The sequence below is a fragment of the Salarias fasciatus genome, chromosome 11 (genome assembly GCF_902148845.1).
Source record: "Salarias fasciatus chromosome 11, fSalaFa1.1, whole genome shotgun sequence".
Classification (NCBI taxonomy): Eukaryota; Metazoa; Chordata; class Actinopteri; order Blenniiformes; family Blenniidae; genus Salarias; species Salarias fasciatus.
This window is the reverse complement of record NC_043755.1, coordinates 24,426,112-24,568,675: the sequence shown is the minus strand read 5'-3', so window position 1 is coordinate 24,568,675 and position 142,564 is coordinate 24,426,112. Positions and strand designations below refer to the sequence as shown.

Sequence of the window (142,564 nt, the reverse complement as noted above, 5' to 3'; positions counted from 1 at the left end):
CGGTGAAAAAGTGAAATGAGAATGACATTGACCTTTCCAGCTGCTACGCTGCACTTCATACTTTACATAGTGCAATGCACTCTGGTTAAACCTGGAGCTTATCACTGTTATTCCTGCTGTAAACATGCTGCGAGCTGCATTGATCCGCTGTGAGAAACTGCTTCGTCCTGTGAGCTAAAAAAACCTCAACTGTACCCCAGAAAACACGCTCCAACCGCTGCTGCAGGAAATCTAGGAAATCATATAATTGGTCCAAGTCGGGTAACAATATAATGTTCTTCATATGGAAGTTGGAGCCAGCGTCAGTCATGTACATGAAATAAAGAGGAACGCGCACACACACACACACACACACACACACACACACACACACACAAATACAGACCACTATATGAAGACAACAACAGAAAGAGGGAAGCTGTCGGCTCATGTGGATTCTGAGTTCACTAAAGTGGGATCCATTTTCATGCTTCAACCATTCGGTTCAACCAGATGTTAGAGCAGATCCTGTTTTTATTGGAACATTTGATAAATCCACCGATTTAAAGGCTCAGAGTTAAAGAACTTCTGGTGGGGTTCAGGTGAAAGAGTCCATGTGTTGCTCAGTCCTGGTGGAGCTCAAAGAGCTGTGACGTCACTCCGGCAGGTTTATTTTGAAAATCTGGCTGAAAGTCTGAATCCTGATAGAGTTTAGATCAAAGAGTTTAGTACAAAGAGTTCAGGTTAGTTTTAAAAGAGTCAAGGTGCTTTTGATGATTTCATTTGCTTGTGAAAAAACCAAAGTCGAGTTTAAAGAGTCTAACGCCTCATGTTGTTCGTGGTGCTTGGAGCTACTGAAAACCCAACTTTTTGAATATTCTCCTGGACCTGGTAGTTTTAGAGTTGACAGTCACTGTAACAACAATCCAACTTGGTGTTCTGTCCATATGGATGTCTGGGTTCTCCATTGTTAAACTTTAGAGTGTATTGTTGTATTCTCTGTGGTTTCATTACATAAACAAACTATATCGCCCACTAGTGGCCCAGTAGTGCCAAAGTACATCTTTTTTAGCGCTTATGCAGTTTCAGTGCGATCGTACATTGATTTGAATTGGGTGTAAATGCAAAACTTGTCTAACATAAAAATACAAAAACGATGCATTTTCACTTGAAGTGTGGTGTAAATGGAGACTGAATCTTGTAGAAAAACTACTGATAAAGTTCAACAGAAACAATCTGAATGGCTTCAGAGTAATCCTAATCTGGTTTTACAAAGCCAGCTTCTGCTTGAAGATAAAACGTCTTACTTCAAGAGATCATGTCTGATTTGAAGAAGCCAAATGATGAAAGAGTCCAGATCCAGCTGTGCTTTATAACAAACAGTCAGACTCTGGGTCTGTTTTAAAGAGTCCAGGTTTTATGCTGAGGGTTTAGATCTGGCTTTAGTGATTTATTAAACTACAGTTCAACCATATTTTGGGTGTGAAACTAAAAGTAGTGAAATCTATAAAGGGAATCAGTTGACCTTTCACAGTAAAACTCGTCAAAAGTGAAGCTGTAGTAGAGCTGTAGCTCGTGTATCCAGTGTTGCCTAATGTAAACACAGAAAGGCGCCGCTTTAGGCTGCCATTATTTCAAATTGCATGTGGTTAAATAACCAGCAGGGCAACTTGCCATAACTTGACTGAACAGCATTCTCACGCAGATCTGAGATGTGTGTCGATTCCCGCCTGCTTCATGTTTTCCATCAGCTCTCCCCTGTCACTTCACCTCCGACCTGCCTTGATTTTCCCGTCAGTCACTTTCCCACAGCGGCGCTCACCTGTTTCCACTCTCCTCATCACGCCGCGGTGTAAACGACACACTCCAGGTCCGTCTGCGTCGCCGCCTGGCCGTTTGACTGAAACACGACTCTTGTTGAACTTAACCAGCAAACTGTATCTGCGTCTGCAGTTCAGACGTCGTTTGTTCTTCGTGTTAGTTTTGCACGACCAATGATGCTGCTGTAATCCTGGATGGAGAAACAAGAAATGACTGATCGCCCAGAGGTCTGAAATCTGAGCTGTAGCACGCAGAATTACCACAATATTTCCCTGAGCGTCATCTCCAGCGTCTTTCCAGTAATCCCGAGGGGAAACTGGAAATTTCCTCTCAGCGGAGTGGCTCGGCAGCAACGCATGATCAGTCAGGAAAAACTAACTGTCATGAGGCTGGTTAGTTGGCTTTACCCCACTGGTTATTAATCCTGCTCTGTAAACATGAAACTTTAATTAAATGAAATTAGTTGTTTCTACTTCAAACGTTGTGTAAATAGGGGCCCGGAAGTCTACCACAGAAGAAGAGCCTGAGACGAGTGGAGATCAGGAGGAATACTGAACATCCTTTTCCCTTGAAGAGAGGGCAATGGGACATAGAAAACAGCTAAAACTTACAATAAAACCAAAAAGATTCATGTCATTTTTGGTAAAATCTTTTCAAAATAAACACATAAGATGTCCTTGAAGTTGTATACTGGATTTTCATGTCCTGTTGACAAGATGTAGGAAAGCAGAGAAATGAGGCGGTTACAGACGTGCAGCATTCACCCAGACCTCCACCCCCTCACACACATATCCACCGGAATTCAGGATAGAGGTGACTGACGGAGCAGCATCACTGAGATAACGGTGAATCTCTGTGAGCAGGAGGAAACCTCAGCAGATCCAGACTCAGAGGTGGTGGCGGTCTTTTGATGATCAGTGGAGCGTGGACGACCCCCCAGAGTCTGGAGGTGCTGGGCGGCTGAGGGAAGGATTAGCCCAGGGTCTGGCTGACCTGTCAGCAGAGGTGGAGGAGGAGGAGGAGGACGAGGACGAGGAGGACGAGGAGGAGGAGGAGGAGGGTCGCACATCACAGCTTCTGAAAGACAGAATAGGTTCAGATTTAAAGGACAAGGAGCAGAACCATGAATGAATTCTCAGGAGTAAACTCCATTCTTCATGTTTCATCCATGAATGCAGAGGAGAAGCTATTCCTTTAAAGCAGCTGCTTCAAGGCATCATTAAAGTTTTAAAATCCTGGAGGAGTTCAGGCAGGTTTAATGGTTTATTTGGTGTAAATCGTACTGCCAGTCTTTCCTCTTGCTTTATGAATCGATACAGGTACAATTCATTCCTATCAGTTGATTCTCTCATGTTAAACAAAGATTTCATTCAAATTCAACTGACCAGCCGGGTTTTCTTAATGCAAAGCAAAAAGAAAGCTCTTAAAAATCCTGTGGTCATGTCGAGTATTTGTATTAATGGGTCAGAACTAACCCTGGATGCAGTGGACCGAACAGCGGAACTCGGTTCGTCTCGGAAAACGTTTGGTTGAAGAAAAGGACTGAGGTGAAGGAGAGAAGGGCTGTGGTGGTGGAGCAGTGATTATCGCTCTCACCTCACTGTGAGAAGGTCTGGATTCAAACACCAGCCGGGGCCTCGCTGCGTGGAGTTTGCATGTTCTCCATAGGTTTCCTCCAGGTCAGTTGGTGACCCTGAATCGCCCCGAGGCGTGAGTGTGGTTGTTTCTCTGGCGAACGGTCCAGGATGGACACTGCCTTGGCCCATGAGAACCTGGGATCGGCTCCAGCACCTCGTCACACTCCAAAGGACAAGCGGCTCAAGAAATGAATGAACTGTTCTCTGTGTGTTTGGATGCTGAGACCAGCTGTCCAGGCCGAGGTCACTTTACTGCTTTAAAGAAGGTCCATGGTTGAACTGAAATGTTTCAGATATATAAAATGACTGTTTTCTTGTAAGAAATAAAATCCTACTGAAGCTGAAGTGTGTTTCTGATGTTTGAACTGAATCCAGACTATCGCATCACCTCTGTGTCAGATCAGGGTATCAGATAAAACACGAGACATCAGGATCTCACGGCAGCAAATCCAATGTAGTTCAAGGCAAAGACAGATTCATGAATTTTACACAGAATAAAATGCAGTGTGCCCAAGAATGGTTAAAAAGTTTCAAAAAAGGTGCAGGAATCAAGAATTTCACAAAATATTTCTCACCAACAAGGGGAGGTAACATGGAGGTAAAAACTTGATGGTTTTGTGAATGTTGAGTATTATGATGATATGATTTTAAATAAAAACACCACTTTCATGTATCTGTACGTTGATATTAATCATTTCTTTGCAGCTAGGGTCGGCGATCTTGGAAAACTAGCATGCAGCACGAATGTAGCATCTCCCCAAGGCTCCGCCCAGCTCCCACCCCATTGGAGGAGCTCCCGTTGGGAGCGAACGCACTGGACGCGGAAGCGCCGCGCACGCGCGCGCACAGAAGCGCCACTCGCACGGAATTTGTGATCGCCTCCAATGTTATTAACCTTTCTGACTGCCCGCACACAACGCACATAGGAGCGCAGCGCGCCCGCTCCGCTTCGTTCTATTTTTCACGCGAGCTGCGAACGGCGAGAACGCCTTGGCAACGCGTGCGCGCTCTGAACCAGGGCCAGTGCACGCCATTGAAATGAACGCTCAGGGGGCTGGTAGAACGGCGAAGGGATTTGATTGGTTTCTTAAGAGCGGTCCGCGCCTTACGAATGATCGGAGTTTTTACTGTCCTTTAGCCGCTACAGTTGACAGAACCTTTTTCCGTCCACATAATGTATTGACTTCTCCCAGAGGGCAAGGAGCATTTCACTCAGTATGACTAAAAGTGCCTTTGGACAACATCGTCTACCCTAACTTTAAACAGTGTTTTTTCTCTCGGCACCAAAATCCTCCTCACTTTGAATTTGTCTGTTTTTTCTTTTGTTCGTCCTTCGTTCAGTGATTGGTTGACAGTCGGTTTTTGAGAAATGAGGGTCCTGTCATGTCTCATTTATCTATATTATCATATGTCCGGTGAAAGACGCTGCTGTGCTTCCAGGTCGTTCTTTTTAAGGTAAAGCTGAGCAGCGAGAGGAGGTGGCGGCGTGCGGTCCTCCGGCGTGGTGAGGAATCCCGGTACCTCCGGTCAGGATGCGGCATGACGGAGCCGCTGCTCGCCCGGCGCTCAGGATTAGGTGTTCTGTGTTGTAACCATGGACGGCCCCGGCCCTGCCGGGGGGGGAGGGGGCACGCTGCTGTGGGCGCTTTCCCAAGACTTTCTGACACTACAAATGGAAGACAGATGTTTGGGCGGCGGTTTCCTGACTGCCTCACGCTCCTGCCGGCCGGCCCCGCGGCGGCGGCGATGGCAGCAGCGTTCGTGGAGACGACCCGCCATTGTCAAAGAAACCTTTATGTAAGCGCGTGTTGTGAGATTAAACAGACGTGTTCATACGTGACCCATAAAGCTGCTGGGCTTGTTGACCGCTGGAGGAGGGGTCTTCTTCGTCTGTTTTCCTCCCCTCCCCCGATCGCACATCCGCTCGCCGCCACATGGAGATAACTGCTCACACATGGACGCTCGCGCACACACACACACACACACACACACACACACACACGAGAAAGCCTCCTGTCACTTCCTCAGCAGGCTCCATAAATTTCCCAGGTGTGAAAACACTTTCAGTGCCAGATCTCCTGGGGGACCCGGGGCCACGCCGGGCTCACCGGCGAGCCCAGACTCCCCCGCTTGTTTCTCCTCTACGCCCCCCCCCCCCCCCCCCCCTGTCGCCCCCATTGCTCCACGCCAGGTCCTCATGTGAACCTGAATCACGGATCTCCAACATCACATGCAAGATGGAGATCACCTGGTTCCAAGCATTCCTTTCCTTGGAACCAGAGGAACCAGGGGAACCAGATGACGGCCAACACCGTTTAGTTTCTTCAGAAATGACTAATCCAACTGTCGATGATCGAGGGAATAAGCACTGATTGTCTTTAATCATCTGGCTTGAGGGAGCCGTGGTGGCCCAGGCTCACATGACAATGCTTTAAAGGAGCTCTAATCATGAAACATGGACTTTTATGAGCTTTTAACATTGATGGTGTGTGATTACCTCGTAAAAACTTCAGCTAAGTCATTGTTTCTCTTCATTCATGCATTTTTGAGTAATCTATATGAATACTGAGTCTGAGCTCCACCCCCCCCCTCAAAGGACTGGCAGAGAACACCGTAGGGTACTTTAGGAGAACCTCTACCTCCTCAGACTTCCACAGGATGGTGGTGCGTTGGCACCATAGATGTATTCAATCCACACACTGTCAGCGCAGGGTCTATGTATCACATGTCTATGGTCATGATGCACATGCTGCTGCAGGTTCCGGGGTAAAAATACATCAGATAGAATGACTAATATTTCCACATATAAAAGTACTCCATGGCGTTAGGGGTGATAAAACAGCTTTTTATTGACTGTAGACGACTTTGGCAGGCTTGCTAAAGCAAGGTACAGCTCCTTTTAAGTGAAACCAGAAAACTTTTCTTTGGTTTGGGCTGATTGTGTCAGATAACAACGGCGTTGTGAGTCCCTGAGTCGGTCTGGTGTGTTAAAGTCTTCTTTTCTGAAACAGATGAAATGTTGTTGAGGAGCCTCACACCGGGCCAGAGGCCTCCGCCTGTCTTCATCATCACATGCTACAGTCACCAAACGCTGCTCCTCCATCCACAAAGAGCAGCAGCCAGAGCCAGTGTTCAACTCCCCATCTCGCTCTGCCCTGGAGCAAGGCACTGAGCCCCAGATTTCTCCTGATAGATGGACTGAGCTCATTGCATGGAAAAGCTAGTCTTCTCTGGAAGTAACGTGTTCAGTGATTAATTTCTCTGCTTCTCTTTGAGTCAACATGCTCCTGATTTTAGAGACTTTCCAGGAGAAGGAAGCAAAAAGGTCAAAACGTTTTACTGGGAACCTGGTCGTGAAAAGCGGGGCCTTACTGTCAGTTGTGTCTCTTTAGCTGCCAAATACAACATGTAGTCAGTGTGTGTGTGTCTGCTGGGAGTGTGCTGTGGGAGGTGAAGGCTTCCCGCTCAGATCAGCTGGCTCATGCAGCTGGTCGGGACCAGGAGTGGTCCGAGGCTGTCCCAGAGGAGGGACCGGGCCGGAATGCCAGGACGGCCCAGCACGACTGAGAGGGGGCAGAGGAGGCAGAGGAGGCTGAGGAGGCTGAGGAGGCTGAGGAGGCTGAGGAGGCTGAGGAGGCTGAGGAGGCAGAGGAGGCTGAGGAGGCTGAGGAGGCTGGGGAGGCAGAGGAGGCAGAGGAGGCTGAGGAGGCAGAGGAGGCTGAGGAGGCTGAGGAGGCTGAGGAGGCTGAGGAGGCAGAGGAGGCTGAGGAGGCTGAGGAGGCTGAGGAGGCTGAGGAGGCTGAGGAGGCTGAGGAGGCAGAGGAGGCTGAGGAGGCTGAGGAGGCAGAGGAGGCTGAGGAGGCTGAGGAGGCAGAGGAGGCTGAGGAGGCTGAGGAGGCAGAGGAGGCTGAGGAGGCAGAGGAGGCAGAGGAGGCAGAGGAGGCTGAGGAGGCTGAGGAGGCTGAGGAGGCTGAGGAGGCAGAGGAGGCTGAGGAGGCAGAGGAGGCAGAGGAGGCTGAGGAGGCAGAGGAGGCTGAGGAGGCAGAGGAGGCAGAGGAGGCAGAGGAGGCTGAGGAGGCAGAGGAGGCTGAGGAGGCAGAGGAGGCTGAGGAGGCAGAGGAGGCTGAGGAGGCAGAGGAGGCTGAGGAGGCAGAGGAGGCTGAGGAGGCAGAGGAGGCAGAGGAGGCTGAGGAGGCAGAGGAGGCTGAGGAGGCAGAGGAGGCTGAGGAGGCAGAGGAGGCTGAGGAGGCAGAGGAGGCAGAGGAGGCTGAGGAGGCTGAGGAGGCAGAGGAGGCAGAGGAGGCTGAGGAGGCAGAGGAGGCTGAGGAGGCTGAGGAGGCTGAGGAGGCAGAGGAGGCAGAGGAGGCTGAGGAGGCAGAGGAGGCAGAGGAGGCTGAGGAGGCTGAGGAGGCAGAGGAGGCAGAGGAGGCTGAGGAGGCAGAGGAGGCAGAGGAGGCTGAGGAGGCAGAGGAGGCTGAGGAGGCTGAGGAGGCAGAGGAGGCAGAGGAGGCTGAGGAGGCTGAGGAGGCAGAGGAGGCAGAGGAGGCTGAGGAGGCAGAGGAGGCTGAGGAGGCTGAGGAGGCAGAGGAGGCAGAGGAGGCTGAGGAGGCTGAGGAGGCAGAGGAGGCAGAGGAGGCTGAGGAGGCTGAGGAGGCTGAGGAGGCAGAGGAGGCTGAGGAGGCTGAGGAGGCAGAGGAGGCTGAGGAGGCAGAGGAGGCTGAGGAGGCTGAGGAGGCTGAGGAGGCTGAGGAGGCTGAGGAGGCTGGCTGCTGGAGGAAGGGAGTGTTTTACACAGTGCTGGACATCCACACAGCATGTACACTGAACCACACTCTGAGCCTGCAACCGTGATTAAATCTATGTGTGTGTGTGTGCGTGTGTGTGTGTGTGTGTGTGTGTGTGTGTGTGTGTGTGTGTGTGTGTGTGTGTGTGTGTGTGTGTGTGTGTGCTGATAGCAGGATCCAGAAAAGACTCCAGAATGACACATGTTGTGTCTCATGCTAAGTTATTAAAGGAAAAAGTATTGAAGGAAACTTTAGTCAGAGACTATTAATCCTCCTCACAGTTCCTGGATCAACTGTACATTTTAGTATCAGAAGTTTGGAGTGAGTGATGTTCTTATTCTGCAGTGTAACTACAGTCATTTGCTCACATGGTGAAGACGTGAGCCTTAACACACTTTCTCCATGAGAGGTGGAAATTACAGTGTGTTTGGCAGGAATTTCCCACAGAATGAGTTATTTTATGTTGGTGGATTAAACTGATGTAGCTTCAGCTCAGAAACACTGCACCTTACCTAAAAGTTCCACCTAGGAAGCTGTTTTCAAAAAAGTTGTGCTCCCAGTGGCTCCAGGCACCACTGTTAGTTAGTTGGTTAGTTAGTTAGTTAGTTAGTTAGTTAGTTAGTTAGTTAGTTAGTTAGTTAGTTAGTTAGTTCATAATTTATTTCAGGCAGAAACGCACAAACAACATGATTTCAACGCAGGTATCACTTACACGACCGTAACTGGACAGGTACACATGTGCTTAAATATCCCGAATAAAGCCTGAAAGGGAGCGGGAAGAAGCGAACTTATTTAATCCCACCCTCATTACATAAACTATAGACATAATTTCAAAGTCACTTCTTGTTCATTTTTATGATATTACAAACCCCAAATAACAGAAAATACAAATACAGATAAATATTTGTCAAGTGAGTGACAGAAGTATAAGAATATTTTTGTTACCGTGTCATATTAAAAAAACACTCAAACACAGGAAACGTTTTCTGTTTCCGCTTTGCAGTGGCCTCGTTTAAGTTGGCCTCTTAATGGGATTGAATACAGAGCAGATTGTAAATGCGTCATGTAAACGCCCGAGTGGATCCACTTCACCAGGAGTGGTTTGTATTTCTGATCTGATTGTATGAGGTGGTCTACACCGATCGACAATCCGCTCCGTGTCTCATATAAACGCCGCCTGACAGCGGAGCAGATTAAACGGGGGATTATTTGTTCCACGCTTGCGTTCTCTGGTACGTAGTGACGTGATGACATGTGCAGTAAACAGGAAGCAGGACAGTCGAAAACAAGCAGAAGAACCGGATGGTGATTGAGAAACAAATTTTTAATAAAATCCCAGAAAGAACAAACACTGGGAGGCGAGATTACCACAGATCGAGCAACAGTGAGTTGTTCAAAGAGCCTCCAGGTAGACGAGCAGCGGACCTCCGCCCGGTGTTCTGGATTAACTGGTTCCCTTGTGAACAAGTGACGGTGGAATTCTGTGTAAACACATGTTGGAAACAGCAGATGTTAAAGTAAGACTTTAAACTTATAAATTTGCTGTAACTGTAGATAACTGACGTTCGCCAGAACGACTACAAGTTTTAGTCGATATTTCAACATCTGTTGGTCACAAGTTAACACGGGCACCAGTTAATTCGAAACATCGGCATGCGGAGCAGAGCTCGCACCGAGACGTGCCGCTCGTCGCAGTGGTGTTCCGGCCGGGGGAGCGCTCGCTCCTTGAGCAGTGCATCATGGAGATGTTGGAACATTATCTGAGCAGATGTCAGCAGATAAAAACACTCTGCTCGGCGCTGAGGACTGCTGCTGCAGAGAGGAAGACCTGGAAGTTCCTCATGAGACTTTGTCCTCATGTCACAGGACGCTGTATAATCCGCTTCACCAGGGTCCTTGTAAACGAGGATTCATCGTGGATCGCTTTGTATGCCGTACATGAATGCAGATGCGTTTAACACGACTGTTTACAATCGGATTGAAAAAACTCATGTAAACTGGGCCAGTGTTTTCAGGACGTCAGTAGGTAAAGAGTCTGTTTCTTTGAAATGTTTCCCGTTTTTCAGGTGGTTCGGGTCCCAGTTTTGGCTCATGGGCCTTATGTTGGACATCCCTGCTCTCGGCCTTCTACCACACCAGTGGAAACAGCATTAACCCTTTAATTTCACTGAATGATAGAATAAAACACTGAACACTTTCAGGAGTCCTGTCCGGTGGGATTCGAACCTGTGAACCTCCAATCTTCAGTCCACTTCTCTAAGCTCCAGCTATCGCTCTCCATTTGTCATTTCAACCACAAAACTATTATCCTGAGCCCGGCTGGCCTCAGGAATCTCCGCTCTAATGAAGAAGGTCTGGAGTCATGACAGAGACATTATGTAAGAGCAGCAGGTTCCCTGCTGGCTGCGGGGTTTGGTGCAGTGGGTGCCCTTGATGAGGACGTTTCAAAGGTTTGAACCCTGTGAGAGGCTAATGACCGTGTTAATGACGCAGGAAAGCCAAGCAGCCAGATGACTGAACAAACACCTGACCGGCCTCTCCGAGAGGAACCACTGCAACACCGCAACACTGCAAACACTCCCAGAATCCTCCCAGAGAGCCGCTCCGCCGCGCAGGAAATATCCATCTCACCTAAACGTTCCTATATGCCTAATAACTTCAAGATGAGGCCTGGCTTCGCTCTGGCCGCGCCTCACACGCAGAGGCCACACGCCGCCGCCGCCGCTCGCTGAGAGCTTCAGCTTGGGTTTACACTTAAAACACACGTGTGAGAGTGTGCTTATTGTTTTAACGAGGACTGGACAACATTTCATCATGGAGAGTTCAGAGGAGTCAACATCCAGATTATAGAGCATCTTCCTCCTCTAACATCAAGAAATCTAAATTCTCTGGTGGAGTTTTTCTTTTGTTAAACGCTACTAACGAAATGCATGCTGGGAAAAGAACCACCCCTCCCTCTTTAGTTTTTTTTCGACAGATTGCGCCATGAAAGCAGTTAAATCAGTGGCTATACATAAAAGTATTGATCCAAAATGGCAGAAGTAAAAGCAGTGAAATATTTCCTTCTTTGCATGACTTCCACAGCACTGCCTTTACTCAGCATTTGATAAAATCAACCGTCACTTTTTTTAGTATCTGTGTATCAAACTCATGCTCAACCAATCATGTTTCAGTCTGTTCATTTAACAGAAAATCTAAGGGTTTATTTGAGTGGATCAGCTGACCTTGGAACAAGTTTGAGTGTTGTGGTAACTGATTTGTAAAACCGAAAAACACAACATCAGTGCATTGAGGACAATCACTCATTTCCTAATTACATTTAAAATGTAGGTACACTGAAACAGACTGCATCACCATTTAGTCTTTTCTTCCGTGTGTGAACATGTTGATGTCTGAAGTTGTGTTATCTCGTCTGAATGATCATTTACTGTACGTCTCCAGAGCCTTTTGGGTCAGGAATTTCTGTTTCATGACTCTTTCTCCTCCTCACACAGTCACAGAGTGAAGAAACAGCAGGAAGCGCTGGACGGTGAGAGTTCCCTGAGTTACGTCATGCAGACGGAAGCAGAACTCTCACTCTCACTCTCACTCTCACTCTCACTCTCACTCTCACTCTCAGACGTTTTCCACGTGGTCGCATTTCGTGGCCGAACGTTGGGAATGACGACCGACACACGTACGCTTCAGTTTACCTGCTTCAGGCTGAACGTCGCTCTTTCCTCACTTCTTCACAACAGTGTGAAACTCAGGTTGGAGATTTCAGAGGCCGGACTCAGGATGTGGATTAAAGTCAGATAAAAGCAGTGCAGTGCTGAGACTTAATTTGTGGGATTGATATAAAAGTTAGTGAAAACCTGTGAGCCTCTCTGACATGCCTGACATGCTCTCAGCGCGGCCTTTAAAACGATGTCTTCGTCTCCTCGACATGTCCTTGCAGCCGCTCCACATCACCTCCTAAAGCTCGTCTCTGAACTCTGAAAACATGGCAGCGAAGCCACTGAGCAGCTTCTCAGGTCCACAGCAGGTTTCAGAGTGTCCTCTGCTGACTCTGTTTGACCTGCGCTAATCTAATTTTCCCTCTAATCTCTGCTCCGGGAACCAACACATCAAACCCTGGACGATCCCAGCCGTCGTTTGTCACGTCTCCGGTCGTCCCTGAACTCAGCCATAACAAAGAGGCGCCCTTGTTGGCGGAGCGGTAGCGGCTCTCCCGGGCGCCTCCAGCCTCCCGGTCCGGCCCACAATGACAGCGATTGTCTGCACAGACGCAAACACACATGCGCGCTCATCTTCTCAACAAGAAAACATAAATGAGGTTTGTGGCGGAACGACTGCAGGTTCTCACCTCTGGAGAACGTGAGCAGTCACATCAGAAGGTTAGTGTTCAGAGAAAACGTTCAGGATTAGACCGTGAACTGAACGGCTGCTGCACTTCACCGGGGAGGCATCAGAGTTCCTCTGTGTCAGAGTCAGGTAGAGGTACGGCCAGGAGGCCGGCTGGAAGCCACCGGGGTGAGCCTACAGGAAGAGAAGCAGATGGAAGCCTGGAGTGGAGCGACTCAGAAACAAGCGGCCACTGTTAGAATCTGCTTTTCCACTCCTTCAGTCCACTGGAGCACGAGCTCAGAATAAACACATGTCCACTGGGACGGAGCAGAGGAGCGTGAGAAAAACATGTCCGAGCAGCAGCAGATAGGAGGACCAGCTCCAGCGAGCCTCACGCTGCAGATAGAAACATCAGCGAGGAAGAAAGAGGGCCAGGCAGCAGACCAGTGTGGTAACCTGCGACCTGCCGACTGGGGAGGGGAAACTGCCGCTGCACAAGGCGCAACGCAGGTGGTCCGCTCAGGGCTCAGCGGCGCATTTACATCTGAAGGAGCAGGAACTGAATTCAAGGGCTGCCGTGCTCACATCCTGCTGAGGAAACCTGAAATAACTGGAACAAACACTTCAGCGGCGTTTCGTTCGCTCCCCAGGCGACTCGACACCTCTGAGCAAGGTGAGTCCAAACTGGTTCCTGAAAACCGGGCGAGCCAACGGCTCTCCAGAGAGAAATGAAGCAGCGGGACAGACTCTGGAACTCCCGGCTTAATTCTGAGGAAAGAAACGCCTCCATCCATCTTCAGGAAGTTGATGAGGGTTTTTCCCAAAACAAACACAGCGGGTCATGATGAGGTGGTCCTGATTACAGGAACTTGATGAAAACACTGTTACTGGATTCCGCCTGGATTCACCTTAAATGTTGTGGATGTCTCCCTGGACTCATAAAGAAAGCAATGAGCAGCTTTAGAGTGAGTTTCTCTGAAATATGTCGCTCGCTGTGAGGGATATATGTAAAGACTGAGGGGCTGGAAGACCTGTCTGTTCCTGACAGCTTGTCTTTTCTGGGTCTTTTTCGTAATAAAGTTGTTCTGTAAACATCCAGGGGAGCTTTCAGCTCTGAGACCAGTGCCTCTCAGTCCCTCCCCCGGCCCCCCCAGACCACTGACCTACTTGTGAACCAACCCGAACTCTGGCCCACGCTGCAGGTTCTGCAGCCCTGAAATTAATTTCCTACTTAGCATGATGTCGGGTTCTGGAGCAGGCTCACCTGATCCGGGGCTCCCGGGTGGGGGGTGGTGTGTGTTCGGGGATTAGGCCTCTGAAGGGTTCACCTTTGATGGCTTTGCACTGTTACTTTTTACAAACCCAGATTTCTGTGAAGTTCAAAGGTACTGAAATGGAGTGGTGCTCAGGTTTAATCTTTACTCCTCCAACCTGAATCTGAAATCTGATCGTGTTCCTGAAAGTCTTTCTTTCTGGTTGGTCTCTTTTGACCAGCGTCTTATGAAGGTAAGGTTAAAATCTCCTGTTAATAACAAAACCAGTGTAGCACCGGTCATAAAGCAGCAGGTACGACAGGAATGTGAAGAGGAGACGTTTCACTGATTCTCTTCACTCCAGGTCAAACTTTCCACTCGTCTCCACTTCCTGTTTCACCAGTCAGAGCAGACTCAGTGAATTTCCCCTGGCTTTATCAGGAAAGACGTCAGATAAGACCTGTGAGTGTGTGTCTGTTACGCAACACACCGGTTCATCACACCTGCTGCTGATCCGCTGGAGGAAGAATTTCCATGAAATTGTAGACCACCTTGGTGTCAGACCTGGAAAACCTGATGATGTGATGATTTCAACTGAGAAAAGACAGATCACCGCTGTGATTCCCCACAAACCGTCATGGAAACAAGCCGTCCTGAACGTAGGCTCTGGACTGCAGAACCCACAGGATGAAACACCTGAAGAGACTGAAATGTGAATAGAAGATGAACATTTGCCACAGAGATGCTGATACCAGCTGAATGACTGACAGGAACTGATTCACAAGGAGGGAAGTCTTCCTGTCAGAGCGGCAGGTCGTTCTGCTGCACATGCAGCTGGCTTGAAAATCAACAATGTGTTTATTTAAGAGGAGGATCCCAAAAATCGATGGCTAGATGAGAAAAGTCTCAAGTTTATGGGGAGTTTGGTTTTTTCAATTTGAAACACACACACACACACACACACACTTCTCCACTTGTACTTAAAGGTCCCATATTATGCAAAATTCACTTCACAATGGTTTTGTAACTATAATATGCGCCCTGAGCCTGTCCACAAACCCCCCCGAAATGAGAAAAATCTATTCTCTCCTTCTCTTGCTTGCTCCACCTTTCAAGCTAGGGTCGGCGATCTTGGAAAACTAGCATGTAGCACGAATGTAGCATCTCCCCAAGGCTCCGCCCAGCTCCCACCCCATTGGAGGAGCTCCCGTTGGCAGCGAACGCACTGGACGCGGAAGCGCCACGCGCACGGAGTTTGTGATCGCCTCCAGTGTCATTAACCTTTCTGACTGCCGCACACAACATGCATAGGAGCACAGGGCGCCCGCTCCGCTTCGTTCTATTTTTCACGCGAGCCGCGAGCGCCGAGAGCTCCTTGGCAACGTGCGTGCGCTCTGAACCAGGGCCAGTGCACGCCATTGAAATGAACGCGCAGGGGGCTGGTAGAACGGCGAAGGGATCTGATTGGTTTCTTAAGAGCGGTCCGCGCCTTACAAATGGTCGGAGTTTTTACTGTCCTTTGGCCGCTGCAGTGGTCAGATTTTTTCCGCACCATTTTCCGTCCACATAATGTATTGACTTCTCCCAGGGGGCGAGGAGCATTTCACTCAGTATGACTAAAAGTGCCTTTGGACAATATCGCCTACCCTAGCGTTCAGTAAATGTGTGCTCAAACGCTCTGCTTTGAAATTCTCTGGTTTGTGACGTCAAAAGCCCAAATCGCTCCTCCTCCGGGTTGGTGACACCGCCCCAGTCAAGTGACAGACAGCCCCCGGACAATTCCATTTATGCCGTGTGTGTTTCTGCTTGCAAGCGCTGCTCTGATTGAGGGACATATGATGCTGTTTTTCACTTTGTGAAGAGTTTCTTACAGTAGTATGTGTTGCTGTAGCCTCATTAAGACATTCAAATTTGAAAATTGTCTTTTTCCTCCTTGTCTTGCTTCACCACATTTTTGAAAATGAAAGTAAAACTTACTGTAAGCTGAAATGCGTTGAGATGCATTCAAGTGCATCCCGGAAAGTAGGCAGTGAAAAGCTGTTCTGATCAGGGCTCCTCAGAGCCTCTTTTTAGACCGCTCAAACTCCGAACATAGGATGAATTTGGGGCAAACAAACTTATATAGCTACTATATTTTTGGGCTTCTGTGACTGATATGACGTAACTGAAAAATAGAATAATATGGGAGCTTTAAAGTGTTTGAATCCAGTTTATTAAATTTCCAATGTGTTTATTGTCACTATAGTAATGCAACAAAATTGAAAGTAGGATTAAATAGGCAAACAATAAAGAAAGAAAGAAAGAAAGAAAGAAAGAAAGAAAGAAAGAAAGAAAGAAAGAAAGAAAAAGAACAAAAAGGATTTAAAAACCATCATCAGCATAGAAAATCACCAAGCACAACCAGCCGAGCCAAGCGGTGCTGATACTGTCCTGTTTCTGCTCCTGCTATTATTAGTGTTGAACAGTATTTAGAGAAAATCAATTTTCCAGCCAATAAACACAACGCTCTCCAGAAGACACACTCACATTTTTGCTCAGTACTGTTTTCATTAGGAATAGTAATTTACTTTTGTAAAACCACAGAAACCTCTTCAGCTGTGAGGAGCGAACGTGTCTCAACATGTTGCTGCTTGTGGATCATAAAATTAGCTAGAACAGATAAAAGAATGAATCAAAACGGACTGAAGAATGGAAAAGTACCGCTCCAGTGAATGATTACTTCTGACAGCTGTCAGCGGACGGATGAATGGATGAATCCCGGTCAAGGTGTTGTGATAGAGCGATGACTGCGGCGGCTGCAGACCTCCAGACAGGCGGCGGTGAGTCAGACTGCTGGGTATAAACAGAGCGGCGCCCCCCAGGCTGATATGTGTGCGGTGAAGCACGCACTCGCCGACAGGCTCACACACGAGACTCCTTTCCACCGAACCCTGACTCACACTACTTTCATTCTGTCTTTTTTTTTCCCGCTCTCCGCTGATCAGACATAACGCAAGCGCAGATTCATTGCATCACTGACACATCCCCTCCTACGAGCACTTTCCCCGCTGAAGGTCCTCATGCGGTGGATGCAGAGCGAGTCGCCGCTCGCCAGGATTCCCCCTCTGACGTCAGAATCTCCGTCTTCCTCTTCAGCGGGGATGATGTCTGAAACACATGCTGCTGTGTGTTCTTCCCTTACTGCTGACCTGAACCCAGCCCCGCCCACAAACCACGGCGTCAGTCCTCAGATGCATCAAACCATCGCTGGCGTCTGAAGCTCCTCAGCGTTCAGCATCACAGGGAGATAAGAGGGAAGTTAGTGTTTCCCCCGCCGAACGTCATGACTCTTTACGTCCCCGTCTGTTTTCTTAATCAGTGTTTGAGGATTCGAGGCCTTTAAAGGTTCTAGGAGTGACTCCTCCGGCACGGGTCCATTAGCAGCAACCGTCAGACGTGACTCACGGTCCCGCTTCACTTTATGAAGTCCTTTTAAGCACCGCGTCCAGGTTTCAGGAGACACGGTAAGGAGAACAGATGGTCTTTGAAATGTCTCGTTTATTTAGATGAATCAGGATGAACATGGAAAACCTTCTAAATGATAGATGTTCACTCTTTATTCATGCACAGTGCGGCACCTTGGTAAATTCCCGCTGCACACAGGAATTGGAACTCACGGAACGGAGAGATCTGAGGACTTTGATTTAACTGAGGTCTGAGCCATGTTTTTTTTGTTTTGGGAGCTCCTGGACTTTCTGTGTAAAACCTGAGCCCTGTGATGCAGACTCTGATTTTTCCAGGACAAGTTGGCCTGTCTGAATATGTCAGCTGCAGGAGCGTCTCTGGAAAGTTTAAACAGTAAATCCCACCTTGAAGAGAAAATGAAAAATAAATTGGAAATTGAACCAGACAGAATTCATCCCATAAAATCCAGCAGAGTCGAAAATAAGACTTTTTACAACAGAATAATGTTTTTCCAGCTCTTGTTTACTGGTCAGAACACAGAAATAAAGTCTATCACACATTCAGGAAACTCTTTACAAACAATTTACAGAAAAAGTCACAAGACCACAACTCAAACCCAAACTCACATAAAACGGTTTTGTGTTTTATTTTGGTAAAAAGACAGGAAACAGCAGATGAACTTCATCCGTGTTAGCAAGATGGCCCCCATCGATGTTGCTAACTTATTTTCAGCTGGAAAATGCATCTAAATGAAAAGAGAAGAGCTCACTTTAGGATTTCTCAACAGTTGGACATCAGTCCAGAAATGACGCTGAAGTTCCAGGGAATATATCTCAGCCCGTGAAAGAGGTACGATCACACCGAAGGGCTCATTGGAACGGCACAGCTGTTAGCTTTCAGTGAAAACAAACCTCAAGAACCTCCAATCTGTGGTTCAAAAAGAATGAAATGTTTTCTGAAGTGTATGATTTGCTGTCGCTCGGTGAGAGGTATCACTTCCTGACGGTAAAGACTTCTGACTCTTCACAAGGCTGACAGAAGGTTGTTATTTATGTAAAGAAGCACATACGGAGTGAAGAAGGCTCCAGAACACACATGAAGACTTCATTCCTCACAGCAGGGAGCATCCCAAATTATTCCCAACTTTATTTTGGTGAACCAGCAGGAAGGAAGGATGTCTCGGTTCCTCTAAAGCTCCTGGAGGACTGAGATCAAACCGCCATAACAAACAAGACGGACGACTTTGTCAAGTGTCAGCGTGAATATTTGGGTTTCCTGAAGTGTGTTTCTCTTGGTTTAAGAAGAGCGTCCTCCTGATGAGACCGCTCATAAAAGCAGTTTGGTCCAGGAGCTGTTTCCATGTTTAACTTCACCGACGAACATTGTTGTTGTTGTTTATCTGCTTTCATGAACATGCATGAAAACTGAAACCCCAGAGGCTCCAGGAGGAGGCGCTCCCTTCCATGAGCTGGTCTGCACTGAGTGTGTTCTATTAGTGGTATGAAGATAAAATTAAATTAATGGAATTAAGACCGCTGAAGGAGTAAAACTGTGCGATATTGGTCAAATCAATCCGCCTTATCAACATGCGTGAACGAATCAAACATTCCAACACTTTGCTCTGTGGACGGCTAGCTTCCTGCTCTGACTGTATCCTCCTCTCCTGCCGGCGTCCTGTCACCGCCGGGCCGTGATCAGAGATAAGGAGGAATAAATCAAGTGAAAGGAAAGAATGAGGAGAATAAAAGCAGCTCTTTCTCTCCGTGGCTGCTCTAAGAGGCTTAGCCAGGCGGAATCTCTCCCCCGGCAGATCAAAGCCGCCTCCACCTTCCATTTTGCCTCCTCAATTAGGTGGATTAGTATCAAATTAAGTTTTGATTTGCACCCTGGAGTGACGCTCGCTGCAGACCGCCACGGCGGGGGAAGAGAGAGCAGGCACGTGAGAACACACACACACACACACACACACACACACACACACACACACACACACACACAATGCTCCCATGTGTGGGGGAGGCGAATAGGAGGCCCTCATCACCGGGAGGCCCCGGAAACATGCCTTAATGGGTCCTCAGAGGCATTCTTCAGCCACAATGGCGGCTGACTCCTTTTTTCTCGGCCGCTCTGCGTTCCTGCCGCCCAGATAAGGACGTTTTCCTGACCGACTGCAGACGGCGGCGCTGGGAGCCCGGGATCTGCCGGTAGCAGGTGTGTCGGATTCCTCCCGGGGTGTAGCCGCACACACACTCCGGGTGTTTTAATATTCTGGGTAATCATGGCGGGTCCGTCTGTGTCAGCAGATTAAGGGATTTTTTTTTCATTTATTTATTTTTCAGTCCAGCGCAGGGGTGTCAAACATGAGGCCCGCGGGCCAAAACCTGGTCGCCCAAGGCTCCAGGCCGGCCCATCAGATGACCTTCTCTAGCTTAAGAATGACAGCGAGCAACTGTTTTTCATAAGATAGACAAATATTCCAACTACCTGTAAATACATTTTAATAACTTAAAAAAAAAAAAAACTCATCAAAGGGGATTAAAGAGCTGCTGGGAGCGCGACGCTGCTCTGAGCGATAAACTCACCCAGTGGCCATTTCAGAAAGCTTTTGTTAGCATCGGTCTGAAGAGGAGGGGACTGCACAATAACCTTTATCCATCCATCCATCCAGTGGAATAAACTAGAAATGCTATGAAGTACTTTCTCACTTCCAGTTCTTGTTTTCATTCCCTTCTTTCAGTCTTTTTCCCTGATGGAGTATAACACTAAAATAAAATCAACATTAAATAAAACTTGTGGTATAAACCAAAGGACCTAAAAGGAACAGCGCAGGTTTTTTCAGAAATTACATTTTTTTACATGAGGAAGTCAGTGCCTCCAATAGAAGACTAAAAGTGCCAAAATTAAAGAAAAAAATAAATGACTACACCATTTAATAATTACTTTAATATGTAATTGATGAATTAAAGTCGAAATTAAATACATAAATTTGTCATTGATTCAATAAAATACCAATAAATTTGAGATAAAAACATTTTAATCATATGTCATTATTCATTTAATTGTTTCATGTTCCGGTGTCACAGCGCTTCATTTACTCATTTCATCCTGCAAACTCGTCCATCAGCGTCAGTAAACTGGACTAATCAGTCCGGTCAGATCCATTGCTTTGGTCTGCTCAGAGCTTCTTCAGTCTGAATCATCAGTATCCAGGACAACATGGTGAACGACAGCAACACTCAGAGTATCGGTAATGTTCTGGAGCTCCTTGTTGATCCATTCGCTGAGCTCCATCAATCTTGACTTATAAGCAGGGAAACCAATCAGTAAAGATACATTTATGTATTTAATTTATCTTTAATTAGTTTTTCTGAGTTTACTGTTTAAATTAAGGAATCATGGTTTAAAGATTTCAGCTGAGATCAGTCTTGATGGAGGTTTAGTCCTGAACATTTCATGGATTTTGAGAGTCAGTTTAACGGAAACAGTTCTCCATCAGTTCACTTAATATACTGTGAAAACCTGTTTTTGGTTTTTTTTTTTGGTTTTTTTTTTACATTTAATTTAAAGTCTGACAACAGACCAAATTCTTCCAGTGCAGTTCAGAGTGCTGGAAGGGATACGGTGGGTTGGGTTAAATATATGAACACATCATCTGCAAATAGTGATGTTTTATGGTCACCCCTATATATACCCAAAAGTTCCCGGAGTTTGATTATAACTTTTTATTTCTGACATTTCAAAATAAAACATCACCGTCGCCTTCAAGATAATCTCCATCCGCATTAATGCAGCGCTCCAGCCATGTCTACCACTTCACCAATGTGTCGTGTCACCCGTGCGTAATTGTGCCATTCTGAGCCGGCTACGTTTTTTTCTGTCATCTCCTCCACATCTGCAAACCGCTGTCCCTTCAGCTCCTTCTTCAACTTGGGGAACGAGAAAAAGTCACTGGAGGCTACATCTGGCGAATCAGGCGGATGGGAGAGGAGATTCATCTCATTCTTCTCCAGAAACTGCGTGAGGCGCAGCGCCGTGTCCGCTGGCGCTCTGTGGTGGTGGATCAACCGGCTCCACTCCGCCACGACGCTCTGCTTCCTCCTCACATCCTCACGGAGCGTCTGAGGACTTCCTGTAGTCGTCCTGATTTACAGTCTGACCTGGAGGGACAGACTCGCTGTGGACGATACCCTGGACAGCGAAGAAGCAGCTCAGCATTGTTTTCACGGCTGAGCGGACCTGACGCGCCGACATCTGGCCCTTCTCAAACCGCCCGAACCACTCATGGACCTGAGTCTTCCCAAGAGCTTCATCCTTGTAGGCTTGCTGCAACAAGCTGAGTGTTTCTGCTGCTGTTTTTCCCAGCAAAAAGCAGAATTTAATGTTTGCGCGCTGCTCTGGTTTTCCAGTTAATGTTGCCATTTTGGACAAAGCGCAGACTAATAGCGCCTGACAGGCGTCAGTGTAACTCTTGGAGCTCAGATTTCTCACAGATGTGCATGAGGCTTACCTGCAGCACATCTGACGGCCAGAAGTTGGAACTCATTATTATTAGTATTTCATGACCAAATTCCGGGAACTTCTGGGTACCCCCTCGTATTTGAGATTTCCATTATATTTCTTCCATTGGCTCAGAGGTTCAGAGACGTCTCATTAAACAACCTTAACGACACCCATGTCCCCGTGTTAAAGACTGAGAGGTTTCCATGAACTTTAACCCTGCCTACGGGTTTATTTCATTTGGATTATGGTCTTTCATGAAACTCAAACCGCTCCAGCTCCGCCTGACAGAATCAGACTCATCCAGTCCCATTACCAGAGCCTCTAACAGGTTTTGATGATGTTTTCAATCACATGTTGACTGTTGCTCTGTGACTGTTTCTGTTTTATAAAGGTGGTCTGGTTCTGATGTCGAGTATAACTGAGAATAATCTGTAGTATTAAGAATCTGAGTTCTTCAATTTGTCCTTCTCTTCATTCAGCATGAAAAATGAAAACCTCGGGCAGTCGGCAGAAAACCAGCTGGGTTCATCGATTTGTCTCCAGGCTGTTTGTCCTACATGTGTCAGACGGTTCAAAGAACTTTTTGAAAATGCTGCATCGCAGTGCAGACGAGGAAAAACACATTTTCAAGGTGTAGCCAGCGTTTTGGTCCTCATCTATAGACGTCTGTGGATGGCCCAAAACCAAGCAGCTCCTCTTACCCAGACAAAGAGAGAGAAGAGCTGTGAAACTGAACCTCCTCTCCGTCCTGCTCTCAGAGGGACGCCTGTCCTCTGGAGTCCAGCATCCCGCTCCGAGCCAGCAGGGCTGGAAACCGACGTCCCGGGCTGAAACAGGGCCGAGGCAAATCCGATCTGACACTGAGACGGGCCGGCGGAGGTAATCATGTCAACACAGGAGCTGGCGCGACACACACACGTACACACACACACTCTGTGTGTGAACCAATAACAAGAGGCTCCGGTGTCCAGGAGGCAGCAGGTAGTTCAGTTTCACTGCATTCCTCCTGTTCACACTCCGCCGCGGGTAATAATACCGATGTTCACCGATCAGCACTGCTGTCCACAACCTGAGGGAGACATGTCCTCAGACACACTCCTGGATCCTCACCGCTCACACTGACGCCGGGCGCTGGTAGGAGATCACTGGGAGAAGACCTGAGTGTGACTCCAAGGTTCTGAAAATCAGCTGTGGAGCAGAACGACGAGCTGAAGAGGTCAGACGGATGAAGACCGTCGCAGAGCGACGCCACCCCGACTGGGCCGATGAAACCTGCCAAAACATCAAATCTGACATCGACCAAAATATGAAGTCAAGTAGAACGTGAATAAAAAGTAATACGTCGTTCACAAAACAATCAGAGCAACTAGAAAGGAAGGTTTTGAAAACACTCTGTGGAATCAAGGAGAATTGGAACTTTTCTGAAACACTGCGACTGCACCAGTAGCTCTGCTCAGTAGATGCTTCATAAGATCGATGTTTTCCTCCAGAGGGTCACGACGCTCCACTCTTAAGAAATTCGTTAAAAAAATCAGTATTATTGAAATCTTAACAGTTTGCTTGGTGGTTTGCTGGCTGGATCGGAGCCTCTTGCGGCCCGGTTTTAGCCCTCGAGTCTCATGTTTGATACCACTGCTGTCGGGTAAAATTGTTGAGGCCATGGAAGTAGGTGCTGCCAGCCTCTCCTCGAGCTCCTGGTCACTCTCAAAGTCAAACTGAGTCCAGCTCGTCCGGTCTGATGCAGAGTCGGATCAGCGGAGCGTCCGACTGGACCCTCCAGTACTTTTCCATCCCTTCACAAAGAAGAGGAGGAGGAGGAGGAGGAGGAGGAGGAGGAGGAGGGGGAGGAGGAGGGGGACTGAACCACTTGTTGGCTTTGAGCACACTTGACTCTCTTTGCTCGCCACCTTTTTACTTTTCCTTGCCTTTTTGTTCTTTTGTGATGCTGCAGACATCTTCATCAGAGAACTCCTTACGTAACTCCCCGTCAAAACTCCCAGCAGTCGATTTTAAGCTTCTTGCATTACATTGTTTTTTTGGCTGCAACATTTACCCAGAAAAACGTTTACCCTAAAAGAAAAAAAACTAAATAAACTGCAAGTGAACCGTGGCGAACTGTGTCTTCAGGCTGCAGTTATTTGGCAAACATGCCGCTCACCTGACAGCTGTGCAGCCCCACAGGATAAATTTATTAACTTCGAGTCACACAAGCCTCGTCTGCACAACAATGAATGTAGAGGTCTGCCTCTGCCCTCAAGCTGCACAGGCGAGATTAATTAAAACAAAGGCTGGAGTTGGAAATCAAGGATATCTTTTAACTTGAAAACAAAACGCTGCACAGCTGCGCAGAGCCTGAGACGAAGCGGAAGGACAAAGGGACAGTGTGGGAAAGGAACTGGGAACAGGAAGGTAGAGCGAGAGAGAGGAGAGAGCAGCAGATGTTTTCCAGTCAATACAGAGGGAAACACAGACGACCGCGGCTCATGTTGTAAACCACATCAGGAGTTCATCCAGGACACTTCTGCCCTCTCAAACCTCCTGCTGTGGGGGATATCTGTTGGTGTCCATCTCTGGTTTGTTTCCCGATTCATTTGCTCCCATTAAAAAAGTCTGTTTTATTTATTCATAACATCACTGCCAGCCGGCCTGCTCTGTGGAGACAGTGGATGGAGATCATTTCCTCGTGCAGCCAGCATCAGGACCCTGAGAGAAATCCTCCTGTTGTCACTGCGACAAGAATCAAGCTGCCAAAACGCTGCTCTGCTGTCAGTTCCAATAGAAACTCTTCTGCATTCTCCTCCTGAATGTCCACGGGGTCTGAACCAGAGCATCAGAATGTGGCGGATCTCTGGTGATCAGGCTGGGCATCTTCCCGCTGCCACTGTTCTCGTCAGATATGATGAGATCCACATGTTGGGGATCAGATCTGGTGATCCTGCCGGGGGGAGAGCGGCTGCAGCTGTGGCCTCGGGGGGGATGTCACCGTTCAGCTGGGATGATTCTGACCCAGTGTTTCTTCCACACAGTTTCCCTTCATATAAGCTCCGTCGTACATATATAGTTTTGCATGATCTGTAAATCAGATATGACAAAAGGCTAACGCGCTGCAGATGTTTCTGACAGTGAGTGAGATCTTTTCTCAGTCAAGGTGACAAGTCATGTGAAAATCATGAGTCCTTTGCAGCAGGAACTCAGACCGGGGGACCAGTCTCATTTCCCTTCTCACAAAAACGTTTTTTTTTTTTTTTTTTTTTTAAACAGCTGTTGACAGAATAAAGGCGCTGATTCAGCACAGAGGATGATGCAACAGAAACAGTCGACTCAGGCCCTGCTTCAAGTGAAAATGCATCGTTTTTGTGTTTTCATTTCAGAAGACTTTTACGATTTTACGGCAAGGCTTTTCCAGAAGGGTACCCGGCTGGGCTGTTGGCAGGCTAAGGGGGAAGAGACACAGGGTGAGCTCGGAAAAATATTCCCACTGGAAAAACACATTCCACAAACTGACTCTAGGAGGTGCTACGATCCAGCGCTGGAGAAGAGTCTGAGGTCTGCTTATATAGTCCTCTTTATCAGGGGAACGTGCCTCCACTCCCAGCAGCACCTGAACCTGATCGCAGAGATTAGCCCAGCCCCGGCATACGTCAACACCACCTCAGCCCCGCCCACCTGCACAGAGAAGGGAAAACTCAAACAGGCCCAGAGCGCCCCCATGTGGCCGCAGAGGAACAGGGTGTGACAGTACCCCCATCCCAATGTGTGCCCCCTGGCGCTTGACAAGGTAACGGGACGGCGAGCTGGCCCCCCGCCAAGGCTTGGACAGAGGCACAGACAGAGGCCGGACAGAAGCAGGACTCCCTGAGACAAGAGATCGAAACTAGACTCCCAGAGATCACAGACGGACGAACAGGGCTCACAGAGAAGGGACGGACGAACAGGACACAAAACACTCGGATAACGAACAAGACACAAAAGACTCAAAACGGACGAACTGGAGAAAAAAGACTCGAAATGGACGAACTGGACATAAAAGACCCAGATCACAAACTGGACTCAAAAGACTCTAAACGGGTGAACAACACACAAAAGACTCGGATCATGAACTGGACACAAAAGACTCGAAATGGACGAACAGGACACAAAAGACTCGAAACGGATGAATAGGGCACAGAAGACTTGAAATGGGTGAACAGGACACAAAAGACTCGGATAACGAACAGAACAAAAAGACTTGAAATGGACGAACAGGACATAAAGGACTTGGATCACGAAATGGACACAAAAGATTTGAAATGGACGAACAGGACATAAAAGACTTGGATCACGAAATGGACACAAAAGATTTGAAATGGACGAACAGGACACAAAAGACTCGGATAATGAACAAGACAAAAATAAAAACTCAAAATGGATGAACTGGAGACAAAAGACTCGAAACGGACGAACTGGAAATAAAAGATTCAAAACGGACGTACAGGACACAAAAAAGTTGGATCATGAACTGCTCTCAAAAGACTCAAAATGGATGAATAGGACACAAAAGAGTTGAAACGGTTGAACAGGACGCAAAAGTCTCCGATCGTGAACTGGGCACTAAAAACTCGGATCATGAACTGGTCTCAAAAGACTCAGATCACAAACAAGACACAAAAGACTTGAAACGGGTGAATGGGACACAAAAGACTCAAAACGGGTGAACAGGACACAAAAGACTCGGATCACGAACAGGACACAAAAGACTTGAAACAGATGAACAGGAACCAAAAGATTTAAAACGGATGAATAGGACACAAAAGACTCGAAATGGACGAACTGGACACAAAAGACTCGGATCACAACCTAAACTCAAAAGGCTCGGTTCACAAACTGGACAGAAAAAGCCTCAGACAGGCAAAGTCAGACACAAAAAGACTAAAAGACAGACAGCCATGCACTAAGACACACCCAGACACTCACAGAGACACTAAAAATAAGCTTAGGCCATATCCACACAGGGGACAACACTGAGCCACAGACAAGAAGGAGAAGGGAGTCTAAACAGGGTTCCACGCACCTAGGACTGACGCCTGATGTCCAAGCGTCCTCTCCAGGAGGGAGTTAACCGGCGGTCCTGACGACTCTGACGAGATCGGGTTCCACGCTCACCCCAATTCTACCCTGCTCAGGTGTGAGGGGGTACGGATCATTACTATGGACAGAACACCAAGGTCGATTGTTGCTACAGTGACCGTCAACTCTGAAAGTACCAAGTCCAGGAGAATCTGGATCAGGACCAGGAGAGTCTGGACTGGTATTCATGACTCTGCAGGAAAACATTGTTCTGTTGTCTGTATCTGTTCCATCTGGGGAGCTGTTTTCATTAGGTAGAATGTTCAGTGGCTCAGAGAAGTCCGTATCTCTCCTGGATGGATTTGTATGAATATGTCAAGAGCTGCATAAGTTCTGTGGGGAAAGCAACAACTCGGCAGCTCCTCTTCCAACCTTGCTGGACTGCTGCAAACTGATCCTTTCACTCTGTGACCCACTCACTCTGCTATTGGCTCACTCTGATCCGTTCACGCTGTGATCCATTCACTCTGATCGGTGAGTCAGTTCACTCTGCGATCTGCTCACTCTGAATGACTGAGCTGCTGGTTCGCTCACTCTGTGGGTCGTTCACCGTCTCACTCCTGACCAGCAGCAGCACAGTGCTGCCTCATCTTCACCTCAGCGTCTCCACTCTGGTTCAGTTTTAGCTTAAGTTTAAAATATTCTTCTAGTTCTATAAGGACAAATGGCTGCAGCGTGTTGTAACACTCCACTGTTCGTGCTTCAGTCCGTTTAAGTCAGGGCTGTCAAACATGAGGCTCGGTTAGTATTGCTTAAACTAGATTATCTTTGAATGGGATGAAATAGTCTTCAACAATTAGATGTTTTAATTATTTTTCTCTGTTAAAGTTGAAACTTATTTTTAAATTTTGCAATATTTGTGGGAAGATTTGCACCACGTACATGTAGAGGTTTCATCTCCATTAAGAAGTTCATTTAATTGTAGGTTTAAGAGAGAGGAAAAAGAAATTCCCCGAGGGAATTGAAAGTCTCTTTTGCCGCTACAGAGTGTTTTCCTGGTTTTGGCAGAATGAAATGAATCAGTGGGGATTGGGAATGAGTGGGGCTTGACCGAATCAGATGACTCAAAAAAGAAAATCTCATAACGTGAGTCAGTTAACAGGAAGTAGGTAGACTGAGGTCGGTGCCATGCCTGTGGGTAACGGAGGCTTTAGTTCTGATATCCAGCTCATCCAGCTCCTGCAGGGCGAACGTCACGCTCGTTTCCAATGTGTCCCAAACGCTCCTCACCTGATTCCAGTGAGGCTGAACGCAGCCATCCACTGACCAATCATAACATCCTCTGGATCCCACCCAACTGCAAAACATTCCACCTGATAGAAACACCAGGCTGGGGCTCCAGTTACACATCCCAATTAAAAACACATCGCATTTCAGAGAAGTTTCACCTTCGCGTGGCAACATTCTGGAAACGGTGTAGTGAGCATGATGGGCCACTAGTGGGTGCTGTAGCTTGCTTTTGTAATGAACTCAAACACACATGGAGACCAATCCACTATAAACAATAACAATGGGAGGATGTGGACATTCATATGGACATGACGACCGTGGTGCGCATGCAGTGTACCGTTGTCATGGAAACACCCAAAACACCGTGAAGTTTCCTGTTTTCACCCGGCTAAAGTTCCCTGAAACGTTCAACCCAGAAACCTAGCAATTCAAAACGAACCCGGATAGCAACAAAACAAAAACATTAGCTTGCATATATTTTCAACCAAAGACTTCCTCTGTTTAAACAACAAACTGCATGTTCTTTAATGCTGTCTTAGAAAATCTCTCCTGTTCACAGAACGTCATAAGAGACTCTCGTTTGTTTCTGTAGTGCTGTGCTGAGGTCTGCGTCGCCCTGCTGTAGTTTATGCTTAATTTCTATTAATTTCAAATTTAATCACAAAACTAAACAGTGAAATCTTTTTCTACTGCTCGTGAATGGCTGATGGGATTGGAAAAAACACCCAGAATGCAATGGGGAGTTTCCAGGGCTCCACATGATGCTGGCTCTGAGCAGCCTGGAGATGAGTCCCCGGCCTGGATTCCCACTGCTCTGTGTTTTTCTTTGTCGAACCACTTCAAGACTTTGATCCCAGCTTCAGCAGCGGCGAAGGCAGTGACTCACTTCAGCCTTCGTGCTACGGTCAAACCCGCAGCGCCGACACGTCAAGTCCTCCCTTTCACTACGGCCACTCATACCCCCATACAGCACTGGTCAGAGCTTCTGCTGCGTCGAGGTCACCCTCACCGTCACCGTCTCATGAGGACACTCTGTCTCCATAAACATTTCCACATGAGGTGTTGTGACATCCGAGCTCTGTCACACTACTTCTTTAAAAACAATAAATATTCCTGCAGGAAGTTGTGGCTGTAAGTCAGGGTTTGAGCTGATATTGTGACGCACATCTTTAATCCAGACTGAAATCCATTTGAAAAAAAAAAAAAAACCTTGACTTTGTTGTCAAGACAGATTTTGCAGACAGTCTTAATCCATGAAGGAGGACTTTGGCAAACGCTGACACTGTGATTTCCCAATTGTGGATTTTTTTTATTAAAGGATAAGTTCGGTTTAAACAGTTTTCATGATGTTTATAGAAAGATGTATAACAATATACTCACTCAGAAGGGTTTTCTGATCCGAAAAGTGGTCCGGGAGAAAGTTAGATCCATAGTCGAGCTGCAGACATCCGTATACTGTTAGCCAATTGGGCATGAGTGGCGCCGGCTCCCAAAACGGCTTTAATCGTCCAAAAACTCATTAATTTCACCAATATTTCCTCCTGGTCCGCTCACGCCTCTCCTCCCCCACAGCCCGGTGTCGCAAAATACCTGCTGATGTGGTTTTACAGGTCTCTGAAGTGAATACAGTGATCTGGAAGTAAACTGAAATACATTCACCAAGAGACACTGTAGGTGGCGCTGTGCACCTAAGTTGTTGGTCGCCACCTGCTCCAAAGAAGAAGAAGCACATCTCTGAACTGCAAACATCTGCTTCTTCTGTTCAAACCTGTTTAAACCAAACTCATCCTTTAAAGGTATAATACAGGATTTTGATTTCCGGGTGGATCACCTAAATAATTGGTGGGTCTGTTTGTCAATCATTCTGACGAGCTGCTTTCGTAAGGCGGTTCTACGTGCTTGCGCCCAATCAGCTTCTCCCTTTTGCGCATGCGCATTCAGAGTGTTTATGTAGCCGTGAGCTTCTGAGCTAGTACTTACCGATGGCGAGTCTGACATAATGAAACTGTAACTGTTTCGGAAAAACAGCTTTATTTATGAGCGAGGCGGATCGCAGAAACTGTAAACAGAGCCGTGCACGGCGGAGAAGAGGAGATCGCGCTCGTACACTTCCGCGTTTCCTGGGAGAAGCAGGAGAGCCGGGCGGATGGTCTGGCGCATGCGCGTTGTTCAAAAAGTGAGTAACAGACGTGGGGCTTCGTCTTTTCGAGAAAATCGTGTATCAGACCTTTAAGTTTAAGCTGAAGTGTGGCTCACGGTGCATTTAAAGACAGCTGGGAAAAACACGTTGCTGCATGTTAATAACAGAAGTTTTCACTTGAAACGTCGTCTAAGACGGGTTTTAAATTCTTAGTGAAAACTTAACTTTAATACAGATACGTTCACAACTGGACAATTATTGAATTAAACTGAAAACTTGTACTGGAGCCACAGTTTGAGCTGTTATTGGAACCAGTGGAGTAACATTCACACCCAGATTTATCACCCTGAGATTTCCAGACCACTGAACCCTGGCCTCAGCGCTCCTCCAGTCGGTGGTCCAGCTCCGTGCGCTGAGCCTCTCTCTGGCCGGGACAGCGCTCGTTCCAGACGACCGAGCCTCCACAGCCGCAGCCGGGCCCGAAGATGGAAGGTGGAGGCTGGATGGTGAGCTCACACGGAGGGCGGGGGGCGAACACACACCCCTTTGATGTCTCTGTGCAGCGGTGGTGTGGAAACAAAGCCACACATGGCACACGGATGTCCACACAGCCCACGGATTCTCCACGGCAGAGGCCCCTTCAGCTAAAGATAGGCGCTCCGCTCCTCCTTTATTGGCCCTCTTCACCCCGGGGGTCACTTCGCTTGCTGTTTTGCTTTTTCTTACATCATCAGCTTCAATGAAATGTTCACACTGAGGAGAAGGACCCGCTGTGCTGATGACAAGACGCTACAGTCTGATCAGCCTCGTCAAGACTCGAACCGTGTCCCGGAGTCGTTTTGCAGTCTCAACGCACTAACTGCAGTCTCATGCTAACAGCACGCCACTGGAAACAACCAGTGGTTCGACGACACGTGGACAGGGGAGGGGTCGAACCGCAGACCTGCCCAATGAAAGACATCACTGCTCTATAAACTGAAGCTCAGCCACGCCAAACAGCCATAAAGCGTTTTCAGTGATGCACTGCTGGAAACCACAGAGAGTGCCGCACGAGAGCTGAATCACTGCTTGGTAAATCTCTTCATGGCGCAATTCATCTAATACCCATTTTCATATTTGTGTTAGTCAGAGGAATATTTACTTTCAGGTTTTATTTTCTGGTTTTTTTTTTTGTTTGTTTGGGGGGTGGTGGGGGGGGGGTGTTGGCGGTTGCCACTCTTACTCCACCTCTTCCTGATCGACCGACTCTTCTCTTCCATCACAGTCCTCCATCAGGTGCATTTTGGCCTCTTCTCCACCCTTCAGTTGGAGTCCAGCTCGTGGAGGCTTCAGGCGTCCTGTCCTCAGCTTCCTCAGGACATGACCAAACCATCGCAGACTGAAAAACAGCCACGATAAGGAGTTTTCTGTCTGAACACGTCACAGACAGCATAACTGTACCACGTTTATTACAGAATAATCAATCAGGCAGCTTCGGCTGCTCCAGAACGCTGCTGCCAGAGTCCCAAAAACACCATGAGACTGGACCGCACTTCCTGTCAGACTTCCTGTCAGTCAAAGCATTTTACAATAATGATGAGATGATGGTGTGATTGATGTGATTTTCTGTATTTTTGAAGCAGTTTGAATTGCCTCGTATGTGAATGGTGTTATGCAAACTGCTCGGTGATTCTTCATTTCACAGGACATTGTTTATCCTGTCCGTTTCTTCATGCAGCTCCTGTTGGTCAGTAGATATTGCTGTTCTAATGGCTGTAACTGCTATGAAAGACGTCAGCGTCTCTCACGTCTCCAGCCTGAGCACTGCCGTCGGAACGCCTGACCCCCGATGCACACTGGATGCGGTCCGGCTGCGTTCCGGCTGCAGTCCGTCTCCGGTCCGGTACACCGCAGCACTGTGATTCACACCGCCTGCGGTGTCTCTGCAGTCCGCTGGAGAAGGTTGCCAGATCTGTCGTTATTCCCCGTAGACAATACGAAACCCGTTTTACTCAAAAGAAAGCTGCCCAAACCGCCATCTTGGTTGAAAATGCACATTAAAACCGTATTTGTATGATAAAAAACACGTCATAAACACATAATCATTTCATCAACCCGTCCAACGTGTTCAAAAAAGACGCTTGATTTGGCAGAAACCCGCCCAATCTGGCAACACGGAGCTGCTCCGGTCACAGAGCTGTTTTGAGCCATTTTGGAGTCATTTGACTTTTCAGCAGTGACGAAATGCAAAAGCGTTCGTTCTTCTAAAGCGTATAATGACTACATCACGTTGTTTGTTCTGTATTCTACCAGAAGAAGTAAAAAAATTGAATATTAAGGCAAAAACACGACACGGATTTTATTTTGAAGTCACTTATTTTGGAACACGTATCGCGTTTCCTTCCGTCACCCGACTTGCTTCTGTCTGAATTGACGCGGTAGGGCTGCGGCGTCCGGAAACATAGGATCCTTGCGGAAAGAGGCCGGAGCTCCGCAGAGGCTCTGGAGCCGGACCGGAGTCGGACCGCAGCCGGACCGCGGCCGGTGTGCATCACAGCATTGATTTTAATGACTACGGATTAGCTGCGGTGTCCGGACCGCAGCTGTTCCGCAGCCGGGCCGCATCCAGTGTGCATCGCGGGTGACCTGGAGGCTCGTCTGGCTTTGTGAATCGGGCCTTAATGTCTTCTCGGGTGTGTGAAACCTTCAGTTCCCTCCACCTTCTCTCCAGCCATGGCGTTTGGGGCTGTTGGGGTATTGATGTACACCACCGGGGTCTCTCTCTGGTTGATGTGGTTCCGTTGTGGGTGTGCCGGTTTTGCAGCTGCTGTCGTCACACTGATGATTCTCTTCCTGAGTAATGAAATGGACTAAACAGTCTGGTCCCAGTGTGGACCAAACTGATGTGACTTTTTCTATTTTCTGAGTCCAGACGTCCAGTCATTCTGCCTGTCATAAAAACACATGAGCTAAATCTATAAACACCCATTCACACACACACCAGTTCCAGTTCCTCATCCTGCAGTGGGCAGATTGGTAAAAACTCATGAGGACAGTTTTATGTGTGCAATGAAAGGCGATAACCAGACTGTCACTGACTGCTGTTCCTCAGACTTGTCATGTTTCTTGTTTGTATGCTAAGTCTTGTTCCTGGCACGGTTTCCTGAGTGAACCCTCACGGGTGCGCTGCCACGCCTCCTTTTCTGTCCTCCAGATTTGGACTCTGCCGGCTCTCTTGAGGTTTGTTGTCCTTAGCTTTCTGTGCATGACCCGGCACTAAGTAAAGACCTCAGTCTTGGCTTTCACTTGAGTCTGTGTAACTTCCTGAGCTTCAGTGTCTGCTCACCAGAACATTACACAACATGTAGATTCATCCACAAGGTAGGATTTGTTTAGAAACAAGAGAGAGGCGTGTTTCAGATGACTGGGAATCTGGAGAAATATGATGCTCAATGTAGCAGGAGGAGGCCCTCTCCTGGCTTGTAATAATTAACCAATCCCGCCAGGGGGAGCTGTGTATAAAAGAGGGCCATTCTCACTGGTGCAGCCTCTGCCGCTGAGTCTGGAGTAGACCCCGCCCCTGGGCTTTCTCACTTCCTGGTGTGAACCGTGTGAGCCGTGCGAGTTGTGCTTACCTGTTGGGCCGCGTTTGGGGATCAATTCCTCCTTCATCTGGGTGTCAACTTGCTGCTAGATGAGTGAGTACAGCTCTCCCTCTGGAGGCACAGCCCGACTGTCATGATCAGCTGGCAGTAATCAGCTGTTTGTGTTTAGGTGGCTGTAGGGAGGTCGCAGACTCCCCACCTCTCCTACTGGGCGTGTCAGTTAAATGTTTGTTTGCCAGGTACGCAGTCTAGACACCCTCATATTCTTAGCTGGTTCGTGCAGGTGTATGACTGCCCTTTTTATTGCTTATTAGGAGCGGCTAATCTGCCGTGGAGCCCGCCAGCTGTTTTGTCCTTCCGTGTGGCTTCGAAGTCCAGTGTTGGCACCCATAAATACGCCTGGACTGCCTCTGCTCCTTGGAAGTCCGCCGTCTGCAGGTTGCTGCACCCCTGTCGACCTGCTGGCTTCCTGACCGAGCTGATTACACGCTTGTGGGACACCAGGAATACACAGAAGCGATCCACTTACTTTATCATCTTTTCTTTTGATTAAGTGTATTTGGGTTAGGTGTTGGTATATTTTGTTGTTCTTTTGGTTATTGTTTCCTTATTTAATTGTGTGTTCATTCTTTGTTATTTTCCATTTACCTTTGTTTTTGTTTGGGGTGTGGCAGTTACTGGTTTGCATTTATTTATTTTACTTGTGAGTTGTGGCTGCCCTCCCACTTGTGTTTAGTTCATTCAGTTAATTCTTTTTTTGTTTGAATGCATGAATGCGAGGGAAAAACCCTTTTTAACTCCCCTTGTCTTCTTCCCTCCCTTTCAGAAGCTGAGCACGACGGTGGCGGCATCGGTGTCCCTGGGTGGTGGGTCTCCCTCCCGTGTGATGTGCTGCGCACCCCTTTTTGTTTGAGTGTGTTCACCTTTATTTTCAGCGAGTGAGAGTGTCCACGTGTGTCTGGGGTGATCCTTCAGAGGCCTTCATTCCCCTTACTACCCGTGTCCCACCGGTAAGCCTCAGCTCCTGTTTGGGCTCCCCCCTCTTCCCCGTCTTTTAAAGAGAGTGAATGTGTTTTTTTTTTGAAATTTGATATTTAATAAAGATATTTTCTGTTGGCCAGAACCCACGTCTCCTGCTTCTTAAGCCGCGAACCTGAGTGTCCTCACCAATCATTACTTTTTAGTTATTTCCTTGGGTGCAATTCCCAAGGTGGCGTTGTCTGGCTTCTTTTCACCCGATTCATCTCGCCACAAACTTGGCGTTGTCGGCAGGATCGCTTTTGGTTAGCAGAGACGTGTGTTCTGGTCTTTTGTTTTTTTCTCTTTGGTGTTTCATCTTCCATATTCTGTGTATATCTTTGTTTGGAATTTACTGTTCTCTTTTTTTCGCTTCTTTAAGGACAAAACAGCTGCCGGGTTCCGGTGAGTCAGTTAGGGTGTAGTTATGGGGGAAGAACTGCAAGAATTGAGGGAGTTGGTTTCACAGTTAAGAGCAGACAATGAGAGGTTGCGACGGGAACAGGCTGCAGCTGCGCCTGGTCCTAGCTCTGCCTCTCACTCTGGGTTGGCACCAGCTCCTCCCCCCTCCATTTCTAGTGCCCCTATCACAGAAAGATTAGTTTTCGTACCTCGAGACAGAAAATGCCCCAGTTTCAGGGGAAGGTCAGGAATGGCGTTAAATGAGTGGATTGAGGAAGTCCAAGCCTGCATGAGGGCACGCCATTTATCCCCATCCGATCAGGCATTTTTTGTATTTGATCACCTTGAAGGAGAGGCAAGGGAGGAAATAAAGTACCGCCCCAGCACAGAGAGGGATGATCCAGACAAGATTTTCGCTATTTTACAGGAACTGTATGGTTGCTCCGAGTCCTATGTAGCCCTGCAGGAAGCATTCTTCTCACGGCGGCAACAGGAGGGGGAAACGCTCCAGGGGTTCTCCCTCGCCTTGATGAGCCTGATGGCGTCGGTGAAGGCATGTGCACCTGAAGGGGGAGTACCAAATTCTGAGGTTCTGCTGCGGGACCAGTTTGTGGAACATGTGATGGACGGTGCCCTCCGTCGCGAGTTAAAACAGCTGGTGCGTCGACAGCCTACGGCTTCCCTGCTTGAGGTGAGGAGGGAGGCGATCCGCTGGGAATGTGAGGGTTTGCCTGGGGGAGCCCGGGGTCGAAGTCACTCTGTTCCCTCGGTGCTTGGTCTGCAGTATGGGGTGCATGGCAATTCTCATGGTGTAGCTACCCCGCCCCCAGTGTCAGAGCTTCAGGAGATAAGGGAGATGTTGAGGCTCCAGCAAGAGCAGTTAAACACCCTCACTCAAAGCCTTGCTGCAGTACAGAACCCCCAGCCGCATCGTCCTCCACCTCGTCGGGGTCCCATTATATGCAGACGCTGCCAGCAGCCGGGTCACTATGCAAGTGATTGTGATGGTGTGCGTGTCCCTCGTACCCGGTCCTCTTCTCCTGCACCTCAAATGGCCAGAAGGCGTCCTGCTCAGGAGTCGGAAAACTAGCGCCCGCCGAATTGCAGAGCCACAGTTTGGGCGGGGCGGACACTGGCTCCAGAGCTGTTTCTGATGAGGGAGAAGAAACTTGTCAGCTTATGTCATCTTGTCCACAGGTGAATGTGTGCATGGGGGAAGTTGAGGTTCCGTGCCTTGTTGATACTGGGTCCATGGTTTCTACTGTCACGGAGAGCTTCTTTCTCCAGCATTTTGAGCCCTGGGGTCGGGAGAGACTCCAATCGTGCCATTGGTTGCAGCTCAGAGCAGCTAATGGGTTAGCCATTCCCTATATCGGCTACCTGGAGCTGGACGTGAAGCTCTGTGGTAAATTCATGGCACGATGTGGGGTGTTGGTGGTCAAGGACCCTCCTGGAGGTCAGTCCTCTCAGGTCCCTGGTGTCTTGGGGATGAACATCATTCGCAGGTGTTACAAGGAGCTCTTTAGCCATCATGGGTCCGATTTCTTTGATTTACCCTCAGTAGCGGGGGCTCCAGAGCCAGTCGTGCAGGCATTACAAAAGTGTTGTCAGGCCAAGGAGCAGGTGCACAGGGATGCCGCTGGTAGGGTAAAGGTTCGAGGCCACAAAGCTTGTCGTATCCCTGGTGGCACATTGAAGATAGTTGCGGCAACCTGTTCAGAGCGCTACTCGGGTAACAGTGTGTTGTTTGAGCCCTTGGACTCTGGCCTACCTGCTGGATTACTGGTTTCGCCGTCTTTGGTCAGGGTAGTAAGGGGCACGGCCTACATCCCTGTTGTAAATGTTGGTTCTGTTGCCACCCGGTTGTACCCACGCACTGTGGTGGGCACTTGGGAAGAGGTCAGTGTTGTCAGTTTGCCTGCAGGAATCACTGAGGTCCCATCTGGTGTAGCCACCGTGGCATCCCAGACAGTCCCTCCTTCAATAGGGGAACAAATAGATTCCCTGGACTTATCCGCACTCCCCACAGTCGAGCAAGACAAGGTGAAGTCTCTTCTTCAGAGATACGAGTCTGTCTTTTCTACCCACGATGGTGACCTGGGCTGCACTGACCTGATAACCCATGACATTCCTCTGGTGGATGATGTCCCGGTCAGACAGCGTTACAGGCGCATCCCACCATCGGAGTACGAGGTGGTTAAAGAACATATTAACCAGCTGCTTCAGACACAGGTGATCAGAGAAAGCAGCAGCCCTTACGGTTCCCCAATCGTGTTGGTTAAGAAGAAGGACGGCAGTCTGCGTATGTGCGTTGATTACAGGCAGTTGAACAGCAAGACAAGAAAAGATGCTTTTCCCCTTCCACGCATTGAGGAGTCGTTGGATGCTCTAACAGGTGCCCGCTGGTTTTCGACTCTAGATTTGGCCAGTGGGTACAACCAGGTCCCAGTTTCGGAGGCCGATCGGCCCAAGACGGCATTCTGCACTCCTTTTGGTCTGTTTGAATGGAACCGCATGCCCTTTGGACTGTGTAATGCTCCCAGCACATTCCAACGGCTGATGCAGCGGCTGTTTGGAGACCAGCAGTGTCAGTCATTGCTTCTTTACCTTGATGACATTGTGGTTTTCTCCTCTACCGTTGACCAACATCTGCAGCGGCTGGAGGTGGTGCTTGGGCGACTTCAACAGCAAGGCCTCAAGGCCAAATTAAACAAATGTGCGTTTTTCCAGCGGGAGGTGCTGTATTTGGGCCACATAGTCTCTGATAAGGGGGTGTCTACAGATCCCAGCAAGGTGGAGGTTGTTGCTAAGTGGCCGCCTCCTACAAATATTTCAGAGCTGCGGTCGTTCCTTGGTTTTGCCAGCTATTATCGCCGCTTTGTTGAGGGTTTCGCAAAGATGGCGGCACCCCTGCACCGGCTGGTTGCTGAATTGGGGGGCAAGAAAGGTAAGCCGACTGAGCGGGAGGTTCCTGAGAAATGGTCAGACGAATGTCATCGCAGCTTTGAGGCACTAAAGGCTAAGCTAACTTCTGCACCCGTGCTGGCATATGCCGACTTTTCTTTGCCGTTCATCCTGGAAGTGGATGCCAGCTTTGGTGGCCTTGGAGCTGTGCTCTCGCAGGAGCAGAATGGGAAGGTTCGGCCAATAGCTTTTGCCAGCCGAGGCCTGAAGCCCACTGAGCGCAACATGTCGAACTATAGCTCAATGAAACTGGAGTTCCTGGCGCTCAAGTGGGCAATGACTGAAAAGTTTAGGGAGTATCTGCTAGGTCACAAATGCATTGTGTACACAGATAACAATCCCCTCAGTCATCTGTCCTCGGCTAAGCTTGGTGCCACTGAGCAGCGTTGGGCTGCTCAGCTGGCCTCGTTTGACTTTGAGATAAAGTACCGATCTGGGAGAAGTAATAAAAATGCAGATTCTTTGTCTCGCCAGCACCCAACTGAACCACAGGCCTTGGAGGCCATGATCCCGGGTACACCACTGCCTGAGCCTCTACAGCAAGCTTTGAGGGGTGAGTCTGCTGCAGCCATGCAGGCTGCGGTTGTAGCCCTGCCTCACCATGCAACATCTGACATTCAGGCCCTCCAGCAAGCTGACCCTGTTCTCCAGGAATTTTTTGTGTTCTGGAGACGTAAGCAGCGACCAAATGCTCAGGAGCGGAAGCAACTATCTTCGCCTGTTCTGGCATTGGTTCGCCAGTGGGACCGGTTGGTTGAGAGAGACGGGGTCCTTTACCGGGAGATCTTCCGCCCTGATGGGGCTGAAGCAGTGCTTCAGTTACTGTTGCCTGCTGCTTTAAGGGAAGAGGTACTTACTCAGGTTCATCAGGGGCACGGTCATCAAGGTGTGGAGAGGACTCTGGAGCTGTTGCGACAGCGGTGTTATTGGCCGGGGATGTCTTCAGCGGTGGCTCAGTGGTGCCAGGCCTGTGAACGTCAAGTTGCCAAGGATTCCCAACCAGTTGCTCGGGCCTTCATGGGGCATTTGCTGGCATCTCGCCCAAATGAGATTTTGGCCATAGACTACACTGTGTTGGAGCCTAGCCATAATGGACTGGAGAATGTCCTCGTTATGACAGACGTTTTCAGTAAATACACCCTTGCCGTGCCCACTCGGGACCAACGGGCCTCGACTGTGGCCCAGGTTCTGGCGTCTGAATGGTTTTTCAAGTTTGGTGTTCCTGCCCGCATACATTCGGACCAGGGCCGTAACTTTGAAAGCTCTCTGATCCAGCAGCTTTGTAGCCTGTACAGCATTGAGAAATCCCGCACCACACCGTACCACCCAGCTGGTAATGGCCAGTGCGAACGTTTTAATCGCACCCTCCACAACCTTTTGCGTACGTTGCCAGTGTCCCGAAAAAGAGACTGGCACTCCTGTCTGCCACAAGTGTTATATTCTTATAACACGACCCCCCATCAGGCCACTGGTGAATCCCCATTCTATTTGATGTTTGGACAAGAGCCGAGGTTACCAGTTGACTTCTTGCTGGGGAGGGTCCCAGACCCTGTTGGTGGTGATGTACATGAATGGATTCAGGAGCACCAGGCCCGGTTGCATGTAGCATTCGAGGGGGCCCGGGAACGATTAAGGGTTGCGGCGGAGCGCAGAAAGAGAAACTACGACTGTCGTGTCCGAGATGTGCCTCTGATGGAGGGCCAGTTGGTGCGGTTACGGGATTTCAGTTCGAGGGGGCGCCATAAGATTCAAGACCTATGGGGCCCTGTGGTGTACAGAGTCGTGAGAGCGCCAACAGGTGGGGGATCGGTGTACACCATTGCCCCTGTGGATGATCCCACCAAAGTCCGCCAAGTCAACCGCACCCTGTTGAAAGCTGTGGTCGGGGCGGCTCCTCAAGATGGTGCCCCGGCTGTTGGTTCACCCCCCGATGGCCAGACTGGGTCTGAGGATGAACCTTCATGTGACGGAGATTTGTTTCTTCTTGAGCAGGAGGTCCCCCGAACAAGATCCGCTCAGACAACTGCAGTAACCCAGACAACTCCTCAGTTGTTGCTCTCACCATCATCAGGGCTGGATTCTGCTATGGCCGAGTGTCCACCCTCCCGTTTGCAGGCCGGGCCCTCAAGACAATCCGATGTCTCCAGCGAGGTAACAGTGCGACGGACGGCAAGGGCAACTGCTGGTCAGCATCCAAATGTCCATCACTTACCACGGTCAGTGCAGGAACCTACCCAAAGGGATGCAGGCCCTTCTCGCTCAGCCTCTAATGCCATGGTCGCTGTTTTTAGGCCATGGGATTAGCTGGTCCCTTGAGAGCTAAGGGGTAATCGTCGGGGCGACGATTTCTAAAGGAGGGGCAGACTGTAGCAGGAGGAGGCCCTCTCCTGGCTTGTAATAATTAACCAATCCCGCCAGGGGGAGCTGTGTATAAAAGAGGGCCATTCTCACTGGTGCAGCCTCTGCCGCTGAGTCTGGAGTAGACCCCGCCCCTGGGCTTTCTCACTTCCTGGTGTGAACCGTGTGAGCCGTGCGAGTTGTGCTTACCTGTTGGGCCGCGTTTGGGGATCAATTCCTCCTTCATCTGGGTGTCAACTTGCTGCTAGATGAGTGAGTACAGCTCTCCCTCTGGAGGCACAGCCCGACTGTCATGATCAGCTGGCAGTAATCAGCTGTTTGTGTTTAGGTGGCTGTAGGGAGGTCGCAGACTCCCCACCTCTCCTACTGGGCGTGTCAGTTAAATGTTTGTTTGCCAGGTACGCAGTCTAGACACCCTCATATTCTTAGCTGGTTCGTGCAGGTGTATGACTGCCCTTTTTATTGCTTATTAGGAGCGGCTAATCTGCCGTGGAGCCCGCCAGCTGTTTTGTCCTTCCGTGTGGCTTCGAAGTCCAGTGTTGGCACCCATAAATACGCCTGGACTGCCTCTGCTCCTTGGAAGTCCGCCGTCTGCAGGTTGCTGCACCCCTGTCGACCTGCTGGCTTCCTGACCGAGCTGATTACACGCTTGTGGGACACCAGGAATACACAGAAGCGATCCACTTACTTTATCATCTTTTCTTTTGATTAAGTGTATTTGGGTTAGGTGTTGGTATATTTTGTTGTTCTTTTGGTTATTGTTTCCTTATTTAATTGTGTGTTCATTCTTTGTTATTTTCCATTTACCTTTGTTTTTGTTTGGGGTGTGGCAGTTACTGGTTTGCATTTATTTATTTTACTTGTGAGTTGTGGCTGCCCTCCCACTTGTGTTTAGTTCATTCAGTTAATTCTTTTTTTGTTTGAATGCATGAATGCGAGGGAAAAACCCTTTTTAACTCCCCTTGTCTTCTTCCCTCCCTTTCAGAAGCTGAGCACGACGGTGGCGGCATCGGTGTCCCTGGGTGGTGGGTCTCCCTCCCGTGTGATGTGCTGCGCACCCCTTTTGTTTGAGTGTGTTCACCTTTATTTTCAGCGAGTGAGAGTGTCCACGTGTGTCTGGGGTGATCCTTCAGAGGCCTTCATTCCCCTTACTACCCGTGTCCCACCGGTAAGCCTCAGCTCCTGTTTGGGCTCCCCCCTCTTCCCCGTCTTTTAAAGAGAGTGAATGTGTTTTTTTTTTAAATTTGATATTTAATAAAGATATTTTCTGTTGGCCAGAACCCACGTCTCCTGCTTCTTAAGCCGCGAACCTGAGTGTCCTCACCAATCATTACTTTTTAGTTATTTCCTTGGGTGCAATTCCCAAGGTGGCGTTGTCTGGCTTCTTTTCACCCGATTCATCTCGCCACATCAATTTAATGGAATGTGTTTTTGGAACTGACAGAAAAGGGAAAAAAAAGGACAAATGAACAATGATAAACTGAGGTATATAACCTGCATAAAGGATGGTAATGAACTCTGATTATTCCCAGCAGCTATTGAGCACCAAAGACAGAAGCTATTGCTTGTTCTTTTAGAGCTACTTTTACCCTCAGTTTTCAAAAGTTGGCATAAAGGGTTGACACAGTTTTGAAGTTTGATCTGGAAAAACAAACCCTGAAGATTTGCCAAACAAATTCATGAGAAAACCATCAGGGAGCTGATGCAAAACAGATAAGATGGAGAGTCTCCACCTCAGCGTCTGGTTCTACAGAAAGTCTCCTCTGAGCTGTTTTACTGGTTTCTTCCTGTTGAAAGAGTTTTTACAATGAATCTTCTACTTCGCTTTCTCATGTGGAATTGTTGGGTTGCTTCTATATTTCCACTGTAAAAGTGTCCTGAAATAACTGAATTATATCATGCTGAAATTAAAACAATTGAATTCAATGACTTTCTTTGTTTTAATGATATTACACACACTCTGCACCTTTACTATTGATCATAAGTTATTGACAGAAGCAGGAAAGGAGATGTCTTTTTGAGTCTGTGTGTTTCCATTTGCAGGAACATCCTCGTCTCTCCTGGTGTTTGCTCCATTCATTCTGGGCTTTGACTGTCTTTCTTTGTTTGAGGGTTCCACTGTCATCAAATGCATGCTTTCTGTTGAACTGACACATGTCCATGTCCCAGTCCTGCCAATCTGACACGAAGGAGTCCGGAAATGGAAGTCCTCTTGGAAAATTGCCCCCTACTATCCAGGGCAGATGGCCCTCCACCTGTTGGGGATTTCTTAGTGTCAGAAAGGATCCTCCACCCTCCAGTGGACTTGATTCATTGGGTTCATTCTATGTTCTTTTAATCCAGTCAAATATTACAAACTGGTGCACGAAACTTCTGCGTGACTCCCAGATCAGTTGTGAAATCCTGCTTTTATCAACAGAGAATACACGTTAAGGCTGATGTCTCTTATTTTATGTCCTGGAAAAGATCGTGCAGCCATTTACAACCTGGATGATGGTCTTCTGCGCGCTTTATTGGATTAGGGTAGGTTTTAGCGTTCGAATACAGCTGGTTCAAGATATCATGAAAAGGTCTAAATGTACCGGCTTCCTGTTGAACAGCAGATTGATTTTTAACTCTTTATTGCTGCCGCCACAAGCCAGTTCTCCCTGTGGGAACTTTTGTGACACTTCCTGCTTAAAACCCAAAAAGTCAGAAGGATGGTGAGGCACCGCTTTCACGGTCTGAACTCGTACTGAAAATCAAGATCAAGCCAGCTTTTGCCCGTCTGCTCTACGGGAGGTTTCTGTCCTCCCTGAACTCACCTCAGGACACCTGAGTTACTGCTTGACAGGGGTACCGCCCCAGTCCAGCTCCCCACCTGCCACTGTCCCCGGGGCGGGTCATGAAACAAGCCGACATGCAGACTGCACAGCTTTTAGAAGCAGAGGTCAAAGGTCAGGTCGATCAGTGAGGTTGATCTCATGGCATGATTCCAGTCTTGTCGGTCTCTTCTCAGGGTAAGGATTGGAGTTTATGGGTCAAGGTTTAGGTTTCAGGGTTTAAGGTTCAGGGTTAGGGGTTTAGGGTTCAGGGTCAGGCCTAGGGTTTAGGGTCCAGGGTTAAGGTTATGGGGTTTAGGATTGGTTAGGGTTTGGGGCTTATGGTTTTGGGTTCATGGTTAGGGTTTAGGGCTTATTGTTCAGGTTATGGAGTTTGGGGTTTAGGGTTCAGTGTTAGGGTTTGGGGTTTATGGTTTTGGGTTCAGGGTTGGGGTTCAGGATGAAGGACCGGGGTTTATGGTTTGGGGTTCAGAGTTAGGGTTAAAAGTTCATAGTCATGGAGTTTGGGTTCACAGGTTAGGGTTAGGGTTTTGTGTTTAGGGTTCCGGGTTATGGGGTTTGGGGTTCCAGGTTCCGGGTTATGGGGTTTGGGGTTCCGGGTTATGGGGTTTGGATTTAGCATTAGGGTTAGGTATTGTGTTCTCTGTTGATTCTCGCTGATGCTCATGTCAGTGTGTTTACATGCACAGCCTTCCCTCCACTCGTTTCTTGCTCTGGTTTCTCAGACTGTCTTCTAAGTGTCCACACTGGTTGTTCCCATCTGGTTCTCATCAAACCTCATGCTAAACAGTATGTCTGAGTTGGTCAGTCTCTTCACCGTGTTTTTATACAGTGTTATCCAGTGGAGTTCTTGTTCAGGTACTTTAGTTGTGACAACAATCTGATCCACTGCTGGCACTGTGGAGCACTGCAGAGGTAATGTCGTCTAAAAATAAGTTCTATTGTTATTTAAAATGTGTGGAAAGATAGTGAATACTAATAGAAAACTGCCAACAGCAGGTGAGGATGGCTTTCTTTATTCTTGAATATTTCATTGAATTTTATTGAATTCTTTCATTTATAAAATAGATTGTGACTGTTACGTGTTACAGCATCAGTACACACATTTTCTTCATGTCCAATTAATTCCACCAAGGATGCCAACATTTAAAAAAAAAAAAAAAAAAATGGTCTAAATACTCTTTCAAAACAGTGTATTCTCTTGTTTATTTACTTTGATTGCCCATTTTAATGGAATTCTTATAAGATTTTACAGTGCACAAGAAATTTTTTATTTTAACTGTGGGTGAGAAACGATCCTGTAAAAGACAATGGGCCAATTTTTTTTATTTATTTATTCATTTTGAAGATGAAATTCAGGGACAGAAGCAAGGGAATGGCTGGATGGATGGATGGATGGATGGACGGATGGATGGATGGATGGACGGATGGATGGATGGATGGATGGATGGATGGATGGATGGATGGATGGATGGATGGATGGATGGGGATTGATTGGGGGTCATGTGGAAACAACCCCGGCTGAGAGAGTGGTCTGGTTGCTGCATGTTTCCTTCCTCTGACTTTGTTCCTCTGACTCTTTCTGAGCCACTTCCATTCCTTACATTTATTCTGAAAAACACAGTTGCTTTGCTCCTTTCTTTTTATTTGATCATAATTAAGCACCGTTTGTTTCCATTATTTTAATCTTTGACCCACAGCATCCCTTCAGAAAATCGAAATGTCTTCTCTGTGGGTTTCAAACTCAAATAAAAGTCAGATTTTACATGCACAGCCTGATCACGAAGGTTTGTCTTTTAATGTGCTGGCTCTGGATCTTGACAGCGGACGTAAATCTTTGGGATGAGACTGACTTTGGGAACGCTCTGAGGAGGCGGGGCTTGTCATTTTGGGAAACAGTAAAACATTTTTTTTCTTTTTTCTTTTAGTTGGGGGATTTGTTTTCATCTGAATTTATAGATAAACACAAAAACATTGCAGCAGAAGAAGAATGGCTATCAATAAAAGAGCATGTTGAAATTCAAGAAAGGATGGCTTACTTCCATTGCGCTGATTTATTTCTTGTTACAATATAGCTTCAGACGCTTAAATGAAATATTATTTCATTGGTTATCACTGATATTTGTGATCTGAGCACTATGGGAACTACAACAACCTCATTTTCCCATCTTAAGTCTGGCAGGCCGTCCCGTCGAGGTGCTTTCAGGCCCACTGACTATTTACAGCAACGTAACTGTTACACTCCAGGATGGCGTTCAGTGTGAGTGGAAGAAAAACACTTAAGAATCCCAGGTTCTCAAAATAAGACAACATTTATTTGGCCAGATCACAAAAACAGCCAGACAAAAACGACTAGTCAATCAAGTGTCCAAAAATATCCTCTGTAGAGAGAAAAAACAAGAGGCTAATCCAACAAAAAGCAACGGCTCTCCTCACAGCCTCGCCTCTCAGAAGCCACACCCTCTTTATCAAATAAAAAGTATGAGGGAAAAACCTACATTTTTTAAAATATATTTTCTACTTAAAAATAACATTTTGATTATTTTCTTTGAATGAAAGCCAATTAGCAGCTTTCTTTGTAATATGAAGGATTATTTTTATGTTAAGAAGCCTTGAAACCTGGGAGCCATTCTTGTTACAGAGAAAACACTCCTGAAGTCACGATTAGAGCTTTTGAAGTCGACAATTTATCACCAAAGAACCTGTGAGCCACATCTCCTAGAAACACAACACAGCCCACTTTCTGTTGTCTCAGCTGGAACATTTAGAGTACAGTGCAGGAAAATGCACATGCAGTGCACGCTTTGTTTGATTATCAGACTGAAAAACTAAAGTTTGAATCACTGATGTAGAAGACACATTTTACCAGTGTGAAAAAGCACAATCTGAGTCCTGTGTGGCGTTTTCAATCCTTCTGACTGAGTGTCTTCTAAATGTTCCTCCATGAGAGTCTGATTTCCAGGCAGTGATCTGTGGCCTGGTCAGTCCAGCCTGGGTCAGTGCAGCCTGGGTCCAGCCTGGGTTCCTGAATGGAGAGCGCCCTCTAGTGAAAACCCCGCTCACAGACCTCTCTGGAAGCGTCCTTCCACCTGACAGCCGGGCATCAGCCAGTCCAATCACACGACGAAGTCCAAACCCATCGGCTCATTCTGTCCACCTCTTAAAATGATCCTGTTGCCTCTGCAGACACAAAATCCACAATATCCAACATGTCTAAAGAATGTTACATGAATCACTGTCTATGATGCAGGTTGGGTGTCATGATATTAAAGCAACCTTTCTTTTCTGACGTTTTCGCTTAGATTACCTCTAAATGAGCCTCTCCAAACACAAAAACAGCTGAGTTTCCATAAAGTTGAGCAGGAAATTCACCTTGCTCCACCCAGTCCTTCTCCCATATCAAAAGGCCTGGGCAGAAGGGAGGCAGTGGTGCTACAGAGAGGAAGCACGGGGGAAACAGCCCTCAAAACAAATTGAGAAAAGCTGCAGCATCTGGTCATGATTCCCCGCAACGTCCGATTTCACTGGACCGCCACGTTTCCCCAAGGTCGAGTTACTGCAGACTCCCATCCATCCCCGGGTTCAGATACAGACAGAAAGCGCTGAAGGCCAGTCACAGAACACCCGGCACATGGCCACAGACATAGAAACGCAAGCCAGAGCGCCAGCCTTCACAAGTTCAACCAACTGTGACAGAAACTTTATAGTAAACTAAACCTGAAGGCTTCCACACTGCTCCCTCTCCTCCTTTAAAAACCAAGAGGTTACAGTGACGGATGAAGGTCCAAGGTGAACTCCATGCATTGGATATGTCTCTCCATCTTTTGCTGTCCCAGGAAGGAGCGCAGAATCACGATAGTCGGTCACTTGGTCGAAGGCGACAGATATAGCACTAGATATTATGATGCAACCAAAAAGACCTCAAACTGCAGCATCTTGTACTCGGCCTCAAACGTTCCTACTGGTTAAAAGCAGCATGATGTTGATGCAAACTGTGGGAGTAGTAAGTCATTTTGTGTGAAATACAAGACTTTCTGGGGCTAATTCTGAAACCCGGAGGAGAAAACACTCTGTTTCACTGAAGATCCCACCTCTCCCCCTGTGGACTTTGACTGACAGCTACTTCAACCAATCAGCGCTTCAAAACAAATACGTCATGCGTTAGCTTCTCTAAGGGATAGCTTTAGCTCTTTAGCTTTAGCTTCTCTACATGCAAAGACACGCGAAAACGTCAGGGGAGCCATCTTCACCGTGTGACGTCAACATGGGTTAACAGACCTTTTTCAAGGGTACGGGAGGGGCTGCCTCTCTGAGCAGCCCCTCTACATGAGTACATCTCTATATAACAAGGTTAAAATATACAAAAAGTGAATTTTGCATGATACAGCCCCTTTGATGTGCAATGAAGTAATTTTCAGTTATTCAATTAATGTAATAGAAGCATTACGTTCACCAGCCAAACTTAAAATATCACCACAAATTAATGAGGACAACTCCAAGCTTCTCTTTCACTTTTAAATCAGAGAACGTGACCAAATATCACCAATGATAAGATGTAATACATACTGTGATTTAACACTGCACTGTGGCTTCTACTGCCTGTCTCCTCTTGTAGTACCAGTGCTCACCACAAGAGGGTGTAGTGAGACACTTTAGTGTGTCTGTTGACTACTGAATCTATCTTCAGCTTTAGAAGGGATCAGGAGGTGACACTGGTAGAGACCACTCACCACTGCCGCACAGTGGACACCAGTGGAATTACTTCAATCTTACCTAAAGCCCCATTTAGGTGTTTTCAAGTGAAAACAGAAGACCTGAACTTTGAGGGACTGTCTACACAACAACAGAGCTCGGAGTCACTGAGAATGGAACTTTATGAAAACACTCTGTTTCCGTGGAAATGAAGGAAAACTCCCAGCTCATCTTCTTCTGGTCCTGGTCCTGGTCACTTCCCTTTATTTAAACTGCTATGGAGTGAAAATTCAGCTCATATATGAGTTTAATTTTCCATTTTCTTTTAAAATGGTATCTGATAAAGTGCGTTTGCAGCCCAGGTGTAGTGCAGGAAGCGGGCGCTGATCCCGGGGACGGCTGCCGGGCGCTGAAACACACTTGAATGGCCGCTCTGGGAACTATTGTGCAGCCAGTGACACAGTCTGCATACAATTACCATTAATGTGGCTCCCGCCTGACAACAATATAGATGTGAGCATGCGAATATATCATGTCAGCATCAGGCTGTGAGTGAGTTTGTGGTGTATTTGTGTCTGTTGGGGGGGTGGGGGGTGGAGGGGGGGAGTGAAGCTTCAGCACAGAATCTAATAGAGAGGAGACGGAACGAGCCGAGATGCTGCCGGTCGGCACGTAGGCCACCGGGGAGGGAGGGGGGCCGGGGCGGGAGGGGGAGGGGGGAGCGGGGGCTTAACCAGCCTTGGCTCTGGTTGGCAGACATCCGATGGGGTGTCTGGCGTCACTCGCTGGCACGCCGCAGCCTCGGAGGATCGCGTCACAGGACGGCCATGAATGCTTATTGTGGGATACAATGAATATGATCATTCATGCCGCCCTCAATTTTCACTGAGCTGAATTTGAAGGGGTGAGGGGTGGGGGTGGGGGTGGGGGGGGGGGGGGCAGTGGGGGAGGAGGTCGGTGTCTGCTGGTCAAGTGCGGCTTCCCGGTGCACTGGGCCATTGTCCTCAAGGGACATGAAAACACGTCTTGTGGACATGGAGCCGGTCTGCAGAGACGGCTGGTTCTCACTGAAGACGCTCGGTTAGCAGCGAGCAGCATCCAGCGGGACCGCCGCACACCCAGCCCTCACACTCACACACCGTGAGATTCGAACTAGCACGCTGGCATTGTTTCTTGAATCTTCCAATGAAATGTCAGAGCCCCCCCAACCCCGAGTTCCTGTGCCTGGAATTCCTGCGGGTCTCTCCTCAGCCCCCCGCGGTCACTCTGTATCATTTAAATATCAAAGCCGGACACTTTCAGCCCTCATGTCTTTGAGTCGCTCACACTGTAATGTGAGTGGCAGCGGCAGCGGCGGCGGAGCGGGGACAAAGCCGGCTTTGTCGGCGAGGTGGCTGAACGTCGCTTTTTCACAGTGATAAGAGTTTCCAAATCTCAGCTTCACAACAATACACTGTTGTGTATTTTGTGTTTGTACAGTGGGAAGAAAACGTTTGGGAATGTTTGGAAATGTTCCGTGTGAAAGTCATCCGATCTGCAGCGGAGTCACCAGAGAGCGATGACTTTGATTTCATTCTGCGGGAGGCAGAGGAGTCTCTGGCTGTGTGGAGACGTTCACAGAGCTGCTGAACTGTCAGCAAACCTTGAAGCCTGCTGTCTCAGAAACACCTGCATGAAGCCAGGATCTGGTAGGATCTGTCAAACTGGACTCAACAGGCCCCTTTAAAACCACCACAAGAGGAATCCTTCACAGAGGAAATGTTCACAGGGCAGTGGTGCTCAGAGGCAGCAGCTCCCGAGGAGGAATTTAAGAAAAAAACGCTCCAACTCTGTTTCTGTGAAAACAGGGAAAAACACAACTTTTCTTAAACGCTGTAACTAGAACAACGTGTCATGACTCCCAGTCCAGATTCTCCTGGTCCTGGTAGGTTTAGAGTTGACAGTCACTGTAATAACGTCCCGGCTTGGTGTTCTGTCCATATCAATGTCCATGTTCTCCATTGTTAATTTTAGATTATATTGTTCTCCATGTTCTCAACATCATTTTCGAAATGCTGAAATGTAAACACAAAGTTTTCTGAAACAAAATGCAAACTGGATGCATTTTCACCTGAACCCTGGCGTGAGCAGAGACAGAGACTGTCACGCAACTGGACGTGATTCAGTGATTTCTATAAGACAACTGGTGGATTAGGGCAGTGACTCAAATCTTTCTCTGCAGCCGCCATCAGACTGAAATCTCTTATCTGATGTGGGACTGATCCAGATGCTCCAGTGAAGCCAAACAGGAAGGGGCACATCCACGCTCACCTGAACGCAGAGCAGCTTCAGAGTGAAAACGATTCCTCTTTTCCATGCCTGCAGGGAGTTTTATGAGCATGTACACACACATACACGAGTAAAAATCTGGTTCGACCGGTTTGAGTGTGTGTGAGGTAAAAGACGATTTAGCAAGGGGGCGGTGCTCTGGGAGACCCTGTAGTCTGGTCATTAGACCATTATAGAATATTTAATGTGTAAAAATAACATTGTTTTATTGGTTTTGGTCATTACTTCCATAGATGTAATGACCAGTTGCTCTATGAACATTTAAAGGCTGCGTTTCGTGATATTACGGTTTGTTGTGATCAGATTTCATGAGGAGCTGATGGAGAAAACAAGGGATTCTGTGCACATGCAAATATAGACAGCAGCATTTACTGGAGACTATGAGAATGAAATTGTTTGTAAAGCTTCTTACTATCAGGATGGAGAGAGACGCGGTGCATGTAGACAGAGAGAAGGTTGTGTTTCTTGCATCCTTCGTGAATCCACGTTATTTCAGAATGAGTTTGGTTCTGTTGAGTCATTTAACCAGAAGACCTTCAGCCTAAAGACTGAAGAGGAACTCGAAAAAAGGACAAGAGCCCCCTCTGCTGGTTCAAACCGAAGCAGCACCCTGAGGCTCATCCATCCATTCATCCATATTGAACAAAGTATGTGGACGGGTTGGAGGAGACCTGAGCCGATGTGGAGTGAAATGCAGGTAAATCTGGGACTCAAAGGAGACTCTCTGCAGAACCAGACTCAGAGAAGGAAGTCTCCTTTGAGTCTGGTTCTGCAGGTTTCTTCCTGTCAAAAGAGATTTTTTTATTTTTTTGTTGGTTTTTTTGGTAACACTTTATTTGAAGGTATAACACATTTTAAGTGCATTTATTAAGTATTATAATGCCATTATAACACGTGTAGCTATAGTTATAAACATTCATAGATGATCACAATGCAAGGACCTAACCCTATCCCCAGCCGTATGCTGTATAGTGAGTTATAAAGCCTTGTGATCATTTCACATTGTGATCTTACTGTGCAGTAAGTGCATAAAGCCCTCAAAGAACTAGACCACAGGAAACCCCCTGGACCAGACCTGATAGAGCCCTGTTTTTTGAAATTGGCAGCTGATTTTGTAGCACAGTCACTTACAATGCTTTATAATCTCTCAATTGAAAACAAAGAAATTCCATCATTTGGAAGTCAGCTTATGTTATTCCCTTGTTGAAAGGGGGTGACCCTGCAGTTTTAACCAATTATAGGCCAATACCTAACTTGTGCACCCTGTCAAAAGTTCTTGAATCCCTTGTGTGTGATCAACTTAAAGATTTTTTAGACTCTAATGAACTTATTTCAAAGTTGCAGTCAGACTTTGGGAAAAGGCACAGTACTATCACTGCTGCCACTAAAGTGATTAATGATATAATTGTTGCTCTTGACAACAAGCAGTGCTGCGCTTCACTTTTTATAGATTTGTCAAAAGCTTTTGACACAGTGTAGCAAAGGCTTCATCATTTTGGTTTGTCTGATCATGCAGTGTCCTGGTTTGCAAATTATTTGAGTGACAGGACTCTGCATTAAATATGAAGGGTTTTGTTCTGACTTTATGAGTGTCCACAAGGGGGTGCCACAGGGTTCAATACTGGGACCCCTCTTGTTCATAATGTACATTAATGATTTGGGTCTCAACGTGTCAGATGCTAATATGCACTTTTATGCTGATGACACAATTATTTACTGTTATGGACCAACCCCGATTAAAGCTGTTGAATCCTTGCAGAAAACTTTTAATGTGGTCCAGAACACACTTCTGCAGCTAAAGTTAATCCTCAACACTGACAAGACTAAACTGATGTTGTTTTCAAACAATAAGAAGGTGCTTCAAACTGTCCCCTCAGTGTTTACACTTGAGGGAAATGTCATAGAAGTGGTTCATGTGCACAAATATCTTGGTGTTTTGCTTGATGAGGGCCTCTCCTTCAAGCCACACATTGAAAATCTTGTGAAGAAACTGAAACTCAAATTTTTTCTTCAGAAATAAATTTTGTTTTTCTTTCAATGTGAAAAAGCGGCTTGTCACTGCAACATTTTTATCAATTTTAGATTATGGAGACCTGCTGTACATGGATGCCTCAGCTCAATGTCTTCGGAAGATTGACACTGTTTATCATGTGTCATTGAGGGTTATTACCAACTGTAGAGCTTTGACTCATCATTGCAGGGCTTGAAGCAGGAAAAGATCGCATGCCTGAAATTTATTTATTTATTCATTTTTTTTTTTTTGGGAGGGGGGTCATGAGTCACAGACAGTGCAACGCGTCCATCCAGAACTATTAAAGTATTAAAGTTCGGTTTAAACATTTTTCATGTTGTTTATAGAACGAAGTAGAACAATATACTCATATAGATGTTTATAGAAGATGTCTGCAGTGCAGAGATCTTCTTCTTCTTTGGAGTGGGTGGCAAAAACTTTGGTGCACAGCGCCACCTATTGTGTCTCTTGGTGAATGTATTTCAGTTTATATCCACATCACCGTATTCACTTCAGAGATCTGTAAACCAGCAACAACAGCATGTATTTTGCGACATCAGGCTGTGGTGGAGGAGAGGCGTGAGCGGATCATGAGGAAATATTGGTGAAACTAATGAGTTTTTGGACGATGAAAGCCATTTTGGGAGCCGGCGCCACACATGCCCTATTGGCTAACAGTATACGGAGGTCTGCAGCTCGACCTTGGATCTAAATTTCTCCCGAAGCACTGTTCGGATCAGAAAGGCATTCGGGGTCAGTATATTGTTCTACTTCGTTCTATAAACAACGTGAAAACTGTTTAAACCGAACTTATCCTTCAAATCCCGTTGACAGCGCTGCCAGGTCTTCATCTTCCCATCCAACCACCAGACCCGCTCCAGAACTAATACAAAGCCTTCCCCAACAACTTATTATTATTGTTTTGTGTTCTCCAACATCAGTGACGGCAAGTAACAAAGTACAAATACTTCGTTACTGTACTTAAGTAAAAAATTTCAGGTACTTTTTACTGTTAGAAGTATTTATTTTTCTGACAACTTTTTACTTTTACTCCCTACATTTTGAATCTAAATATTGGTACTTTCTACTCCTTACATTTTCCCAAAAAGCTTGTTACTTCTTTGAATATATATTATTTATTTTGGGGCTGGGCACGTTTGACGCACTGCTTCCATAAACGCCGGCAAACACGCCGCGCTCCAGCTGAGCGTCAAAAAAGCAAACAGGCCACGGTGCTTTTAGCAGTGAAACATGGTCCATTCCTCATTATTAGCCATATTGAACCAGGCCGAACTCCTTCAACACACAATTTGGCTTAATAGAGGGAAGTATGAGGCACAATTCGGCGTGACTTACGGAATGTTTTACAGAACTCTTGCAAAAAAAAAAAAAAAAAAAAACATAATCCCGTCCCTGGCTGGGGGGCAGGATGATCATTACAGAGTACTTTTTTTTTTAATTAACTATCTTTATTGGAAGCAATTTCAATACATCATATGATACAGTGTGATGGACAGAACTTCCAGAATATCATTTTTTCCAATATTTTTAAACATCCACCCACCCCCTACCCCACCCCAAAGGAGAGAGGTTCTCAATGAATGTGTATTGTCCCAATGTAAACAACATAGAATAAACAACAAATACAAAAACAAAAGAAAAACAACAAAAAATAGCTAAATGACATTAAAAACAATCAAATTAATTAATCAAAATAAATCAATAAAACATAAAATGAAGGGAGGGCTCAGTCATCACGATCAGGCATGGATGTCAATGATTCAATGTAGTTTAAGAGAGGTCTCCAAGTCTTCTCAAACAAATTTGGGGAACCATGAAGACAAAATCTAAGCTTTTCAAGCCTGATGGACAGTAACACCTCCTGTTGGAAATATTCTGTTTGATTATCATTGCTAAATGCATTCATTGTTAAATGTTGTCTTGAACTGCACAGGAAGCTGAAGTTGACTCAGCAGGAGGAGTGACTTGTCTGCATTCTCCAGAATGCTGATTGAGAGCATCTTACCTATGCTGACAGAGTGTGTGCTACCCTTTTCCTGTTGCCAGTGCCACATTTTACCTAAACTACAAGAATTTTCTATTAATCCATCACCGCAAGTGAAAAATCTGGGTGTGAGGTTCGATTCTGAGCTGAATTTTATCCAACACATTAAGAACATCAGCAGAGTTGGTTTTATCTCTTAAAAAACATAGTCAGAGTCCGCCCTATTCTCTCTCGGGCCAACATGGAGGCGCTAATGCATGCTTTTATCACCAGTCATATTGACTATTGCAATGGCTTCTTTCTGGTCTTGCGAAGAAGAGCATTAAAGGTTTACAACTTTTACAAAATTCAGCAACTCGTGTCCTGACGAGGACTAGAAAGCGGGCCCACATTACACCAGTTTTAAAATCGCTGCATTGGCTGCCCGTGTCTCTCAGGATCGATTTTAAGGTTCTCTTAATGGTTTTTAAGTGTCTTAATGGTCTTGGGCCTTCTTAGCTTTCAGATCTGCTTTTACCCTATCAGCCTCCGCGGACCCTGCGCTCCTGTGGCAAGCGTCTCCTCCAAATACCTCATGTTAACTTAAAGACTCAGGGTGAGGTATCTTTCAAGTTCTATGGTCCTAAACTCTGGAACGACTTGCCGCGAAAGCTCAGGGACGCGGAGAATGTTCACATTTTTAAGAGCAGGCTCAAGACCCACCTTTTTGGTCTAGCTTTTAACTGATATTTATTTTTAGTTTAGCCTTGATTTGATATCATTTGTTACTTATTCATCTGTTTTATTTATCTTATTTATGTTGTATTTATTCATTATCCTATTAATATTTTATAATGCTTGTGCTCTACTCTATATTTTAGCCTCATTTAGCCTTTTTTAGTCTTAAGTTTTGATGCTTTTACCTATTGTTATTTTCAAGTGTTTCCTCTGAGGGAACCCTCTGCATCGGCAGCGGGGCTCACTTGTGGCTGCCAGACTACTCTGCTGTGGGTTCTTGGTGGAGATTTGGGGATCACTCCCCTGTCTCCTCCGGGTGTCCTGTGCAGGAGCACTGGTTGCCATGGGTGACCTGCTGCTCTCGATGTAGATGGCTCCTGGGTGTGTTTCCTCTTCCAACTCATCTGTGCCCAGCCTTATGTTCTATTTTAATACTCACTTCATTAGTTTATGGTGGAGGAAGGGGGTTGGAGGGATGGTCTGTGTTCTTGTGCTGTATCTTTGGTTTTGGGGGAAGACGGATTGGTGGGTGGAGTGGGTGGAGCGGGTTTGCTTTTAATCTGTGAAGCACTTTGTGTTGCAATTTTTATGTCGAGATTCAGGGTTGTGAAGCTGGGTTGTTGGGTGATGCAGGTTGAACCGATGGCACGGATGAGTCTTTGTATTTCATGTAACCACACGCACACACACACACACACACACACACACACACACACACACACACACACGCTCAGTCTTGTATTTCTATTCTTGTGGGGACCGTCCATTGACTCCCATTCATGTCTAGCCCCTAACCCTGACCCTTACCCTAACCCTAACCCACACCACAACAAAGCCTAACCCTAAAGAAATGTTTTTGCACTTTTACTTTTTTCAGTAACAACAACATGGTCAAGAAAACACTGTTTCTCCTACTTAGGACCGGAAAAAGGTCCCCACAAGGCACGTCGTTCCACGTTTTGCTATCCTTGTGGGGACATTTGGCCCCAACAAGGATAGAAATAAGAGAACGCACACACACACACACACACGCACACACACACACACACACACAGATGTAGAATTTTCAAAACAAACTGAAAGAATTCCCATTAAGGTGTGGGCTTAAAAGGCTCTTCAGACTCCTTTTCGATCATGTGAACATGCAAACTGCACATTTCCAAGACACATTCTTCAACATTTGTTTTTTTTTTAAATTAATTTATTTTTTTTTTACATTTTCATAATGAAGATATCAGTACATTAATCATTATATACAGAGGGGGCTGCTGCTGAGGGCTGAGGGGCCTGAGGGGTGCCTGAGGAGGGCTGCTGCTGGGGGCTGAGGGGCCTGTGGGGGGCCTGAGGAGGGCTGCTGCTGGGGGCCTGACGGGGGCCTGAGGAGGGCTGTTGCTGGGGGCCTGAGGGGGGCCGGAGGAGGGGTGCTGCTCAGGGCCTGAGGGGGACCTGAGGAGGGCTGCTGCTGGGGGCCTTAGGGGGCCTGAGGAGGGCTGCTGCTGGGGGCCGGAGGGGGGTATGTGGAGGGCTGCTGCTGGGCATCTGAGGGGCCTGAGAAGGGCTGCTGCTGTGGGCCTGAGGAGGGCCTGAGCAGGGCTGCTGCGGGGGGCCTGAGGGGCCTGAGGAGGGCTGCTACTGGGGGCCTTAGGGGGGCCGGAGGAGGGCTGCCACTGGAGGCCTGAGGGGGGCCTGAGGAGAGCTGCTGCTGGGGGCCTGAGGGGGGCCTGAGGAGGGCTGCTTCTGGGGGCCTGAGGGGCCTGAGGAATGCTGCTGCTAGGGGCCTGAGGAGGGCTGATGCTGGGTTCCTTAGGGGGCCTGGAGGAAGGCTGCTGCGGGGGGCCTGAGGGGCCTGAGGAATGCTGCTGCTGGGGGCCTGAGGAGGGCTGCCACTGGAGGCCTGAGGGGGGCCTGTGGAGGGCTGCTGCTGGGGGCCTGACGGGGGCCTGAGGAGGGCTGCTTCTGGGGGCCTGAGGGGCCTGAGGAATGCTGCTGCTAGGGGCCTGAGGAGGGCTGCTGCTGGGTTCCTTAGGGGGGCCGGAGGAAGGCTGCTGCTGGGGGCCTGAGGGGCCTGAGGAATGCTGCTGCTGGGGGCCTGAGGAGGGCTGCTACTGGAGGCCTGAGGGGGGCCTGTGGAGGGCTGCTCCTGGGGGCCTGACGGGGCCTGAGGAGGGCTGTTGCTGGGGGCCTGAGGGGGGCCGGGGGAAGGCTGCTGCTGGGGGCCTGAGGGGCCTGTGGAGGGCTGCTCCTGGAGGCCTGAGGGTCCAGGGGAGGGCTGCTACTGGGGTCTTCAGGAGGGCCGGAGTAGAGCTGCTGCTGGGGGCCTGAGGGGGACCTGAGAAGGGCTGCTGCTGGACCCCTGAGGGGCCTGAGGAGGGCTGCTACTAGGGGCCTGAGGAGGGCTGCTGCCTGGGGCCTGAGGGGGGCCTGAAAAGAGCTGCTGCTGGGTACTTGAGGGGGGCCAGAGGAGGGCTGCTGCTGGGCGCCTGAGGGGCCCCAGGGGGGCCTGAGGGGGGACTGATTAGGGCTGCTGCTGCGGGCCTGAGGAGGGCCTGAGGGGGGCCTGAGGGGCCTGAGGAGGGCTCCTGCTGGGGGCCTGACGGGGGCCTGAGGAGGGCTGCTGCTGGGGGCCTGAGGGGGGCCTGAGACGGGCCGCTGCGGGGGGCCTAAGGGGCCAGTGGAGGGTCTGAGGAGGGCTGCTGCTGATGGCCTGAGCGGGGCCTCAGGAGGGCTGCTGCTGGGTGCCTGAGGGGCCTGTGGAGGGCTGCTGCTGGGCGCCTGAGGGGCCTGTGGAGGGCTGAGGAGGGCTGCTGCTGGGGCCTGAGGAGGACTGCTACTGGGGGAGTTATGGGGGCCTGAGGAGGACTGATCCTGCGGGCCTTAGGGGGGCCTTAGGAGGGCTGCTGCTGGAGGCCTGAGGGGCCAGAGGAGGGCTGCTGGTGGGTGCCTGAGGGGCCATAGGAGGGCTGTTGCTATGGGCCTGAGGGGACTGAGGAGGGCTGCTGCTGGATGCCTTAGGGGGGCCTGAAAAAGAGCTGCTGCTGGGGGCTTGAGGCGGGCAGGAGGAGGGCTGCTGCAGAGGGCCTGAGGGGCCATAGGAGGGCTGTTGCTGGGGGCCTGAGGGGCCTGAGGAGGGCCTGAGGAGGGCTGCTGCGGGGGGCCTGAGGGGGGCCAGAGGAGGGCTGCTCCTGGGGGCCTGAGGGGAGCCTGAGGAGGTCTGCTGCTGCGGGCCTGCGGGGCCCCAGGGGGGCCTGAGGAGTGCTGCTACTGGGGGCCTTAGGGGGGCCAGAGGAGGGCTTCTGCTGGGGGCCTAAGGGAGTAATGAGGAGGGCTGCTGCTGGGGGCCTTTGTGGGTGGGAGGAGGACTGCTACTGGGGGCCTGAGGGGCCTGAGGAGGGCTGCTGCTGGGGGCCCGAGGGGCCCCAGGGGGGCCTGAGGAGTGCTGCTACTGGGGGCTCGAGGGGGGAATGAGGAGGGCTGCTGCTGGGGGCCTGAGGGGCCCGAGGGGGGCCTGAGGAGGACTACTACTGTCGGCCTGAGGAGGGCTGTTGATGGTGGCCTGAGGGGGGCCTGAGGAGGGCTGCTGCTGGGGGCCTGATGGGGGCCTGAGGAGGGCTGCTGCTGGGGGCGTGATGGGGGAATGAGGAGGGCTGCTGCTGGGGGCCTGAGGGGCCCGAGGGGGGCCTGAGGAGGACTACTACTGTCGGCCTGAGGAGGGCTGTTGATGGTGGCCTGAGGGGGGCCTGAGGAGGGCTGCTGCTGGGGGCCTGATGGGGGCCTGAGGAGGGCTGCTGCTGGGGGCCTGATGGGGGCCTGAGGAGGGCTGCTGCTGGGGGCCAGAGGGGGGCCTGTGGAGGGCTGCTGCTGGTCGTCTGAGGGGCCTGAGAAGGGCTGCTGCTGGGGGCCTGAGGAGGGCCTGAGGAGGGCTGCTGCGGGAGTCCTGAGGGGCCTGAGGGGGGCCTGAGGAGGGCTGCTGCTGGTGGCCTGAGGGGCCTGAGGAGGGCTGCTGCTGGGGGCCTGAGGGGCCAGAGGAATGCTGCTGCTGGGGGCCTGATGGGGGCCTGAGGAGGGCTGCTGCTGGGGGCCTGAGGGGGACCTGTGGAGGGCAGCTGCTGGGGGCCTGACGGGGGCCTGAGGAGGACTGCTCTTGGGGGCCTGAGGGGCCTGAGGAGGGCTGTTGCTGGGGGTCTGAGGGGGGCCGGAGGAGGGCTGCTGCTGGGGGCCTGAGGGGGGCCGGAGGAGGGCTGCTGCTGGTGGCCTGAGGGGCCATAGGAGGGCTGTTGCTGGGGGCCTGAGCGGGGCTGCTACTGTGGTCTTTAGGGGGGCCTGACGAGGGCTGCTGCTATTGGCCTGAGGGGCCTTAGGAGAGCTGCTGCTGGAGGCCTAAGGGGCCAGAGGAGGGCTGTTGCTGTTGGAGGTATGAGGGACCTGAGGAGGGCTGCTCCTGGGTGCCTGAGGGGCCTGAAAAGAGCTGCTGCTGGGGGCCTGAGGGGGGCCTGAAAAGAGCTGCTGCTGGGGGCTTGAGGGGGGCAGGAGGAGGGCTGCTGCTGAGGGCCTGAGGGGCCATAGGAGGGCTGTTGCTGGGGGCCTGAGGGGCCTGTGGAGGGGTGCTGCTGGGCGCCTGAGGGGGGCCAGAGGAGGGCTGCTCCTGGGGGCCTGAGGGGAGCCTGAGGAGCGCTGCTGCTGCTGGGGGCCTGAGGGGGCTGAGGAGGGCTGCTGCTGGGGACCTGAGTGGCCCGAGGGGGGCCTGAGGAATGCTGCTACTGGGGGCCTGAGGGGCCTGAGGAGGGCTGCTCCGGAGGTCCTGAGGAGGGGTGCTGCTGGGGGCCTTAGGGGGGCCTGACGAGGGCTGCTGCTATTGGCCTGAGGGGCCTGAGGAGAGCTGCTGCTGGAGGCCTGAGGGGCCAGAGGAGGGCTGCTGCTGGATGCCTGAGGGGCCATAGGAGGGCTGTTGCTGGGGCCCTGAGGGGGGCCGGAGCAGGGCTGCTGCTGGGGGCCTGAGGGACCTGAGGAGGGCTGCTGCTGGGGGCCTGAGAAGGGCCTGAGGAGGGCTGCTGCTGGAGGCCTGAGGTCCCTGAGGAGGGCTGCTGCCGAGGGCCTGAGGGGGACCTGAGGAGGGCTGCTACTGGGGGCCTGAGGGGCCCGAGGGGGGCCTTAGGAGTGCAGCTACTGGGGGCCTGAGGGGCCTGAGGAAGGCTGCTGCTGGAGGCCTGAGGGGCCTGAGGAGCACTGCTGCTGAGGGGCCTGAGGGGCCTGAGGGGCCTGAGGAGGGCTGCTGCTGGGGACCTGATTGGCCCGAGGGGGGCCTGAGGAGTGCTGCTACTGGGGGCCTGAGGGGCCTGAGGAGGGCTGCTGCTGGGGTCCTGAAGAGGGGTGCTACTGGGGGCCTTAGGGGGGCCTGACGAGGGCTGCTGCTATTGGCCTGAGGGGCCTGAGGAGAGCTGCTGCTGGAGGCCTGAGGGGCCAGAGGAGGGCTTCTGCTGGATGCCTGAGTGGCCATAGGAGGGCTGTTGCTGGGGGCCTGAGGGGGGCTGCTACTGGGGTCCTTAGCGGGGCCTGAGGAGGGCTGCTGCTGGGGGCCTGAGGGGCCCGAGCGGGGCCTGAGGAGCGCTGCTGCTGGGGGCCTGAGGGGGGCCTGAGGAGGACTGCTACTGGGGGCCTTAGGGGGCCGGAGGAGGGCTGCTGCTGGACGCCTGAGGGGCCATAGGAGGGCTGTTGATGGGGGCCTGAGGGGAGCTGCTACTGGGGTCCGTAGGGGGGCCTGAGGAGAGCTGCTGCTGGAGGCCTGAGGGGCCAGAGGAGGGCTGTTGCTGGGGGCCTGATGGCGGCTGGAGGAGGGCTGCTGCTGGGGCCCTGAGGGGGGCCTGAGGAGGACTGCTACTGTGGGCCTTAGGGGGGCCTGAGGAGGGCGGCTGGTGGGGGCCTGAGGTGCCTGAGGAATGCTGCTGCTGGGGGCCTGAGGAGGGCTGCTGCTGGGGGCCTTCGGGGGGCCGGAGGAGGGCTGCTGCTGGGGGCCTGAGGGGCCTGAGGGGGACCTGAGGAGGGCTGCTGCTGGGGGCCTGAGGGGGGCCTGAGGAGGGCTGCTGCTGGGGGCCTGAGGGGCCTGAGGGGGGCCTGAGGAGGGCTGCTGCTGGGGGCCTGAGGGGCCTGAGGAGGGCTGCTGCAGGAGGCCTTAGGGGGGCCGGAGGAAGGCTGCTGCTGGGGGCCTGAGGGGTCTGGGTGGGGCTGCTGGTGGGGGCTGAGGGGGGCTGCTGCTGGGGGCTGGGTGAGGTTACTGCTGTGGGTCTGGGTTGGGCTTCGGTGTGGGCACATGTAGGGCTTAAACCCTGTTCGCTTATGGGCCTGGTGCCGGGAATGTGCGCGGGGCTCCATCTCAGGACAAACATGTTTTTTTTTTTTTTTTAGATATATTTATTGATTTTCAAATAATCAAGAACATTTGAAGCTGGCAGAGAACAAACTTAGATATAACACAGTTCTTCAGAACTGAATAGGACCATAAATGTAATAAGTCCCCTACCGGAGAATACGCAGATACAATGACAGCTATACAAACATAACCTAACATAAAAAAAAAAAAAAAAAAACAGAACTCAAAATAACCCCTCCCAACCTGTCACCCCATTAGTACATTATTCACACCATTTGCCATGTTCATGAAGATGCGACCATATAGCCCATTCTTTTCAAAGAGCTGGATACAATTGCATGAAACGGCCCCATGTTGTCTCAAATGCGTTAAGTTTCTGTTCCCAGGAAAATCTTAATTTTTCTAGTTTTAGGCAAGACATGACATCTTGCAACCATTGTGAATGCACAGGAGGCTTGGGGTCTTTCTACTTGAAAAGAATGGCTCTGCGTGCTAGAAGTAAAGTGAAGGCCAGGGAATATTTTGTCCTGGCGCTCACTTGTACATGTTCCTCCACAACCCCGAAGAGAGCCAATATAGGGTTTGGTTCCAACCTAATCTCAAATATCTGGGACAGAGTGTTAAAAATTGTCGTCCAATAGCCCTTTAGGTGTGGGCAAAACTAAAACATGTGGCCTAGGGTGGCCTCAGTAAGATTACATCGAATACACAATGGGCTAATTTCAGGATACATAGAAGACAGTCTGGCCCTGGAAATGTGCGCTCTGTGTACAACTTTACATTGAATTAACCGATGGCGCGCACAAAAAGAGGAAGCATGGACAAGCTTGAGAGCAGAGGACCAGGAGTCATCTGATATAACAAGACCCAGATCCTCCTCCCAGGCCTTTTTAAATTTATCAGCTGGTGTTTTCTTGAACTCTGTCATGGCATTATACAACCTAGAAATCAGACCTTTGGATGGTTTAAGTGATAATATATTGTCCATAATATTTGCTTGTGAACACATTTGAGCAGTAGACAGTTGTGTGGTAAGAAAATGTTGTATCTGTATATGGCGAAAAAAATCATTATTGTGAAGGTTAAATTTCTCTTTCAACTGTGCAAACGATGCCACGGTACCATCTACTAACACATCTTTGAAACGTTTAACCCCTTCTCGGTGCCACTTCTGAAAGCCTACATCAGTAACAGATGGCTTAAATAAATGATTGTTTAGAATAGGGCTCCAGAGAGAGAAACCATCTAGGCCGAACTGCTTCCTAAATTGAACCCAAACCTTCAGAGTGTTTTTAATCACAGGATTGTCAAATATTGTAAGGGGAGGCAGAGGCAGAGCAGAACCCGCTGAGGCTAAGGGAGAGCAATTAGGCGAAGAGATTTCTAGTGCTACCCAGTCAGGACAATCCGGCTGATCGTAATAGTGGGACCATTGTGCTAGACACCTTAGGTGAGCAGCCCAGTAGTAAAAACGAAAATTGGGCAAACCAAGGCCCCCCTCAAGTTTAGGTTTTTGAAGGTATATCTTACTTAGGCGAGGCTTCTTGCCTTGCCAGATGTAAGAGTTTATGATTGAGTCCAGCTGTTGAAAAAAGGAATTTGGAACAAAGATGGGTAATGTTTGAAAGAGGTATAAGAATTTAGGTAGAATAACCATTTTGACAGAGTTCACACGCCCCACTAAAGACATTGATAAGGGTGACCACTGTGAGATCAGCCGCCTTGTCTGGTTTAATAGAACCGTGATATTTTCTTTAAACAAGTCCTTGTACTTTTTAGTTACTGTAACCCCAAGATATGAAAGTTTATGGTATTCGATCTTAAAATTCAGATGGGAGAAGTCCAGATGACGTGTCTGGTCATTAATTGGAAATAGCTCACTCTTGTTGAAATTTAATTTGTAGCCTGAGATTATACCAAAGTTGTTTAGCAGTGTCAAGGCATTAGGAATAGAGTCATTCGGATTGGACACATACAGCAGGAGGTCGTCGGCATAAAGGGAGACCCTGTGCTCCACACCTCCTCTCCAGATTCCAGAGATTTTATTGCAGGTCCGTAGTGCTATGGCGAGAGGTTCTAAGGCAAGATCAAAAAGCATTGGGCTCAAAGGGCACCCTTGGTGGGTACCACGGTGTAGATTGAATGGCCTGGACAGTTGAGAGTTGGTACGAATCATGGCGGTAGGGTGAGAATAGAGCAATCTAATCCATGAGATAAAAGCGGGCCCAAACCCGAATTTTTCCAGCACAGCGAGCAGGTACGGCACTCAACACGATCGAATGCTTTCTCTGCATCCATTGAGACTACACATTCTGGCTGGTCCTCATGGGCAGAATATAGAATATTACAAAGACGTCTAATGTTAAAATAGGATTGCCTGTTTTTAATAAAGCCGGTTTGATCTTTGGATATAATTATCGGAAGAATGTTCTCTAACCTGCAGGCCAATATTTTAGCAAGTACCTTAGCATCCGTGTTGAGAAGTGATATGGGTCTGTAGGAGGAACAGTTTGTGGCATCTTTTCCTTTCTTTGCTATGAGTATAATGCACGCCTCCAAAAAGGACGGAGGTAGGTAGCCCATTTTAGAAGACTCAGAAAAGACTGAACAAAGTAATGGTGAGAGAGTCTTTGAAAATGTCTTAAAAAATTCAGATGGAAATCCGTCAACACCGGGGCTCTTGTATGGTTGCATTGTATTTATGGCCTTAATAATTTCCGCCTCGGAAATGGGCTCTTCCAGTCCTTTTGATAGAGCTTCGGAAAGTAAAGGAATGTTTAATTTGTTAAGGAAGTTATAAACGGCACTAGGCTCTGGACAACGTTCTGAAGTATATAACTGAGCGTAAAATTCTCTAAAAAGTGTATTTATTTCTACAGGGTCAGTGGTAATTTGGCCAGTGCTTAGTTGAATTTTTGGTATTGCTTGTTTGGACCTGAAACCCTTAAGCTGATTGGCTAATAATTTATCTGATTTGTCCCCGTACGTGTAAAATCTAGTTTTATTTTTTTTAGGAGTAACTGTTCAACACGGTGGGTGTTAAGTAGGTCAAATCTAGCTTTTAACTCCACTCGTTGTTTAAATAGTTTGGGACATCTATTTTGAGAATATTGTTTATCTATTTCACCTATTTTCCGTATAAGATCGCTTTGTTCTTGATTTGAGTTACATTTCATCTTAGCTGTATAAGCAATAGCTTGCCCACGAAGATAGGCTTTCAGAGTGTCCCATAGAGTAAGATAGGAAACATCTGGAGTAGAGTTGGTGTCCATGAAAAATACTATCTCTTTCTCAATGAAGTCTACAAATTTCTCATCTGAAAGTAGAGTCGAGTTAAAACGCCATTGTCTGCACCTAGGGGGGATATCTGGGAACAACAGAGAGAGCGATAGAGGTGCATGATCAGATATGACAATTGAATGGTACTCACAGGCGTTCACAAAAGGGAGAAAGTAGTTATCTAAAAGGAAATAGTCAATTCTGGAATATGAGTGGTGCACTAGAGAAAAAAAAGAGAAAACTTTATCATGTGGGTGTAACCAGCGCCAAATGTCACAGACACCAAAATCTGAGAGGAAGTCATTGACAATACAGGCCGACCTGCTCACTGTGCTGGGAGTACCCGAGGACCTGTCCAGGACCGGATCCAGCCAACAATTTAGGTCACCGCCAAGTATGAGGTGGTAAGTATTAAGGTCTGGCAAGGATGAAAACAAACGCTTAAAAAAATCTGCATCATCCGTATTCGGAGCATATACACCAACTAAAGCAACCAATGAATTGTATAATTTGCCAGAGACAGTCACATATCGACCATTTGTGTCTGATGACACACAGTGGACTTCAAAGGGGATATCGTTAGAAATGAAAATAGAGACACCTCGAGCTTTGGCCTGAAATGTGGAATGAAAAGACTGCCCAGACCAGTGCAGTAATCTATTTAAATCTGACGTACGGATATGAGTTTCCTGTAAAAAAGCAATCTGTGATTTGAGATGTTTAATATGGGAGAAGACCTTTTTCCTTTTAACAGGGTGATTTAGGCCCTTCACATTCCAGCTCATGATATTTAAACCAGTCATCGCCGTATGTTTTTTAACTTGTAGGCATGCGATAGTTTACAACAATCTGGTGTCTGAAGGTGGGCAAAGTGACCAGCACTTTGACCCATTTTTTTAGAAGTAACAATTGCGGTGACAGGTACCCATCCACCCTCCACCCCCGAAAAGACAGCTGCTATTAAAAAAGAAAATAAAAAAAGCAGCAAGCTCTGCAAACTAATAAACTTCAAAAAACTCACCCTCCAGAAAGTTCTTAACATTCGATTTAGAAAAAAAAAGGAAAAGCAAGTGTTGTTGCTCCAGCACCAGGCAGAAAATACAAAAACAGCTGCCCCTTTCCTAAGAATAAACATCTTCAAAAGATAGTTAACCCTTTGATGATACTAAATGAAAACAAACCCATAGCCCTGGGTGCATCTTTGAATACAATATAATGTCATAGTCACGCATGCAGAGTCCTAATCACACCTTGTTTGAATCAGAAAGCAAAAATGATAGTATAGATTCAAAGATACAAACTGATTATCAGTGAGAGTGCGTGTTGTTTTTACCAGTCTTGAGGTATCATGGCTGGGCCAGGAAGAGTCTAGTTTGTCCATCTATGCAAGTCCAGGTGATCAGGAGGTATGATTCTCAATAACTTTTTGTGCCTCTTCCACGCTGTTGATCCATTTCTTGGCTCCGCTGGGCAGCGTCAGGCGGAGACGGGCCCGCATCTGTAAAGCTCCGCCATCACGTCTCTGTATCGTGCTCGTTGTGACATGACTTCGGCACTGTAGTCCTCCACAATGCGAATCTTCTGGCCACGGTAGTCTAATGTGCCTTTGCGTTGGGCTTCTCTGATGAGCTGCTCCTTAATTTGGTACCGGTGCAGACGCATGATGACTGGCCGCGGCCGTGCGCCCGGGGCCGGCCTCACAGCACCGATGCGGTGAGCCCTGTCGATCTCCGGCGGGGATGGCAGCGTGTCTTTACCGAACACATCCTGGAGCAGCGCTGCAAAGAACTCCGTAAGGCGGCCAGACTCCGTAGACTCTGCCAGGCCGAGAACGCGGAGATTGGAGCGTCTTCCTCTGTCCTCTAACTCGCTAACTAACATGTTTTTTCTGCTGGGGATCTGGTTTGGGCTCCTGCTGGGGGCCTGGACGGAGCTTTTGGTGGGGGCCTGACCAAAAGCTCCCCACCAAACCCTTGGCGCACGCAGGGCTCTCGCTGGGAATGTGTGTTGGGTTCCAGCTGGGGGCACATACTGTTTTTCAGCGGGGGGCCTGGGTGGGGCTTCTGCTGGGGTTCTGGCTGGTGTTCCTGCTGGGGTCCTGGGTGGAGTTTCTGCCGGGGGTGAACATAGAGCTCGTAACCTGGGCACACGCGGGACTCTCGCCGGGAATGGGCCTAGGGCCCTAGCGGGTTGGGTTTCTGCTGGGTGCCTGGGTGTGGCTTCTGCTGGGGCCCTGGGTGTAGCTTCTGCTGGGGGTGAACATAGGGCTCGTACCCTGGGCGCACGCGGGACTCTTGCCGGGAATATGCCTGGGTATGGAGATCATTTTGTTTCTTTATTATTCAATCAATCAAAAATGGTTTTGCAAACAAAAAAGAGAGTTGAGACCAAAAAACATAAAGTTGCAGTTAAAAAATAAAAGTTCAATCAAATACAAAAGATCTGAGAAATAAATAATTTAAGTGGCAACCCCACCTATTTTTTTTTTTTTGTTTTTTTTTCAGATCAAAACAGAAAAAAGCTTTGGTTTTGAATTCTAAAGTTTTGCTTGCGAATCTGACTGACCCCAGTGGGCGGGGCCAACACTGGTGGAAGAGAGAAGAGCTCCTATTGGTCGTTTTGACCTTGCTCCACCGCTTGTCTCCGCGCTGTTGCTTCCGCAGTCGGTGAAGGCCAGTGCACATTACAGGCTTTTTCAGTCATCCCCGATTCAGAGACCACACACTGGACGACAACAGAGGACAGATCGCACCAGATCTTCCTCTCCTGATCTTCTAGTGTGTGGAGTCGCTGTGGAACAGACTAGAAGATTCTTCATCAGAGAATCGGCTCCTCACTCTTCCAAATCTCGCGGAGTCAAACTTGACTTTGAGCAGTTTCCCTTCAGCACTGTGTTCACATTAATCTCCACTATTAATAATAAGCGAAGAGCTCATTCCCTCAGGTCATTCATTCATATCGGCATCGGCTTCGTTCTTTCAGAGCACACCTACCCACCACAAAGTGATCTTTTATTCATGATTCATAATTTCTCCTGTTGTGTTATTTCTTCTTGTCTGGTTCTGGATATATTATCAAAAAAGCGATTGTTTGGGTACTGCACTTGAAAGGCAGTTTCAACCATTACATTCATAGTTAGAGCGGGTGTGAAAATGTTTATATTGTGTTATTTTATGACGAATAATTCTAAGTTTATGTACCTGGGGCTCCTGACCAAGCCAAGTATTAGTTAAGTATGTTATGTTTCGGAAGCGTTCAATGGAGATCCCAGTTGGTAAGTTTGGATTGTGCCGAGTGTTCGGGGAGTCGGTACTTAAAGGGAGGGGAGAGGCATTTTCTTCAGGTTTTTTGCTGAGAGGCTATGAGGTATATTACTTGTCAAACCACTTTTTTTTTTCTCATGAACAAAGTTGTAAAAGTTGTCAGTTTTAATGTTAATGGTTTAAATGGGCCTCTCAAATGAAAAAGAGTGCCAACATACATAAAAAAAGATTAAAACTGATATAGCCTTTATTCAGGAGACTCATCTCACTATAGAAGAGCACAAAAAATTAGAGGGTGAATAGGCCAGGTTTTCTCCTTGTCTTTTAACTCCAAGGAAAGAGGAGTCGCTACTGTGATAAAAATATTCTCATCACTATCCATGATACAGTTACTGACCCATTAGGTCGCTACGTTTTGATAAATTGTCAACTTTACTCAGAACAATGGACTTTGCTAAATCTTTATGCTCCAAACTATGCTGATGTTTCTTTTATCCAGGACATTTTTCAGGACGTCATAAACATATTCTTATGAGAGGAGACTTCAACTTCTGTTTGGATCCAGTACTGGATAAATCTTCAACCTCCGTTTCCAAAACAAACTCAGCCTTAACTACTTTGTCATTTATGAATGATTTAAATCTAGCAGATGTCTAGAGGCAGATGCAGCCCAAAAACAGACTACTCAAGTGACGTGTGAAGCATGTCTAACAATAAAAAAAACTCACCAAAATCACTAAGTAAAAATGCCGACACCACCTAGGTTAAAGAGCCTAGGACTCCAAATGCAGGTCCTTTTGGATCAGGGGGAGCAGGTTAAAAAAACCACAATATTCTGTTAAAAAAATACACCGGTTTATTTTAAAAACAGTTATAATCCTGCCCAGTCCTCTGCTGTCGACGGTGGGTCCGCCGCTCCTCCGTGGCCCTGCTGTCGACGGTGGGTCCGCCGCTCCTCCGTGGCCCTGCTGTCGACGGTGAGTCTCCCGCTCCTCCGTGGCCCTGCTGTCGACGGTGAGTCTGCCGCTCCTCACTCAGAAAATAATACTTCCTGGACTGGTAGTCGAAGTCTCCGTAGGTGTCTGGACTTCCTGGTTCAGATGAAGGTCTCGACAGCGCCGACTCAGGTCGTCCTTCTCATCCGCCTCCTCGCTCGTTCTGTGGCTGCTCCCTAAGACATGAAGGTCCTGCCTCCCCAGCTGCTGCCAATCCTGTTAATTGAGAGCGTCTCTCCCCAGACCCAGCTGCTGTGGATGCTGCTCATCAGTGTTGCCTGTGGTGCGTTCAAGGATTGTTGGTAAAAGTGCATGCAAATAAAAACTTTACTAAAACCATAAATAAACCACACAATAAAACCACAAATAAAACATGCATCAAACAAAAACCAACCCTATCACATCCCCCCATGGTCAAACGTTGGCAGTCGCTGCAACAGCGTTCATGGTCTATAACGTTGAGGCGGCACTCCCCTAGTCGGTCTATCAGACCGCCGCACTGGTTCTTCATGGGTGCCTGCAGGCATAGCAGGAACACAGTAAACAATAAGCAGTTCAGCCAGTCCTTCCCTGGTGGGCTGTGGGGTCGTGGGACTGGGGGGTGGCGTGGTACTCGTACAAAGTTTCAGGGCATTCCTATGCAAAACCTTATCCGTCCCTCCTTTCTCTGGCCTCACCCGATACACTAGGCCCGAATCTCCCACTATTGCCAGTATAACGTGGGGTTCGGGGTCCCACCCACCATGCAGCTTCCCTTGGCCCCGTCTGTTCCGGTGCCTAACCCACACCCGCTCACCTACCAACAAGGGGGTAGCATTAGCCTTCCCATCATAACGACGTTTTGCCTGTTCGGAAACTTTGGTCATCCTCCGGCGTGCCAAGTCATAAGCATACGTCAGTTTTTTATGGTGATCCCAAACCCAGCCTACCACCCCATGGTTTGGCTTCTCTTGCACCACACCCAACCCTATATCTACCGGCAACCTGAGGTGCCGGCCAAACATCAGGACGGGGCATATCCGGTAGCAGTGTGCACTGTCTTGTTATAGGCCTGTACTAATTCTGTTAAGTACTCAGGCTGTTTCTCAGCCTCCAAGGTACGGAGCATACTGAGCAGAGTCTGGTTCATCCTCTCTACCCGCCCATTACCTGCAGGGTGGTATGGGGTGGTCCTACTTTTAGCCACCCCGTACAGGTTACAAAGTTGTTTCTTCAGGTCTGATTCAAAATTTGGGCCCTGGTCAGAATGAAATCGGGCGGGGCAGCCGAATGTCTGTATTATTTGGGACCAGATGGCACGCACTGTGGTTTTTGCCGTCTGGTCACGAGTGGGCACAGCCCAAGAATAGCAGGTAAACATGTCTGTCATAACTAAAATGTTCTGATACGAGTCGCCCGGCCTACTTAGGGAGAGAAAATCAAGAGCTACTACCTCCAGTGGGTACGTAACGGAAACCGGGTTCAATGGAGCTCTTGGTTCTGCTCTGTCCTTCTGCAGGCTGCAAACAACACACCCAGACTGGAAACCCCGCACCTCACTCTCCATGTCGACCCAGTAGAAACGCCGTCTCAAGGCAGTTAATGTCCGTTCTACTCCGGCATGTGCTGCAGCTTCATGATACCGTCTCCACACGTCTCGACGCTGGGGACCTGGAAACACAACCTGGAACATTTGCTCCTGGGTGTTAGAGTCAATGAATCGGCAACACAGAATCCCTTCCTGGACACAGAGTCTCTTATACTACTTTAACAGTCTCCTGGCTCCGACAGTGAGGGTGCTCTATTCAGGGCCGCGGGGGAAAAATCCCTGCCCCACATACCTCTTGGCGGTCTGAATATCAGGATCAGCCTGCTGCTCTGCCACCCAGCTGTCACTCGGTCCTGGACGGTCTTCCTCCTGCCCCACCACAGCCGACACAACCACTCCTGCAGTGCTGGTGGACGGCCACTCTGATGAAGGGCAAGTCACAGGGAACCGGGAGAGGGCATCTGCGTTGGTGTTCTCCCTTCCAGCGCAGTACTTCACCTTGAAGTTAAATGGGGCTAACTGGGCCACCCAGCGCTGTTCCACTGCACCCAACTTTGCAGACTGTAAGTGGGAAACAGGGTTGTTGTCCGTATATACAATGAATTCCGCTCCAGTCAGGTAATCTTTAAACTTCTCTGCAATTGCCCACTTTAATGCCAGGAGCTCCAATTTAAACGAGCTGTAATTAGCATCGTTACGTTCCATAGGACGCAGGCTCCGGCTGGCATATGCAATCACTCGCTCCTTACCTTCCTGGACCTGAGCCAACACTGCTCCCAACCCTTGATGGCTGGCATCTGTGTACAGGACAAAGGGCTTGGAGAAGTCAGCATAGGCCAAAACAGGGGCGTCTGTCACATTCTTCAGGTTGTCAAAGGCAACTTGGGCCTCGGGAGACCAACTTAAGGGGCGGGAACTGAGGCGTTTATCATTCGGAATGACAACCAAGAGAGAGTTAAGAGGCCGTGCAAGTTTGGCAAACCCAGGGACAAAACGTCTATAATACCCGGCCAATCCTAAAAAGGCCTTCAGTTCTTTGGCTGTGGTGGGGACTGGTCAGTCAACCACAGGGGACACTTTCTCCGGATCTGGCATCACTCCCCTCTGGTCTACCACATGCTCCAAAAACTTCACTTGTCGGTGGAGTAATTTACACTTATCAGGCCGAAGCTTCAGGCCATGCCTCCACAAACACTCAAACACTTCCTCCAGATGTTTAAGGTGGGTGGTAAAATCAGGAGAATACACAATAATGTCATCCAAGTAGACAAGCAGAGAGTCTAATCTGACCACTGAGGCACTGCTGCATCAAATGCTGAAACGTGGCGGGTGCGTTGCAAAGGCCAAAGGGCATGCGCTGAAACTCAAATAGACCTATTGGGGTTGTAAAGGCAGTTTTCTCCCGGTCCTTTGGGTCCACCTCCACTTGCCAGTAGCCGCTTGTGAGGTCCAGTGTGGAGAACCACTCTGCCTGGGTCATCGAGGTCAGGGTCTCCTCAATCCTAGGAAGTGGGAAAGCATCTTTATGAGTAACAGCGTTCAGCTTCCTATAATCAACACAAAACCTCCAGCTGCCGTCTTTCTTCTTCACCATGACAATAGGTGCTGCCCAGGGGCTGGAACTTTCAACAATTATGCCTTTTTGCAACATACCTGCCAGGAGGGCTCGCATATCCTTATACAACAAGGGTGGCAGGGGTCGGAAGTGTTCCCTAATGGGAGTTGCGTCACCCGTGGGGATGCAGTGCTTCACTGTATCAGTTCGCCCAAAATCCTCCTCATGGGTGGAAAAGACACTCTCCCATTTTTGCAGAAGAGCTGCCAGCTGACCTTGCTCCTCCAGGTCCAGATCCGGTCGGTCAGCCAACTTCAGTACCTCAAAGGCCTGGTCCTCTTTCACCCCATTGCACACGTCCACCACGCTCACTTCCACCACATTATCAGGACCAAGTTTCAGGTCAACATCACGCGCTCCATGAACATCCGTTTCGTCCACCTGGAACAGCCTGCCCAGTTTCTGGTAGCGCCCTATGGAGACTGGAAACTCATGGAGGTTACGGATGCGAATAGGGAGTCGGCCTTGCTTGACTACAGCCACAGTCCGGGCTACAGAAATGGCACCGGGCTCCTGGAGTGCCTCCACGAGCCCATGGTAGTCACCCCCTCGTGGCCCGACTTTGGCCTGGCCCCACACCACAACCTTGCTTCTGGCTGGTATAGTGATCCCCTGGCGGCGAGCTGGCCAGACATAACCCAGGAAGCCATCTTCTGAGGTCACCTCAGTCCTGCAGCACAGAGCAAAAGCAGCTCTCCAGGCATTCTGAAACTTTGGATTCTGACAGGAGAAAGACGCTGGACCATTAGGGTTATGAAACACTGTATCCCAACATGCTCGTACTACATTCATGCCTACAATGAGGGGATTAGATGAGAACTCATCTTCCACTATGAATACTCCTCGCTGGGCTATCTCATGGCCTTCAATAACAAAATCCATTATGGCATAGCCTAAACAAGGGATACGAAGGCCATTTGCAGCTTTGAGTCTGATCATAGTTGGGAGCTCTTTAACCTCAAGTGTTGACTGAAAACACTGTGCTGCATCAGCGTCGTCTGGGAGCCTGTGTCCAACAGTCCCGTCATGCTAACTCCCCCCATCCTCACTTCAACATGTGGGCATTCCCCAATTAGGGCCTCAGCTGGCTCTTCCAACCTTTGCTTCTGTCCTAACCCCACCGCCCGAGCCTCAGTAGCGGGGCATGTTAGTTTAAAGGTGCTGGTTGATCACGACTCCTGCAGAACCGAGCAATATGACCCACTTGGTGACAGCGCCTGCAAATCGGCTTCCCATCTGCAGACCACAAATTTGAAGGTGCAGGCGTCCCTGATTGCCATCCGGGTTCGTGGTGGGTGTGTCTGGGCTGCTCTGGGGCGTTTTGTGGCTGGAGCTCCCGGAGGAGTTCCTGTGTCCAGTCCTTCAGCTGGTCCTTAAGCTCCGTCATAATCTCCCGCTTAAACTCAGCTTTCCAATCAGGTTTCTGTGGTTGAAAAGAGCCCCCCCCCCCGACAGCTGTACAGGTTACCTCTGACCATGGGTGCCCACATCCATCCTCTTCCAGCAGTAAGGCCTCCTGTTGAAGGAGGTCAAAAGTTCCAGCTGGGTGCTGTCGGGCGTGCCACTTTAGCGCCTGGGTCAGGGGTCCTTCCTCTAGTCCGAGCGGAAACTGCTCCTTTAGGTGGCCATCCGTGGGGGCTCCATCTGGGTCGAGTTGCTGCAGCCTGCCATGGAGCTCTCTCAACCTCAGGACATAAGATTGCACAGCCTCATCTGGTTTTTGCCGACAACCATAAAACTGGGCTCTAACCCGAGACACGGACACCCGCTCTTGGTAAAGACCATCAAGCACTGCAAAGATTTTGGCAGTGGTATTACGCTCCTCCCCAGGTAACACACTGATCTGCCTTTTAGCTGCACCAGTTAATGCACCCATCACAACTTCTGTTGTTCGGTCTGCCCAGCATATAATATGAGCCCCTGCAGTTGCTCCTTCCAATCCCCATATTTAAGCTCCGAATCCGGCCCCCCAAACTTTGGCACCCACGGGGCACCCGGAAAAACAGGCATCATCATTGTGAAAAAATAAAGTACAATGAAATTTTAAAAAATCCTAGGTTTTTTTTCTTCTTTTTTTTAACCTGCTCGATCCCTGATCCTGCCGACAACACCAGAAAATTGTGACGTGTGAAGCATGTCCAACAATAAAAAAAACTCACCAAAATCACTAACTAAAAATGCCGACAACGCCACCTAGGTTAAAGAGCCTAGGACTCCAAATGCAGGTCCTTTTGGATCAGGGGGAGCAGGTTAAAAAACCACAATATTCCGTTAAAAAAATACACCGGTTTATTTTAAAAACAGTCATAATCCTGCCCAGTCCTCTGCTGTCGACGGTGGGTCCGCCGCTCCTCCGTGGCCCTGCTGTCGACGGTGGGTCCGCCGCTCCTCCGTGGCCCTGCTGTCGACGGTGAGTCTGCCGCTCCTCACTCAGAAAATAATACTTCCTGGACTGGTAGTCGAAGTCTCTGTAGGTGTCTGGACTTCCTGGTTCAGATGAAGGTCTCGACAGCGCTGACTGAGATCGTCCTTCTCATCCGCCTCCTCGCTCGTTCTGTGGCTGCTCCCTAAGACATGAAGGTCCTGCCTCCCCAGCTGCTGCCAATCCTGTTAATTGAGAGCGTCTCTCCCCAGACCCAGCTGCTGTGGATGCTGCTCATCAGTGTTGCCTGTGGTGCGTTCAAGGGTTGTTGGTAAAAGTGCATGCAAATAAAAACTTTACTAAAACCATAAATAAACCACACAATAAAACCACAAATAAAACATGCATCAAACAAAAACCAACCCTATCACACTCATATTATTCGGGCCGTAATAATTCACATACAAGAATCGATTTTTTTTCTTACTGTCAACACAGTTGAGTTACAAAGCATTAGAGTCTGAATATTTACAAAGGATTCTCTCTGATCATCCCCCCTTACTCTGTCAATAGAAATGCCAGAAAAAGGACAAACTTTATACAGGTGGCCTTTGAATCCAACCCTCCTAAAGAAAACTGACTTCTGTACTTTTATCAGGGAACAAATCAAACTATTTTGTGAAACAAAAGGTGCCTCCTCACCCAATAGTTTCATATTATGGGATACATTAAAAGCTTATTTAAGAGGACAGATCATTTCCAATACAAATAGACTTAAAAAAAAATCTTACACAGCAGAATTGGAAATTTTAGAGAGTGACATTCTGAGCCTGGAGAAAAAATTTCAACATCATTAAGATAAAAAGACTTACAATTTATTGGTCAATAAAAAACTTAAGTATAATACATTAAGTACTTATAGAGCTGAGAAGAATATTTTGAGAACAAAACAAAGGCACTATGAATTGGGGGAAAAGCTCAAAAGGTTCTGTCTTGGCAGTTAAAAAGGGAGGAAAGTTTAAAAAGAATTAATCAAATTGAAAATGAATGTGGATGTATGACCCAAAATCCAAAAGAAATAAATGAAACCTTCAAAAACTTTTATGTTAATCTATATAAATCAGAATCACCGGAAGATCTGTCTGCAGTAGATACATTTTTATCTAATCTAGGACAAGAGGGATCTGGATCTCCCATTTACTTCAAAAGAAATGCAGGAGGCTTTATCTTCTTTACAATCCAATAAATCACCAGGGGTTTCCTCCTGAATTTTATAAAGAGTTTAAGGATTTGCTTGTGCCTCTTCTTATGGATGTGATAAATCTAGCATCCAGAACACAAAGACTTCCTGACTCCTTTTTTTTTCAGCTATAATTACAGTGATCCCTAAAAAAAAAACAAAGATCCCCTAAAGTGCTCATCTTATAAACCGATCTCCCTTTGAATACTGATTGTAAAGTGATTTCTAAAGCTCTAGCAAATAGGCTGAGTAAATATTTACCAAAACTGACACACCCAGACCAGGTGGGTTTTATTCAGAAGACATCCTCTGCCAATAATTTATGCAGGTTGTTTAATATTATTCATGAGGCAACATCCAGTTCTGAACCCAGTATAGCTGTCACTTTAGATGCTGAAAAAGCCTTTGACAGGCTTGAATGGCCTTATTTATGCAAGGTGTTATCTAAATTTGGATTTGGTTCTTATTCTATTAATTGGATTAATACACTTTATAGAAAACCACAAGCTAAAATTATTACTAATGGACAAATTTCCACTGTTTTCCCCCTGAACAGGTCGAGCCAACAAGGTTGCCCCTTATCCCCTGGCCTTTTTGTTATAGCCATCGAGCCTTTGGCCGAGTTAATCAGGCAAGATTCAGAGATAAAGGGGGTAAAAGTGGGTAGGACGACACATAAAGTTAATCTTCTGGCAGATAATATTATTCTGTATTTAACAAACCCGTTCAATTCTCTGGCTAAATTACAATCAATTTTACATCATTTTGGGTTTGTTTCAGGATACAAAGTGAATTATGAAAAAAGTTAAATTCTTCCCCTCTCAGACTTTGATTATGTGGAATATCAACAGAGGAGTCCATTTAAATGGTCCCCAGAGGGGATAAGATACCTTGGAATGATGGTGGATAAAAATTTAAAGAATCTGTACAATCTTAATTATGTGACACTAATTAGTCAAATAACAGAGGATCTGAAAAAATGGATAAATCTTCCTGTTACCTTGATTGGCCAGATAAATTGTATTAAAATGAACATATTGCCTAGACTGCAATACCTCTTTCAGTCCTTACCGGTTCCATTACCACTCAGTTTTTTTAAGAACCTTAATAAACATATTAGACAATTCATATGCAATGGTAAACCTCCAAGGGTTTCAACTGAAAAACTTACCTGGGACTTTAAATTGGGGGGTCTTAAATTACCAAATCTGAAAAAGCATTATTTGGCAGCCCAAATGCAACTTGTTTCTTTTCTTTTTGGTAGGGAAAACATCCCACCGTTTTAATTGGAATGCATGCACTCAAAGAAACTGTCCCTGCGGATTTTGTTTATAAGTGGATGCCCAAAACTATTTCTATTAGAACTGACAACCCTGTATTAATACATGTCATCAAAACATGGTATGAAGTTCGTAAAAATGTTGGACTGGAAAATAATTTGTCGCCCAAAACACCTCTGAAACAGAACGGACTCATACCCATGTCACTGGACAATAAGACCCTGGAAATCTGGCACCAGAAAGGAGTCCGTTATCTGGAGGACTGTTACGAGAATGGATCTCTTATGTCTTTTGAGGACCTGAGGAGGACGTATGATCTGTCCAGCAGAAACTTCTTCTGTTACTTACAGTTAAGATCCTTTCTTAAAACTACTCTTGGACATCAGATGACTCTGCCTACACTCAGTGAGCTGGAGAGGCGACTTCATGAGGGCAACGCACCTCGTCTTGTTTCAAAAGTGTACTCTCTCCTGATGGAGGATACTTCAAAACCAGGTCTCCATAAGTCAAGGGAGAGATGGGAGTTGGACTTGAATATGTCAATTCGTCCAGAGCTCTGGTCTGACTTCTGTCAAAAAAGTTGAACTACCACAATTAATTCCAGATACAGGCTGACCAAATTATAACTTTCTCCATCAAACCTACATCACGCCAGAGAAGCTGCATAAATATAAACCTGAGATATCCAGCTTGTGCTTTAGATGTGGTCTTGAAGAGGGCTCCTTCCTGGTTCACATGGTCTTCCACTAAACTTAATACAATCTGGCATGATTTCTCAGACATTATAACAAGACTCCTGGGAGTACATCTCTCATCATGTCCTCAAATGTGCTTGTTAGGGGATTTAACAAATATTGAAGCTCATATGAGAAGAACTCAAAAGAAGTTTCTGACTTTGGCCTTGTGTGTTGCCAGGAAGTGTGTAGCCACTACATGGAAGTCTGATTCCATGTTTCCATGACTGATTGAATAATAAAGAAACTAAATTATCTCCATACCTGGGGTCCCAGCGGGTGGGGTTTCTGCTGGGTGCCTGGGTGGGGCTCCTGCTGGAGGCATGTAGGAAGCTCCTGCAGGGGTCGTGGGTGGCGCTCCAGTCGGGGGTGAGAATAGGGCTCATACCCCGGGCGCACGTGGGACTTCTGGCGGTTACGCGCCTGGGACCCCAGTTGGGGCCACGTCTGAGGCTCTCTTTGAGGCCCACTGGGTCCAAGCTGGTTCATCTTGGATGACTGCTGTAAATACATCGGTTCAGAACATGTTGCTTTCACAAATGTCCAATATACACCTGTCTCACACACACATCTGCTAAATCTAACAATATGAGCAAAATGAAACAGTAAAAGCCAGTAAAGTTGTTGTGGAGTGCTGCCAATTCAGAAAACGTTGGTTTTGTTATTTATTTCCAGTAATAATGTGAAATATTGACTTGAAAACAAAGGTTCTTACATTTCTCAGTGAGCGGTTGTTTCTCCTGAGGGTTTGTCCTCCACCAAACACCCTGGAAAACTTGAATTCAGTAAGAATTGGAAGCTAAAAGCTCGCTCAGCAATTACAAGGGCAGTTTTTTAATGGTTAGATCATAAATCTAACAAGAGGCAATATGTCTGCACTGGAGGTGCAAAAGTTTAAAATGAAATCCAGTTCAAACTGGCTGCAGTGCAGATTTGAGTGGATCAAAGAGTTGCAATAGAAACGGAGACGGAGTCGGACTCTGGTCACATGACTTGGAATCGAGTCAGACTCGGTTCATGAATTTGATGATTCTCGAGTTGACTTACAACTTTAACTTGGACTTGAGTTGAGACTGTTTTCCCCCAAACACAGATTGAAAAAGAAAAGTATATGAACTTGTGTGTATGCGATGTGCGCGTGAATGCACGATACGATTAATGTACTAAAAGTCTGCATTGAGCGAACATTAAACCCACCGCCCGACCCGGGCTACGGCCGGGTCGTGAACCCGGCGGGCCCGCGGAGTGACGGCGGGGCGGGACGCAGCGCGGATCGGTCCGGTTCCGAGCTCACGTTCCGGGGTCAGGCCGAGCCGAGGAACCCCGCGCCGCACCGCCTCCCCGCCTGCTGCCCCGGTGACGGCCGTGAGAGAGTCTCCAGCAGACGAGGTGAGGAACCGGAGGCTGCAGCCGGAGATGGAGGCTGTGGACTCTGGTCCTCGTTCTTCAAGCGGAGCAGCTGAGAGCAGTGGCGGTCCGAGCTGGTTTAGCGCCCGGGCTGGAGCTGCCCCAGCTGCTTTGAGGGGTGGGGAGGGCGGGGTGGCTATGGCTATGGGACTTTGAATTCTAGGGAAAAAAAAGTTAATTTTGCTTTAAAATGACCATGAAAGCACCTGAAATCTTTATTTGGAATTAAACTGCCAGTTTATTCTAATTAATGAGCAGCTTTAACATGTCTCATATGTAAATTAGACAGGACTTTATTCTGCTCATTCTGCACAGGCTTGTTCCCTCCAGACATTTATTTAACGAGAGCCTCAGTAGAAATATATCATGAAAAGAGTGGATGGGCTGAAGCATATCTATGCAGACATATTATACAGCTGTAGCATCAAAGTTAACGGAGAAAGAAAGAGAGAAAGCTCCAGCACCAGGATCTGTTTACTTCCTGTCCTGTGGCTCCACTCTATTTTATTTGTTTTTATTCTTTTTTTCAAATGCAACCATTAAGAGCAATAGGAACCATGATTATTTCTGATTACATTTCTGTGTACATATTGGGTAATGCAGGTTGAACCGACAGCACGGATGAGTCATTGTGTTTCATGTATCTACACACACACACACACGCACACACACACACACACACACACACACACACACACACACTCCACATCGCCGTCCATCACCACACAGTGTCCACACCTGCACCAATTTGTGTTACTGTCAGTCTATTGATAACCTCTGCTCCTCTGAATCACTACCAGTGTTTGTTTGTTTGTTTGTTTGTTTGTTTTTGTTTTGTCTTGTAATTTCTCTTTGTCATGAGAAATTGTATGCATTACAGGTCTTTGTCCCATTTTTCCATAGATCAGGAGTATTCTGTGTGTTTCTCTTCCCCTTTAACATCTACTTCTAATAACAATATGTAGTTTCTTGAGAAAGTTAACACTTATGTATTTCATCAAACATATATGTCAGTGTAAGTTGCAACTTTGGCAGAAAGAAATAACCGCGATCCAATAATCAACATAGGGCAGTATGAAGATTCTTATCAATATCTGTGTGCATTTGTCCAGGTAAAGCTCTTGAAATGCCTCTGCTGCGTGAAAAGGAGTCATTGGTAGAAACCATTCAACCTGACAGCATTTTTTTTTTACAAATCTATATTTATAATATAAAGTAATTCATATAAATCAAATAAACACATTGAATAAAGTAATTCATGATCTTTCATATTTCTACTCACTGAGTGTCATTACACTCTAAAAAGTAACTCAGAGGAGCTTCTAACACCACTTGATTTAATACATGGATCCAAGTAAAAAACTGTAATTAGTTGATTTTGATAAACTTTCTAAGTTCCAAACCAATTTTTTTCAAGATATGAAAAAGTTATGTTCTTAATTACATCAACTTAATTTTGCTTGCAGTTTGAACTCAAAATTCATTGTTGATGGGTTTAAAACAAAATTCAAGTTGTTATAACTTAACAAACTTGGCTTGATAATTTGATTTTGTCAACGTTGACTTCACAATTTTAAGCTCCCTCTCGCCACACACCATGCCTGGACAAGCTGGACAGTGGGTTAGCAGGATGAAAAACCTCGATACAAGCAACATTTCATGGTGACTAAAATTCATTTTTAGTAGGGTAAGGACACCACATCGGCATGGTTAGTGTTGGTCACAACATAAAGGAAACAGGCTCTTTGAAGAATTTAACAATGATGATGGTAGTGTCGCAATGCATCATGGGAGTTTGGGATGAGATATTCAAAATTTAAACACTGATTTCATTATTTCGATGTTCTGATGTTAATAGTGTTATTGATAGTTGTGTTTGGTTGTGTTCTTGTTCAGTTAATCTAAATAGTTTAGTTACTTTTTCTGTCAAACCTGGAATTAGAAGTATTGAGCATTTAATCTGGTCCTGCTACTACTCTAAAACTTACAGAGTTCAACAGAACAGTTCCCATTTACCTCTGGGCTTATTAATAGCCTGATATTGCCTGTGCAGAACCAGTCCACAGTGCCCATGACAGCATCGTATTCCCAAATACTCACAATATTAAGGTTCAACAGAAACTGTCCATTTTAACTACTTAAAAGTGGGCAGCCAATTTATTTGAGTTATCAACTTAAAAATCTTGCATTTATTAAGTAAGCAGTACTTAAAATGATCTTTGACTGATGACAAAAAATGAATTCACTCAAAGTAATATAGTTTGTTGATTCAATGTAATTTCTGAGGTTGCCATAACTGAAAAACACTAATGCAAACTGTTGCGTGGATTTTTTTTGTTGAGTCTAGACATTTCTTTTTGGAGTGTAATCTTTGATGTTCTTCTCATAGAAGTGGCCTTTTTCTTTGTGATTTCAAAGGCAAACCAAATAAAAACATTGTTAACTTCACATTGAATGCAGTTCTGGATTTTCTTCACTCCTCTTCAGCATTACCTTTACAAAGTACATTCTCCTGTGAGAGTATAGATCCCTGTGGTGTCAGAAAAAAGGATCAAAAGTCTCTTCCAGCAGACATTAGCCGGAGTTACAGCCAGTGTCGCTCTCCTCTGGGCTCCTGCTGCCATGTACCACTAGGGGGCGCCTTCTAGTTAACTCTTTTCATAGTGACTTCCTGTTTGTGTTTTTTTGTCAGGATTTTCTAAGTTTATGATAATTGTTTGTTTTTCTCAGTGAGGAAAACATGACTCTCACTATTGAAATAATCAGCTTTTGTTTTTTATATTTAGTAACTGAAATGCTGCTCAGTTTAATTTCTTCAAGTTCCGTGGCTGTTTTGCTAACTGTTAGCATGTCAGTTTGCTAATGTATGTTTATTGATGGTGCGCAGAAAGCATAATTCAGCCATTGCATGACTAATCTGCCAGTCACGAGACACCACAGATACTCAAATTTCACTTGCAGATACAAATAAACTCGTTTTGAAGAAATGTTTTTGGATCAGTTATGTGAAGTTGGATCATTTCCATGTACACCTGACAGTCTCTCACAGTGGTTAAAAATCACTGCTCTTCATGACCCTCAGCTCTTCCCTCAGTTGAGGAATAACAACAGATGCTATCTATTGTATTGTTCTCCAGAGTAGTGAAGAATTCAGAAATTATCATATTATTCATGTGTGATCGGAGTTATTTCAATGTGAACATTCAGCTGTTATTCTTCCTCTGACCAGCAGGTGGCGGAGAAGAACTGGCTCAGCAGGAGTCTGAAACCTTTTTTCACCTCTGTAGTAAGTGATTGTAGCTTTACTGGATCATGTTTGACCCTCAGTCTGTAGATAAAGTCTTTAAAAAGCCCTCATAAGTGGTTTTGGTCTCCAGACTTGACCCAGACCAGGATCAGCTGATCGTCTGATTGATCGACAGGTTGTCAATACATGACAGGACAGGAAGGCCTCCACTTCCTCATTTACTGCTCCCTTTACAATATGGCTCCTCACTAAATCAAAACTCTTATTCACTGGTAATAAATTTAAAGACGGGAGTTTAAGAAGAACAAAAGATGAACAGAAACGTGTTCAAGTTCAAGTGAGTTTACATTTGACAGATAACAAAGAGACGTTTTCCTCTGAACCTTCTGTTAGAAACCTGTTATCAGTGCAGCGCCAGGCGCTGAGATAATGATCCCTTTATTGGAGGGAGGGACGAGAACAGACTTTTCCCTTCAGTCAGCCTTTGTTTTTGTCTTTTCAAATCATGCAGCTCAGATCACTAGTCCGTGTCTTTAAAAGATTTAAAAAAAAAAAAAAAAACAGTCAAAGTCAAAATATGAAAGATTTTCTCTTGAATGACTTCAGAAGCTGTGATCACAATTCTAATCATCTTCATTTGATCGTTTTCATTGTGCAGCTTTCTCTTGTTGAACTTGTTGGAACTGTGAAACTTTAACATGAGGTCAAACTCTCAAAACTGGTCCGAGAGGCTCCAATCCGGTCCAACAAACCAACAAGCAAGTGGTCAAAAATTCAAAGAAAACACAGATTTGTTGACAGTATGTCGGCTCTGGTCTCAGTGCTGAGTTGTGTCTGCTGCTGTTACATTCTATAAAAACATCACTGTGTTTTCTTTTTTTTTCTTCTTCTTTGTTTGGCTGAATTGGAGCATCTTGTGGCCTGGTATTGGCCCATGAGCCTTATGTTTGAATCAGCGGGACGGCCAAGCTTCACACCATACTGTATAAAGCTTCAAAAGTTAAAATTAACACCATGAGTCACTGATTTATCTTAAACACTAACAAAATTCATTCATGTTGCATGGATTATTGCTTCAGAATGAGTTGGAGGTTAACCTGAGGTTACATAATGTTGATCATTGCTATAATTGTCCTCATTTGACCACTGTCACGTGCTTCCTGAGTTCTGTAACTAAATGGGAAGTCACACATGTTAAAGATGGATGCCATAATGTGGCATTTAAGTCTCATGATTAATAGCGTTAAAATGCCTTTGTACATATAATCTCTCATATAATCTTGATTTTTGCTATAAAAGTGCCTGTTTTGTCCATTATCACTAATTCCATGAATACTGTTATAATTCCACTTTATACTCTACCCTACTCTATTCTACTCTAAATCCATCAGTTCAGTTTTAACCCTTTTCCAGGTTTATTTCTAGTACTTTGAGCTGTTTCTCTTATTTATCTCCTCATATCAAACCTGAAAGTTAATGAGTCTGTCCATGTTAAATGAAATTATTGCTTTTTTTTTTTAATTTAAAGGTCACCTTGAATCAGCTGTTAAACAGTATAGATGTTTATTTAGATTTGATTAAACTGCTCCGGTGGCAGTCTGGGAATGAAGCGGCTCAGATCCTCCGCACTGAGCTGAATTAACACTTTAAACCGGTTTGAGGGAAAATGAAAACCATAATCTGCACATATGTGAGATTATGTGCGGGATTATTGGATTAGAGCGTCCGGGAGGAGGCGGCAGAGCGAGCCGCCCGCAGTGACGCTGCCTCGGCGGAGGAAGTGCCGCTGACCCCCGGACAGCTCGGCCGCGCTCCTGCGCAGCAGCGTCGGCTCGCGGATCGGATCGGCTCGGCTGGGCTCGGCTCGGTGCGGGACTCTCTCCTCCATCACTTCCCCCCGGAGCGATGAGCGGCGAGGCGGGCGGGAGGCGAGCGGAGCGCGGCTTCCCGCTCCGGAGCGCCGCGGCGGAGCCGCGGAGGAGCGGGCGCTGAGCGGGGAGCCCGCGGCCGGACCACCGGAGCGGAGCGGAGCCCCGCGATCCCGCCTCCTCTACCGCACACGGAACACGATGCCGACGGTCCAGAAAGTTTTCCTGTCCAGCCCCCGGCCGCAGACGGCCGGTCCAGCAGAGTGAGCTCCCCCCCTCCCACACCCCCTCCGTGTCTTCCAGGACGTCCGTCCCGGTGACGCCGCCTGCCGCGGGCGGAAATCTGGCGCACTGTCCCGCAGCGGCTGCGCCGGAGCCGCGGTAACGTCCCCACTCAGCGGAGGTCACCATGGGGGCAAAGCAGAGCAGCCCCCCCGCCAATCCCGCCGCTAACGGCCGGACCAGAGCCTACTCCGGCTCCGACCTGCCCTCCAGCACGGCCGCCGGCAACGGCAGGACTCCCGCCGGCGGAGGCGCGCGGTACCACGGCTACAGGGCGCCCGGAGGCTCCGGGGGCTCCGGAGGGTCCGGAGGGTCCGGAGCCGCCAGCGGCTCTGGAGCCAGGGCCAGGACCGCAGGGGGCCCCGGGACCAGACCCCAGTCTGGGATCAACATCCCGAACAGCGGCGGGGCTTACAGCTCCCCGGAGTCCGGCAGCAGCAGCCCGGAGGAGGCGGCCGCGGGGGGCGGGCGGGGGCCCCGGGGGCCCCGGGAGCCCCGGCTCATGATCGGATCACTACCAGCACACCTCTCGCCTCATCTGTTCGGAGGTAACGTCAGCTGCGGGGGGGTGATGGAGGGGGTGGTGGTTAGGACTAATGATGAGGGCCATGCGGGGGGCCATGCTGGGGGCCATGCTGGGCGGAAATAATGTAGTCAGTAAATAAATGTTGCTTTATAGCACCTTTCACAGGTAAAAACTTTTACAATAGACACAATGATGAGGCCAGTAATGAGTGGCATCTATCTGCTCCACATCAGGAAATAAATGTAATTAGTAACCCCAACCTCAAAACCATGAAGAATTAATTTGAAAATCAAAAATGAACTTAAGTTTTCAGCCAATAACAACTACATTAAATCATGAGCTGAGTGAGTTGGAGTAACTGAAAGTCTACATTCAAATGAAATCGATTTCTAACACTTTGGCAGTTTTCATAACTTGAGTCTTTACTGCACACTGAAATCTAAAGATATCAAGCAACTTTACCGCTGTGTTTTCTAAAGTGTGCTAAATATCCCTAAATGTAAGTGAACACGGCTCTGCCTGCTCTGACTTCTCACCCACTGGTTTTATTGTTTCAAATAAAACCGACTCCTTCCAGCAATACACACCTTGACCTCTGCCAGTAAGACAAATTCAGACTTTATGTCTTTGACTTTGTTATCTTCAGATACCATCAAACAAACTCAGTTTTCGTCAACTCAACGTTTTCAACAGAAACTGTTTCTCTTGAGTCGTTTCCTCAATTCTTCTTCTTCTTTTTTGACTCCGGATGTTTGTGATGACTCAGCTGAATGGTTAAAGATCACTTTAACTCACGAGTCAAGACAAGATAGTCTGCTGGTGTCCAGGCAGCTGGTTCACTGTCGGACACCAGTCCACCACTAGTTGGAGCTACCGAGCCGCCACGCCGTTCAGCACTCACATAAACACCTGAACCGTTTTAAAACAGCGGTTTATACACAGGATGGATATCGTCCCTGTCGTCCTCAAAGGTTTTTCGCGTATTTTAGTTTCATGGTTACATAGACACAAACTTCATGTTGAGCAGGAAAAACAACTTTATCTTAATATTTCCAACGTAGTGGACTAGTTTTAAGTAAGATTTTTCATTTCTTCAATAGATAAGCTCGTCATTAGGAAGATCTGTAATCAATTAATTCCTCAGGGTCTCCTATAGGAATCCAGCCTCCCTTCAGGTCGGTGAACAGGTCAACAGGTCAACGCAGCCCCACATCATGATGCTGCCTCCACCCTGTAATCACTGGCATCAACAAACCAGCCCCACAGAGATCACCAGCTGTTTCTGTATCACCACATAATTTACCAGAAATGTCAAACGAAGCTTTCGTCTGACGAGCAGGACAGTTTAGACACAGTTTGGCATTTCAGGCTCAGAGCTTTTATCACCTGACATTTGTATAAATCTGCTGTCAGCTGATATGAGGCGCACAGACCACAGAAAACAATCCAAATTTTACATCATTTACTGTCAAGGATTGGAATCCCTAGCTGTCCCCTCAATATATTGTGTATTAATGCAGCCTTCAATCATAGTCTTTATCAGGCCTGTTTACGTGACAGTGTTTCCAGTGACAATACATTGTTTTTTTGTCTTGCCTCCACAAAAGTTTTGTGTTTATACGTCAACTTATCAACTAACCCAAACTCATTCAAGTTTTCAAATTCTCCAAATGGTGAAATATTTGGTCGTTTTGTGCAAAATTAAGTGAAGAGATTCATGTTGGAAATACAAAAGGTTTTTATCAGGCTTAATAAAATGAAATGAGACGCTTGAAACACACACACACACACACACACACACACACACACACACACACACACACACACACACACACACACACAGTCCACAGAAGCTTAATAATTACCCCAACTGTCCATCACGGCTGCTCACATGAGCCAACAGCATTTAAACAGCAGCTTGTTCAAAGTGCAGGACTCAGCTCGTCCACGTGTTCCACTGTTTGCTCAGTGGAGATGAAACAAGGAGAACTCAGGTTCCCCGACACCGTCAGACCCTGCAAACACCTGAGAACCTCAGGTCTCGTCCTGCATTCCCAGTAATCCGTCTTCAGTACTGATCCATCCACTCTCTTTCACTGATCACCACGTGCTTTAATTCATCTTTTTTCAACTCATAGCACTTTAGCACAAATCGCCATCAGTAGAAAAATGTTTGCATGGTGGTTTTTGTTTTTTTTTAATATTTCAGAGTAGTGGCAGCTCTCGTGGTTCACGCCAAACACACCGAGGCTACTGGAGGTGTGTGTAGCGCTGGAGCCGAGGCTGCAGGGAAATGGGTCGAGGGACGGTTTGCGTATGAAGTATAACTTAAGCCAAACTGATGCTAAACTTAACTTAAATATTATCTTGTTAAACTTTGTTTTTCAGTGTTGGCTAACTAGCTGGGATCAATGTCCACTAGCTAAAGCCAGTGTTGTGGTTTTACCTGTTATTACTTAAAGGTGCAATAAGTAGAAATGTGGTGTAAAAATAATTCAAAATGCTGCAATTTGTCATTCAGTATGGAAGAAACATTTGCTTTAAACAACTTGTCATGAGGATGAGGAGGAGAACGCTATGTGGTTTTTATTTGGTCTGCAGTTCCCATTTCAATCACTGGGTGTCAGTAGTACTTATTGGGCCTTTAACGATTGTTAACTTTGTAATCTTTGTTTTGGCCAACGCTAGCTAAGTAATGCTAATGTTCAGTTTTCTTCTAAATGTTAGCTTTTCCTGCGGTGTGCGGTCGATCGGAGCAGACTGGACGATGGATTTGTGGCTCATCTGTTTCCAGCAGTGTGTGAACTGCTGGAGGATCCAGCAAGAAGAGCTCGGTGCGCTGATGATCTGAGGTCTTCACGCTCTCCCCTGCTTTAGGAAAGTCGGTGTGAAGGTTCACGAGCTGCAGGGATGTTTGTAGCCGAGTCGGTTCAGGTTAGCTGAAATCTACCTTGATGGGATTATCCAGCCTCTTCTTAACCTGCTTTCTTAATCTCTGCTGCTTAGTGCCTTTGTTTTAGTCTGCTGGAGGTCTGTACCTTCCATTTCTGTTCCTGCTTTAATTACGAGATTCTGAAGGTTTAAAAAACCTGTTGCTCACTTCTTGAATCCCGTCTTGCAGATCTGATATAAAACAGGAACAGACACAGTCACTACCTCAGCCTCCCTGTAGGCGGCAGTGCTGAGCATAAACTGATGCTTCTTGAACCGGGGAGTAAATCAGAGCAATGTTGTTGTTGTTGTAGTTGTTGTTGTTGTTGTTGTTGTGACTGCACTAATGGAAGGTTTAATATACAAACTTAAAGATATTTCAAAATGGCACTTTCAGTTAAAGCTCGTGTCCGGAGTTTTGAAAGAGAGAGGTTTTTTTAATCCAACGTCTGGAGGTTCCGTCCTCCCTCTGCTTTCATGAGCGACCAAGCCACGCCCCTTTAATTGTGCACGCGCATTATCTGTGGGGTGAAAATGAGAGCCTCAGAGTCCTACAGCATCCTACATGTTGAGCTGTTTACGGTGGATGTTCAGCAGACCATGGATATATCTGAGGTAAGCGCGGCGGCTGCTGCGTAGCTAACTCTCCTCTGCCTGGGCGAGTGCACGTGCTCTCTGGCTGCTCCACACGTTGACTGAAAGCACGACAAGGCGGAAGCTCGAAATCTATTGGCTGACGCTGACCGGCGCTTTTTCGGATAACATGGGGGTCTATGAGACGAAGGCGGGGCTCATAAATAAATTTTTATATTGCTTTATGCTAATATTATATTGTAGTATCGAACCAGACTGACACATTGAAGCTCTGTTGAAAAATGATACATACATTGGAAACGAACGGCAACGAACGGACACGAGCTTTAAGAAGATGGATTAATGATCAGGAAATGCACTGAGTGTTTTTCAAATTGGCTATGTGGCAATAATAATGGAAAAAAAAAAATCAAATACTAAAATTCATAGAGGAAAAGTGACACACTTTAGCGAAATATCCCTGTGTTGACAACTTTGATATAAAATATTAAACACAATCAGTGGTGATAATATTCCAACACCCTTACTCCACGATTCCCAGGTCCTGGGAATCGGTACCGTGTCATTTCAAAGGTGAACGGTATCCATCCCTCAGCAGCAGCAGGAGGAAGTCCACACTTCTCCTCTCACGTCTTCTTCTCGTGTCAGTCAGTGGGAGCCTCTCATTAAATGGCGGATTGAAGCTCTTTGTGTCTGGTGGATATATTTGCCTCACCAGATGTCTCGCTGCTTCATGGTGTTTGGTTCATTGAACTTCCGTCTTTCAGTCGGATGGTCTGTGACGAGCTTTCACTTTCAGTCTACACTGCAAAAACAGCCCTACTATAAATAAACTAAATATTCTTAAATCTGGGCAAATTTTCTTGTTTTGAGTAAAAAATTCAGCCAATGGGGTAAGCAAAATTTACTTCGCTAGAATTCTTAAAACAAGGCTATAAATCTAGCCACTTTAAGACCATAATGTGTCTTAAAACTATAAAATCGTCCAAAATGTAAGAAAATTTGCTCATAACAAGCAAATAAACTTTTTCATGTAAGAAATATTTACTTAAAATAAATGTTCTGCTTTCTTGATGAAGCTGACTTTAAGAATGTTTTACTTAATTTAAGAATTTCAATTAGTAAGAAAAAACAACTTGACATGGGCAAGATACAAACCCATGACCTCTGGGTTGAGAGGCAGATACTCTACCACTAGGCCATCACTCCAGTTGTTACACAAAGATATCAAAAACAATCTACTTTTTTTTTTGCTTTTAAAATTTAAGATTTTTGTTCTGATTTTCAGATGAGTGTACGTCAGGTTATGGTTCTGTTCAAAATGTGACTTGAAGCTTGTTGTCAGTGTTGACAGTGAATAAAAACAGATGAATTCAGACTTTAATTGCTGTAGTTTCTTGAATTGAGAACTTGTGCCATTTGTCTTTCTCTTAAAATAAGAAAAAAAATCTTGTTCCCCTGCCGGGATTTCATGGATACATTGTTGTAGCTTATTACTAGTAATTCTAGCTCAATATTAGCTGTAGTATCTTATTGAGAAAATGTTTGATATATTTTCTTAAAATAAGGATAATTTTCTAGAACAAAACTTGCTTGTCAGATTATTTGAATTTTTAGACAAAAAATAAGAACAATTTCCCTGAAATGAGACTTTTTTAGAGACTGGTCATGGAGCTTCGGCCGGCTGGAGTCACTTCAAGCCGAGGTTCTGGATCTTACCCATCTGTTTGGCTTGTGCTCATGTGGAGACTCCAGACTGTGGATGTTGCCTCCCTTGTCTTGTGTGGTCAGTTTTAAAGTAGAGACATCCCAATCACAATTTTTTGCTTTGACGCCAATTGAAATTTTATTTTCTCTTTATTTTTGATATTTAGGTAGCTGCGGATCTCAATACTTTCTCGATCAAATCCTTTTATTTTCTTGGTATATTAGCCTTCTTAGTGGTTTATGGTATACATAAAGACGTGAATCGTTCATAATCTCCTGCATGTCATCAGTTTCAGAAGTTGAGGGGCTGATGCAACCAGGTGGGTCGTTTGGAGACCAGCAGCGTTCTCTAAGATCTTGTATTAATGTTGCTGCAGATTCATTCTTCCAGCTCCTAACTTCTGTTGATGGTATGTGATCATTGGCCTGTTATTCCAGATGGACTGCAGAGCGTGCTCCGTTACAGCAGAAAGTGAGGGCCGGTTGTTTGCGGTGTCACATAGTTGTGGTGCAGACGCTATCGGCCCCTGATAAGACCAGTTCTCTCTCTGCAGGCTGTTGTGGCAACACGGGTCCTGCCATGCTCCATCCACATGTGAAGCCTAACCAACCCGTCAGGAGGCTTGTTTGCCAGTTTATTTTTTACCCTCCCCCAACACTTTGCTGTTTTTCTCGCACACCGACCATCTGCTGAGTCTCACATGGCAGATGATTACCGGCATGCACCACCTGGTGAAACCTTTCCTGAAGCTTTGACTCCAGTGAGGAAACAGTCAGAAGCACTTCTGAAAGTTCTTTGTGTCAAAAAATACCAAACGTTTCATCAAAATAATACTCATCCTGTAGTCACACCCTTTTACATATACTCACAATATCTGACTGCTTTGGCCATGTTGGATGTTTGCACCACAAATGGAACTGATTGTGACTGAATTATTTGGCAGGCTCATGTGTTTTCATCTCTACCTCCAGCGGAATAGGGTTTCTTTATTTGCAGGTAAACAGTGTCTCTGTTTTTCACATACTGGCCTTCATGAGGCTCTTCAGTCAGTTGTTTACGTGTCCTTGGATGAGACTCTGAACCTCATGTTGGTGCCAACATTCGTTGAGTACCTTGCGTGGCTTTGTGTGTGTGTGTGTGTGTGTGTGTGTGTGTGTGTGTGTGTGTGTGTGACAGATGGCTGTGATTGTGAATCTGAGATTAAATAAGTGAAATCTGTTTGTAATTTGACACCAACCTCATTGTCTTCCTGTGACTGTTCTACTGGCATAACTGAAAGCTCAAACTTTTAATGAAAGAGCTAACTTTGACACTTTTGTCTGATACTGTCTCCAAATGGAAAGATAAGTCATTGGATACAAGAGTTTTATTGGTTTCCTTTGTTTTAGAAAGAAACATCAACACCAATGATGTGAGGACCAATAAAATGCAATCAAAAACCAACTACATGTAAACAAAAGCCAACAAAGGTTATGCGAAATCCAACAACACTGATCCAAAACCCAATTACAGTGATCCCAAACATAACTGTACCGATCCAAAGCCTAACCACACTGATTAAAAAAAAAAAGAAATAAAGAAAGAAACCCAAATAAACTGATCCAAAACCAACAATACTGACCCAAAACCCATCTACACTAATCCAAAATAAAACAGTACTGATCCAAACCCCAGCAACACTGATCCAAAACCCAAATTAAGTGATCAAAAACCCAAATAAACTGAGCCAAAACCAACAATACTGATCCAAAACCCATCTACACTGATCCAAAATGGAACAGTATTGATCCAAAACCCAACTAAACTGGTTCAAAACCCAACTACACTGACCCAAAATTCAATTACACTAATCCAAAACACAACAGCACTGATCCAACACCAGCACAAAGGTGAAAAACACTAATGCTAAAGTCTATATCAGTGATGTAAAAGCCAGAAAATCTAATGTGAAAACCAATAACTCTAATCTAAAAGCCAACAACACTGATCCAAGATTGAATTCTGCAAAAAGCTCACGACTGATGTGAAAGATAGAAACGTGCAAAAACAGACAACAACACTGAAAGCACTGATTTGAAAGCTAAAAAGCTAAAAGCACTCATGTGAAAGTCAAGCACATAAACAGTGATTCATTTACCACATGTATGAAGAAGTCAACAGTGGATAGGACGCGGTTCCTAAAGCTACCTCTAAGGCCTCCTCGTGTAAATTAGGACTTTAGTCCAGTTTGATAACTAAAGCTCCACTCATGAGTGTTGCAGTGGTGTGAGTTTGTGGTCAGTTTTGCAGAGGTGTGGGAGGTGTGGGGTATGATGGCCATGTCCGATCACATGACTGAGGTATTTTGGTCTTGAGGTCTGTGATGCTTTCTGTCTGTGAGACACTGAGGGACCAGCAGACGGAGTGATGAGGGGAAGGACGCCTCTCATCACTGACCTTACTTACACCCGTTTTCCCGGCAGCTGGAAGCAGATTTATTTTTACCCTGCAAGTTGTTGGCCTGTTCAGCCTGTCCCCCCCCCCCCCCCCCCCCCACCACCACCCCCACGGTCCATTTTTACTACGGTTCCTTTCTTACCCGTTACAGTGCAGGTGCCACTGATATGAATTACAAATGCGTCAGCGGCCAGCTGTTTCCCAGCTCTGGGATCGATAGTGCGACCCTCAGCTGGACGGTCTGATCCGATCAGATTTAAACTCAGCTGTCTGAATTTCAGGGTATAAATAACTAAATCCCATCTTCTTGCGTGAGGAGGTTGAGGGAGTCAAGGTGAGACTGATAGACTGAGTTATCCTCACAGCAAGCAGCTGCAGCTTTCACATTAGGTTTGAGGCGGCCGCCAGCAGATCATTGGTCCCCGATGTGGAGCCAAAACTCAGCTGGTAAAATATCCATCCAGATGGAGAACCTTCCCTCTCTGTCAAAATAATGATACAGCGGCATCTTGTGCTGATAGTTCTGTTTGAACTGGTTTCAGGTGCATCAACACTTATGAGGAATGTGTCCAGTTTTTAGGGCAATTTATTTGCAGTCATATTGCTTAAGAGTATCAACACACTGCAGCCCTGTGGGCTTCAAATTCCTTCATATTCCTAATATAAGGTAGTGTAAAGTCCAAAAACTTTCACGATCCTGAAAGTGCTATATCTATCATTTTCATAAACAGTACAATATTGGAAGATGTATTGATGTCTTTCGCCTTTTTGCTGGCTGTATTTTCTCAGTGATGTATTCGGTGGATTCTCAGAATAACCTCGTTGTAATGTCGGGTATTTAAAGTCCATCAGGAGCTCCAGTCATGCAACACACTGATCATCGTTGATCGCAGACTGATGTGACAAACCTGCTCCTCCTTTAAGAATCCGATCAAACATCACTAAACAGAAGATCAATAAAACTGGAGTCGTTTAACAGCAATACTTAATTGTCCTCATCATAAGCGGTGAGATGAATAGTTTAAAGGTTTGTGGTTGATTTTAAGTCACTTTGTATAAAATGAAAAGTACAGAATCTGAAATATTGAACTAGAGGAGTGTTGACTCTGCTTTAGTTTGTTTTCCTCTAGGTGTGACCTTCGCGTTCCTCTTCGGCCAGCAGTCCGATGCCAACACTGCAGAGACAAAGATAATTCAGTGGTTCAGGACTGGAGAACGGCTCCTTATCTCCGTCAGTCCTATAACTCCCGGCGCTGGTGTTCATGGGTATGCTGATAAGCAGTGGGAGTGAAGCGCGGCTACGCCGATTGGAAGATCAGTGAGCAGATCAATAAAACCGTGATTCATAAACCCCGTTTAATAGTGCGGTGCGCAGGATGTGCTGATGCAGGGCAGCAGGAGGAGGCGGGGCAGGGCTGTGGATAATGAATAGGGATCCCTGGGATGCCCTCCAAGAAGCAGATTAGTTGCAGGGGGCAACGGCGTGGCGCTGGTGGAGTCAGGAGTGTGAAGAACTCCGGTCGATGGAGTGTGAAGCTTTAAAGCTCCTGGAGTTCGTTCAGGAGAACGCTCTGCGTCACGTTGGCCTCTGTCGGCACAGGCAGGACGATGAATGAGAGCCGAGGATTGATTTGAGGAGGACGGTTTGAGGCAGTGAGCGAGACGAGGACAGATCCGCCTCGCTCAGTCTCTTCCTCCTCCACCTCCATCAAAAGTCTTTCAGCCAAACAGATGTCATTAAATTTTAAAGGAAAGAAGATTGAGGAAGAAAATAGAAGTGCACTTTGAAAAGTTTGGTCTGAGACGTCAGGAAATGTTTAATGGATTTTCGGATGTCTGTGTTTATTTGTGAATCCCGACGTCAGTGGAGCCGAAACCCTGGAAGACTGCTCAAAAGTAGAAATCCTGTTGTGGATTCTACAAAATCTGTCTTCGTGGTTCATAGTTTCCTCCTGCAGTTTCTTCTGACAGTCAGGCCTCATTCTGAAGCAGATCACAGCTTCCTGACGCCTCCTCCTGTCGTCTCTGGCATCGTCCATGATTCAGTCCTGGACCCCAGGTAGAGAGGAGGTGATCGACACAGTGTGAACAACATGCGTATCGCGCTTTAGTCTTTTCAGGAAAGTAGGTTTTTAAGCCTTTGACACATTTCGACGGTGTGCTGACGTCTTCATCAGAAACGTCGAGATGTTTCCAGAAGTTTTAAAAACCTACTGAAAACAGGAAAAGAACACGTATGAAAAATACAAATGGGAGAACTATTATGAATAGTATCACTTTTGATAAATACATGAGTGCGATGTGAAAACCTCTGTGCTTTGAACTTTAAATTAACAGTGCTCTTTCTCTTTCCCCTAACTGGGACTGCCCCTGTCTTTCTTTTTGCCATCAGAAAAAAGCACTTGCTTATTTGACCCTTTCTTTTTTCCTTAATTTTGCTGTTTTTCATATAAAAGTGCCTGTCCAATATTCTCTCGTGAGTGTTGTGAATTTTCTTTCTCAGTTAAACGCGGTTCGTTCAGGCAGAATTCTCTGCAGCCAAGCCTCGGTCGTTTGCAGTGTGCATACTGCTCAGGTGGATATTGACCATAATATATCCGTCATGTATTGTGCAGCTCGAGTGGGGACTGAAAACAAAAGCTGAAATTTGTAAAACAGTCTTGTTTCGTTACAGCAGCACTTCAGAAGCGCTGCAGGGATTTCACACTCGCAGCTTTTATCTTTGGAGAGATTTGAAACGCACAAACCACCAGAGTTCCGCGTTTCTGTGTCGGTGAAGAGGAAAGTGAAGCTTTCCAGTAATTTTTCCTTTTCCTCCTTATGCGAACGTTTCCCGTCTCTTAGTGTGAACCTTGAAGTGTTGGTGCCCGGAGGAAGCAGATGTTTCACACCACACTGCGCCGTCCTCTCCGTGTAATCTGCTGGAATGTTAATCAGAGGGAAATGAGACGAAGTTGGAATAACCGACACGTTTGAGGGCTTTTGGCTGCGTCCTGATGCAGCCTTCCTTCGTGCAGACACGAGGCTGCATGCAGCAGCGTAGCGTCCTGCACGGCGAGCGGAGGATGAGTCATCCGGCCTGGCAGGGAGGCTCCGCTGGATGCATCCTCGTCCCGCCTCTCCGCTAACATTCCTCCACTGTCCCTGCCTCACCGCAGCAGACGGAGCTGTGAAAATACCGTCCCATGCATGTGTGTGTGTGTGTGTGTGTGTGTGTGTGTGTGTGTGTGTGTGTGTGTGTGTGTGTGTGTGTGTGTGTGTGTGTGTGTGTGTGTCGTGATTCACCTGAAACAGGTCACACACACACAGTGGAGAAAGCCTGTTAATCTAGTTATCTCATTAGCAAGGCAGCATGGGGAGCTGCAGCGAGCTTCACACACTTGGTACATGCTTCTTCTGGTGTGTGTGAGTGAGAGAGACATTGTGTGTGTGTGTGTGTGTGTGTGTGTGTGTGTGTGTGTGTGTGTGTGTGTGTGTGTGTGTGTGTGTGTAAATTTAGTCTCACAGAGAGGGTTTGCAGCTCTGCTTGTATTATATGTATATATTATTTTATTATATTATACTACAATATAAATGCCTGTACTGAAAGAGGGACTGCAGAGAGGTGAAGCCTGCCATCAGAGCATGAACAGCCCTGAGCATCAGGGTTGGAAGGTTTTCGAGGTGAACAGCTGGAAGCTTTCAGAAGAGTCTGTCGGTGTGGCGGCTCCCCCATCATTACGTTTCAGACAGATGTCTTTACTGAGCGATGTCCCGACACCTCTCCTCCTCTCTGGCTCCTCGTGGATCACCAGGAATCTGCAGATCAGGATTTAACCTCGGTGTTTCTTCTCCTTCCTGCAGGCTTCAAGTGCCCTGTGTGCTCTGTGTTTGTGTCCTCCGACGAGATGGATCTCCACCTGGTTCTGTGTCTCACCAAACCCAGAGTCACATACAACGGTAGGAGGGACGCTTCGCTTTCCAAATCGTTTGCTCGTGTGAGAGAATGAAGAGTCATCCAGCTGAACTCTTCAAAAAACACTCTTCACATTTCTTCTCCTTGAAGACAAACCTGACTGAGGCTTTAAAAAGTTGTAGGAAATGTTGACAAATGCTGACCAGAATGCCGCTGCTGCACTTAAGATAATGATTAACCAGGGACCTTCGGTTCCCGTACCCACTGTCACCCTCGTTTCCAGGATAACGAGGAGTGAAGCGGTGCGTTAAATGTGCTGCAGCTCCAGTCCAGGAAGGCAGTGCGAACAAGAACAAAGTCACAGTCTATAAAGTGAAGGAGAGGCCGGCGTCTGGGTTTGACGGACTGTAAACCTGGAGAAAGATCAGTGTGTTCTGTTTATGGTGGCGTTTTATAAATGAGACAGCAGTTCCCAGCACAGCTCCAGTCCTCCTGGTAATCAAACTATCATGGATGTAAATGGAGAGAAACAGTGGCACAGATGAAGACGAGACTCCAACGTCTCAGAAGCTCCTGAAAGCACAGCTGGAGGACGTTCCTGGGGGTTAGTCAGCGCTAGTTTTAGAGCCTGGGTCCAGCGAGACACACAGACTTCCTGCGATGGTTTGGAGTACTTCTGGAAAGTTCCTTCCTCTTCAGCGCAGCTGAAATGAAGAACTGCCCAGCAGCCGGTGGGAACCGCTGTTCCACACAGGATCGAACACAGCTGCACAGCTGGAGAACCGCTGGAACAGCCTGACAGCCACAGCAGCGCTGTGTGTTTGGCTGAATGGAACAACATTAATCTGAGGTTCTGTTTACATGTTTTCAAGTTAAAACCGCAAATGTTCACACTATTTACAATATATCACAGTATCGTCCACATACAGGGAGATTTATTCATACAATCAATACTGATTTGACCTATATGATGAAGAAATGCAGTTTTAGTAAGCTTCAGTGTTTACTACTTACTGTTCTGTGTTTGTGTGTGTGTGTGTGTGTGTGTGTGTGTGTGTGTGTGCGTGCATGTGCGTGTGTGTGTGTTATGGTACAACAGTCAGCATTTCCCGTGTTTCTCCAGCGATGGTTTTTAAAATGTTTACTGATCCTGTTCTCAGTCGAAGCAGTCGTGTGGGACAGTTGTAGTAGTAGTAAGAAATAAGGTCATACGTTGTGTCTGATCTGTACTTTCAGAAATTGCAATTGCACCAGTACCTGGATCAATAGTCGATATTGAGCCTACAGGACAGTCGGTGATAAAAAACTTTGCCCCCCCCCCCCCCCCCCCCCCCCCGCAGCAGCTCCACTCTGATCCCACCACATCACTGTTAAGTGAACAAAAACCAAAAAGTGCACAAAGCGCCGGCAGACGGGCTGAGCAGCATTCATCAGCTCGGTCATGACACCCTCCTCCTTCTAACGGGGCTTATAATTATCACCGTCACATTCACCAAATGACTAACTTTCTCATGGAAGTAGACGGCCACAGCTCGGCCGTTATGTAAGAAGATCCTCTCTTGCAGCCGGCCTGCCTGTGAAATCTTGTATAATCTCTCTGTAATGTTTCCAAAACTGCAGCCTGGCGCAGTGTTTGCTTCTCGCTGCGTCTACCGGAGACCCGCTGTGTGTTTAAGGACAGCTCAAATTTACACCAGCTCAACATGGTGTGATTCTTTTTCCCCCTTTGTGTTTTGGCTCCTCTGCTTCTTGCGAAGCATAAATATGGGCTTTTAAAAGGTCGATACAAACACCCCACGTGGACTCAGCTCTCAGATTTCTCAGGTTTCACAGTCGTACTGGTGTTGGTCATGTGGCACCGGTGTGAGGGTGAAAGGTCTACAAAGAGGAAAACTCAATGTTATTTGGAAGCACAGATCTAAAAGTACAGAAAGTCCAAAGTTGTCAACATCATACACTCATTTATCTAAAATCAAAGCTGTGCTTGAAAGCGTCGTCCCGTCTGGCCTGTTAGTATCATGTCGTCCTGTGCTAGTATGGGGGCTGGCCTTTTGGAAAAACAAACAAAGAAATTCACAATGTTTTTCCATATTGTCCGATATTGAGTTTAATCTAAACTTTTTCTTTTTTAAATAAAATAATCCCAGAAATTTATAGCGATCACTAAGCACAATCACATGATGGATATTTAGTGACAGTAAAGACAGGCACAGTGTCAGAACCAGCTGCTGGTGTCTGTTACCAGTTTAGAGTTGATTCCAGTTCAGCCTGTTTTCTTTAAGTGTCTATAAGAGAGGCTGCAAATCTCCTTTCTTCAGTCTTCACAGTTCCAGACTTCAGCTGGATGCTGTCAGGTCTGTTCAGAGCGCTGTCTGGAGAGCCGGTGCTGCTTCTGTCTGATAAAACACACTGGACTTCCCCTCCTGTCCCGTCCGCCGTGTGTTTCACTACACCTTCCTCTAGTTATTTTTTTGTTGAAAGTGTTCACAGTGAAACTGAGTTCCTCTTTCGAGCAAACCGGCTCAGAAACCAGAAAACACGAGAGCGAAGGACGTTGAAGGAAGTGGTAAAGCTAGAGAAGTGGAACGTGACTGAGCCAAAACAAAAACTGTGTTTTATAGCAGAAGTGAAGAAATGTCAAGTTCATAGCTGCCTTCCTGTAGTAGCTAACTCCCACAGTGTTTCTTAACTTAGCAGTTAGCATCTCTTGCTAATCGCGTCAGTTTACTCCCATGAAGGGTTGAAGACTGGAGTGGACCTCCACTCTGGACAGTTAGCATGTTAGCATGTCTCTCTAGCAGGTCCAGAGTTTGGTCCAGAGTACGGTCCGGCTTCCTGTAAAGCCTGCACTGCAGAAAGAGGAAGTGTGAAGGTTGCAAAAAGCAAATCCACAGACCTCTAGTCAACAGCAGTTACAGCATGGCCTTGAAACACACACACACACACACACACACTCTCAGATTTATGATGTGCAGTGAAACAGACAGATCGCTCTGTCAGTGAACGGCTCAGACAGGAAGTGCAGCTCAGAGGTCACCCCGCTGCAGTAAAAGCTCCTGCTCCTCCTCCTCACCAGCGACAGGTGATAAAACTCTATATTGTCAAAAGTATCAGACTGTTTCTACACACAGTCGCTCAGTGAGGTGCAGTGATCGGAGACCACCTGATCAATAAGACCAGCTGGGACGCTTCCTCAACAACAACTGTTTGAAGAACTAGAACAGAAAGGAAGTGACTGTGATCAACAGCAGCTCAGCCGCCAAAGATCCCAGAGCAGGACCGAGGAGGCTGAGGGGCAGAGGGTGAAGAGGTGGACGACATTCTGCTGCAGACCTCCAGACGGTATCAGATCACTTCACCAAACGCAGTGCAAAGTGATGGATGCAGTGGAATAAAGCTCACCGACACTGGACTCCAGAAGACCCCCAGCCTACAGGGGTCTTAGGACCTTAGAACCTACAGGCTTAGAAATCAGCAGTGATTGGTTTTTAACATACTTTATGTTTTACAGCACGTTTTAACGTCACTGTTCTCTCACTGTGGGAAACAGCAGCTCTCTGAAATCCAGCTTTCCAGCAGCAGTCAGACGTGGACGCTGGGCACGTCAAAGATGTCCGCATCCCATAATAACAGCCGTTTGCAGGCCTAAGTGGGTTAATCCACTGTTACATCAGGCCTAATGACTCCCTGTGTTTGGCTGCAGGTGATGGGTTTAATGGTGCACATGCTGACTTCCACTTTAGAGGAGGGCCGGCGCTATTCTTAGCAGGCCAGAATGGATGCTCTCTCACACACACACACACACACACACACACACAATTTGGCAGGGGAGTTTTCCGGTTGGCCGTCCGATGATATGAAAAGATTTGAGAGTCCGAACAAATTAGCGGTGCCTTCGGGGACCTTCAGGGAACACCAGCGCCTGAGCAGGATGAGAAGCCTCTCTGATCTTAAGCTGCAATAAAACACCGGCAGCCTTTTTCTCATGATGTTTCCTCCGTATGCAGGACAATACAGCCATGCTCTGCTCTCTCCTAAACAGACACCACTGTCTTCTCAGCTTCCAGATTATGTAATATTGCTGCTAAAAGTGCTGTTTTTTTACCAGATAATTCATGGCTTGAACTTTAATGTGTTGAATTTGATTAAATTGTATTCATCCTTGTCCCTGAGAAAGTTTCTTTCCGTTCATATAACCATGCAGTAATGGAGTCATGCTGTTCAGTGTGTTCAGTTATCATCTGTCGTGAAACGCTGATAAATCTCTTGGTTTGTTTGAAGGAGGGCAGTGTTTGCTGTTTTCTGATCGCCCTCTTGCCTCGGCTGTGTTGCAGAAGACGTCCTGACCAAGGATGCAGGAGAATGTGCGATCTGCCTGGAGGAGCTGCAGCAGGGAGACACCATCGCCCGGCTGCCCTGTCTCTGCATCTACCACAAAAGGTCCGCAGCTCTGCAGAGTCCTGCCGTGCACGGGCCTCAGTCATTTTTGCCATAATGTATAGAAATGCTCCACAAAGGAGAGGAACGGGCTGCTTCCTGACCTGCTTGCTGTGTTCTGTGGTCTGCAGCTGCATCGACGAGTGGTTCGAGGTGAACCGGTCGTGCCCGGAGCATCCATCAGATTAAAGCTTTTTCTTTTTGCACAGGTAAAACACGGCAGGTTCAGGTCTCTGAGGGGCGGGCGGAGGACTGACGGGTGTTTGTTTGGTCTCTGCGGCAGGTACCCACTGTGAGAGGGATCCGTGAGCGAAGGCGTGGATCCAGGGAGACTGCTGGACACTGTGACCCCCCCTCCCCTCACCCGCTCACCCAATAATGTAGAACCACAGTGTGCCAAATCTCATTCAATCTTCAGGGATACAGATCTTGTGTTTTATGTTTGAGTTGCACATTCACACTGGGCTCGGAGCGCACGGACTCCTGACGGCGGCGGCGGTTTGACCTTCGGATTGTACGCCGGGACACGTGGAGGAGGTGACGGCGGCGGGGAGGAGCTCGCTCCTCCTCCTGCAGCAGGGTCTGCCAGTGCCTTGATGAAAGAGACGCCCAGCACAACAGACCGCGAGCCGGGCCGCGCCGGGCCGCGCCGGGCCGCGCCGAGCCGGGCCGGGCCGCCATCTCACCGCCACTGCCGACTTAACCCCGGAGCAGCAGGAACAAGCCAGGCGGGACCGTCCACATCCGCAGCCCCTCCCGGCGCTGCTGCCAACATGGTGCCAATCGACTGTGAATACTGTACCACGCTCTGATCAGTGCTTTTCAATCATCATCCGTGAAGAGGAGGCGTCCGGGCGCCGCCCCGGACCCCCCCACGCTCACCAGCCCCGGGCCGCCGCGGCGAGCCGGGCCAAAGACTCGCCCTCTTCAGGGGGACAAACTGTCGATCCTCTTTCAGTCATGAATATATTTTGACATATTAGTGACATTCAGCTGTGTAACAACTTAAAAAAAAAAAGAAAAAAGAAATGAATCTCTGAGAAAATCATGATGATCTTGCACTTTTTCAGACGTGCTTTAGAGTTTTAAAATTGATCCTGCATCATCTTTTATAACTAAACACCCACCTGGATCAAATCGACTTCATTGAGACAATAAAATAAACTGTTAGAATGCATCAGAACGAGAGGAAGCGTCTGTGTGTTGATGAGGAGAACAGTCCAGTGTGTGTCCGGTATTCATTCATTCATCGATCGTAAAGTTTTTGTGAATTTAAGTGCTCAGTGCTGGAAACTGGATTTCTTGATTTATTGTGCAGCTCTGGTGCGGAGTGACGTGGATGATGAATGATGGAGTGACGGGCTGATGAATGAGTGTGTGCACGTGAAGCCAGTCACTTAACTTCAGTGCAGAAAACGACGACGAAAGGTAAAAACTTCACAACACAAGAAAAATGTTCTGTCAGTTTAATCAAAAGTGTGAAACCTGAAGTCAGTGTTACCTCAATCCAACGGGATGCTGAATGCAGGACTCTGGTTAGTGTGAAGGCCTCAGGAATTGGACCCTCACCCTTGTGAACGCTGGCTTCCAGCTGGCTGTAGGTCCCACAGAGTTTGTTCCAGAGGATCTCTGAATGTTTGGGATGACGTGCCCCAAACTGGCTGTCCTGAATTCTCAGATTGAATGTGAGACACTCATGACTGCCGACCACAAATCAATTAATCTCTTCCAGTTCAGGGTGGTCGCCGTCTGGACCTGATCCGGTTCTCAGGGATCCATCCTACATCTTCTCGGTTCACAGCGAGCTCCTTGATGCGACCTGAAGTCTGCTGTGTGCAGAGAGTCACCATCAACACAAACTTCTGACGGTGAATTTTAATCACAGATTAACTTGGGCAGCAAGACGTTGACAGCAGCCGTCCTTGAACTGGTCTGGCCGTGACGGAGGACCAAAGATTGTTCCAAAAGTCGCAGTGTGTAGCGGACATTAGACATGAACAGTCAGAGTCAAGGACAAGCCTCAAACCTGTTGAGATCACCCAGAAATCAAAGTATTTTTTCAGGAGTCCGAAACACGACGGCCTAAAGCAGCTCAAAGCCAGCGTATCACAGCAGAATCATGTTCTGATCTCTAATGAGCTTCCTCGCCTCCTCCATTCTGAGGTATGAATTAGTTCACAGGTGGAATTTGCTGATTTAGATCCATCAAATAATCATGAAGCACTTTCTCTTCTCTTTTTAATCTGAGCTGTGAAGAGCGAGCGCTCCGCAGACAAACCTTTGAAGAGACGACGCTCCGGGAGCTGAAGGGGAGGCTCAGCAGATTAACGAAACGCTGCTGTCGCAGTCAGAGCTCAACTGAGAGGAACTTTGATGGGTTCTAGGAGACCGGATCAGCTCAGGACGGGTCTGAGGAGTTTTATCAAGCTGAAGGAAAAAGGGAAAAACAACAACATAATTGAATCTTCTCATTTCCCTTTTATTTCATGTTTCTTTGGGAGCTCTTGAATATTTGGAGTCTTGTTTACAGTTTTGGGTGGCTGGGTGGAGGAAACCTTGTTCAGTGGGTGAGAACCCAGTGGAGGAAGCAGCAGAGTCAGCCTTGGATCCAGGTCTGGACTGACGATGGTGGGAGGAAAACAGGCCGAGAGAAGGCCAAGTCCTGTACTACACTGTCCGGCCACATGGTGGAAGTGTAGCACAGGCAGCTGCTGGAAGTGTGTGTGTGTGTGTGTGTGTGTGTGCGCGAGCGTGTGTGTGTGTGTGTGTGTGTGTGTGTGTGTGTGTGTGTGTGTGTGTGTGTGTGTGTGTGTGTGTGTTTTCTTGTACATACCCAAAGTAAGGACCAACATTCGTTTTTCACCAACAGAGTGAGGACATTTTTGCCAGTCCTCACTATTCAACAGGCCTTTTTTGACCTTTTTGAGGGTTCAGACTTGGTTTTTGATTTAGGGTTACAATTGGGTTTAGATTAGGTTTAGGTCATAGGTTAGGGTTAGGCATTTATTTTTTATGGTTAGGGTTAGGCTAAGGGGCTACGAATGAGTGTCCTCACAACGATATAAGTACAAACGTGTGTGTGTGTGTGTGTGTGTGTGTGTGTGTGTGTGTGTGTGTGTGTGTGTGTGTGTGGTCCTGTGTGAAGCAGTTACAGGACATGCTGAAGGACATCACTCAGAGCAGTAACAGTCTGAATAGAGATGAAATCTCACTGATCTGGACTGTTGTTTCATTCAGAGACAGGAATCCAATAATAACAGAGGAGGTCAAACAGTGAGGCGCGTCTGCAGCACGCAGTGTTTATCGTGTTCTGAACGCTGGTTGATGTTGCACCACTCACATCCTTCTGCTTCTGGGTCCTGGACAGGGCGCCACTCACTGCCACATATAACCAGTCAGGCCTTTTCAGAGTCTTCTGATGAAAACTTCCAGAACATGGTCTCTGTAGATTGTGGATATCTGTTTAGAACAGTCTTCACTCTTGTTTTCTTGGATTCAAAGAAAAGTTTACTTCTCAATTGTTTCCCAGATAAAAACCCAAATTGAGAAGCCAAAGTGAACAACAGATGAAAGAAATGTGATCGACCCGCCACCAAGCACAAGAATGGACAAAAAAAACCCATCTTCATATGAGCTACTTAAACAAAACAAACACACTGACAGGATTTTTAGTTTATTTATTGCAAAACAAGCTGTTAAGTAAAACAGGATGTGAAGAGTTCATGAAGAAAGCGATGTGAGCGTTTCTGTTCACAGCTCCAAGTGTTTCTATAAAATCAGCCTGAACATGAAGGCATGCTGCGGTCGAAGCAGTTCGCTTCAGACTTACAGGACTCGGGCTTCAGAACTTTTCACCACTTTGTTCCGCTTGACTGTTTTTTTTAAAGGTTAGCATTAATAACGTGGATAACACAGAACGGCTGCTAGACTCACATCCAGGTCTCTACAGTCTCTACACGCTGTCTTCAAGCAGCAGAGGCGCCATGTAAGGCTGGCTGTCCGTCCACTGGGAGCAGCGTGGAGCTCAGTCTCACTCAAGGACACTTCAGCACAGGGAACTGAACCTGCAGCACTGGAGAGTGAAAGCTTTTCTTCTGTCCAGACGCTGCAGATCTTCTGGTCTCAGTGGAACCTCAGACGTCTCTCTGACTCAAACTGGCTCTCCTCCTCTGCAGAGAGCTGGTTCCCCTTCACACTGTGGGGGGGGGGCGGGGGGGCGAACACACACACACGCACGCACGCACACACACACACACACACACACTGGAGCTGGTTACCGTTAGCTCCACAGGATGCCGCTTTGTAAACAGCACATAAAAACCCCTGAAAGCCCCACAATACTCCAGGTAAATTCTTTAAGCGATGCTTAAGAGAACAACATGCAGCTCCATGTGCGAGGTGAGAGGACCCTGCTACAATATGAGCCCCTGAGGCAAGCACGGTGGGGGCAGCATCATGATTTGGGGCTGCTCCGAGTGTCGTTAACAGTTGTTATCAGTTGGAGTTGCGTTTTCACTGTTGTGGTATAAACGGACACCAAAGCACAATGCCTTGGTTCAGACCTCGCTGAACTGATCCTCACCATATTTCTTTGAGCTCCGTGTTGACAGGAAGCGCCTCGGCGAGTTGCTTCATTCCATCCACAGTCAGCTGGTTGTTGATTAACCTGGACATACACACACACACATTAGTGATTTATCGGAGTGCCGGTTCACCAGACCATGGTGCTGGATCAGAAACAGGCATGCTGTATTACCACAGATGGGTCAAACCGGTGTTGGCTCGGACCAGCTCGGCGAAATGCGGCGCAGCATCGTCACTCAACTCATTCTGCACCAACCTGGAAAAACAAACCCAGAGAACTCAGACACAGTCTCTCGGTACAGATGGACCAATGTCTCTGCATCCTGCAAAGCTCTGGAAGACGATACACCTCAACCAAGCTGAGCTTCAGCTCATTTTCAATAGCGTCTATCCCTTCATACCAGCCATAACATTATGACCTGCCAGTATTGGGGGATAAAGTTGGAAGAAAGTGACCATTTTCTACTAAAGATGATCTGTTAGGAGGTGAAAAACGTAATATTGTCAGTGAGTTGCTGATGAATAGGTCAGTGTTTCAGAAACTGCTGCTGTTCCAGTGTCTGCAGGGGTCAGCGTCCATCTCCTCAGCTCATTACTGGAGGACCAAAACATCCAGGACATCAACCATCTGAGGATAATTAACGCTGCACAGTATGTTGAAAATGTTCAGGAGCATTCATCATGATCGCTATCCAATCAGATGGAGCCCGACTGCACTGAAAGGTCATATCACACCCAGTGGCGACAGGACAGAGGACAGGACTGCAAATGTACAAGAATCAAGAATATCACCTAAACTATGTGTTCATCTTCTGAAACCTCAGGAAAGAAAAGAGAATTGAGTGTTTTTGTTTCTGTAACACCAGCAAACACCTTCCTTTTCCACGTTTTAACTGTAAACTACTCAATAAACCCGAGACCAAGAAGAGATCCAGAGCATAAAGAATCAACATCATACAGTTACATGTTGTTGCATGTGAGCAGCGCACCAGAAGATCCTGAGGACCGTGTTTTCTCTCAGGGCGTCTGCGATGCAGCGGCCTCCTTTAGATGTGATTCCAGTGGCTGACAGACTGGAAACCAGAAAGAACAAGAGGGAGGGTATCAAGTTAAGAAGCTCAGATCACAAAGTCTGGATTGACAGGTTTGAGTTTTCTTCTTCCCACCTCAGGTTGGTGAGACTCGGGTGATTTCTCAAAGCCTCAGAAAAGGCCTCCGCTCCTTCGTCGCCGATGACGTTGCCCCACATCCTGGGAAGAAAATGCAATTTAAAAAAAGAAGTGAGATTAAACAAAGTATTTGAGAACCGACCGATAAACGTCCTGGACCACTGGAGCTACAGTTTCTTACCCCACTTCAAACATCGAAGTGCTCTTCTGAATGGCGTTGGCCAGATAGCACCCACCCACACTGGTGATCTTGTTCTTACCGATCCTACAGACCAATGACAAGACCTGTCCGTCATCAGCAGTCAATCAAAATATAACCAATGTGGTATTTTTCTCTTGAAGCAAAGACCAAACATACTTGACAACTCGCAGCTTGGGGCATTCGTTGATAATCTGAGCGACCAGCTTGGCTCCGGCATCGGTGATGTTGTTGTCATAGAGACTGAGGGAAGAAACATTTGGGAAACTCTCAGCTTATCTCACAGATTGTTCAGTTATGCTGAATAAAAATCAAGGTCTGTGAAATAGAGTACTCACCCCAAAAACTCCACAACCTTGTATTTACACAGCTCCTCTGCCAGAACCTGGATGCTGCAGTCGGACAGCTGGTTGACAGACAGTCTGAAGGAAAACAGCTGGATTAGTCGCACTGACACCGAGCTGGGACGAAGCAGGATGAGGTGGACGCTTCCTACCTCACCACCGTCATCTTGCAGAACGAGGGCTGCAGCTGCTTCACTCCATAGTCGCTGATGTTGTTGTTGTCCATGTCGACGCCCAGGAGCTTCCGGCGGTGCTGCAGAACGAAGTTGATGGCGGAGCAGTCGCCGGAGTACACGTTGCAGTAGCCCAGCTTGATCAGGTCGGCCGTGATGCCTTTGGCCGTCGTCTTGGCGATGTCTTTGCTCCCCGTCTCAAAGACGCAGCGCAGGATCCACAGGAAGTTGGGGAGGACGTGAACTTTCTTGCCCTCTGCCACGCTGTGGTGGGGCAGGCCACGCAGGTGCGACTTGACGCTGGTGGACAGGTAGGACTTCAGCAAAGTCTGTTTCTTCTTCAGCAGAGCAGGAGACACGAGGTGCTCCATCAGGCCGATGTGAGCCTTGGACAGCAGCCCGCACAGGAACAGGTTGATGAACTGAAGGTGCTCGTTGGTGGCGAACGGCGTCTTCTCGTCGGGCTTGGAGGAGCGTCGAGACCAGATGCTCAAAGGCAGACAGGACGACTTCCTCCTCCTGCTGCACTCAGTGAAGAACCGGAGGATGGTGCTGGCGGCGCTCCGCTCGTCCAGGACCAGAGCGAACGCTGCCAGGAAGGACTGCAGGGTTACATGGAGGAACTCAAAGGTGGCCGGACTGCCTGTGGTGTCGAACTCACTAACAGATCGCAGGAATCCCAGCGACAGGTCCTCGTCTGTCAGACCACAGGCGCCGACCTCCTCTTGGCTGCAGATGAAGCTGCCCCTCGCCATACTCTGCAGTGCCAGCTTGGCGAATGCGGCGAGCGGCCTGAGGCCGGTCCTGAAGGTGTCCGAGGTGCAGCGGGGGCTCTTCTTGGTCAGAGACGGGGCCGGAGAGGTCAGCCGGCTGAGGAACACCTCAGACAACATCAAAAAGATGGCCGTGAGCGAGACGGACGCTTCCGGCAGACGGAAACTGTCGTGTACGGTGTGCAGGTGCCAGAAGCTCTTGAAGACGATCCAGCAGAAGAGCGGGGTGGAGCACAGGCCGCAGAGGTGGGGGCTGGCCTCCAGCTGGACCAGCACCTGCTCCCGGTGCTCCTGCTCCTTGAAATGCAGCTTAACGTAAGTCTTCAGCTGAGAGGAGGAGAAACCGCGAAGCGCCGCTTTCTTCCTGATCACCCTACTCTGGAACTCGGTTCCGGTCCGGGACGTCAGCACCTTCTGGGAGCCTTTCAGCAGTTTCCCACACAGCAGACTGACCAGCAGCTGTAGGGGGTTGGACTTCTCCTCCGGCGACGCCACCTCAGGAACATTCAGCCTGTCTAAGTCCTCCTGAATCTCGTCGTAACCGTCGAAAGTAAAAACCACTTTCTCCGGGAATCGAGTAATGTAGTCGAAGACCTCGTCATCGGGGTCGTGATCGGGGTAGCAGTTGTACTTGAACAAAAGGTCTCTGAGGGAGATCTGCTCCGCATCCTTGAAGATGCTGAACATGCGACAGCGAAACTTGAAAAAGAAGATGGCGTCGGTCTGCAGCTCCCTCTTGGACCACAGGTTCTGGAGCTTCTGCAGCAGGATGGACTTTCCCACGCCGGCGTCGCCCATCACATAGACGATCTCACCCTGGTGGTTGAAGACCTCGCCGTCACCCAGGAGCTGGTTCAGGTCCTCCAGGTAGCCCAGGCTTTCATTGGAGTCATTCAGAAGCTCGATCACGGTGTCGGTGTAGAGGTTGTCCAGACGCGTCTCTTCCTGCTGCCCGTACGACATGATGAAGCTCGTGTCTCGGATTATTTCATGCCTCAGCTTCTCACAGTACCTGCTGACTTTGGGAGGAAGCAGAACATTGGTTGGTATTTATTCACACATTTAATCCACTAATAAAAGTTTGAATAAAGACAGAAATCCAGTTGTTCATTGAAACTCCATATTTATTCTATAAAACCCATTAAAGCAAAGCCTGTAGCATCCGAGTCTGTTCTGAAGGCCCTGAATAACCCAAATAAAGGTCATCATGCATATTTCAGTGTTTGCAGGTCGTTTGATTTGACCAGGAGAACTAATTTATCCATTCATATTGTTTCCATCCACTTCTCTCCATTTCATAAACTTCCTGTTATATCAGGCAAGCCCGTGGTAAATGTCAACTAGAGAAGCAGATTTGACTTCCTCCCACCTGAAAACGGAAGATTTTAGAGCTGAAGAATATTTCAGTTTAAAATAACAAAGCATTTTTCTGTCACATATATGAAATCCTGTCATTTTCTCACTCGTTCTTCAGCATTATGCACACTGCACATGGTGATATCCGATTCGGTTCCCTGCGCTGCAGCAGAAACCAGTACTTACTCGGGTCTGTGTTGACCACCGTCATTCCCAGAACGCCATGGCTGGGCCGGTAGCTGATCTCCTTCAGCCACGGCTGCAGGTCGATGTAGGCATCATACACTTTATAGATGACGAAAATCATGTATTCACAGGCCTCCTCTCCTTTGCTCTGGACGACCTCCAGGATTTTACGCACCTGTGAATCCATGAGAGAAGCTTGAACCTGTGTTTAGATAACCAGAATGCTCTGGACTGGGCCCGGTCTGTCCCACCTGGTCTGCCTTGGTGGCGACCTGCTGAATGATCTCCACGTCCTCGTCACAGAGGAAGCCGGCGGCGTGCAGGTTGTCCACGACGCACTGGACGCTCTTCAGCTTGGACACCAGCAGCTCCCGGTGGAGGGTGAGGACGCCAATGAAGGACGGCACTGCTTCCTGCGCTGGACCCATGTCTGATCCACGGTCTCCCCTGCAGGACGACACCAGACACCAGCTGTCCACACATTATCTGCTCTGGTCCTGCTCTCTGAAACGGGCTGAAATAAAGGAATGACGTGGTCTGTTGACCTTCACCTCCACCCACAGGAACCAACACCTTAAAGGAATACTCCAAAGATTTTGGACCCACGCCCTATCCCGATCATTTACACAGTGAGATAAGCTCATAAATACCTTTATTGTGTCCGTTCGTCCAGCTGCGGGCTCCCAGCTGTTAGCATCGTAGTTAGCTTAGCTCAGCTGCGGGAGGTGAAGAGGAAACAGAGCCGGACTGACAAAAGTGGACAAAATACTCCTTCAAGTGGTCCAGGGGACGGCGTATTAGCACATGAAGTAAATCCGAATGGTTATAAAACATTTTAAAAGACGTGTTTTCCTTTTCAATCCGTTAAAATAACGTTTTGATACACACAGACCTGCGCATGCGCAATGCTCCACGGAAGGATATACTGGCACACAGCAGTAGAAGCATAGACTCAGCCGCTGTGCGCCGGTATATCCTTCCGCGGAGCACTATACTTGTGCAGATCTGTGTGTATTAAAACATTATTTTAACGGATTGAAAAGGAAAACACGTCTTTTAAAATGTTTTATAACCATTCAGATTTACTTCACGTGCTAATACGCCGTCCCCTGGACCACTGGAAGGAGGATTTTGTTCACTTTTGTCAGTCCGGCTCTGTTTCCTCTTCACCTCCAGCAGTTGAGCTAAGCTAACTACGATGCTAACATCTGGGAGCCAGCGGCTGGACGAACGGACACAATAAAGGTATCTATGAGCTTATCTCACTTTGTAAATGATCGGGACAGGGCGTGGGTCCAAAATCTTCTGAGTTTAAGCCGCTCTGCTGTAAAGGGTTTTATTTATGTGGCTCTTGGATTTGACTCTTTTTAAAGTTTTGGTTTTCGGATGTTGTTGCTCCTCATCTAAAAACTCATGCTTTAACATTTCCATCCTTCTTGTTTTATCTCACTCTTTGTTTTTTTAATAAGACCTTGAATGCTTTTGTTGCTGAAAGTTGATTCTAAAACCCTGCTTCATTGGTCATCTCAGTTGGAAAAAGCATAATTTTAAAACTGAGATTTTCATCTCTGAAGAGTAAAAACTTTATTAAGTGTAAATAAGCACCTTTTTGTGTTTTTTTTTTGTTTTTGTTTTTTTTTTTTACATACGCATACATAGTTTTCAGCAGTGATCCGCATCTGTTTAAATCAGTGCTTTTGCTTTCATTTCAGCCTGTCAGTGTTTCATATTGCAGTTTTACTCTGCTGTTTGCTGAACAAACTTCCTTTCCTTCTATTGACTATACAATCCCAGCCAGAGCCAGCGCTCATTCATCCCTTTGTTTACACCTTCGTGGAAAATTATAAAAGAGCGTAAACTCCACCCTGACAGAGACTTCCGGCCTGTGGCAGCAGAGGGAGCATCAGAGAGCAGATCAGCTGATTCCAGGTGAGTCTCAGACAGGAAGCAGCGGAAAGGTTACCTGGATCTCAGCCTTTTCTCAGATTATCCCCAACATCGTGTCGCGTGGAGTCCAAGCGGCGGCAGAGAGAGGAAAGAGGAAGCGACCGCAGGCGCTGCCCTCTGCATGTGATGGAAAAGTTTTCAACCTGAGGAAGTGAAAGCAAACAGCTGACTGCGCTGCGTTCACAGACACTCGGAGAAACAACCACTCACTAAACACTGTGCTGGAAGATTTAAAAAAAAGATCTAAAACCAGAAAGAAAAGGTATTGAGAGTTACTATTTTAATCGAAAGATAATCTAAATTAATATCAATGAAAATTCTATTTAATATTAATGCATAAATTAAAAAAATAAATATGAATAAACATGGAAGTCATAATTAAGAGACTAAAACCGGATTACCTTTATTTGTTCTTGTGGTCAAAACATCTTCTGACCAGAACACACGTGTAATACACTTTTTATTACTCAGAGCAAACTTGTCCTGAAGAAACTGAACATTTTGTTAAAAAAAAAACGAAAAACAAAAAAAAAGGTTGAAATTGGAGAAGAAATGGAGGATTACATACATGCAAAAGAAATGAGAAAAATAATAATGGTAATGATAACAGTATTAAAGAAAGGGACATTTTCTGAAGAAATAGAGGTGGGATTGTTGAGAAATTAGATGAAGAAAGAAAGCATGAAACTTTAAATGGAACAATAGTTGAGCTACATGAGCAAATTAGAAAAACATTAGAAAAACAAGAACAAGTTAATACACGCTCGATAAAAAAAAAACTTCAAAGGTGTCAACTGTTCCCGTTCAAAAGATTTTTTCGATATGAAACATTTAAAAGGTGTAGCTACATATATTTAAGTTAAGGATTTGAAAGAGAATTCAAAGGCATTACCAGTCGCAAGACAGAACTTCCAGAAAAAGTTAAAATATATTTAAAAGCATGTCGTCCTGATTCAGCTCATTTTTTTATTCTTGAATGTTTGACAGACCATTTTTTAGGGAAAATTACTTTTGGGTTTTCATTTCAGTAAGGTTATGTGTTTATCTGGCAAAGTTTTGAAAATAACGGTCAATCCCAAGGAAAAGGAAGAAACACTGAAAGCACTGGGAGCGGTTTGAAACCACACACACACACACACACACACACACACACACACACACACACACACACACACACACACACACACACACACACACACACACACACACACACACACACACACATCCACCCAGGGGTGTCAAGCTGCATTCCTCGGCGTGTCTGAGCAGGAGGAGACAGAAAACCTGCAGGAAGGCGACCCTCGAGGACTGGAGGTCGTCTGCTCTGAACATTCATTCATCCGTACAGAGAAAACACCAAGCTGGACGGTTATTACAGTGACTGGTTACTCTAGAAATACCAAGTCCAGGAGAATCTGGACTCGAACCAGAACTGGGACCAGGACCAGGACCAGGACCAGGAGGATCTGGACTGGGAGTCAGGACCCTCTGGAGGAAAACATTGTTCTGCTTGTCCTCTACTGAGCATGAGCAGAGCTGTTGCACATGGCGTACATATGGAGTCGCAGCATTTCCAAAAGTTGTGTTTTTCTGAAAGTCTTCACTTGAAAAAGTTTTAGCTCCTTTAGTTGTTTTGAAGCTCAAACTGTTTTTCTTTCATCTTTTTCAATGGTTTCAACAAATTAAACGTATTTTATTCCCCCACATATTTTTTTTAGCCATTTTACCTGTTTTATCCTCTGCTTTCGTTTTCATCGAGTGGAGCAGGTCAGCGACTACATCTGCTCTGTGGACCACAGCAGGATCACCTTGTTTCTTCTAATGTCTCCATTCCACATCTAATCTGATGTTATTTAAGTGATAAGTGTCGACACACGGCTCGGATGTTTCTCACTTCTTTATTCCTTATTTTTACAGGTTATTCTATCTGGCAGCTCATAAATGCTTCAAAGGACATTTTTAACAAATCATTATGGACAAATTAAATTCAGCAACACACACACACACACACACAAAAACATCAATTCAACCAGTTCTGCACGCAAACAAAACACAATAATACTCTGGAGTGGATCAGTTTTCTGGGGTAGTACGCAGCGATTTCTTCACATAAATAACTTCAATGTGTTCCTGGAACAAAACTCCATCCTCCATTCACTATTAAAAAAACCCTTTAATGGGATGAATCAGATTTCGAACACCTCCCTGTTACACTGTGGAGCTGGGAAACTGGATTATTACCACCTGGAAAAATCCCATTTCCCACATGCTCAATGGGAGAGGGAATGTTTGATGGATTACTGCATAAGTAGTTGAGTTGAGCGACACGCCATCAGCCTCGTCTCATAAAGCTGTTCTAATAAAGATGAGTTACCAGGAGAGATCCGTCAGTGATGATAGAGGCTGAAAGACCTGCAGCTCTGATTTTTGCACTGGCAGTGTTGATGGACACCCGAGGGAAGGACCGCTTTGAGACATTCTGCTTTATTTTGATCAAGTTTCCAACAATTTCTTGGTCTTCATCCCAATCTTACGTGTTCTGATTTCATACGTCTGAAAAAATATTTACAAATGCTGAACAGCTGCCGTTCAGCAAGGTTCCCAATGCCATGGCTCAACGGGTCCATGGAAATGCTCTGGACGCTCATGTCTCTAGAGTGGCGTGGTTTTCAGGCTCTGCTGTCAGTGTTCGCTCCAGATGCGGGTCAACAGCAGTTCAGTGGGCTTTCCTGTTCCTGTCCAGACGTTCAGGAGGAACCGAGGAACCTTCAGAACAAACTCAAGTAGCAAATACACTCAGTGGTGTCAAAGTCCTGTAGGAAGACGACTGAAAGCAAAAGACTGAAGCAAATGCAGAATGAGAGAGGCCTGGACATGGCCGCCACCGCCTCTCCTCCAGGTACCACATACATCCACCACGGTTCAAGACAAAGTCAGCCACACAACCGTCAGATTTCACTCTCGTACGTGTTCATGTAAGTCTTGAGCGAGAGGATTTCGGTGTAGCTCCGGTTCGTCCGTCGATACAAGTCCAAGCCCGTCAGAAGCTCCACGTCTCGGACTCGAGCCGTGTGCGTCTTCATCAGCTCCTCCACCCAGCGGGACTCCTCCTCCCAGCTCTGTCCAGGGACACCACACATTCAGACATTCCTGTTATTTACAGGGGTCCCTCAGGGTTCTGTGTGAGGACTCAGTGGTACTTCTTACATTACACGTCTCCTCGTTGGTGGATCTGTGTGGCAGTATGAAGGCGGCGCTGCTGAGCGGCCCGCTGCAGGAGTCCGCAGGCTGGGTGAAGTCCAAGCAGCTGGTCAGGACCACGAAGTAGTGTGTGGGGACGGGGATCGCTCCGCTGGCGTGGCTGCAACAGAGGGTCGACAGAACGCCACTTCAGAAAAGACTCCATGTGAGGAACCCGGAGTGAAGAGGATGTTCCTACTCTCTGATGGTCTCCGCCGAGTCTCTGACGCCGTCGAAGTCGTAGTCAAACACGGGTCCGGTGAGAACGTTGACGCCGTTTCTCTCTGTGGCGTATTTCTTCACGAGCACTCTCTGGAAGTAAAGCCATATCCCTGAGGACGAGAGACGAGAGTGAGACAGGTTACACACTGCCGGCTTCAGCTCCTCCACCCTGCAGGTTCACACTCACTCTTGAAGGGAGGGTACATGGGAACGGTGTTGGTGATGAGCACGGCGTCGTACTTCCTGTCCACGCTGGACGACAGTTCTGTCAACACAGATTAAAACAGCCGATAAATGATAGGACGCATTTATTGTTCTCTGCAGAGTGTGTGTGTGTGTGTGTGTGTGTGTCTGTGTGTGTGTGTGTGTGTGTTTTCACTACAAAACAAACAAGAGCGCAGTATCTGAGTGTTTTTACAGTGTTTTCAGTGAAGCTTCCGTCTCTCAACCCCAATGGACGACCGGTCAGTGGTATCATAAAAAACTATGGGCCAATCGCAGAACCTCCTGATCTCTGAGCCTATGTTGAGTTTCTGCGGCGGCACACTCACGTGGCGGGTACATGAAGGCGTACGTGATGTGCTTGTCCGCTCTATAGTTGGTGCAGGACTGGCTGTAGGCTGGAGGGACTCTGGAGTCGGGCCTCACACAGTTGGACAGAGCTTCAGGGAGAGGAGACACTTCTACCTGGAGGTTTAGAGAACCGCACGAAACAACATATTCTCACTTCGAAGTAGTTCTCACAGTCGATGGTCAACGTGTTCACAGACTTTACTGAAAAGGGGAGAAACTCAGCTTTATTCTTGGTTTTTCATGCTTTTAGCTCATTAGCAGTGAGGTAGCTAGCTTCGCCGGGTCTCAGCATGATGCTTCTTTTAAGGGATGATTTTGGAATAGCAACTATTTCATTGAAAAGTTTTTGTGATTTTAACCCTAAAGGTCATCAGATGGGTCAGTTTTAATGTTGCAGCAGGTTGGTTGGAAAGCCAACAAGGACACATTTATGATCAGTTTCACCAAGATTTTTGCAACCCTCAGCTGGACTATGGAGAATCTCTGAGATGCACAAACTGAAGGTAGGTGTGGAGTCCCACAGGGTTCTGTGTCAGGACTCCTGTTTTTTAGTTTAATGCATGACTCTTGTAGGAAATAATAGCAAAACCTGGACTGATGTGACATGATACAAAGATGACTATATGTGGTTTCACAAGAGTTGTAAGTACATTTTCTCATCCCAAACCACGCTCTTCCCTAAGACAAACCACATGAGATTCAAAAGGTACCTGTCTGCCGACGGTGTAGGACGTCCACAGGGGCATGGACATAGTTTCACTATAGCCACTGATGTAGTCCCCGTGGTGCAGAATGGAGTATTTAGTTCTGAAGAGGACAGCAGGTCGACCATAAGGCAAGTTCCTGCTGTCTGAGAGGGAAGAACCACAGAGACACGGCGCACAGAGGCGGGAATGTAACAAGAGACATGAACCTAGAACACAGATCCTCTGAAACAACAGAACTACGATCTGTCATCGCCGGTGGACATGAATAAAATCTGTCTTTAAAGACGTTGTTACAGCTTTAATTAGATTTATCTGCTTCCATGTCCAGTATGCCTGCGCTAAAGGCCCTCGAGCTAGCTCGGTAAGGACACGCTCAGTAGCATCATGTAAGACTGACCATCAATAGCTTGCCTCAGTCGCTGGTTTAGCTCCTCCACTTTGTTCTGTAAGAGACAGAGCCAGAGTGACTCCAGGTTATAGCCTCGTACAAGGGTCACTTTCAAACCTCTCTGGCCCCTACTTTTTACACGCAACTGCAAAAAGATCGGAGATTGAAACAATCTCTTGCCAGAGATCTACATGGGAATCACAAACAGAGTGCAGGTGAAAACACAAGAGACATGAAGCAGGGCAGAGCTGGGTGGAGTCCACCTCAATCCAATCAAGAATCAATATATAAATGCACCACAGATTTCGGTGGACCGACTCCAGCTCTGCAGCAGAAAGCAAAGAAGCAACAAATCAAACAGTCAACATGTCAAACAGGAACAAACAGTCACTGAAAAAAAGCCCATGTGGATGATTCTTTTTACAGACTGGCTGTGTAAAAAGACACAAATAAATAAATAAATAAATACATGTACACACAAATATCAATGTGATCAAGAGAAGAACAGCTGATCCCAGGAGTCCGAATTGATCCATTCTTTGATCAATTATTAGCTAGATGAATAGAACCGAAGGAGGGAGGCTGATCTTGCACTGATCAGAGTGACTGACGTCAGATTGTTGTGTGTAGAGAAACTACGTGGTTAGAAGACCATGTAGTTTTTGGAGCAGAGGCAAAAAAAAAAGACAAAACACATAATAAATGTACCACCGATAAGGTCTCGTCAGTATAAATAAGGGACGCACCAATAGCAAAGAGACACTACGCACCGCTACATGCTAACTGCAGACTGGGTGAAATACTGCAGCCTTCAAGGCTGTTGGAGGTGACGTAGCGTTGGAGATGGTTCAGGGCAACACCTGGCCTTCTCAGGCCATTTGTGCATGGAAAAGGAATTATGCTTTACAGCATTTCTAAAGTACTGGTTTTGGTACTCTGTATGGGCAAGCAGCTCAAGGTGAGAGCCCATACCTGTACTGACATATTGGTGCGTCCCTAATATAATCTGTCACAACATTAAATTACTCTCTGGGATTTCTTTCTACTCTTGATGATTCAGTTCAATCCTGCTACGACTGTACTGCTGACCCCTTCTCGTTCTTAGAAAGGCGCTAGAGACATTGTTTCAGCATCTTTATGGACCATTACTTCAAAAAAGGAAAAATAAAGTTGTTGTTTCATGTAAGGTTTGGTGTAAATTGATGAACAGCAGCTTTGTCAAGTCTAGATCTTAACAATTGTGAAAGTCACTTCTGTGAAGTGAACACTCTTATCGGAAAAGGCAATCCTGTTCCTCCTCGGTTCCGCCTTTTCATGGTTTGTTTCAGCCTGTGTTGATGGATGTACTGAGGAATTGTGCCCATTGACAACGACTCTCAGGGTTTCCTTGAGTCCATGCAGTGGTTTCAATACCTGTTTTTAAGCAGTGCTGTGAACAGACCTCCCGTTGGTCTTTTCTGTGGTTTCCCTCAAGGTTTAGCTGGTTTTACTGATCACATACTGAGCATTTTGCTTCATGTCTTACTTGAAGTTGACACTGCATTGGCTAAAAGAAAATGAAACTCATGTGAGGAAAAGCTACTTTTCCCTCTCCTGCTATTCTCCAGAGGCTATAATGGCCTTCTGTTTTTAAGCAATCAATAAGAGTTTTCAATCAGCATGTTGAACAACTTGATGATGGACTTGGTAGTTTTAGAGTTGACATTCACCGTAATGACAATACAACATGGTGAATGTCTGAGCTCTCTATTGTTAATGTTTACAGTGTATTGTTCTCTGCATGTGTGTGTGGTTTTATTCCAAAAACCACCTACAGCATCGACTAGTGGTCCTGCAGGGAAATTACATTATTTTCATAATTTCTGTCACATCTGTGGAAGTGGACAGAGCTTTTGAGATATTGTCACTGAAATGTGACACTTTTCTGAATTGAAAGCACTAAAATGATGCATTTAACACTTGAAACGTTGTGGAAATGGGTTCTCGTGCTGATTACTGTAAGAACTTGAGTGAGTCAAGACATTTGCATGAACGCAGCTGTTGTAGATCATTTCCAAACTGAAATGATCTCTGTGGATCAGAAGTGGAGCAAAGAAAGAGAAGTAATGAACCAGGGTCAGGGTCAGGGTCAGGGTGATCCAGGGGTCACTCATACAATCGTCCCATGAAGACAACCCCTCAACTCTCCTACGAGTCAAAGGTTTGATGGGTCTGTGCCACTGTGGCTGATTGGCGCATGAAGGAACTAAGAGACAAGTCAGTCTTTCAGAAAGTGATGTTCCCTCTCTGAGTTCTGGACGGCGCCGGGCTCAGGTCAGCCACCGAGTCCTCACGGCTGACCTTTTCATCACAGTTGCAGCCCAGGTCGTCGCTGCCCAAAGGCACGAGTCCGGAGGCGGTGGGCCTGGAGACCTCCTCGGGCATGGCGGGTCTGAAGGGCGGGTTCCTCAGCAGGTGGTTCAGGCTGCCGTGAGTCCCGTTGTTGGGTGCCGGTTTCAGACCCAGAAGATCTGAGAATCAGTTTTAAAGTATGAGACATTTAAAGTCTGACACATCCGTCCGCTGTCCTTCACAACACACGAACAAATGAGTCTTACCACACATGACATTATAAAGCTCAATGTTTTCAAAGGCAGGCACTTTGGTCTTGAATCTGAACGTCGGTCCATACCCCAAGAAAATCGTCTGCAAACCAAAGAGGAACAGAAGAAACATGATCTGCAGTGAAAAAGCATCCACTTTCCGCTGGCTGCACTGACGCTGCAGGGTAACAGAGGAGTACCTGCATGCTGTTGATTTTGTTGTCATATCCATGGTCTCCAGCGAAGCCACAGTGCCTCCTCCCCTCTGGAACCTTCCTGGTAAAGAAAAACAAGGCATGTCAGCTTCAAATCTCTTATCTAATATTTTATACAGCTAATGAAAAAATGAAGTTCAAAACTGGGATCTATTTGATTCCATATTAAAATGTGAAATCCGTAGTTCTTTAATACAGGATTTGTTTTAGTTCACTAACTGATCATATTTAATCAACTAGAACCTGCAAACTCCTGACCTCCTGTCTGCTGCCGTGTAAAGTCAAGTTCTCCGTACGGGACCGGTCCCACATCCCAGAGACTAATGGAGGCCAGCTACAGCGAGCAGGTGAGCCGAGGCACGGCGCTCAGGGCCCACAGTAAATGACCAGCGGGAATTGAACCAATGACACTCAGATCCCAAGTCAGCTTCTCTAATCTCTACATTACAAACCAATGGAGGGAGCTGGCGCTCAGGGTCTTGCTCAATGACACTTCAACAGGTGGACGAGGGGAAACCTTTCGATTGAGATGACGACGACCCCGTCCTGCGTCTCATTAACTGATTTTATGCATCGCAGACGGCTCTCATGTGGAACCTGAACACAGCTGACCTGCAGGGTTCTGTCAGCCTTCAGCTCCACAAACAGTCACTTATAGGTGTTCAATAAAACACTACTTCCACTTATACACTTTAATATGCACGAGTGTGTGTGTGTGTGTGTGTGTTTATGAGATGAAGCCACAAGCATGCTGAAAATGTAAATGACCGGCTGTCGGGGGAAATGAGACAAACTCTGTTTCATTTCATGTGAGGAGTTAGTTGGTCTGGGATTTATGCAGACGTTGACTAATGAGTGTGTGTGTGTGTGTGTGTGTCTCATACACTTGACCATTAGCCTGTCTGTCCATGTGAGCAGCTCAGAAACCTCAAAGATGTCTTTCATTCGCGGCCCTGCGTGCCTTCCTGATGCCGGCAGGCAGAACGTAACATTCCCACGCTCCGCCGGGCTCAACGGCACCGTGGCGGCTCCACGCTCGCTCACCGTCACCGGGTGTGTTTTCACTCTGAACCCGGGTGACCTCATGATTTACTGCAGAAGGTTTTTCTCTGTTTAGCGTCGCGCAGCTGTCAGGCTCCATGTTAGCATGTCGTCAACACGTCAGCAGCTGGTTGTTAGAGAATAAATACATCTCAGACGGACTCAAAGCAGTTTCACTTTAACTAAACACTCTGTTTCTGTTGGCTAACGGTGAAACATCAACAACGTGGATGAATGTGACTGACTTTGGGGACCGCTCAAGCAGTAGAAAGGCGCTAACTGACAGTTAGCGTGCAACAAATGTTTATTTTCAGGATGCGACCTCCACTAAACCACTATGCATCGATTCTGGTTAAACTACATAAAGGTTTCAGAAGACTTGACAGATGTCATTAAAACTATGTTTTGAGCAGTGAAACAGTTTATCTGATCATAGAAAGCGATTTTTGATTTTATCAATCAGTAAAAGATGAGCTGTGGTGTTTTTGAGCCGCTCCTGTATCAGCGGGTCAGTACCTGGCCACATGCCACTTCCTGTCCACCAGCAGGTGGATGTCCTCAATGCGCCGGTTGTGGGCGTAGTGCAGTCTCTTGGGCAGGTTCTGCTTGAAGTACGGCTTAAAGTGCTGGTCCGATTTCTTACACTGAAAATGAAACAACGGCTGGTTTTGTCATCTGAGGAGGGTCAAATACAGACGAGACAGATTTCATCTGAGTTTAACGACAGTCACAAAGAAAACCTCAGGCTTACCGTTAGATTAGCAACAACAGTCTTTGGGTCGTCTAAAAAAAGACAACAGTGTCGGGTGAGTTCAGGCGTAATGTTGTATTGTTGGTGTTTTTTGAAAAAAGGCCAGAATAACTCATCATTAAAGCACCATTCAGACACAAGGCAGGAAGTTTATTCCACAGGTGCTACGGTTCTAAACGGCGGTTCTAACGGTGGAGGTGTCTCACATTTGGGGTTGTTGGGGTATCTGGAGCGGATTCGGCCCAGAGCGCCGGGGATGAGGATGATGTCTTCCACGCTGCTCAGGTAGTTACTGAGGAACTCGGTGCGATCGCAGTTGGCCTCTTCCATTCCTGAAAACACAGGAGGGAGAAAAGACGTCGATTTGAGTTCTCCTTTCAGAAAAGTCCTGTTTCCACGACGACGTTTTGAAAACAAGGTCTGTTTACATGGAAACGACAGAGAATGATGTCGTTAGCACAGTACCGTGATCTCCCACCAGGATGATGTTGACGCAGCGGTGCAGCTTCATCTGTTTGAGTCCGTCCATCAGCTGACCCACGACTCTGTCGATCACCCTCAGAGGGCCGTTCAGCTGCCACACGGACACGGAATCGAACCTGGGTTTTCCACGGGTTTCTCATACGCGTTGCATCACATAGGAGAACAGAACACACTCACCTCTGCGCTCATGGGCCCCACTTTGTGTCCGAACGTGTCGGGCTGCTCAGAGTGCATGGCGTAAACGTACGGCCTGAAACGAGACGCCAGGCAGAGGCTGCTGTGGACCGTTTCTGCAGTACAGCGTCAGTGCAGCAGTGTTCTATATAGATGCAGTGTAAATTGAACACTTTTCCAGGCGGAACATGGATATTTGCCAGAACTAAACAAGCAGTGGGGCCATATTGGCAGACGGTGCAGTGCCTGACAGGGGGGTGTACCTCTCCTTCTCTGGCAGGTGGAGCCACTGCAGCATGGTCAGAATCCTCCTCTCCAGACTGATGGTTCTGCAACACACAACAGGAAAACCTTAGAGGAAATTCAAAAGCACGTCTTCATTCAAAGTTCCATAAATCACCTTTCTGTCAGTTCAAACCAGACTATCCCCAGTGCGACTTTTAAAAGGCACAACGTGGCGTTGAACCATCAACTCCAGGGAGGACGAGCCTCAGCTACCTGTTGCACCCCCCCAGGCTGCTTTTACCGGCAGTCTGACGGGAACAGATTTCCAATTAGAGCTGTTTTCATCCTTCGGGCTCAGAGCCTCATAAAGCGGCAGCAGAGTGGAACTCATCAGTCGTCAGAGCAGAGGCTGCGTGAAGGTCGGGGGCCGTGGGGGGGCCGGGGGGCTGTGGGGGGGCCGTTCACAGCTGTCAACCATCAAACCCGGGACCGAGGCCCTGTGTGGCCCGGGGGGCTCTCAGAGCTGCTCCCACACTGCTTTATAACACTTCTCCACCGCGCCGTCACGTTTTCATCTCTGTGTTTTCTCTGCTGGTGGCGGGCGGCTCCCGGACCTCCCACAGACCCCCAGCCCTCACCACCAGCATACGGTGGTCCCGCTTCCAGGGGGGGTCTGCTGACTGCAGGCTGAAACAGATGAGCGTTTCACACTTTCCAGCAGATAAAATCCACATGGAGCGGCAAAACACGTCGAAGCTTTAAAACGAGCACAGCGCAGCCCGTAAACCCCGGAAGCTTTGATGTTCTCTAAAAACCTAAACCTGTAAAAGTCATAATCAATAACTGTCAGCTGTTCAAGCTGAGAACCCATTAAAGAACTCAATTTTTTCTAAACTTCAGGTGTTTCATCTGTTCAACATGTCTGAACAGTTTGTGAAAACCACTCAAAAAATATCCTGTTTCAAAGTCTGTTTTTAGCAATTTCACTTTAACTATGAAGGATTTTTATGGTTTTGGTTGTTTCAGGCAATCAGAGGTGTTTTGATCAATTTTGCCCTTTCATCCATTTCAATGGTTTCAGCCATTATAACAATTTGTTTAAATGGATTTGGAGTTTTCGAAATGAAACCACTGAACTGTTTAAGCTGCTCAACCCTCAGCAACTTTAGACATTTCTACAGTGGAGGTAATTTTAAGCAGTTTCAGCTGTTTTGACCATTTTAGCCATTACAGCATATTTAGATAATTTCATAATCTGTTTTACCTGATTCAGTTGAGTATGATAATTTACATAATTTCATCTATTTCAGCTTTTTCCCTTCACTTTATCAACATTTTTTCCCCAAGTTTTGCTGCTTTCAAGCCATTTTCACCTGTTTGAGGCATTATTTTCTGTGTTGCCATTGCAGCTGTACATTACTCCATTTCTCTCCATCAGTCAAACATCCACATAAATCTGGATCATTGGATGTAAAATCAACTGGTTTTTTTTTCCACTTGCAATGGAACTGCTTTTCTGTTTGGATTTATTTGTCCATAACTTTCTGCGAGGTGCAACAAACTCAGGAAAGCAAGTGACGCAGGTTTCATTTGACAGTAAGATAAAAAATGTCAACCAGCGGGTCCACAGCGTTAAGTCTCCTCCTCCCTGTGTCAGAGCCGAGGCGTGGAACAGCAGAGCCCCCCTCGGCCCCCCTCGGCCCCCCTCGGCTCTGCAGAGTGGCACATCTGTGACTGGGGTTCACAGAGGAATCCTGCCCAGTGTAAACACTCCCATTTGCCCAAATTGCTGTAAAAACAGGCCGGCACCGTCCCTCAGCCGGGATGGACCCCCGCTCCGTCAAAGCCTCCTCTGTGCTCATACATGTGGGCTCCTTTGTGTTCCGTGCACACGGAGCCCGAGGAGCGCGAGCGCCAGGCGAGCAGGAACACGGACGGACGGACAGGTTCTGGGATCATGGCTCATTCACAGCCCGAGTGTTTGTTTGACCTCGGAGGAGGGAAACCAGGATCAGCAGAACAAAGGCAGCAGATGAACTCAAAACACCACTTTCAGTAAAGGACCGCTGAGAGAAACCAGGGGTTTAAATCCCCGTTCACACCGCAGCGGCGCTCAGATCCAGTGACAACACAACTTTCTGACCCCTCTGGATGGAAATGGGGGGAATGTTGTTTTGAATCAGGACGACTCAAAACTTTGATTTAAACAGGTTTTGGAATAAACAATAGTCTCCATTTCATTACTTTCATCTCAACAAAGCTCCTACTGTATTTCTTCTCCTGTTTGGTTGCGATTGTGCAGAAAATTGCTCCTTTAAATTAATCTTGGATAAATGTTTAATTGTTGAAGTGAAGCAGTGAAGCGCTTCTCTGCTCATGTCGGTGAAAAACAAAGTTTACTATTCTAAATGCATCGTTATCAGCTTCATCTAAAATTTCCCAATTATTTTTATTGCCTTTTTTCTTTTAAATACTCTTTTCTGTTCCTAATACCTGTGATGTTAACGCCATTTTAAGCGTTTTGTTCTCTCTTAATTGCGTTGTGTTTGAATGGTTCCGTTACAAATTAACTTGACTTTTGCAAACAGTTTGACTGCGTTTCCATGAAAACTGGTGAAAACAGCATTTATCTGAAATGCTCCGACTCTGCACCACGGCCGTAGTAAAGAGTTGTGCTGCACAAGTGAGAACAGATGGAATCAGAGCCTGCAGGGTGCTTGTTGGTCCTGGTCTGACATGAACCTGGACGATGGTACCGGACCTGGAGGACTGGCAGCTGGTCCAGGTACACTGGAACTGAAGATGATTCCTTTCACAATAGGTCTCATGGGGGAAAATCAATGGCTTTGAGCAAACAGCTGGAGTCCTGTAGCTGTTCTCACAGCGCTGGTCCAGATGAGGGACCCCGTCCCGATGGAGTGTGGGAGTCTTTGTCCTGTAATCCTCCTCAGATCGCCGAGCACAGCGGTCTGAAAACCAGGGTGGTCGAGGGAACCGTGGTCGCCGTCCTGGACTGAGCTTGTTTGGCGGTTTCTCTCTGGATGCCGCACGGTGAACCGAGGGAATTCCTGTGTTTTTAAAGCCGTGGTTCCCTCCGAGTGGAGCAGGATGCAGGAAACGTCAGTCACCACTTCAAGTTAGCCATCACTTCCTGTTCAGCATATTCCTCATGAATTCTGACTCAATATGCACGTCCACCTCCGACTCATCAATAAACATGGAAACACACCCAAGCTAACGCAACCTGACACCTGTCCTTGTTCTTTTCCCTGTTCTCTGGTCCCTGTTCTCTGTGGTTTACAATCCGGCATGTTTTATAACTTCCTCACTCGACTTGGAGGACTCGGCGCCCCAAACAAATACGTCAAACAATAATTCTGTTTCAAGCAGAGCTCGCTTTTACGAATGGGATGTTGATCGTGGAAAAGCTCCTCCTGAACTCTACTTTGTGTGTATAACCAGCACTGATGGGGTTTTCCTCAGGCCCCGTTTACACAGCAACATTTTGAAAACGACGATTTCCACAGAAATAAGAAAAATGCTCATAACAACTTCGTTAGCATACGAGGCCATGAGCTGATGCCATTTGTTTTTATAATGAAACCACTCACACATGCAGCAGAGAACAACTATTATGGTGGCTGTCAACTCTAAAACCACCAAGTCCAGGACTGGGAGAATCTGGACTGGCAGTCATGACACTCTGGAGGAAAACATTGTTGTTATTGTCTTCTACTGAGCATGAGCAGAGGAGCCGTTGACTCCAGCCATGGTGTACCTGAGCAGGAGCAGTGTTTCAGAAAAGCTGCATTTCCACAGAGTCAGAGCATTTTTCAAAAAGTTCCCCTTTGGGAACTTATTTTCAAAAGCTGCATTTTCAGTGACTCCGAGCGACAGTGTCATGCAAACGTGACTTAAGCTGATCACACAAACCACGGTCTGTTAGTTTTAGGTTTTATTTTTCAGGTTCAGGTTCATCTGTCCGGTGAAATGTACTGTGAACATGTGTGGAAGTGTGAATACTAACAGGAAAGCATCGTACATTAGCTGGTCATTAAACCGTGTGTGTGTGTGTGTGTGTGTGTGTGTACATACTTACACAGGCCAGAAGAAGGTGGCCGCCTTCAGTCCCTGTTTAACCGCCGTAATCCAGATCTGAACAAACAGCACAGACTCATTATTTCACCAAACAAACCTCATTGATTTGAAGAGATACTGGAGGCAAACAACAGGAAGAGTGTTAGAGACCGAGGTCCAGGTGGACGGGACGTGGAGGGAGCCCAGCGTCTGATATGAACTGAGCACTCTGGGGTTGTGTGTGTGTGTGTGTGTGTGTGTGTGTGTGTGTGTGTGTGTGTGTGTGTGTGTGTGTGTGTGTGTGCTAAAAGACGCTGGAGCTCGGAGCCAGTGAAAACCGCTCCCAAGGTGGAACTTCTTGAAAATGCACCGTCTCCATTGAAACGCTGCTGCTGAGCAGCACAGCTTCAGTAAACAGTAGTTCTGCACATGCTCAGTGGATAAACAATAAGAGGACTCCCATCCCGTCCTCACACCGGTCTCGCTCCCATCCTCCCGTCCTCCCATCCCTCCGTCCCTCCAGGGCGTACTCACCGGCTGGCCTCCCCACCAGCGATGGTTCAGCTTCTCCCGGCTCCTCAGGTTGAAGTTTGCGTCGAACACGGGGTCATACATGGAGTTCCCGACGATGCCGTGAGACTCCGGGTACAGACCCTGAGACGAGACAACGGTGTCATCTTTCCTTCTGAGGCCCAGGGCCACAGTTTAACCATCCATCAGCCGCCACACTGCTTCATAACCATGTCTCGTATGTTTGACTCTGAGACCCGTCTCCAGCCATCACTGCACATCTGCAGTCAGTACTTACAGTGGCCAGTGAGTAGAGGTTAGGGAAGGTCTTGGAGGGGTAAACAGGCCTCATATAAGGAGCATGGGTTCCACAAGATCCTGACAAACAAAACAATTCTGGCTCAGAATCCACCAGCACTGGTTCCTCCAGGCTAAAGAAGTGAAAGTTCTCCGGTTCTCACTGAGCTTCTCGATGTTGGGGATGACGGCGCTCCCTCTCTTCACGTAGGAGGCTCTGAATCCGTCCACCGACAGCATGATGAGCGGCGGACGAGCGAACCTGCCGCACACAGGAAACGCCGGCGTTCAGCAGCTTCAGGTGGCGTCCCGCCTCCTCTCAGAGAGACTTACCCAGCAGGACATTCAGCCGTCTTCATCTCCTCACACTCGTCCTGCAGCCATGGAGTGTCTCCTGGACGAAGACGGACAGAGACATGGAAGGGTTTGAAACCCTGAGAAACCAGAAAAACGCTTCTCTGAGATCTCAGCATCCTGTCGTCCATAACAGGAAATCTTTAAAAGTCACAAATTCTTCTTTCATAAAAAGGTCCAGCTGGCATTGGGATGTGAAAAATATCTTTGAACTCCCTTAAAATGATTAAAATAACCTGAACAACACAGTTTTCACAGAATTGTGCTTCAGTTTTATGAACACATGAAGATACTGGAAGTTATTTGAATTAACAATTATTCTGATAACGGAAAGATACGGAAATTAAATCACTCGTGTTTCAATCGCGATAGATGAAGGTGTCGTCCCACCCCTACTTCTGACATTCAATTATTCATCCACTTCCTTCCACAACCCTCCATTTTCTTCATACAATCTCACTTTTCATCCTTTCATACTGGATTCACCCATTAGCTCTGCTTCCAAACCCCTGATTGATCAATCCTCAGTTCATCCCATCATCCTCAGCTCGACCCGACCAACCCCCTTCATCATTTCATCGTCACTCATCCTTTCAGTTCATGTCGATCCTCCAATTCACTCATCATCTCCTCCTCCCCATTCCACTCCTGTCATCTTCATCATCCATCATCCACCAACTCTTATTTCATTCATTTGTCACTCCTTCAGTTACTCTCCTACTTTTCTTTTTCTGTCTTCCCTCCTTGTCTCTTATTCAACCTGTTCATTCATTCACTCTCCCCCCTCACCATGGGAATCCCTGATCCTGGTCCTGGTCCCAGTCCAGATCCTCCTGGACTTGGTAGTTTTAGAGTTGCCAGTCACCGTAGTAAGAATCCAACTTGGTGTTCTGTCCATGTGAATGCCTGTGTTCTCTATTGTTAATGTTCAGAGCGTATTGTTCTCTGCTTGTGTGGCTTCATTACTAAAGCGAACAGCACCCACTAGTGGCCCAGCATCCTAACTACACCTGTTTCTGTGTAAAGCGTCATCGTCTTCAAAACGTTGCCATGTAAACACAAAACACAGCCATGTATTTTCTCTTGAAACGTTGCATGAAGGGGCTCTTGGCGTCTGATCACTTATCACCAATCAGGTGAACAATGGCCGGCATCATCTGGACGACATGGGGACAAACATTTATTTTTCTATCGTAGGATCGACTCTGGATGGAACGAAACAACCGAGACAGATGGTTAAAAGACGCTGGAATGTTAGAGTGTAGTGTACTGTGTGCATTCCTGACACTGCACCCTCTAGTGGCAGCACACAAAACTACATGGTTATCAGTCTTTCTGCTGTTTCCATGTGAACGGCGATCGTTTTTGAAACGTTGCTGTCTGAACATGAAACGACGATGGCGTTATGAGAGGAACTTCGTTATGTGAACAGAGCCTCTGTGAGAATGTTGAGGCTCATTCGGACTCATGGGGTTGAAAACGGTCAGTGGTGGTTCATATGAAAAAAACAAGACACCAAGTCCAGTGGACCTGACTGAAACGCTCTGAGAGAACACCTGGAATGAAGAGACAAACCTTTACACAGCTTCCTGTAGTTGGTGCAGCAGTCTCCTCGGGCCAGACAGTCCTCGGAGCAGTGGCAGGCGTGCTGCTCGTTCCGCGTCTCCCCACATCGGTCTTTAGTGCACTCGTACCCCCCCTCTGTGATCAGAAAGACAACGATTCAACGACCAGAGCCTCCAAATCCTTCATTCAGCCGCTAACAGACAAATAAAGTGAAGTTAGAACCACCACCTCCCTACAAGACCCAGGGTTTGAGTCCCTCCCACATAAAGACCAATCTGGAGAAATAAAAGTATCTCTTGGTTTTCTGACCGGGGGATAATTACAGTGGCAACACAGTGGTGAGCCAAAGACCACCAGGCTTAAAGAGGGAGCATAAATCAGAGCAGCAGCGCTGGCTGTAGCCGGGGAGGGAATGTGGTCAAGCCAACAGGAAGAGGGACACGCAGCAGCATGACCAGAACGTTCGGCTTCATCTGAAACTTTAGAAATGTGTTTGTGAGACTTGATTAAAGCCAAAGTATTGATAACAAATATTTAGATGTGCATGCAGATTTGATTGAAACATGAAAATGAACCGTGTTTCAATCAGAACAGTGTTTAAAATGTTCTGGGCTGGATCAGGGTCCGAGTAACTCCAATAAATAAACTGAAGCAGTGGAATCACCAGAATAAGTAGAACATTCTGTACTGAAGAACAACTAGCCCGACGGCACAACACACAAGCAGAGGGTAAAGCAGAGCGACGCCGAGTACGAATGACTCCGAGTTCGCTAAACAGGAGTCAAAACATGACGTTTACTGTATCACATCGCTGTCAAAGGTCAAATCCAGCTGGACAGAGGGTCCATGCTGGGTCAGGAGAAGAGCTTCAAGGAGAAGAATTACTGAAAAAACGTCTGATTTTAATCAGTTATTAGGGATAGTCCCAACCGGGGTAGAATCCCGACTGGTTCTACAGAAAGTCTCCTCATCTGAGCCTGGTTCTGCATGTTTCTTCCTTTTAAAGAGAGTGTTTCCTTTCCAGTCCATCCTCTGAATTGCTCATGTGGTTTTTCTCTTCAACAGTGCCTTGAGCTGACTTGTTTAATTTGACGCTACAAATAAAATTGAAGGTCAGTTCAGTTGTGTAGCTTCATCTTCCCCTGGACCAAACAACACAGTTGAGGAGACAATCCGTAGTACTACACAGCACTTTAGCCAGAGTTGTCATAGTTTTGCTGTGATTTCCATGAACAGTTTAAGTGAGTTAAGTCGCTTTAGGTGCGTGGTGAGAGCGGGCCGACCTGTGCGGAGGCAGAGCTGGTCGAAGTCTGCGCAGCAGCTGTTGTAGGTCTTACACAGGTTGTCACAGCGGCAGTTCGGTGGCTCCATCTCCACCAGCTCAAAACACCGATTCCTGCAGGAGTTCGGTCCCGATCGAGCTGAGGATGAAACAATCACAGGTTATGCTAACATCACCTTCTGAACAGTTGCAACACTGCTTCATGCTTCATTTGGCCGAGTTCCTCTCAAACACCGAGCGGCTGCCAGACCCTCGTCAGCGTGTTTATCGAGTTCAAGATGCTCCTGCTAAGCACTTGGAAGGCAGCGAGCGTCATGGCGGGCTGCTTTTTGTGGAGCTCTCATCAGCTCTCAACACAACCCAGCCTGGTAGAGGAACCTGTTGATGTCTGTAGTGTTGACGCATGTCTTGTGGGTTGGATCCTTGAAACCAAGTCAGGGTGAACGGGGCTCTGTCCAGCCCACTGACCTCCACCGGATCGCCCAGAGGCTGGTTTTATCTGCTCTAATAGGTTTCATATAAACACGACTACGCCAGGCCCCATGATGACAGATTCAGTGATCTTCTGCCTGCTTGGTGATGAGGAGGTTGACTTTGCGGGTTCTTAACTTTTTCATACTATGGTGAAGAGAATGTTTTCCTCAGGTCATTGTCAATATGCACTGATTGTCAACCCCGCCCCCTCAGTGCAGTGTGGTCCATGACGAGCCAGTGGAACTGCTACTGAACTCAGTATCTGGGTACTGCAATCGACAGTAAACTCAGTTTTCATTTAAACTGTGAAGTGCTTGTTAAAAAAGATCAAGGACCATTATTAAAGTTTCATATGCACAGGACCCTGAAGCTCTTCTACGGTTCCTTTATCCAATCATTAATCTCTACTGGAAGGGTAGCGTTAGCTTCAAGGAAGAGCGCTCCCTCAGGAGGACAGTAAAAGAAGTGGCGTTTTAACAATCCTGATGACGTTTTTAATGCACAAGTGAAACAGAATGCTCAGTATGTTTTAACGGGTGCAGCTCATCTTCTTAATCAGGATAAGCTGCTCTTCTTCAGCCGTCACGTGGCAGCATCTTAGGTTACAATAAACAGTTCTCCTCCGTACCTCCCTCCAGCCAAGCTGTAAATGCTGAGAAGAGGAGTTAATGCACTGTTTCTGCTGTGTTTCATCTCGCACTGATTCTCTTGAGTTTATCTGTCTTGATGCTGCTGACTAACTCTACTACACTGAGCCACAGCTGGCTACATGACAGACTGCTGCTAATGCCAACGTCTCACGTGATATTACTGTATTAGTGTTTTTGCTACAGCTGCACGACAAATGACCCTTCAAGAGACAAAACACTGAGCTGAGATGGACTGAATCTCTCCACTGCTGGGGGACAACAAGCAGGAGTCCCAGAATAAAGTCGTTCTTCCAGACAATGACATAGACCAGGCTGATCCCCCTCTGAAGGCCCCCTTTCCAGGTGGGTGGCGTCCCGATCCCTGGAGGAACAGGCACACCTTGATTCAAATCAGCCAAGGAAATGTGGCATGTCAGACCACTTCAGTGAGAATCCTCCACATTGTCATTTCCAGTCAAATTTGCCCCCTCTGCCTCTGACTGGCTCATTAACCCCCATGCGGCGGTCAACACAACATGGACATTAGCCAATCAAATCACTGAGCTAGCCGAACAAACAGGGAAAGTGGGGCGGAGCATAGCTTCATCATCTGAGGGAAAAAAAAAATGCAACAGATAGTGCTGAGTGGTGCATCGTGGGAAGTTTGGAAGAGGGTATCCACCATATACTCATGATTACCCTGGACAACACCACTGCAGACGACTGTCTGCTTCGACTACAGCGTCACAAACCCAGTGGTGGTGTGTAGAGCAACCTGAGCCTAAAGTCCGCTCCAAGAGATGTAAAGTGGAAATAAACACTGGAAAATAAATAAACCAAGTCCCGCTCTTTGTTTTCTGACGGCTCAGTAAGCTAACCGCTGTTAGCCCTGAAGCTAGCACTGGCTGCAGACCTCAGGAGGAAGACCGTGTTCTTTCTCATGCGACCCCTGTGAACAAAGTAAAGTTATTTTTGGACGAATACAACCAGCAGAAAACCCGCTTCACCCTCGGCACAATCGAAACTCTTTCAGAGGAGACGTTATTTTTCTCCCTGCGAGACCGACTCCTTTCCGTCTTGCTCAGTCAGCTTCCTGACACAGGACTGGCTTTATGGCTTCAGGTTCTGCTGTTTGCCAGGAACGTTAAAACCGTCACCATAATTCAAAGACGATAACTTACAGTTGCTCTTGAGCAGCTGCTAACGGCAATTATCTGCTCCAGCCGCCTGTTTTAGATGATCTGAATCAGTTGTCTCTGACAGTAAAAGTACCCAGAATAACGAGATCGCTGCAGAGACAGGCGGAGCGGCAATGAAATGAGACCACGAAATAATATTTTCAGTACATTCATAGGAACAAATGGCAAGGAAAAGGGCCAAGCTAGCTCAAAAACTGTCAAACACATCAGTTCAGGGGCCACAGAAAACCCAAATTCAGGTTCCTGACTAGGGACATACAGCCATTATGACAATTAAATGTTTTTAATTGGTTTTGTGAAAGAAGACATTTTTATTATGTAATCTGAAAATAACTGATCTTCACATAAAGCCATTTTACTACAACCTTCTGTTGACAAAATACAGTTAAAATTCTCCAAAATCTCTCCAGTTGTTTCACTGTGCCCGTCTTTGAAAACTGACAGCGTGGCTGCGAGGCTAATGCTAGTTAGCTAGCTTTAACGACAGCATCACCGATGTCTCAGCTCAGGTCTCAGTGTTCTGCTTTATCCGCTGTGAAGAAATTAGTTGAAAAATCAGCATTTTCTTTTAAACTTTTACAATTCTCTCGGTGGTTTGGCCCAGTTTTGGCCTATGGACCTTATATTTGACATCTTTGCTATAGGCATGTGTTCAATAAATAATGAGAAGGACCAGTGCTGACGCTGGCTAACGTGTTGGATTCTGTGTTGGTTTCTGTATTTACTTATACTTTGTTCTTTGTGTGCAGCACTTTGTAGACATTTGTTTTTAAAATGTGCTATATAAATAAAGTGGATTTGGATTTTGGATGAGAACGCGGAGGAGAACGTGTTCTCTCTTCAGCAGACTGATGTGTTTTCACACTGCCTGGTGGTTTCAGTACATTCTCTACCCCTCTCCCACATTTTCTGTCTCCACACGGCAGACAGACGACAAAGGAAGACAGTTTGAGGAGCTTGAATGTTTACGCTGTGCTGCTCTGGCTGTGTTCAGAAAACACGGTGAACTCAGCATTTCCATGCGTTTTCAAAAACATTTCCACCAAACTCAAGCCACTTCCAGTCACAGATCAGCGGCTCTGACTTCATTAAAGCCTCCGGGTGTCGGATTCCACGGTTATTCCATGTTAAGTGTGCTCCTGGGACTCCGGCTACGCCGAGCGTCGTCCCACCGCCGAGACACTGCGGGTCTTTAAACGTCCAGGATGCCTCCAGCGTCTTGGTCCCGTCTGGCTCCCGGCCCGCTCGGAGAGAAGGCCGGCCTAACTGAAGACATCCTGCACATCTGACGGCCGCCGCCTTTCAACAACGTGCTCCTTGTGCGCCGCTCGAGGAGAAAAACAACTTTCCTGGTGGAGAGAAGTGGAGGATGCCAGCAGAGCTGTTCCAGCCAGGCTCTGGATGCATGAGCAGGTACAGACTGTGTGTGTGTGTGTGTGTGTGTGTGTGTGTGTGTGTGCCTGGGAGCTTTACATTAAGTAACCTTGAATTATTTATGCTGGCCGGCCAGTCGCAGGGCTTCAACTGAAAAATAACCCTGAGCCTGAATCCAGCTAGCTCGTCAGGAATGAAGCTATCCGCCTTCCAGTGGAGTTTCTTTGCAGCAGCTCTCTTGTCGGTCGGCGTCTGACTCCAGACCTGATTTCTTTCTCTATGAGATTTACAGGGTCGCAGAAAAAGTTTGTTTTTCCACTGCATTTTCTGGAAAACGGCAAAGAAAGTCATAAGTCAGGTCCTGTTTTTTGGTTTCAGACAGAGTGAGCTGAACAGCGTTAGCCGCGATGCTAGTTTTACAACAGAGAGAGAGATGAGACAGAGACCGAACTCAGCCTGGAAGCTCAAACAGGAACATTCCAAGAGTGAAAAAGGTGAATAAATTAAACCTGCTAAAGACGAGGAATGTGAAAAAACATCCATATGGCAATGTATCACGATACTCAACAGCCAGATGTAATATGGATCGAACAGCTCTGAGTACGGATTAGTATGATCGATGCTTTAACGGCTGAATGCAGGAGGAGTTGTGAACCTGTAGTGGACTCAGAACTAAAATCCCTCATGTTTCAGTTCCTATTTGAGTTAGCCGTTCCTGCTGCAGCTCATAAAGCTTTCAGCTATTCAGAGAAAAGAGAAGAACAGTTACTGTGAGATGTTTTCAGTCAAACAGTTTGGACTAAATTTCCTCTCCGAATGATCAATATCACCTGATGGACGTATACTGCCGCTTGTATTCTCCGTTATTTCTGAATATAGAATATTGCAATACATCGTGATATCATGATATTATCGTATCACTACCCAGGTATCATGATGCATCTCATGCTGTGAGGTTATTTTCAATACACACCGCTTATAAAGACCTATGACTGAGTGTGTCACATGGTGTTTTTAATTGGGAATTGGTTTATTCTGAATGAAGTAATTCCGAATTATATTCCTGAGTTTGGTGTTTACAAAAAACGTGATATTAAATCCTCTTTAACTCTGAGGGCTGTGAAGCATTCTGATTGGACAGGGCGGCCGTGACGTCTACCGGAAGTAAACAAAGCTTATTTCTGGCGATTTCTCTCTTTCTTTCTGGATTAACTTTGATGCTGCATCTTTGAAAATGTCCCCATTGTTCTGCTCACGTCCATCCACTCTTTCATCAGACCCATTTCTTTTAAAGCTCCCGTTAAATAAGTTGTCTCTGTATGAGTCAAGCTGCGAGTCGCCATCTTGGAATACTGCGTCATTGCGATGGACGAGCACAACGACCGGAATTAAGTCACACTTAATTTAAACATAATTCCTCTTCCAAAGGAGAATAAACAGGTCAGTTTATTCAGATTTAGACTTAATTCCAAAGTAATTTTTTCAGCTGTTTACGTGGTCCTTTTAGAGCGGAATTAAGCTTTATTCAGATTTAAACAGGAATAAAATGTCCCATGTAAACACACTGAACGCGTCCTGGACACATTTCAATACATTAGCGTGAAAGCTAACACTTCTAGCTTCCTGATTTGACAATTAGGAAGCAAAACAGGATGGAACTTAAGACACATTTTTTTTTAAAGAACTACAGAATAAAAACGTCAACAGTGAGCTGATGAACTGGTCGTATCAACTGTAACTAAAATCCCCGAGTCGATGTTCGTAGCACAGCCTGGTGCGGTTAAAGTTCAGCTCATCATTAGTCTGGATTTTTTCTAGATTAAAACAATTTAATCTGTTGTCGGAGGACAATGTGTTGTTAGCCTTTGCTTCATGTAAACATGAACAATCCAGAAAATGAGGAAAAAGCACTTCTTCCTCTGCACAATATTAGATGAAATACAGCAAAAACAAACACTTATGCAGATGACATTAATGTCTTTGTGCTTTGAGATTTGTTCTTCCAAACAGCTGTTCTTTCTTCTGCCCTTCATTGATCCCAGCTGTGAGTGAACCACAGGTTTCTGCTATTTGTTTTCCATTTTTCCATCACGTGTCTGCAGTTTCCATCAGCATTGTTTCACAAAGCGCACTTTGTTGATTTTGGTCATTTATCCTTCCTTTCTGACTCCAGAGTTTCCTGGCTCGTCTTCATCTTTTCCACCATGATGAAAGTCTCTGGGCTCTCTACATACACTTCGTGTCGGGCCATGAGTTTTTGCCGGTGTGTATTTTTGCAAATGGAACCACAGAGAACAATACGCCGTTGTGGGACTGAGGTGAGGAGACACACCTGAGACTCATCAGCACAGCCTCAGCTTCCATTATTAATCCCTCTCACACACAACAATCCATCCAGTGGGAGCAGTTTGGGGTTCAGCGTTGGCCCACACTGCGTGATGTCTGGCAGCCTCTGACGGGGTCCCGGTCCCCAGGTTTGGAACCGCTGGCCTACAACAGGGCCTGTTCCAGAAGAAAACTAGTAATACTGACTCAAGGCAGAGCCACACAGACACCCTCTCACTGCCAGTGTCTGCAGAGCCACAGAGGTTCTGTGGAGCCTCGCCGGCGGCTCCGATAAACAAACAGCCGGAACATTCATCATGGTGGCGAGCGGCGAGGCTGAGGAGCCGCGGCAGCGAGCCGTCTGGAGCTCAGAGTCCTCCCGTCACTCGATCCAATGTCCGGGAGGACTGGACCCGCAGCTCAGCGTGGCTTCAGATCCAGTCCTGGACCGGGTCTGGACCGAGGCGTGTTCTACCTGCTCTCAGCCAAGGTACATCGACCAGCGTCCAAAGTAAACCTCAGGCGCTCCGTGCCCAGCCGTCGTGGAAACTAAACGTATGTTTCTTCTTCTTCTTGTGGCCGTGTTGCTGAACGTCACTGTGAAAAACAGCCGGGAGACGTTTTCACCTGAGTTTAACCGTCCTGAGCAGCGTCGAGGTCTCGATGATCCGTGTCTCTGCAGATGAAGCCGTCAGCCGGACCGATTCAGCTCTTTCCTCACAATAATCAGCTAAAGTGTCGAAACTGGAGCTGCCTCACCGAAATGTCATGGGTTTGAATCCGGGATGGTTTGCATGTTCTCCCTGGACATGGATAAGGTTTTCATCAGGTCTGCCCTGTTTACATGCCAGTGTTTGAAGCGAGTGGCAAAGCTTTCGTTGTGGTTCGTGTGTCTTTACACGACAACGCTGCTCAGAGTCACTGAAAACCTTCTGAAAACAGCTGCCAAGGTGAAACTTTTGAAGGAACTCTGGGTAAAATTCAGGTGAAAGAGAACAGTTGAGGATGTGGATTATCAGAAGGCTCCTGCAACACGGTATTTGTGAAGTCTTTGAATACGTTTGAATCCTGATCGGTGGACGCTGCATTCAAGTTGTAAGATGTGTCTTGATTTTCAACAGTGTTAGATTTATTTTTTCCTTCATGTTCTGTCTCTGTTTCTTTTTTTTTTTTTTTTTTCCTGGCTTTGGCCCCGTATCCACCGGCCATTAAAATGCGTCTCTGGTGATCTGAATACGTCTTGGTGCCTGTTATCACTTGTGTTCGGATCACCAGAGTTTTCCTGTTGAACTCTAGCAGCTTTCTGTTGTCACACAGTGACACCTACTGGTCCAAGATGGTAACTACAGCCACACTGCATGTGGAAACGGTGGACCAGTGGTGAGATTTAGGGCCCATCCACACGAAGACAAAACGCTCATAGTTCCAAAAACGTTTGCCCGTAAAGACGGAGTTGATTCAATATTTATGACCGTCCACATGACTGTTTTCAAAATGGCTGAATCGTTGCAATAACATGCCAGGCCGCTAGGTGGCGCTTCATTGACAACCACTGGACATACATGGCAATATCATAGTGCCTCCGCCTAGTAGCCTTTTGTGATCTTTTTCATGGTCTTTTCAACATTACATGAAGCATCCTGCTGACTACTTCATGGAAAAATATAAAGGGACGTTGATGTGAACTGTTCTTTCTGCGGAAATCACCCTGAAACAACTCAACACCTCTTTTGGAAGTGATGACTCCAAGATCTTTTGGAAAGATTTCTGTCGCTTTGTAATTAATAATGTATACAAGGACTTTACTTTGAGGTAGGACAATGTGTTTTGTTTAGTTTTTTTTTTTGTTTCTTCAGAAAACAGGAAAAGGACGGATTTTTTTATCATCAATTTACTAATCCGAAAATCAAAATTATTTAATCATAAATGCAAATACAGCAGGCAGAAGCCATCATTTACCCACTTAAAAAATGTTGTAGTCTCTTGTATAAAAATGTTAAAAGACTCTGAAAACAAAAAGGCTGTAAAAACTATCAGTATCTGTGAGAAAATTAAACCGTTTCAAAGAAACTGATGGCTTATTGTGTACCCCCTGGCATAATGTTTGCCATGTACTGTACGTGTATATTTACAATAAAAATTACATTATATATATATATATATATATATATATATATATATATATATATATATGAAGCACGGCCTTCTCCATGTTGATTTGTTGTATCCGGTGGTGCTGAAGGAGTGCAATATTTTGCTGTAAACGCGGCAAAAGGCTCGCAGTCTTCGGCAGGACGTCTGCTACACTGCACAGCGCCATTGTTATTGTTGTTCACAGTGTTCTGCGCGTTTGTTGCGATGTAGCGTATCAGGAAACGCTCCAAAATAGGAGTAAATACGGAGCCATGGATTCAACAGTTTTGGGATCTGTTCACTCTGGGACCTGGTTTCAAAAACGTTCGGTTTCAGATCCACGGAATGCTGAATTGGTGTGGATGACAGGGTGAATTGATCAAATGTTTTTGAGTTTTGGCCTGGATTCGTCATCGTGTGGATGGGGCCTTACTCTCCACTGGACACGAGCAGGTAATGGGAAGTGTGTGGATGTTTATGTTGTTGGTGCTGGGACATTTCTTTATACTGTTAAACAGCATGTAAACGCGACCAGACTTATGTTTTGGTTAATCATCCATGAGTCCAGTTAAACGCAGTTGACAGCAGTTCGCCTTTAGAAGTCAAAGTCACGTCTCAATGAGAGGCCAAACGTCTAAGACCGATAGTCCAGAGAGCGTTGAGACTCACACTCGGTCCTGGAGGAGGATCCGTCCTCCCCGGAGCGTTTGGGCCGGTCGTAGACGAACCCGCAGCAGGACTGGGAGCCGAGCAGCACCGACAGCGTCCACAGCACCTGAGGACAGAACGGCGGGACGGGTCAGGACGCTGGGTCACGAGGGGACCAGCCGGTCTTCACAACACAAACCCAACGCTTCAGTCTTCTGTTTGGTGGAACTATAAGGTCACAGCTCGGAAACATTTAGGACCAAAAACAACCATTCCTGACCTCTGACCTCCACAGGCCTTCAAAATGCCGTTCAGTGAATAAAGGAGACTGGTTTTAAAGTTTTCCTCCTGTGAGTAATTTAGATCTCCCTGTTCCTGAATCAAATGGTTCAAGCTTGTTGATTCTCTTTAGGATCCACCAGCAGACTGGACTGGCCCAAAACCTGCTGAGCCAGCAGACACAGCCAGTAATTTGACACCAGCAGACGGACAGATGAAGACACCTGTGAGGATCTGAGTGAAGCAGTGTGGGAAAACTCACTGAACAGGAAGGAAACCATTTGGGTCGGACAGGTTTTTAAACTCTTAAAAATGTTCTAAAAGGACAAAAAACTTAAATCTTCATCTTAACCATGAAGTCAAAGAAACAAACTCAAAGTGTCACGTTATTATGATAAAAGTGTGTTTTCATGTGTCGAACTCCGGCGGGAAGTGAAGAACTGTCACACCGGATTAAACCACAGCGCCAGACTGAGCCTGTTCAGCAGAGAAACCGTCTCACTGAGGAATCTGATGACAGATTATCATCTTTACAGCTTTGTACACACTTTTAAATCATAAAATATGAGCAATTATTGGTCAGTTTCACTTTTCAGAATATAAAATAAACATCTCAATGTTTTTGACTATAAAAAGCTTGAACAGTTAAAAGTTGAACATCGATAAAACTTAAATCAATTTCAGTGGCTTTTAACTTTAAATCTCAGTCATGAGATTATTCTGGTTGATTTGATAACTGCTTCAAATTTGCGTAAAGTGACACATGAAACGATGTGGTGATTTTCTCAGAGGCCACTGGTGGGCCACAAACATCAGCTTGTAATTTGACACCAGCCTCCTCATGGCAGCTGAAGATGACTCTAAAAACAAACCTGATGAATCTGTTTCAAATTAAAAGCTTGATACGTGACTCTTCCGCTCAGATTACATGCAGATGAACGGTTCCAGCCTCTGGCCGACATTGATCCCCACTAAACAGAGGCTGGTGTCAAATAACAGGCAGGGTTTGGCTCAGAGGAGAAACCTGCTTCATGTATTTGATTCTTTACGCATGAAATGTGATCTGCGAAGAAACTTTAAAGTAACCCGTGTTTAGCAGCAGCTGAATCAATAACAGTTCAACATGCAGTGATGACGGGATGTTATGCAGACGATGGTAATGTCTCCGCTTTAAGATACGATCACAGTGCTCTTTCTCTCGCCTCTAATTTCCTCCAGCTGTGATCAGCAGAAGAGCAGCAACTTCATGTTTTTGGTTCTTTTTAATTTTTGTGCTTCTAGAGATGAAATAATCCATTCAGTCAGCCAGATAAAGAGAAATGTCAGTTGGTTGCCGTTAGTGTCTAAATCAAAATTAATATTGAGTCATTCCTTTACAGCTCAGTTTGTTCTGAGGAGTAGAATTTACATGTTGTTCAGCCTGAGCTGAAGGTTTGAAATTACATCACTGACTGGAAACATTCTCATTTTCAAATTCCTGAAGTCAAAGCTGAATTCAAATCAGGTTTTATACAGCTTAAGACAAGATTCGGTCTGGATCTTCACAGAAACGTGTCAGTGTGAGAGGAAATCACTGATGCTGAGACCCGGTCTGATGGGACCACCGGACCACCCGTGCGTCCGGATCAACACCCTGACGGATCGACTCAGGCTCGGTCCTGACAGGCAGACAGACCCACCACTGCAGTGCAAATGTTTCCCTGCGACGAGGAGGACGAGTCAGAGACAGGACAGAAGCTCTGAAGTCGAACCAACAGCCGACCAGCGCGCTAAAGCAGCAGCGCGTAATTACGCACGAAGCGGCGCGTCTCTTCAGCCAGAACCGAGCAGCGGCTCTTACCGGGCGGAGCAGCAGCATGTTGTCCGTGCGGAGCAGATCCGGAGAGATGCTGACTGTGGAAGTGGAGGACCACCGGAGAGGAGGGCTGCTGAAGAGAGCAGGAGGAGGAGGAGGAGGAGCAGGAGGGGAGCGCGCCGCGCCGCGCACCGGGTTTTAATTGGAGGAAGGTTTGGCGTGTTTGTGCAGAGTCAGGAGGAGAAACTCAAACCTCTCAGCCCACTTCTTCAGTAAAAAGTCTCACCAAAGATCCTTCACAGCAGGGAAGTCGAACTCATTTCAGCTCAGGGTCCAGAAACAGTCCAGCCTCTCCTCCAGAGGCGAAACAGCCTGAAGACACTTCGACCGTAAACATTTTCTGTTTTGATGTGGAGTATACATGAAAATGCCAGTTTGTTTCCGAATATGAACAATTAGACCACAAAATCACTGAAATCTGAACACAAAGGGAAGAAATCCTTTGTTTTTGTGAAAGTACAGATATTTTCATCCTGTATTCTGCCCCTCACAACAAAGGAAAACTTTGAAGATCAAATTTAAAGATCATTATGACTGTTTTACCAGTCCGGATCAAAAGGCTTTTGAGAAAAAAATACTTTTTTTTTTTTTTTTAATTTAACCTTGAGTTTAACCATGAACATACTTGATTTCAAAACACTGACGTTGATCCAGTTTATTTTGACATTTTTAAAATTCATTATATTCACCTTGATGAAAAAAATAACGTTTTCTCATATTCATAAACTTCTGAGATTAAATTATTATTTAAGACTTTAAAGTTGTTTGATCAGAGCACAACATCAAAGTATCGTCTGCAAAAAAACAAAAAAAAGACTCCTGAAAGGCGTTTTCAAAAAGTTGTATTTTCAGTGGCTCTGAGCAGCGTTGTGGTGTAAACGGGCCGAGACGACCTGATCTTATGAACTCAAATATCGGTACGACATTATCATCTGTGTCAAAACGAACGATCGCTCACACTTTACACCACATATGATCTACAACCAGCCTGATGTCCGTCTCTACAAATCCGCTGCTGAAAATCAGAAGAAGTGACGCCGGGTTGTTGGAAAACCGAAGAAAACTTGGAGAAAACACCATTAAACAGGGAAAGAACGGGCCGAAACAAACTTCAGAAAG

The 142,564-nt window shown here is 47.1% G+C and overlaps 4 protein-coding genes and 1 long non-coding RNA gene across 10 annotated transcripts in view; 2 read left to right on the top strand and 3 right to left on the bottom strand.

The window, feature by feature from the left end:
- The first annotated feature begins 33,681 nt into the window (after window positions 1-33,681).
- On the top strand, window positions 33,682-34,848 carry LOC115397092 (uncharacterized). 2 transcript variants are annotated; one of them, XR_003932428.1, is made up of 4 exons: window positions 33,682-33,897; window positions 33,974-34,043; window positions 34,119-34,242; window positions 34,631-34,848. It is a non-coding gene; the product is annotated as an uncharacterized LOC115397092 (long non-coding RNA). The 2 variants fall into 2 exon arrangements; XR_003932427.1 differs by lacking the exon at window positions 34,631-34,848 and having other exon boundaries at window positions 34,119-34,446.
- A 49,303-nt stretch (window positions 34,849-84,151) lies between these two features.
- znrf2b (zinc and ring finger 2b) lies at window positions 84,152-102,248 on the top strand. The gene is made up of 5 exons (XM_030103407.1): window positions 84,152-85,132; window positions 96,623-96,718; window positions 101,009-101,114; window positions 101,243-101,320; window positions 101,395-102,248. The coding sequence occupies exons 1-4, from the start codon at window positions 84,712-84,714 to the stop codon at window positions 101,298-101,300; spliced, it is 681 nt and encodes a 226-aa protein (XP_029959267.1). The 5' UTR covers window positions 84,152-84,711; the 3' UTR covers window positions 101,301-101,320; window positions 101,395-102,248.
- Window positions 102,249-104,777: 2,529 nt separating this feature from the next.
- On the bottom strand, window positions 104,778-111,990 carry nod1 (nucleotide-binding oligomerization domain containing 1). Of its 4 annotated transcripts, none has more exons than XM_030103559.1 (12): window positions 111,859-111,990; window positions 110,147-110,342; window positions 109,896-110,070; window positions 107,560-109,372; window positions 107,402-107,485; window positions 107,223-107,306; window positions 107,046-107,129; window positions 106,862-106,945; window positions 106,685-106,768; window positions 105,868-105,951; window positions 105,694-105,777; window positions 104,778-105,306 (listed from the first exon to the last, which is right to left on the bottom strand). In XM_030103559.1, exons 2-12 carry the CDS (start codon window positions 110,321-110,323, stop codon window positions 105,234-105,236), a joined length of 2,826 nt encoding a protein of 941 aa, XP_029959419.1. In that variant the 5' UTR covers window positions 110,324-110,342; window positions 111,859-111,990; the 3' UTR covers window positions 104,778-105,233. The 4 variants fall into 4 exon arrangements, with proteins under 4 accessions (XP_029959419.1, XP_029959420.1, XP_029959421.1 ...); XM_030103560.1 differs by having other exon boundaries at window positions 110,147-110,366; window positions 111,859-111,985; XM_030103561.1 differs by having other exon boundaries at window positions 110,147-110,409; window positions 111,859-111,982.
- A 1,722-nt stretch (window positions 111,991-113,712) lies between these two features.
- On the bottom strand, window positions 113,713-141,476 carry enpp2 (ectonucleotide pyrophosphatase/phosphodiesterase 2). 2 transcript variants are annotated; one of them, XM_030101995.1, is made up of 25 exons: window positions 141,431-141,476; window positions 139,333-139,438; window positions 130,531-130,668; window positions 129,257-129,382; window positions 127,661-127,721; window positions 127,492-127,589; window positions 127,329-127,408; window positions 127,055-127,174; window positions 126,543-126,598; window positions 122,482-122,547; window positions 122,222-122,294; window positions 122,027-122,135; window positions 121,768-121,893; window positions 121,562-121,593; window positions 121,327-121,454; window positions 119,755-119,830; window positions 119,570-119,657; window positions 119,313-119,482; window positions 116,982-117,117; window positions 116,588-116,727; window positions 115,856-115,991; window positions 115,492-115,569; window positions 115,282-115,414; window positions 115,050-115,203; window positions 113,713-114,961 (listed from the first exon to the last, which is right to left on the bottom strand). In XM_030101995.1, exons 1-25 carry the CDS (start codon window positions 141,446-141,448, stop codon window positions 114,791-114,793), a joined length of 2,619 nt encoding a protein of 872 aa, XP_029957855.1. In that variant the 5' UTR covers window positions 141,449-141,476; the 3' UTR covers window positions 113,713-114,790. The 2 variants fall into 2 exon arrangements, with proteins under 2 accessions (XP_029957855.1, XP_029957856.1); XM_030101996.1 differs by having other exon boundaries at window positions 116,982-117,027.
- Window positions 141,477-142,275: 799 nt separating this feature from the next.
- Window positions 142,276-142,564, bottom strand: part of taf2 (TAF2 RNA polymerase II, TATA box binding protein (TBP)-associated factor) — a 16,594-nt gene continuing 16,305 nt past the window's right edge. Inside the window, exon 26 of the mRNA XM_030101994.1 lies at window positions 142,276-142,564. This exon is cut by the window's right edge and continues 690 nt beyond it. The gene's annotated coding sequence lies outside the window, so the exon portion shown is untranslated.

Excerpts from the sequence above, each read along its gene's own strand:
- znrf2b (XM_030103407.1), top strand. The coding sequence starts at position 84,712 with ATGGGGGCAAAGCAGAGCAGCCCCCCCGCCAATCCCGCCGCTAACGGC. Across the intron at positions 85,133-96,622 it reads CTCGCCTCATCTGTTCGGAG|GCTTCAAGTGCCCTGTGTGC; the intron begins GTAACGTCAGCT and ends TCCTTCCTGCAG. Across the intron at positions 96,719-101,008 it reads ACCCAGAGTCACATACAACG|AAGACGTCCTGACCAAGGAT; the intron begins GTAGGAGGGACG and ends GCTGTGTTGCAG.
- enpp2 (XM_030101995.1), bottom strand. Across the intron at positions 129,383-130,530 it reads CCAGCTCTGCCTCCGCACAG|AGGGGGGGTACGAGTGCACT; the intron begins GTCGGCCCGCTC and ends TTCTGATCACAG. Across the intron at positions 115,570-115,855 it reads CGCCTTCATGTACCCGCCAC|AACTGTCGTCCAGCGTGGAC; the intron begins GTGAGTGTGCCG and ends CTGTGTTGACAG.
- nod1 (XM_030103559.1), bottom strand. The coding sequence starts at position 110,323 with ATGGGTCCAGCGCAGGAAGCAGTGCCGTCCTTCATTGGCGTCCTCACC. Across the intron at positions 105,952-106,684 it reads ACGGTCCTCAGGATCTTCTG|GTTGGTGCAGAATGAGTTGA; the intron begins GTGCGCTGCTCA and ends TTGTTTTTCCAG. Across the intron at positions 105,307-105,693 it reads ACGGAGCTCAAAGAAATATG|TGTGAAGGGGAACCAGCTCT; the intron begins GTGAGGATCAGT and ends CCCCCCCCACAG.